The following is a 144179-nucleotide window of genomic DNA, read 5'->3' as shown; positions in this document are numbered from 1 at the left end:
ACCAGGGGTTGGTAACCCGCAGCTCATTCATCTATCTGCCATGGCTCCCTGTGGCTTCGAGAAAATTATGTGGATAAATAATGGCAACTTAACTGAAACAAATGTTAGTCTATTTTGTTAACTTTTTTCAGTGGAGCCGTGGTGATTAAGGTGATCTTGTAATATTAAAATAAAATGCGATTTAATATTTTGTTGACCAGAATATACATCGTCCCTTGTATGCGTCACCTCCAGCATACCTCCATAATTCTCTTGGTTAGAACTTGTGCCTTTAATGGGCCTGCTATTTAAAAGGGAAAGCTTCTGATCTGACGTTTGTCTTCAGTAAACATACTTACAGAGAACAAAGCACGAATGCTACACAGCTAACGTTAGTATTTGCAGCTGCTGGTTAATTAGTCTTTTACTCAGCAACATCTCTCTTATAAGGTCCAGATGTTAACTTTTCTCTCTAGTACTTCTATAAGGACTATAACTTAAAAGGACAGATGAACAGACTGTCTTTTCACTGACTTTGAGTTCAGTTGACTACCAGAAGTCGATGAACCCTGAAAGTTCTCACCTTTTGACAGTTTTCAGGATCTACAGAGATCTTTTCAGTTCCCAGACTCTTCTGATTAATCATCAAAGGTCAAAGGTGAATTCTGGGTCACAGATCAGCGACTTATTTTCGACGTGTCCTTCATGTCCTTGTCCATGTCCTTCAAAAATCTTCCATCAGAACTTGCAGGTCATACATTTTTTGAACTATTCCATGGTAGAGCAGACACATTGTTGCATCATTGTGTCAGTTTTCACCATCTAAAGATCCTGAACAGGATGTGAATCACAACCACAGGTTTTCAGTAAAAGCAACGTTTTTTTTTTTTTTTTTTTTTTTATGTGTGTATAGTTGTGTCACAGCTGTTTCCAAACATGCCAGCCTCTGTGACAGTAGCAAGCCTCTGCGTCTTCAACTGATGATATACCCTTATGTCAAAGGTAATCTTGATGATTAAGTTGATACAAACCTGAAAATTCTCAATCAACTAAACAGTCCAGGCCTCTCTGTGATGTAAACTTGTCTCCTCTTCCCTCTATGTCCCACAGGTCTCCATGGGGAGACCTCCTGTGAGGTCACATGGAGCAGGTGATGAAGACTCTTGTCATAGACGGGCCTTGGTCATGGTGGCATTTGTTTCATCCTGCTCAAATGCCTGGACAGGTGGAGATTGTGAAAGTCTCAGATGATAAGACTTTCAGATGTTAAAGCTCTTTATTTTCTGTGACAGTGTCTTCTCCCTCTTTTCATAGTGCCACAGTGGCGTTAAGTTCAGGGGTCAGTCAGGGATGGCAGACCTGTTGATAAAAGTCCAACAGCAGCAGTTTGTACGACACAACTAGGCCTGTGTGCACACTACAAGGCGTGTTTAAGGGGAGTCAGAGTAAGGAAATGCAAGTTTTAATAGAGAAATACTTAGGGTCTTCTTGTGGACAAAATTTTTCAGAAACAATATATTGAACTTCAAATATTCAGTGCAATATCCCAGATGAGCAGAAACACAAATACCTGTACAGTCTTGAAATTCCAGGGGAAGACAGAGAGCCCTGCAGGTCTAGGTGAAGTTGGAGAGTTCCTGCAAGTCCAGGAAAACGGAAAAGTCCTGAGGGACATGGTTAAGTTCGAAAATCCTGCAGGTCCAGGTGTTGGTTGTCCTAAGATCAATCCCATTGGAATCCTGGGACAGGAATTCTAATTTTGTGGGTGTGATGAGACATCAGGACCCGCACAGTTAAGCTTTCAGTCTTTTGCTTAGTGATGCTTCCATCATGGAAGACAGTAGAAAAGCCTCCATCAGCTGTGCAAGCATAGACTTTGAGCGCCCCCTGCTGACCCCCCCCCCCAATGTTCCAACATCTCACTGACTGTGGGAAACACCAACCAAACAGACAAACTTGTCTAAAATATATTCCAGAAAATAATAACCAAAACAAAAAAAAAATAAATAAATAAAACAAAACTAAGTGAGAACTGAAACTAAAGTGAAGACATCTGTAATGATAGTGAAAGGAAATTTTAATTATTCTCCCTCAGGGTTAATAATCCACACGCTTTATGCCCATATAGAGAATATTCTAAGGATTATTCAGACATCATTATTATATTTATAAATATACATAATTATGTCTATTCCACTGACACACAAACATGCAGACAATTCAAAAGCAGATTGGAGAGACAGGATGACCTTTCTTGAAACCAGACTCCAGAGTGAAGACAAAGACGCCAGGTGTTAAGCATTATTATGTACAGCTGTTTTATTTGCAATTTCCTCAAACATCAATATTTTTCTGCATACGATGGATGTGATCAAAGACCAATGTATCAAAAAGCAAAAGGTAAAGGGCAACGCTAAGAAACAGTTGGGCATTTGGAACAACAAAGAGACATCGGTTAAGGACTAAATGTTTAACACTAGTTCTTGTCAATTTGGGCTGTCGCCATGGCAACAAGTTGACATGTTACCTCAAGAAGCACTAAGGTCTGGTGAGGTTCACTGCCATGTGGTGTGTATGTGTGAAGGTAAAGGTTCTTATCTTGGGACTCTACAAAGATCAACTACGACTCGACTGCTGATCGAATCTCCTAATGAGTCGTGGTGTGATGGGAGGTCACCGTCTACTGGACATTCTCAGAAAATTAATATTACGAGTCCATAAAAGAAACACCGACAGCACGTCCCAGTTACATATCTGTGGACTTGTCAAACACTAACGACTAAATGTGTGGATAAAGAGAAAAAACTGTGAAAACATAACACTGTCTGAACGTCAGAAATACAAGGATGTAGAGTTTAAAACCCCTGATATTTTCCCAAAATAAGGCTGTGGGTTCGAGGCACACCAAGGTTCAACTGAGCTAAGCAACATTTATGTGCATTTATGTTCTTTAAAGACTTTAGAATTTATGTTGAATTGATTTATTTTGAGCATCTTGAGCATCTTGGCTACTCCAAGTTTTTTTTTTTTTTTTTTTTTAGAGATTAGAAAAAAAAAAAAAAGATGCTGACAAAAAATCATTTTTAGCCATCACACATTTTGTAGAGCATTTAGAGACAAAAACACAAGTGCATCACTGGCAAAAACTGCTGGTGAGGGAGAGAGAAGTGCATACAACTGAGTCTGTGTGTCCTTCAGTGTGTGTGTGTTTGTCAGCTGTCTTAAGTGCATGTGTGTATAAGCAAGCGCATATTTAAAGAGGTAGCAGAGAAAAGCAATCAGAGCAGCAGATGAACAACCACTATCCAAACGCCACTGCAGTAGAAAGGTGGACTTCCTGTCAATCTGCTCTCCTCAGGTTAGCTCCTGGAAGTGGACAATGAAATGTCAACAACACATTTCCCAGATATGCATCATTCACCAGACTGATAAGCGTAATCTTCTTCAGTCTATGAATCAGACACCCTGTTCAAGTGCATCATTAATCATCAAACTGGTTTCACCCTCTGTTTAAAGTGGATGGTGTCCAGTAGATTCTGTCAGAAGCTAATAATGAACCTTAAAGGAGCTCTAATGTCCAGGAGCTGGTTGATTCATCCCTGTAGCACAGAGACCCATCACTAAAGGCCTGATTTGTCATTCAAAGCAGACTAAAAGCCTGTTCATCTGAAAACTGAGAACGCAGAGAAACACCCAGTAGGAGAGTTAGAAGTAGGCAGAGTGCTGAGGAATGACTGAAGCAAGAAAATGATGAGTGTAAAATGCTTAAACTGGATCCCAATGTCATGAACACTCTGAGAAAGAGCAACAAGAGCAAAGCTGACAGTTATGTATAGGCCACTGCGTTGACATGTGAGGTGTTACGGCAGGATTCAGTCAGACCCCTCCAGCCCTCAAGCCAGTCCTGTCTGTGGATTCACACCACAAACACTGTGTGTTTGTGAGGGCAGGAGTCTGACTTCTGTTGACAGAGTCCAAATGTCCTGCTCCCTATTAAGTGTCCACAAGCTGTAGACCATTGTCCCATCACATCCTCTGTGGCTTCATGCAACATTCACCCAGTAGGTGTCTCTTCTACCGATGATGTTAACAGAGTTATGACGTTTCCCTTTAAATGATTTAACCCACTGCATTTTTTCTGCATTGATATTTATAGGAATGGGGAAATAAACTCATCTGTTGAAGTCCATGAACTCTCTCCTTCTCCTGTCTGTCCATTAAACAGGAAGCTGTGAGACAGGAAGTGTCAAACACTGTCTGCTAACACTTTCTTATCTAACCTGGTTGGTTGCTGCTTTCAGCTTCTTCTGTATACAACTTTATATATACTGTCCTCACTGTGGGAGATCAGCATCAATTAGACTGACCCAGTAGGCTACCCCCCACTTTGGGGCAGGGGTTAACAATAGCAGCTTGTGTCTTTGTGCACAGACTCCTAATGTGCAGATGTGAACACAGTAATTTGAAGTATGGGTCTGCCCAACGGCTGTGTGAATGAATCCTCAGGTTGGTGTTTTTCTTCAGAGGTGAAGATACTGACTGACTGAGATTTATAGGCTTATTCTGAAATTTGAGGTAATAAAAAAAAAAAAAAAATCATCCAGCATCTGAAAAGAGAAGAATATAAAAGGAGTACACTGTACGTTTACACAAAAACCTAAAAACCTCTCCAAAATTTGTGTTAAAATTGTAACGGATGCTTTCATCATAAGCCAATTGCGCACGTCATACGATCATCAAAAAAAAAAACAATAAAATAAAATAAAATAAAATATGTAATATGTATGTGGGTAATATGTATGTATGTGGGAGGGAGAGGTAGCATGTTTGGTTAAAAGCTGAGCGGCTTGTCATCCATTTGTAGAAACAGAGACAAGGGAGAGACAAGACAGAGAAGCAGAAAGACATTTAAAATGGAGAAACATTGGGATCTGCTCAGACACCGACTGGGATCTACTAGCAACATACGAACAACTGTCTTCTTCACGCAACTGCTGGCAACTAGTTCACTATATGACATTACAAAACACTGCAAGGACTGAGGAGAGAGTTGTTGTTGTGTGTTTGGTTCCCTTCAAAGCAATTGTAAAGTCATAGCTAGTGATTGAGGTATCTGTTGGATGTTTCCAGCTGAGTGAGGTTTCTGTGAGTAAGGCTACTGAGGTGGAGCTGCTGACCTGGGTTGGGGGCTAGAGAGGCATTAGTCTGTCAAACAGCTGACAACCTCAAATCAGTGTGAAAACAGGACGCTTGGCCCCCACACCTCCTCCCACATTCCTTTTAAACAGATGATATAGGTGTCGATGTGTGTAAAAAGTCATTTGATAAGTAGTGTGTACAATGTCAAAAGCTGCGATGCAACTTATAGAAGTGAAAAATCACACGATGCTTTGGATTAAACATCTCGTCAGTCGCTACCTATACAGGAAGTCACTGTATCTCCTGCGGTTCATCTCTAAAGGCTCATGGATGTCCCATCCTAATGTCCTCTTGGTCAAAATGTCCTGACCGCCATCCAGTCCCACTAAAGCTCAAGAGTCCCATCAGCCTTTGGTGTACCACAGGTTTCCATGAAGAAGAAGAAGAAGAACAGAGCTGGACTGGCTGCAGAGTTAAACTGTGTTTGGCTGGACCTTCTGTCCACTGATGCAGGCTGAGCTGATAGGTCCATGTCCCAGATAACAAGTCTGTAGTTATTCCATGAGGGATAAGGTGAACGAGAGCATGAGCCCCACCCCTACCAGCCTGTCTGAGGTAAAGCCACATCTTTAATTACTAAAGGCTGGTCCTTATACACTCGAGCAAGACAGCAACATTAAACTGACAATCTTAAAAACAAGATTTTCACCCAAAATGAATCTTCTGGATAAACTGGGTAGGCTTGATTGACCTCAGAGAGAGAGAGTGAAGATGAAAGTCCCTGAACACACAGAGGAGACACTTCATGAGGTGATATTCCAGCAATAGGAACGCTCGACAGAGCCAGCACCGGAATTGTTCTGCCCCTGTTAGGCCTCAGCTGATGACATCACAGCCCTGTTGCTAGGATGTCACCAGTGTGGAGGCTGGTTGGTGGGAAAAGAAACATATGCATTTTGTTGACATTAAGAATCTGTGTGACCTTTTGGTCTGGTGGAGGTCATCAGTTTTAGTCAAGCTGATCCAACCAAAACTGGTCATTTTGTGTCTCAGAGTCACCAGGATTGTCTCCTCTGTTCGTTCCAGTTTAATAAGATGTGAGCTCATCTCCTAATTGCATATAGTGCTGCATTTCCAGAGGATCCTGTCATCAGCGATACAATTCTTTTAGTATTTGCCCTACATTAATCTCTATGTACACAAGTGGTATTTACAAGGTTGGTCCACAAGGGGGTGTCACGGGCCCGCATCAGGGAAACATGCAGGGGCCAAACAGAAAGATTAAATGATATGCAGTGACACAGAAGAGTAACATCCAAAAAACCTCGCTTATGTGGCTGGTGTTGAAGTAAGAGAAATGTGAAAAAATGAGGCATGAGGCTATATAACATCTATGTTTTTGATTGCATCTGCTGTCAGAGCATCGTCCAGTCAAAGATGTACATCAACTGTCTGGTGCTGCTATCTGAATCACTCTCTCATCTTAAGGCTTATGTTAATGATGCGACACAAACCCTTTATTTAATGGCCATGTGAGCTTCAACTTCACTTCTCCATGATGCTTTGATAATCATACAAACTGTTTTCTGTCCTTGCTATTTTGAGAGCAGAAGCTTCGGAATGAAAATGTTGCAGAAATTCGATTTTAAAAAAGTTTAAAAAGTTTCACTTTAGCTTACTTATGCTGTTAATTAGCATGATGAAAAATCACAGTGATGCCTAGAGCTTCAAAAACAATCTCTGTCTCATGATTGTAAATTTGCGCCACACACACTATAAACACCAATTATACATTATCATCATGACAAACATTTCCCTGAGGCAACAGCTGGTAGTTGATTTCTAGCCAACTATCGAGCTCTAACCATCTTAGCAGCAATCCTACCAGCTCAACAAATAGGTTCTTTTACTTTTTTGGATTGAGACTATCCAGGAAAATATGACGTTTGTGTTTGTAAGTCAAACAAGCTTGACAGGTCCAATAGTGCCACCATCCAACACCCCCCAACCCAACCCCGGTCAGAGCCTGAACACACACCCCCTTGTGGTCCATCAATATTATTATATACTGTACACAAATCAAAAAATAGAAGGACTCCCCCTGTCTCAGCGCCTTCTCCCATGTCTTCAGAAAGAATTCTCAAACACACACACACACACAGAACATAAGACAAGCCTTAAATACCCTACATTACACAACACTCAGAACTGTTTGCTTCCATAAAGAAAACAAGTTCTGTTGTCTTAAAAAAAAAGGAAATATGTGTGTGTGTGTGTGTGTGTGTGTGTGTGTGTGTGTGTGTGTGTGTATATATATATATGTATGTATCATTTAAATGGATATAGCATTGTACATACATTCTGCTTTAGCAAAGTTCCGTTTTCTCTTGTCAACAGGGAATTCAACATTTCTAAATCTCTTTTATTGTCTCCTTTCCTGTCCCATCATTCCTAAACTGATGATTCCTACTTTAAATTCCTTTGGCAGCTTCATCTATTCTGCACAGACACTTGGGACTGAACAGGAAATTCTTGCAACAATCTCAGGTGTTCTGTGACCTGTGATGTACGTTGATGTGTCACATGTTGGTTACTTCTGCTGTTGACCAGAATCGACCACAGTCTGGAGACACTTGATGCTGGTGGAGTCATGTCACCATGGCTCATGCGAACATGAAGCCAAGTCCTGATGAGGGTGACAAGAGGAAAATGGGGTGTGACGTCACATCCGATGAGCTGTCTCTGCTGTGAGAAAGAAAAATGTCAGCAACCTGGAGGTGACGTCACTGGGAGAGGAGGACATGAAAGAAGGCAAAACTGGATTTTGGATCAGAATGCCCAGCTGCACTAGTTGTCAGGACATTGGCATGATCTATCCATCCATCCATCCAACCATCTTCTTATGCTTTTCTGTTTCTGGGTTGCAGGGGGTGCTGGAGCCAATCCTAGCCAATGTTCTGGGCAAGGACGGGGTACACACTGGACATGTTGCCAGTCCATCACATAAAGACAAATAGAGACGAACAACCACTCAAGCTCACATTCAGACCTACGGTCAATTTAGAGTTGCCAGTCAGCCTAAATATGCATGTCTTTGGATGGTGGGAGGAAACCACAGTACCCGGAGGAAACCCACGCAGACATGCAAAGAACACACAAACTCCGCACAGGGAGGCCCAAGGGCGGGACTCGAACCCGCAGCCTTCTTATTGTGGGGCAATAGCACTAACCACTGTGGCGTGATCTAATGAAATATAATTTGGTGCTGTGATTGCTGCATCCACAGCAGTCGTGTATGGAATCCTGAGCTGAGATTGAGGTCAGGAGCAAGAGGAGGAGGAGAAGGATGTGCCAATGATGAAGAGGCAAAGGTCTGAATATTGATGTTCCTCCCAAACTAGAATTTGTTGGGGAACGGTGGTAAGGATTGGTTAGTCATTGTCAGGTTGACTTGCGGGCCACCTCCTCTGCTATGACACCTCACTGCCGAACACTTCCAACACCAGCGGGGTGAGCTGCATGCTGTGTTCTGGCTGGAAGGAAAGTGAGCGGTACTGTTTGGAGTGCTCCTCATTCAGGCTCCGCAGGTCAGCAAGCTTCTGGATCATCTTGGGATAGAGGAGGCGTCCGCTGGGGTGGTTGACCCGGATGTAGGCCTGCAGCGCCTCCGACAGACGGTCCTGTAGCTGCTCGATCCGGGTGTGGTCTTGGACTCCCGGGCGGTCTGATGAAGGTAGTGGGGGGGGTGATGGATGAGGGAGCAGGAGAGCGGGAAAGAGAGCGAGATTGTCAGCTAAATGTTCTGGACGTGTTCATTGTCGTTAAGACCTTCACCCTCTGAACTCTGAAACAGACAATTTTCACACTCTGTTCATGCCATGAACTCCTATTCTGAGCGGAAAAAGGCCACTGAGCAGCCCTTCATGTGCTTTACAGACCATCCTAAGAAAGGGGGTGGGGGGACAGGTGAGGAGGGGGAGTAGCTTTAAAAAAAAAAGTGTTTGCACAACCTCACAGAGACAAACAAACGGGGATGTTTGCAGTTTGTTAGGCAAATACCAAATGAAAAGATGGCTACCAGTCTCACAGGAAAACATTTGGCAAAGACCCCAAACTCCAGTCCAATGTGCTGGACTGATACTCAGATGTTAAGTCTGGAACCATCCAGGCCCAGGGGGAACCAACTTCTCGTCAAAACACCATGCACACCCAGCTGACACCCCACTGGCCAATTCTTCTTAAAATGCACCTCTTTTCTTTGGCTTTTCACACTGCTTAGGTTGTTGATTTTATGTGCACAGATATTATATCTTTATTTACTATGTTTTATTGTGTTTTTACCTCTAGTATTCTGTGTTTATATTATGTTTTATTGTGTTTATTTTAATGTACAGCACTTTGGTAACCTTCGTTTTTATTTAAAATTGTGCTTAATATATAAATTGATTGGATTGATTGGATCCACCACTTCCAGCTTGTTTACTTTTTGTCTTCCACCAAAAGTGTTTTCATGTGCAAAGCACACACTCAAACTTTTGGTCCAAATAACCTGAAAACTAACAGAAACCCTCTGCTGCACCTTGAACACACAACCTGGTGCAGCCTGATCAGTACCTGGGGAAAGCAGGCAGATGGCCATGAGAAGCACATGTTCCTCTTCGTGCAGGTTTAGTTTCTTCAGACCAACCTGGAACTTCACCAGCGGCTCCAGCAGCTCCAGAGTATGACCAGCTATAGAGAACGACACCCACAGTCAGTTACATCCTACTGGAGACTCACTGATGGCATAACTTACTTTCCTATGTCTCAATGTATAAGTGCATCTTCCCAGCTACTCTAATGCACATAGTGCATATGTTTGTGTGCCTCATACAAGGAGCCGTGTCGTTTGCTGTGTTTTTTCTCAAACCAACCCTTTGTGACATCATTGATGCAGTACTTGAAGTCGGGTCCTCCGCAGCTCCAGGACATGTCTTCCAGGCTGAATGACTGGTTGGAGCGCAGCATGATGATCTCAATGGCGCTGGACTTGAGCAAAGCAATCTGGTCCTCAGCTGTCAGCTCTCTGCAAAATGTACAAAGATACAGTCACACAGGAGCATCATCAGGTCAGAGCCAGGGGGGTTGGTGGGGAGATTGCCCCACACACCTCTTTAGTGAACCATCAACTCAGTTCAGTTTCTTTTTTTCAGCTTCTGATCTTTGAGGACAATGATTGTCTTTTCTGTCACTGTCCGTGTGTGAATCAAATCAGAAATAACCAACAGACACTTTTATATGTTAAAATCAGCCTGAGCAACTCTATTCTGTGTGAGAGAAATTATAAGCTCAACCAAGACAAGAGAAACTTTTTCAGGGAAAAACTTTGATGACTATAAAAACAGAGATGGAGCTGTCTGATGACAGTTCTGATTAAAGAAAAGCAGGACAAACTAAAGTAAATGTTCACAGCGTGAAAATCTGATGCTTTGCCATTAGTCAAATCAAATCAAATCAGATTTATTTGTATAGTGCCAAATCATAACAAAGTTACATCAAGGCACTTTACATATAGAGCAGGTCTAGACCAAACTCTTTATAAATTTATTTAAAGAGACCCAACAGATCCCCAGATTAGTCAGTAACTTAGCACAAAGGGAGTCAGTGGGTGTGTGCATGTTGCTTTGTAGCTTCAACAGATGCGTGCTTGTTATACCCATGAGGGTTGGGCCGGATACTTGGCTGAAACAAGTATCCGGTATGGATATAGTAATTTTGTATGAATAACATATGAGTAATACCAAGTAATTGCCAAGTGCTTGCTCATCTGGGGATCTATTGGGTTGGTCAAGACCTGCTCTATATGTAAAGTGCCTTGATGTAACTTTGCTATGATTTGGCGCTATACAAATAAATCTGATTTGATTTGATTTGAATACAAGTCAATGTCAGTGCAGTGAAGGAAAATCCTCTTCAGGGCATCCTGTGATACACAGTCCTGTGATACACAGTCCTGTGATACAGAGCGCAACGCTTCATACTCAGAAAGCCACACCCACCGGAGGGGAAAACAATCAGCGGCACAATTTAAAAACACTGTCCAGTTGTTGGCCTAAAACATTATTTCAAAATGTCAGATGATTATTGTAACACGCTACCTGTACCTGTAAAAAGGTGCAATGAAAAACTTGCGTTTGTGGGCCTTTCTCATTGTCCCTTCTGTTTGCCTTCATTTTCATAGAGAAATGATCGCACTGAACAGCTGGAGGTGACAAACATCGATATCTATGAGCACACGTTTTGATTTCTGACTTAGCAAGCACTCAATGTGTAGTGACTTCATCAGATAATAGTATATACCTTTTGAGGTGAGAAAGAGAAAACTAAATAGAAAACCAGAGAAAAGAAAGAAACTAAATTTAGTTGCTCAGACTTTTTTTCACTAAAATCTGAGTAAAATGCTCAGAAAAAATAGTATACAGTGGACTAAATATGACGACTTTGACACACAACCATCGCTAAAACTAAAAAAATGTAAAAAATCACATATGATTTATCTGATGGATATCAACCGTTCAAAATAAAGGACTGCAATATGTAAAAAGTGAAAAGTAAAGTTAACGTCATATGGACTGATTTAATGCTGCAGTCAAATTAAGCTAGAACCTGTGACTGGAAAGTTCTCTCAATAATAAAAATCTGTTAGCAGTCATGACCTGATGAACACCTCTGACTAAATGCAGTGGTGGTCTTCAGTTTGTACCTGAAGCCTGGAATCATCTTGGCGAATCCAATGACCTTCTGGATGCTGTAGGAGACTAGGTCAGCCAGGTGGGGAAGCATGGACAGCTTTGTGTCCTCCTCGCCGGAGTCAGGACTGCCAGCACCGTCCTGGTACATCATTAAGAGGTTACTCAAGTTCATCTTGGTGTCCACGGACTCTGGGAAGCAGGGGAGTAGGATACAAGGACAGAATTGAAGTGTGAATAAGTAAAGGAAAGGAGTGATTACAAGGAACCAAAAAGGAGATAACAGGAGAAGGCTGTTTTGGTAAGTATTCTAGTATTCTACTGAAAATTCCATTGATTAATCGAGGAATCGGATAAAACATATTTTTTGGTTAAAGAGCAATTATAAATACATAAGAAAATAAGACATTTTACTTAATAATTAACTTTTGGTTTCCTTTTTTAGTCAATCAGCATTTATCTTTTAGAATTTCGTTGTTGTAACGTCTTTCCTCCATAGAGACAGAGCACCTTTAATCCCACCCACACCGGAGGGGAAAACAATCAATAGCTTTCCATTGACTTTGTATTGTGTGAAGGTGCCTCTTGTCAGTCTCCATATGCAGGACTTGGTTTTTATCGTTATTAGGTTCAATGATAAACCATAAACCTGCCAACTCTGACCGCCTGGTGTTCAAGGCTGATTTGTAGCCGACGACGGTGCCTCTCGTCTTAAACGCTTTTTCTGTTTGCATTTTTTCTGTTCGGCACCTTCTGAAAACTTAGATCAGGGTTTTTTACCCTGTTAGTAGATCACCCTACCACACAGTAACTTTTGGGCATTGCTTGGAGAGTGACAAGAGACACCTGTTGAAATACCATGCCCTGTAAAAAACGATTCGTCAAAGCAGAGGAAATTCCTCTATCATTTTTTGTAATCTAAGTGGTCGAATTATTCGAGGAATCGTTTCAACCACAAACAATGACATGGGAATGAATAATATAATGAATGATAATGATAATGAATAATAATTCGTTTTGTGAAAATCCAATAAATAAATATCTTATTGGAATTTGTTTATGGTTCATTTATAAATATATATATAATTGTACAGCAAAAGTAAGCAATATGATTATAAAACAACCAGCTCATTATGTAGATGCATAATATTGGAACTATATCTGCATCATTAATCCATTCCAGACTTTTTCCATTCTGTTATTTACTATCAGAATTGAAATTCTTCATCTTCATATAAATACAACCATTTATTTTTTTTCCATCCTGGGACTTTTTATTAATCATTTGGAGCAGGATGGAGACAAAAAACTGTAGTTGTAATGATATAGGACATTTTATGTTCAGTCAAAGAGTGGAAGCTCTGACTCTTTAAGGAAGAGACCATCCCTCAGGGTAGAAGCCATGACAGTGATGTCACAGGTGCAGGGAGAGGTCTCTGGGCTCACCAGGGGAGTGGTTGAACGAGTCAGAGGACGTATCAGAGAGAGAGTGCAGTGACGCTGCTCTGCTCGCACTGCGTGTTACTGGCCCTTCACGCACTGGAGGCTGCAGACACAAACAAATATTAATATCTTTAGTTTAATATAGTCACAACACCTGCACTGCTGGGCTCCTCCTACTTGGAGCTGGCAATGTGTTCACTGCTCCGTTTCATCATTACATTCAGACATACAATTGTGTTCATCAGATTATTATTCTGTATCTGAGTCCACATCGTCCATCATTAAAGAGGACGTCCCTGTTTCAATCTATTTTAATCTATAAATCTGGTACACTTCTTAATGAAGACCTGGTGTATTCAGTTATGTGCAGGTAAGGGCAGAGTCCTAAAAGTCATTTATGTTGTCACTTCACTCTGAGCTTTATTATCCTGAAAGGCAAATCCATTGATATGTTGTCACATGTTCAATCCCCTCCATAAAAGCATCAGTGGGGGGGGGGGGGGGGTGCAGTCTGGTAGAGGACTCACCCTGAAGCGGGAGAAGTCAGAATAGGAGGCATCATAGGTCTTATGATGAGCTTCCACAAGGCAGGAAATTATGCGAGCCTGCTCCTCATTCAACCGAGGCCTCATGGCCTCCCGAGCAGCCTCCTCCTCCTTCCTCTTCAGAATCATCTCTTTTTTCCTCTGAACCTCTTCGTCCGTCAGGATGACTGGAATATGGGAAGAAAGAAAGGACACATTTAGGTTTTTGCACAAAGTGAAATTCAAGCAAGAGGAAACATGAGCATTGACATGAGGCTCATAAGTGTGACTTGATTGTGTCTGACTCAGTGAAAGCCGTGACTGGTGTCACGCAGTATGGTCATCACTCCCCCCCACCCCACCCAACCCCCATCCCTGCCTCCCGCTGTGAGAGGTTTCGTCCAGGCTGTGACTCATTCTGGACTCACTTGGATCAAACTAGTCCTTCAGTGTGATGATGATGATGTTTCTGGAGAAGCTCCTGATGCTGTCAAACAGGAAATCTTCAATTATGGTCACTGACTTCACAGAAACTGAAAACATTTAGTGTGTGAAGAAGGGGAATGATCTGAACAGTGTTTACTGTCACTGAGGTGTGATCACGTAATACAAAGATTTCTGCTATATATACACATATGTATCAGTCCTTTATTAGAATTCTCTGCTGCATACAGCAGCATTCAGAGTTTTCTCAATATATTCAAACTTCATTGTATGTATGCAGACTTTCATTGATATATTCCAACTTCCATTCCATATATTCACACTTAATATGTATAAATTATTTCTTAAATGGTTTGCCATTTCACACACACACACATATATATATATATATATATATATATATATATAAATATAGTTAGGCTCTTAAATATTTCGACAGTGACACAAGTTTTGTTATTTAGCCAAAACATATTCATAGATACAGTTATTTTATCAATATGGACTTGCAGACTCCCAGCTTGAATTTGAGGGTATTCACATCCAATTGGAGGAAGGGATTAGTAATTACAGCTCTTTAATATGTAGCCGTCTCTTTTTTAAGGGACCAAAAGTAATTGGACAATTGACTCAAAAGCTGTTTCATGGAAAGGTGTGACTTATTACTTTTTTATGTCATCATCAATTAAGCAGGTAAAAACTGGAGATGATTCCACGTGCAGCATTTGCATTTGGAAGCTGTTGCTGTGAACCCACAACATGCAGTCAAAGGAGCTCTCAAGGGAAGTGGAACAGACATCCTTAGGCTGAAAAAAAGAAGACATCCATCAGCGATTGCGAAAATGTTAGAAGTGGCCAAATCAACAGTTTGGTATATTCTGAGAAAAAAAAATAGTGCACTGGTGAGGTCTGGAACTCAAAAAGGCCTGGACATCCACGGAAGACAACAGTGGTGGATGATCATACAGAGCCCAAATCATGAAAATTGTGTCACTGTCCAAATATTTCTGGGCCTAACAGTGTATACACTCCTGATCAAAATCTTCAGACTGGTGGAAAAATTACAAATATTGGCAATTTGTGCCGATGGATCGTACCTAGGTTGTAAGTAGAGCTTCAAAGTTGTCATCTGATAAAAAGATAAAAAAGACCAAAACTCAAAGCTCAAAATCTGCACTAAACGTGTAGTTAAAATGTTGCATGTGGGTAAAATTATCTGGAACAGGAATGCAGTCAAAGGCCGTTGTGCAGAACTTGTGATTTTTGAGACACTGCTTGTACCTTCCTGTGCGTAAGTTGTCTCCTATATTACGCAATATACTTATTCCTTCCAAGCAATCAGTGGTCTTTGTTCACTTATTAAATTGTTGTTCAGAGTGCTATGAGACAAAACGTCCGCGACAGGGCCCTCAGTTATGAGGGATGCCTGCTGCAACAACTCCACATAGCCAGTCGCTGGTAATACCCCTGCACAGACTGAAGCTTCATTGTTCCATTGAAGGAAGAAACACCCCAGATCATGATGGATCCTCCTCCACTGTGCCGGGTAGAAAACATCTCCAGTTGGATCTCCTTGTCGTGCCAGTAATGTTGGAAGCCATCAGGACCATCAAAAGGCAAAATTTTTTCTCGTCAGAGAATAAAACTTTCTTCCGCCTTTCAATGTCCCAGGTTGGATACATAGTGTTTGAAGATGTTTTTTGTTCTTGAAGCCCTTCTCTTGCAGATTCCCTCTTATGGTTATTGGGCTGTAGTCAGCATCAGTAAGGGCCTTAATTTGGGTTGAAGCCTGTGTCTTGACGGACAGCCTGTTGCATCCTCAACACAGGCCTTGCTTATGCAACTCAACAATCTTGCCACATTCAAAACCAGAAAGCCGTTTTGCCTTTTTGACATGACAGCCAGATTTCAGTGCAGATTTTGAGCTTTCAGCTTACAAAGAGCCTGTTTGAGTTCAAATGCAGTTTTCAATAAATTGTCTACTTTCTATTTTGAGACCCTACTTACAACCTGGGTATGATCCACCAGCGCAATACTTGCAATTTTTCCACCAGCCTTAAGATTTTCATCAGGAGTGTATCACACAGGGAACTGTAGAGAACAAAACAGACAATCAGAAATTTTGGACGGTCATATGCAGAACAAATATTTACCAGCAAACAAAAATAAAAGCAAAGTTACACCCTGTGTCACAATAATGACAGAACACAGGAAAGACAGAGAGACTGAGGGAAAGGCAAGGGATAGAAAAATTGACATAAAGAAAGACAGAAGCAGCACAAATAGTGGAAATGCAACTAAATGACTTGATGGAATATTCTTCTGTGGTGTCAGAGGTCACGCCTAGGTCCATATAATCCCATTAACTCGGCCCCTAGAGCCCTGAACTGTGCCACTGGACTGACTGACAGTGTGTCTGCCAGAGATAGGCAGATACACTGTCTCACCATCAGATCCATCAGCTTTAAACCCTTGGTCCCTAGGTCCAGGCCCAGACCTCACCACTGACCTAATACATGAAGCCCATCAGGCTGAACACCTTTATTGTCTTCATTTTGATTTGATTAATTGGTCCATCAGGAAATAAATACACCCTTCATAGGAACTGAACCAGGACTCAGATCCTGGTGCTCATTTTCATCAGAAGTGGATTTTGGACAGTAACCACAAAAGCAGAAGTAACCGGACTCAACATCAGCAGCAGTATTTTGGAGGCTTCAAAAGGCGTGTGAAGGAAGCTGAAGACTCCAAAGGATCTGCCTCTAAAGGACACAGAATCATTAATTAGTCTGTTGCTGCATTACAAATGGCCGACAGCCTGGTACCGCTGCTTGTGGCGGTAGCTCAAAGCTCAAAGCCCCTGCCACAAATAGGCGCAGTTTGGTCAGAGCTTGGCTCAGTGCATCAAATCTGCTATTCTAAGGCTACGCAACTCCAAGTTAGAACTGTGGATGGCATCATTGAGGCAGATCACCACTAAAAACAATCCCTCCATCAAGAGCATAATGACCAGCCCACAGGCCTCAAGACACCAAAGACATGGACTGTTTAGGGAGTGGCTGATCGGATGTGGTGCCCTGACAGTGGTAGACAGGAGCAAGCTGGGGGGATTGCAATGCTGCAATGAAGCCTGAGGCCAACAGAATTTTGACATTAATCAGAGAACGGACAAATAATGCAGGCTGCAGGGAGTGCGTCAGTCCGCCATCAGGGTGCCATAAATGCCAACAGAGAAATGGCTTATCGCTGGATCTCAGAGTGGGGGTGAAGAGTCAGACACAGTCATGGCTTCTACATCAGGACCACATGTGCATGTGTGTCTGTGGATTTCTCTTAAACCAGAAATTGAATCTGAAACACATGAATTCATGAACTTGTCTCTCTGATTCCTGGTTTGGACTGGCCCTGGATGAGGGCATGCAGACCTCTATGTCCTGCATCTGTTAATGCTCTGACTGCTGCTGATAGTAACTGTCTTTACATGTGCATACTTTATCAATGACAGGTGATGGTCTTCCTTGACCCTCCCTGGGTGTTCCAACTCTGTCTCAGTTTTTGACAGCAATGAAAGGGTTAGGCAAATTTTTGTCTCTGTTCCCATTGCCGTTGGGTACAGCAGGTGGGTGACCACCAAACCAATGGGCTCCATGTGACAGAACAAAAGCAGTATTAAACACACCCATTCCTCGTCCAATAGACCAGTTTACAGCCAACACTCCTCCTCCTGTTTTTCCTCCTGAATGTCTTTCGAGATCCTCCTCGCCCCGAATCAGACTGGATTTAATCTGACTCCGTTTGTCCCAATCTGAGCATCAGAAGGCACATTAGAATAATATAATCACCTAATTTCAATAATGACAGTGGTAGCGTGTTAAAACAATAACAGTAAAAACATGATTGCTAGTAATACAAATTTTAGATGAGAGTTTATTAATGCGCTGATGTAAAAAACTGGATTCTGGAGGAAAATTTTTCTAAATTACAGGAATAATTCAGTGGAGGCAACAACCAATTTAGCTGTCTGGACATAAACGCAGAGGATAATGAGCATTAATGATGCTGGAGCAGCAGCTAAGTGGTAACTCTGAATAAATGTGACATCAAGGGAAATGTCAAAAACAGGTTAAAATGCCACACATGACCTTAAAAAATACAAAGCCATTATAGATCTCATCTGTGTGACTATTTCATGACATTACTATTATTTATTCTGCTGCTTTTTATCATCTGTCAATGTGGATCAAGATGTGGACACACATCAGAGCCAAAAGTAAAGTGAATTTAAAATTATGGTAGTGTGTTTGAGTTATTTGACTATAGAAGAGAATCCACTCAGTCCTGGATCTGAGAGCTGATTTGTCTGATAAAGTCCATGTCATTTCTGAAATGAGCGACTGTGGACTCACACTCTTTCATCATGCCGATGTCGATGCAACGTTTGAGACGACAGGCCTGGCAATGGCGGCGGTTATCCTTGGTGATGGTGCAGCTCCCATTAAATGGACAGGTGAAGGAGGCTTTACGCTTCATGCTGCGTCTGCAAAATGACAATAAAAATTGCTCATTCACTTACATTTAATTGGTCACTTGGTGCATAATTTAACTTTCCTGTAGGATCTCGTCATTCAATGCTAATTGAGGAAGAACTTTATTTTCCATTTATACATGTGCAGGTATTAAACTGTAAATAAAGTTTTCCTTCTAATTCATACAAACCAAGATAAGAATTAAAAAAGCACAAAAGTTACACAACTGCATAGCGACTTACTCGTCATTTCGCATAAATATGGTGCTGTAGCTTTTTCTGGTAAAAACAAATAAAACTCCTGGACTCCATCATTAAGTTTGAGTACTCAATCATAAAAGATGAGTACTAAATTGCCCCCCAGTTCAAACCAACTAATTGCAGAATTAATAGTATTAATATTTTGTTTGAATATTTAATGAAATCTGTGTGTACATTGTGTACACTCTCAGTGGACAATTTTAAAGCAAAGCCAAAGACCCACATGTTTCCTTTGACATACAACTCTTGATTGTGTGTGTTTTAATTTAATTTTAGTTTTAAAAATGCTTTTATTTTATTTTATGATTATAATTGGGTCTTGACTCCTTTTCATTGACATTGTTTTAATATGCTTTGCATTGTTTTAATGCATGTTTATCCTCATATTCTACTTGCTGTACAGCACTTTGATGGAAAGCGCTTTAGAAATAAATGTATTATTATTATTATATTATAAAATATATATATAAACAAAACCTTGTTTACTGTGCTAATAAAATGCTAACTTTTGTAAAAAAAGGCAATATCACACTGTTGTGCTGTTGTGATTATCTGAGTCCAAATCACACCAGTGCTGATATTCAGCACAATAGCACTCCCTCTTGTGTGATATTGCTTAAGTCCCTACTACTTATTGTTACCACTAGTCTTCTATTTCCTCCTCTGTATCTCTCAATATCCACTCTGTTTTGTATTGCAAAAAGTGCACATGTTCCTATCAACATTTTTTGCATATAAGGAAAATGCATGTAAGGTTAAAAAAAAAAAAGTTTGATGGAGTGCATGGATAACAATGGATGCGGATGAGTGATGTTTTGGCCGTTTTGTGGTAAACACATGAACCGTTTAACGCAGTTTTGTTTTTCGTGTGGTCGGAATGTGGTTGCAGACCAGATGGAATGTGTTTGCCACAAAACAGGCGAAACATCACTCATTCCTTATCCATAAACTGCATTGAACACCAACTGGCTGTGTCGCTCCCATTATCACTTCCAGCTCAACCCTGAGACATTCCCTTTCTGGTTTGTTTCAGGACTTGTAAATTTGTGTTGGCGTATGTAAAAGTGTTTTGCGTTTTGTTTGTTTTCTGAAATGTAAATTTGTTTCGGGACTTGTATAGTTGTCTCAGCATTTGGAAAAGTGTTTCGCATTTTGTAATGTTGGTTTGCACGTCTCAGCCACCGTACAGGAATCATAAACTGAGCAGAGAATTTTGTAGATTTCTCTGAAACTGTGCATCTAACACACAGCTCAAAGTCAAACACAGTGAACTCATATCGCACACAAACAAGTCTGACAGGGCCATCATCAGGTGGAACACACACACTCTCACACCTGAAAAAGCCCTTGCACCCCTCACAGGTCATAGCATTGAAGTGGAAGCCGGTGGCCTTGTCACCACACACGCCGCAGATCCTTGGGGCATTACGGTCAAACTCATCCGGTCCAACCACAGACGTCGTCACCGTCATGGGCTCCATCACTGAGGAGGAGAGAGAGATGTTAGAGCCAGACTAATGCTGTGAGAAGCAAACAAACACACACATTAAGATGTGGTCTGTGGGTGTACATGAAATTAAACAAGCCTCAAGCTTAGGAAAAAAAATCTTTTGTTTGTGTGTCTGTGTTTTGTTTGTCAAGCAAGTTAGTTCTCTGTCCTTATAAACATGTGCTGAACTATTAGCAAGTGTGAAGGCACCGGCACGAGTAATAACCTGACCATCATTGACATCCACCACACACAACACAACATCTCAAAACAGAGGAGCATGTTCAGTGGCAGACTTCTGTCTCTGTCATGCACTACAGACAGACTAAGGAAGTCCTTTGTTCCCAAAAATGAAAGGTCAAAGACCAGCACTCACCTTAACTCCATATCACTGACAACAACATTTTAAGCCAGAAATCTTGATGTAAGTATTGATTCTGACTTGTATTTTAACAACCATTTAAAGCTCATTACCAAATCATCGATTACCACCTGAAAATACAGACAGAATTAAGGGATTTCTGTCTACAGAAGACATGGAGAAACTAGAAAGTAGATTGGACTACTGTAATGGTGTCTTTACTGGCCGAAACCAAAAAATTATTAAGACAACTACAGTTGATCCATAGTGCTGCTGCAAAAGTCCTTACAAACACAAGGAAAATGGACCATATTACACCAGTCCTCAGATCACTACACTAGCTTCCTGTGAGTCAGAGGATAGACTTCTTACTATTGGTCTACAAAGAACTAAATGTATAAATATATTCTAGACTTATTAACTCCATATAAAGTATCCAGACCCCTCAGGTCATCAGGGACAGGTCTACTGTGTGTTCCCAGAATCAGAACCAAAGTGAAGTAGCTTGCAGTTATTATGCTCCTCACCTGTGAAACAACCTTTAGAGCTCTCCTTCCAGACTCTCCCTTGTATCTTGATAAATGATCTGCCATTCATTCGCCCAAATTCCTCAAGAATCACCAGCCGCTTAATTATCATTGTCATGCCATTTCATTTAAATATCCAAGCTCACCTGTGTCACCTGTGAAGATGATTTGCACCTGTATATAATGAGCACATTTTTATTTACCCCTTTTTTAAGTAATAAAACCCCCATAAATTAAGCCATTGTTACACTTCCTTGAATAATTGTTCTTCAGTCAATCTACAGTAAAGAACATCCCTTCGAGATTGAGACTTGATAAGAGGCAATAATATACACAATCCTAGGCACAACAGGTGTAATTTCTTTATTCTCGCTTTCTTTTTCTTTGAAATGTATGATTTTACTGTCTGCAAAGCACTTTGAATCACCTTGTGTATAAATTGTGCTATACAAATAAATTTGCCTTACCTTGCCTTGCCAGGGGCATTCAACTTTTTAACACCACACAGAAGAGGAGGTGTGAAATAGAAATAGACTTAGCACAATGAATTTACGTCTTTCTACAGCCATCATGTCATCACATTGTGGTGGATTTCTGCAACAGACTGCTTGTGATGTACTTTTATTACTGGCTTTAGTAAATGGTACTGTCTCTTTACAGGCTGCATTATCCCGTTGTACCTCCCCCCAGCCTTTGCCCTAAATTCTTATTCTATTTTCTAATATATTGTGTTATTGCCATATAATTTGTATGTGAGCAAAATGTGGGTTGTGTATATGATATATGTGGGTGCTATGCATGTTGTATATTTCTTGATTAAGCTACTGGGTTTCTTAAATTTCCTTTGGGATTAATAAAGTATATGTCTATCTATCTGTCTAACACAATCAGCAAAAGCCACTGACAGCCACAATCAAAGCCATTGGCTGATTGACTCAGCAGACACACACACACACATTTCATCACAATTATCAATAAATCAGGTCCTTAGGGGACTCAACGGCCTGAACAGGATGGACCCGCTGGTTTGTCCAAAAGTGGATTTGGTGAAAGTGTTTGTCTTTATTTGGCCAAAAAACAGCAGAAACCCACTGTAGATAAAACAAGGGATCCAAAGGTTGATGTCTCATGTCTCACTGTGTTGTCCAACCCTTACCAGGCAGGAGGTCTTGTGAGGACAAGACGTCCTTGCATGGAGAGGGGGGGCAGTCCAAGTCCATTAACTCTCATTACCACACAGCCAGCTAAAGATTAAGAGCACAAACACACATACACACACACAGAGGAGGGGGAGCAAATCAGGAGCATCCCGCTGTGATCCTGCAGTCATATTATCAGAACAGACTGTGCCAGGCAGGCATGGCACACAGGTGCTGTTAGTCAAAAAAAGGTTTTCCCTCCTGATGCAGCAGCAGCAGCAGCAGGTGAATAATGAATGAAAACTGGACATGGACATGTCCCTGCAGTGACATGAATGCAAGCTGCAAGTTTAATGCTCCTGAATGACCTTCATCTTTCCAGTTCTATTAGTGATTACTTTCATTTTACCTTTACCTTTATCACCATCATCTCTCACCAGCTTACCCAGAAGAGGAGGCAAGGAAACGAGCCCAGATGCTATCTGACACCTGCTGATCATCATCATCATCATGAGGCAGACACACACACACACACACACACACACACACACACACACACACAGTTATTTTAGTCCAGGGGTGGACAGCAATTCATCATCATAGCTATGAGACTTAGCTATCATATAAAGCATCATTTTAAACAACAGTAAGTGCTCTCACATAAAAAGCACATCTCAGTACCTGTATCTCATTGGATCTGCGCATTTATTCTGGTCAATGAAGTGTGCTGCTGTGTTACTAAGGCAAGAGTAACACAACACACACACACACACAATAGCTGCTGAAAATGTAACTCTGTAGCTCCTCTCTGTCCCACCTCTGCCACCCTGTGACTCCCATCTGTGTCCTCTGTTTCCCCTCTCTGTTCCATCAAACTATTGCACCATCTTTGTCTTCATCACATCTTAACCTGATAAGGTGAGTGATGGCACTAAATTAACTGTGTGTGTGTGTGTGTGTGTGTGTGTGTGTGTGTGTGTGTGTCTGTCTGTCTGTCTGCCTGTGTCTCCATGTGTGTGAGAGTTAATGTATTGATGAATATGCCACTGCATCACACATCATTCTGTCAGTATGAGGCCTGGACTGCCCCTGACGTTGGATTGTGATTTTTCACGTCATTGTCGTCATCACCATGAGAGAAACCATAGTCACACCAAATCAGCCTTACGTGCAGCTGATGAAAGACTAAATGAAGGACTTGCTGGGTAGCTCAATATAAACCAAACTGGACACTGTTTGAGGATGCTGTCTCACTATGTTTGGCAGCTTCACAGATTAAGGACAATGTCTCCAACCAGACAATATGGTTGTTCCTCAACTAAAGCTGCTCTGTGGCTGGCCTCTGACCTCTGACCCCCAGTGACATCAGAGAAAAAGCCCCGCAGGGATCATTGAAGCCTCTTTGTTCACACTGGACACGCAGAGTGTCACTCAATCTCTAGCCGAATCAGAGCACATGAGAAATTTAGCAGACAGATATTAAGGTGTTTCCAGATTCTGCCCAATGGATATCTCACATCTCACTAACTAAAACTCTCATGGAGACTCTGAACTAATCTATAATCTGTAAATAATCATCAATAATTCAATAAAAACACATTCTGTGCATTCATGTGCATGTGATAAAAGTCAGTTATCTGTAAACAAGACACTGAGAGAGACGTTTCCATTTCCATGAGATTATGTAGCAGAGCAGTATACCCACAAAAACACAGACACAAACAGTATCATGGGAACAAGGGAACTGTATAAATGAATATGTGAATAAGGCACAAACTGGCAGGAAGTGGGAAATTGAAATTTGAAACATTTCCTTTATTCTTCAATTAAAAACTCCAAGAAATAACACATATACAATGGGTTGTTTCTTAAAATCTGATATTCCGATATCTGCTGCAGAGAAAATGGAAAGACTAGTAAGCTTTCACATTAGGAAGTGGCTAGGCGTTCCGAGATGTTTAAGTACTGTGGCACTGTATGGGAAATACTTCAGCCCCCAGTATCTAGTCTAGTTGAGGAGTTTAAATGTACTAAATGTACTGAGCTGTTCGTTCTGTTAAGGTACTGCAAATCTAAAGCACATCTTGTCAAGTTGTAAAGCTAGTCTGTCACAAGGACGGTATACATGGCATCATAACCAAGTTTTAAAAAGCTTAGCGGCAGGGATTGAAGATATACGGAGGCAGGCAAATTTAGGATGGTCTAAGACAAAGATAGTTGCAATTCATTTTGTTCAAGAAGGAGGGAAAGTTAACAAGATAGCAAGGAGCAGCTTAGAGGCAGCTTAGAGGATGGTAGTTACTGGGAGATGCAGGTGGATTTAGGCCTGAACAAAGCGAAGGCCTGATATAATTGCGTGGTCTATGAGTAGGAAGAGAGTATATTTCATAGAGCTGACAGTGCTGTTGGAGAATTCAGTTGTAGAAGCATATGAAAGGAAAAAGCTCAGGTATGCAGATCTAGGTAAGGATGCTGAGCAGCGAGGATGGAAGATTAGGATTTGTCCAGTGCAAGTAGGATGTAGAGGGTTTGTAGCAAGATCTGTTTTTGCTTTGTTGAGGGAGTTAGGAGGAGGGGGACAGAGCGTGAGGAAAATAGTGAAGGAAATGTCAGATGAGACAATAAGATCTAGTCAGTGGATTTGGGTTAAAAGAAGTAATAGTAGTTGGGGGCCCAGCGGGTGAGCTCTTGAGATAGACAATCTCTTGGGAGAAGCAGAGGGAGAAATCCAGGAAGAGGAAGTGTATTTAAGTGGGGGCTGTGGCCTGTCTGAGCCTCTTTGAGACCGTGTGATTAGTCCAGGTGAGTTGGCCTGTATTGGTTTGATTTGACTTGTGCTTTGTCTCTGATTATAGGACTGTTCAGGTGAGTTTGTTTGCTGAATCTACTACTGTAGCTTGTCCTCCACCTCCTGTACCCTCCATACTTTCATGCCCCCTACCCGAAACAGGGTCTGTATCCCATCCCTACTTTTATCTCCAACTCTTTTATTTCTCCCACCTACCCAAACCAGGGTCTGTATCCCCACTCTGCTTTCACTGGCGCAGTTGGTCAGAGGTCAGAGTAGTTGCCGGTAGTGCTGTTTGAGATAGTTGTCTTGGCGTGAGGAGCGGTGATGGCTGGCATTAGGGGGGTGACTCTGGGACGCCAGTGATCACTGTCTAGCCTCCTGGAGGTGTCATGGGACTAACTAGAAGAAACACGGTGAAAAGAGGTTCCCACCTGATGACCCCAAAGACATGTTAGCTATCACTGCTCAATGGGCTAGTTGGATATTATCTTTAGGGCACATAGGGCAAAAGTTTGTTGTCAGGTTGTTAGTCACTGAATCTGGTCCATTTTTCTTATAGCACAAGTTTCTTGTGTTTACTCTGAATTACATTATTCATTCATTCACTCATCTTCTACTGTTAATCCATTTCCAGGTTACAGGGGGGTGATGGACCCAATCCCAGCTCATATTGGGAAAGAGCCGGGTACACCCTGGACAGGGTGCCAGTCCATCACAGGGCCAACACACAGAGACAGACAAACAACCACTCACAATCATACTCAAGACATACGGACAGTTTAGTCACCAATTAATCTAAACATGCATGTATTTGGACAGTGGGAGGAAACCGAAAACATGAAAACTCTGCACAGAAAGGCCCTGGAACCAAACCCACAACCTTCATGTTGTGGGGCAACAGCGCTAACCACTACGCCCCGTGCTGCCCTTCTTACATTATATACGATTTTCATAATTCTACTATTGTGAAAGCTGCTGAAAAGACTTAAGCCCTGTTTAAAAAAAAAATAGCACCTGATTGTATCAAAATTCCACAGAGACGACGTAGGATCTGTTTTGACCCAAACTGGCTTCCCTCTGTTCTCCCTCCACAGCTGTCACCAGCAGCTCTAAACTTCAGACCTTGTTTTCCAGGCAGAGGATGAAAACATGCGAGCCATCACTCTGTTGGCAGACTGATGAGGAGAGCAGAGGGAGAAGACAGAGCAGCTTGTAAATGGAAGTATTCAGTCATGAAAAATTAAAAAGAATGAAAGGAGAGAAGGAAGTGAAAGAGGCAAGAAATCTAGAAAAGGAAGATGGCCAGAGGCGTGAGAAGGAGGAACTGAAAATTAATGACTGAGATCAAATAAAAACCCAAAAGACTCGACTAAATATTGATCAAACATAAAATGTTGAAAGAGGAGAATAAAAGGCAGAAGATCACAGACTGACACTCACAGGAAACAAACAGCTTCAATGAAGGACAGGTAAACAATTTTCCCACCAACTGCTGCAGCTTCAGGTGATTTTGTCTTACCTTTATTGCTGAGCAGGTCAAAGGTCAGCTGCTGATAGTGCTGCACATTTTTACGGTGGAATGTTTTCTTGCTGTTACCCAAACATGGGTGGGTACATGTTAATCAATACACCTCAAAAGTAAATATGAAAGCTTTGTGTGTCCACAGCTTGATCGAACTATCACAAAATGGAAAATGATTGAAAATCCTGAAGAAAACTTTGACGGATGACTGACAGGAGCAGCTCCTCTGTCACCCTTGTTGGTTTATACAGTAAGAACAAGATGCACATTGAGGAACAGTAAACTCATCACTACCTGTTTTGCACAAGTAAATATATTAGTGACATGATGTGGTTGTTGAGGTCAAGGCTTCACGAGTGTGTGGTGAGAACCCAGCAAATAAACAGAAATGGTTGAACTATTTTTCACATGAAGCCAATGAAAGCACACCAGCACTCAAAGGAATAGCTGACCTTTCACCCTCATCATATACCTCAATACCTAGCACGGTCAGTCTGATGACTGGGGTGATGACCAAAGGGCCAGCAAGTTGCAACCTGAAAGTAAATGGTTAACCTGATGACTGGGGTCAGTAAGGCAAGGGCAAACTCCATCAACAAAACATTGGCCATTATGAGGTTAGAGTTTCTGACTGAGAGATAAACAGATGCTCAAATGAAGGACAGGAAGGAAAGTAAAGGACAATACAAAGAAAATAAAAACTTCTCATAGCCCTTCTGTGAGGAATTAGCATGTTTTCCCTGTGCTTGCGTGGGTTTCCACTGGGTACTGTGGTTTCCTCCCACAGTCCTAACACAGGCATGTCTAGGTTAATTGGCGACTCTAAATTGCTCGTAGGTATGAGCACGAGTCCAAGTAGTTGTCTGTCTCTGTGTGCTGGCCTTGTGATGGACTGGCGACCTGTTTTGATGGAATTTTTATTTCAGTTACTCTGACTGACTCGCACAACACGGGCCAATACTAAGACAGTTCATACTAAGGCAGGTTATGCATAACAGTAGATTCAATTCTTTATTCTGATCCAAACTGTAAAACAGTCCCACATCATAAATATGTGACACATAGCATTGACTGAATTTTGCCATGAGCTTTTTTTTTTTTTTTAACTATGTGTCAGCAGCAGCAGCTACATCAGGTCAAACAGTGAGGACATGAAGACGGTAAAACACTGTAGAGCTGAGAAGATGAGGTTGACGATCCGAACCTGCCTCACCTCTCAGTGTGGATCATGTGATGCATCCAAATCCTCAACCTCCAAAAGCCTGATGAAGATCAGGACTGGGATAGGTGGGTTAGGTGATGTTGTGGATGCTTTGCTGCATCAACCAGGCCATGAGCAGGCTTTTTGCATGTTAGCAGAAGCGTTTCCAACATTGATCACAGTTCAGACAGTAACATGAGCTGGGGGATCACTGCATTCAGGTTAACACCTTGGTACCTCCACCAGCAACGCTAGCAGGAGCAGTGCTTGCAGGTCCACAGGCTTGAACAAGGTTAGCAAACACACATAAGACACCAGCACACACTGACACAGCAACACAACCTGAGTTCATGTCCTGGGTCAACGCACTGACTGTGCTCTATTGGTTCAACCAGCTGGTCCAGTCAGTCCCACTGTTATGTGTGTGTGTACAGTGGTACAAAATAGTTTTGGCGCCCCTCTGAGTCTGCATAATAATTTGCTGACTTTACAGGAAAAGATCGCATTAGCATGCCATTCATTTTGAAATGAAAGCCGAGTACTGGGATAGTTTCCAGACAAAGTTTTTTGTTTTTGTTTTGGTAGCAATATTAAGTCGAATTAAATTAAATCAGATGTGAAAAATAGGCTGTGCAAAAATTTGGGCACCCTTGTCATTGTGTTGATTTGAACACCTGTAACTACTTAGAACTGTTTAATTGTAACACAAAGTTGGTGGGCCTCAAAACAACTCTCAAATGACATGAAAACAAAGATTGTTCAACATTATGGTTTAGGGAAAGGCTACAAAAAGCTATCTCAGAGATTTCAGATGTCAGTTTCTACTGTGAGGAAATGGAAGACCACAGGCACGGTTCTTGTTAAAGCCAGAAGTGACTGGCCAAGAAAAATGTCAGAGAGGCAAAGGCAAAAGATGGCGAGAATGGTCAAAGACAACCCACACAGATGTACCACATGAAATGGCTGTTGAGTTTTTGTGTGTAATTTCCTATACCATTTACTTTCATTCTATTTCAATTTGGTAAATTTTGAGTTTTACAAATCTGCTAAACATTCAGCATTATTATGTACTTTATCCTAGTTCATATATGGAAAATAGAACATGAAGGTAATAAAGAGTAAAATAATTAAATAGAGGAATTCATTATTTCTGGGCCCTGTGATGGACTGGACTCCCTGCAGCACATGCTCCACTCAGCTATGGTCATGGCCTTGCATTTCCTACACAAGCAGCTATCAAACAAAACGTGGATCACCAGTGTTTCTCTCCCACGGCAGTAGCAGAGCGCTATACTTAGTAGTGTTGACGAATATTACGAATATGAGACACTTCATCAAAATTGTTAATTTTGATTATTTGGAAGTATCAATACTCCTGCCTATAATAGATGACCATTAGTAATTTTGCTATTGCCTGAGATATGATGGTCATCTGTGCAATAGGCCTAGGCTACTGGGGGGAGGACTGAGCTTTTCTCTCTCGCTCTCTCTCCCTGTCACCCTCTCTCCCTCTTTCTCTCACCCTCCCTCTCGCTCGCTCTCCCTTCCTCCCCCCTTGCATTCGCTGATAAGAACCATCCTTCTTAAAAAACACAGTTTTACCCAGTTCTACACATTTGTACTGCATTTACTAACCATGTTCTGCCAAAGTCTCTGTCTCTCCCAGTTCCTCTCCTCTCTCCCTGTCCTCATCCTACAGGTGGTGACTCATCGCCGTCCTATGTTCCTGCAACACCTGCTGGTCCCATATCTTCATGAATTCTGTACTACAGCTCAACTCCATGAACTTCATGTAGCAACATGTTCCTGCCTATACCCCCCCAATGCCTATCTCACTCTCTCTCTCTCCCACTCTTAACCCAACCAGTCGAGGCAGATGGCCGCCCCTCTGAGCCTGGTTCTGCTCAAGGTTTCTGCCTCTTAAAGGAAGTTTTTCCTTGCCACTGTCGCTAAGTGCTTGCTCATCGGGGGATCTGTTGGGTCTCTTTAAATAATTTCATAATGAGTTTGGTCTAGACCTGCTCTATATGTAAAGTGCCTTGATGTAACTTTGTTATGATTTGGCGCTATACAAATAAATCTGATTTGAATATTATGACTTGAACACAATATTACAACAGCTGACGTGTAAGCTAACACGGTCTCTCACCAAGGCGCCTACCCTGCTCTCCACTGATTGTCCGAACACTACAGCTATCTCTCTCTCTCCTCTGACCATTTACTCTCTCCCTGCTCTCTGGGGTGCATAACAGGCTCGTAGTTAAAGGGCTGCAGTTTGTCATATGTGTAATGGTAAACATTTAAAGTTTCTTCTGTGTCCGAACTGAGATTGGGATCCGCTGTTTTCCTATTGTTCAAGTTCACTGCTCTCCCCCTGCTTATGTCACTTCTGTTAACCGTCTGATTGCACTTCATTCAAATAAAAGGTTAATGTATTTGTCATTAATTCTTGTTTGCTTTTTATAATAACCTGATGTCCCTACAAGATATAACAGGGATCTCTGAAACTTCGCCTGCACTGTCCATTATCCAGGTATTTATTTCAGAGTCACACTGGTTGAAGTTTTGGCTAAAAAGTTACTGAATTGATTTCAAGTCACTGTGTGGGTCAAATATTAAATTGTTCTAAATTAACTAAGATCGTCCTTGAATCGAATCGGCAACCATGATTTGTGATTCAAATCGAATCGTTAAAGTGAATTGTTACACCCCTAAGTTTAACACACAATTTCTGCTGGGATGTGAGAGCCTGACTACGGTTGGTAATAAAGCAAATGGAAGGACGTGAAACAGTACAGCTCAAAAAGATTATTATCTGGAAATGCTAGAACATCTATGCGCGGTCTGATAACCATCTCCCAAAAAATATTTAATTCTCTGTGCAGTAATGCTGCACCTTCATCCACAGGATCGTTATCAAAAGGACATGCCATGTTAGTGAAAATAGCTGCCTAATGGAGTTCTAATATAGGCCTACTGACTGTTTTTTTTTTATATATTTTTTAAAAATAACAGATGGCAGAACTATGCTATGCCAAATGAATGAGGAAATCAAATACCGTGTGTGGCTGAAAGAGGGCGGAGTCAGAGAGAAACTTGAGGTTTATTGAGAAAAACCTGGTCCCGACCAGGTTACATTCACAGAGTCTGTTACTATGGTAACTGACCTAGAGTTTAAGTTACGTCTCTCTGGGAAACAGGCTATAGTTACCTGTTTGAGTTATCTCCCTTTGTGAAATGGAAAACTCAGTTTGACCTCATTTCAGGGTTAGCAGACTCCGACTTTCCACTAAATCGGCTTTGTGAAATGGACCCTATCAGAGGCCCATATGACAAGCCCTAATAAGCTTTATTGGCTCCTCCTGTAGCTTTCTTATGTATTGTTAGTTATTGTTTTACTTTCCTAATCTCAATGAATCTGAATTCATTATTTATAATTGTTTTTGTATAAGCATATTGTTCTTTGTTTGTAAATGAACTAAACTATACTAATGATAACACTGCATTTCCAGTCAGAGGACTGAAACAGAGAATATGCTCAATTCTTCATCAGTGTGAAAGCTCTGGTTCAAAAAGACCATTATTTGGGTGGGTGGGGGCATGAAATAAGCTGAAGTGATGCACATACCTAACAACAGATTCTAGAGCTCTGAGGGTCGAGAGGTCTGGGCTGAAGGAGATGATGATCCTAACGGTTTAAGGCAGTGGTTCCCAAAAGGTGTGACATGAGACGAGTCCAGCTGTGCTGTGGGACTTTGTGACAGCTGTTATCAGTTGTGTTGTTATGCCTATTTCAGGGCATCTGATTGACTCTTTCACTGTTTAACGTCAGCATCATGACCGCACAAGGGCCAATCACAACACACTGTTATAAAACAACAATCTGCAGGTGGAAACACAAACACACTCTACAATCTTTAATGACTCTAATACACAGTCAGAGCAGTGGACTGTATCTCAAAGCGTGATCTCAGCTTCTCAGGGTAACCATGTTAACTCTTGGTTGTCAGTCTCACAAACGTGGTTTACTTTCTATTGGGGAAACTAACACAGAATGTCTAACCTGCCCTGGAAGAAGTTAACTTTAGGTCAGCAGGTATAGAAAACCACCACCTAATCAACTCTCTTGGAAAACAGCCTGCCCATTCCTAGATCAGAACATTTCATGACCAAGTTAAGAATTGTCAACAAGCGATAAAAAAAGAAATATTTTTTATAAATATTTTCCCCAGCATCCTTTGCTTCTGGCAGCTCCAACTGTGCTACTATTTGCTTGAATTATATATTTATAGTTAGAATATACTTAGCACCATTAGCACAAGCCAATGGCTACTAGAGTAACCTTTTAACTGATACTTATTGTATGTTCAAAGGGCTGTTCATGAGACTGCAGGCGATTATCTGGTGAGAGTGAGGGACGTGGCTGACCTCTTCTGTACCACATTCTGATTAGTTGGTGAAGTCTGTTAATCCCATAATAGCCCCACCCCCTAGCCCACTTGCTGCTTTCTGCTCTAATTTCCTCTAAATGGGAGCATCACTTAACTATTATGTTGTATTGACAACTTTGAACTACAGACTGATACCATAAACTCATCTGGAAAACATTTACTAAGGGGGGAACAACTCCCATAGACATAATCTGACTTCTTATGCAGAATGCTGTTTAAGGCTTTTCTCTTCAGAGGACAGAAATAGTATGAAATAAAAACTACTGTATCGGTGCAGTACTGGCACATTCTCATCATTAGTAATCATCATTACTCTTATAGGTTTCAGGGTCGAGGAATTGATCAGTATTTTGTAGACAGACCTTGAGGAGAGGGTTAAGTAGGGACAAGTCCATGCAAAATCTTGTTGAACTAGAGTCTGCCCCTATTATAAAATAAAATAAAATGTGAAACCAAAAATGGGAGTTTTTTTCCATCCACTACCTGGCACTGATTTTTACAAGTAGGGCTCAGAGGAAAACAATGTCTGACAGAATAAATGACTCATCTCTCACTCTCTCCCTTGCTCTTTTCTATGTAGCAGCTCCAGCACATCCTGTACATAAAAACATGGCTGAACTTGAATATCAACGTGGACATCAATATACCACGGACAACACACTCATTCTACCAACTGAGCTGCAGACCACCTAGGAGTTAAAGAAATAACCATTGTCCTCAAGATACAACACGCAATTTGTACAGCTGCTTTTAAATCACTGGGTTTTTGAATTGCAAAATGAAAAAGAGATAATAGATGAGCAAAGAAAGAAAATGACAGCACCCTTGTTTGAACTAAATTTGTATGCATTAGTCAGAGATGTTAATTTTGTCCCAATCAGATCAGCGAGCCAGAGGTGCAGACTGACTGACTGACTGACTGCAGTCCAGCTTCAGCTCCATCCTCTTGCGCCGTCCTCTAGTGATATGTCGGTCTGGAACGACACGGCTCTAAGAGCCGGCTCTTTGAAATGAACAACTGCCTGGCTCGGACACGGTTAATTTTTCCTTCTTTTTTTTTTCTGTTCAAGCCGCATATGATTGGTCAGCTACATGAGCACGGAGCAGGAAGGGGAGGAGCACGGGCTACACACAGCACAGAGAGAGAACAGTCACCAGCACACCCACAGAGAGACGCTGGGAAGTGTGAGAATTCATATAATATGTTTGAATCATAATCCTGTACTGTAACAATTGTAAGAATTCATATAATATGTTTGAGTCATAATCCTGTACTGTAAAAATGTAAGAATTCATATAATATGTTTGAATCATAATCTAGTAGTGTAACAGTAAAGCAGAGCAGCTTACGTAATCATGGCCTTGAGGAGCTGCTTGTGCAAAGCACAACAACCTATGTAATAATGGCCTTGAGAAAACTGCTCTGAACAAGAAAGAAGGGGAGGGGGATCCAAGAGCTGCAAAGACTCACTGTCTTTCGAAAGCAGAAAAACAACTCCATAATAGGATAATATAACAAAAAACATATGGAAATCCGGGGATACAAAAGACTGGGACCTCTCTTTGTTGTCCAGAGCATTTTCATACACGGCGCTTGCATGTAATTCTCTCCAACGATCGTTGAATAAAGAAGTGTTTATCCTCACCCGGTTTACCTGTCTTCGCATTAATTTGGACTTTGGGACAGCAACCATGAGTGAAGCATAGCAAGTGTGGTTGCAACACTACCCACACCTTGCACGTGATGGCACGGAGACTGTGTATTGCGGCCTCTCCGTTCCACTGAGGGAATCTTCTTTACAGAGGGAAGGAACAGAAGCAGCCCCTCAAAGCGGAGGCCTTTCTCAATGCCAATCTTCTCTAAAAACTAGCTGAAACTGTTACCTATTTTTCAAAATTTTTATTTATTGTTATTGTGTTGTTATTTGTTTAATTTTGTTCTTTTTGCATTGATTGTTTTTTTCACACAAAATAGTTAAAAGTTGATGAATAAATAAGTATACAATCAGAGATTGGACCTGATTTATACATATTTATTTTTTGGAGCATGCTGCTCCATGTTGAGTATAATAAGATATATGAATAATGAGCATTTGATTGAATGTGTTTTTTACAATAAATTTTACATATAATTGTACATTATTTATGGTAATAAAATAATTTAAGCAACAAAAAATCTGAGGAGCCACTTGAGCCACTTGAGGGCCGAAAGAGTCAGCTCTGTTTAGTGAGCCATGCCAAAAGAGCCAGCTCTCTAAACAGAGCCAGAATTCCCATCACCACCGTCCTCATCAGCCTTATTAAGAAATCAAAAACAAGACACTATCGAATAGAGAATGAGAATAATTTGCTTGCTAATTGGACAGTTTTCTAACGGTAACAAGTTGTAAAGTTGATAAAGTCCCATCCTTGTATATTACACGAAGAATGAATGAATTAGGGGAAAAAAAAAAAAAATATATATATATATATATATATTTTTTTTTTTTTTGGTGGTGATTTTCTATAAAAAAAAAATATAAATATATATATATATATATAATTTAATTTTTTTTTAGAAAATCACCAGCAGATAACAAAAATGCAATTTGTCATGAATGCGGGGCGCTTGTCAAGCGAGGAGGAGAAAAAATTTTTCCTTCAACACTTCAAATTTAATCACTCATATCAGGAAGAACCATCCTAAGGTGCACGGAGCGTATGTGCAGCAAAGTAATGTAACAAAACTAGGAAAGGACGCACTGAAAAACAACGCAGATGTCACTCAAAAAGTTAATAGAAAATAAACTGAAATACAACAAAGAACACCTAAGAGCGAAAGCAATCACCTAGGAATCATATACATTGCGACAATGCTGAGATGCTTATTTTCATTCAGAAAAATCTGCCTCTTACATATTAGTACAATGATAAGAATTAGAGCAGTCCACACCAGGTGAATCAGCATCAGTCTTTGAGCTCTTTTGTTTTCTTTGTTTGCACATTACCTCATTCCTAAAGTGTTGTTTGTACATCATAGAAATTAGCAGTTTTTAAAATATTGGTCTGTCCTACACTACATATTATTTTTGTTTACTTTAAATGCTCCACAAAGTTGTACAGGACAGGTACAATGTTGTTTTAAAATTTGTGAAGAAGTCAGATTTGTCCTAGTTGTAATGGGCATTTTCAGGATGATCTTAGCTGCTGTTTCAGACAAAATGTTAAAAATAAATATGGCACTTTTCCATAACTTAAATTGAAGTAGTGTTCTTATTTTGTACAGACAATGTTAATTTGTGGAATGCCTCTAGTGGGGCATCACAATAAAAGTAGGTAATATTTTAATTCCACGACAGGAGATATGTAATCTGAACAAGGGGTTTTCAAAGTGTGATAGTGAGCCTCCCCTAAGAGAACTCAAAAGCATGCCACCCCCCCTTTACCCCTCTTAATTATTATTACTATTATTATTGTTATTGTTGTTGCTTTGTATGTTCCACACAGGTTTAAAAAGGTTTTAAACAATAAATGTTATACACATCTTTATTTTTGTAAACATCTTAAACATGTTCGTATGTTCTTAAACATATTTTTAAAACATTCCTCAAATCAAATAATAAGCTGATCAATGCCAGATTTTTATCATCACTGCACACCATGTACAGCGGTGTTTTTCATATTGTGGTCTCAACATCACGCATAAATCCTTTCCATGACGGCAATAAACCAATCTTTTCACCTGAGTCTGTGTCTTTGATGCGCACAAGCACATGATGCGCGCGTTGATGCAGGGTTGCACTGTGGAAAGGAATAAACTCAGATCATCCTCTACTTGCAGCCGTGACTGGTATTTGCTGTTAATCATTGTCAATGCAGAAAACCTGCACTCACACAAGTAAGTGGAGGTGAAGGGAATGAACACCTTTCCACCGAGACCTGTCCAACATGAGCCCAGCACATATCTAACTTTTTCCTGAATGCAGAGACTTGATCGTGTTGATCGTGACTTGTTAAATGTGTTTATCCAGTCAACGATACCAGACAGATAGGCCAGCATGGCAATCCACTTTGTGTTCTCCATATGCTTCACCAGTGGGGAGTTGATTTTGGCGAGGAACATGAGGACTTCTGTGTGTAGATCACAAAAGAGAGTGAGGACCTTGCCCCGCAACAGCCACCGGACACCACAGCTGATGGAAGTGAGCGCCCATCTCATTGCAACGGGTGGAGAAGAGACGGGCATTCATGGTGCGTGATTTAATTAGGTTGACAATTTTTACTGCCTCATCCAGGACTGCACGCAGCTCTTTGGGCATCCTCTTGGTCGCCAAAGCCTGGTGATGGATGTTGCTGTGCGACCAAACAGCAGCGGGCGCAACCTGTTTCACCAGACCACTGTGGCGGCCTGTCATTGCCCTCACACCATCAGTACATATTCCACAACAGCAGCTCCAGTCAATATGATTTTCCTGAATGAAGTCATTCAAAGCCTTGAACATTTCTGCAGCTTTAGTGTGAGCCAGCAGAGGATGGCAAAATAGAAACTCCTCCTGGATACCACACTCTTTAACCTCTTCGTGCAGTCCCCCTAGTGGTTGGGACGCCGGCGTCCCAAACTAATAAACATATGAAAGGCGTCCTTTATACAGCCAAAGTAGGCAGGATTTCATTAAAAAATTTCAACGCAGACGTTTTTAACACACTTTCAGCTACATGCCCAAAAATTTTGATGTTTCTGGGTGCTCCGGTTTTATCAGTTACTGAAAATGTGTCAGACAGTAGGAGACGACAGCAAGACAACAAGCCGCATCACGTCAACAACAAAGGGACTGAAAACATATGTGTACTATCTTTACCCCGTTTCTTTCACCTCCAAAAAAATCGTATACTGTCATAGAAACAACACCAAAGTGCAAAAATTTTATTTATTTCCCAGTAAAGGTTTCAACAGGCCTGCTCACCAAAAGCAAAAAAAAGTTGCACGTCGTTATCTGTCTCTGTGAAATATGAACATTCTTTGATCAAACCCGACTAAAACATTGAATAAAACCACAAGCTTGGCCTCATTTTAAAGCTGAAGATGTGCCCAACAATAATCCGCAGTTCAATTTTATCCACAGTGTCCAGTTAATCGGACGTTTTGTCATCTTTCCCCTCTGGGCTAACACTAATTTAAAGGTCCGTCAGACTGCGCATCTACTACGCACAGGCAGCGTCTCCTGTCAATCAAAGTTACAATGAAAACAAACTTTCCCTCCAATAGCAGAGGCCCTGAGGTTTTCTCTGACGTATAACAATCCCTGATCGGGCCGTGTTTCCTCCCAAATAAGGGCTGCGTAACGGAACCAGAGCCGCATGGGACATACACGCGGTGACGCACCCAGTGACGCACCCAGACAGCCCGGTTGTCCCTTTAAATCGGTGTTTGATTTGATTTTACCGTCGTTTTTGTTAATGTCGTGGAGAAGTTTGACACTTTTTTACACCAACATGGAGAACAAGGTTTTTACACCAATGGAGCTGCTGCAAATGTTGTACAGTAAGGACGAAAAGGACGCCGACGTCAACGACAGCCGCCTGCAGCCAGTTGGCCCCTTTGTTGGCTCTCCTTTGCGTGTCAACAAGTAAACAATGGACATTTTGACTAAAAGTGTGTTTTTACTGCCCCAAGTTTTAATGTATGAAATTTATAATAAAAGACAGTATAGGAAATTTCATAAATTCATATTTCGAAGGTCTTTGTTAATTTCAGCCATCACTGATAGTTGTGGGTTTACGTCTGTAGTTATAAAGCTTCAAAATAACAACATAAAACAGGAAAAAATAGATCAAATTCTTGTTTGGATAGGTTTTGGACACCATATATTCAGCCCTATAAATGCAATTTTCAAATTAAATTTTGCTTTTGTAACTGGTGTTTCTAAAAGCAGTCATGTCTGTGATTGGCCCCAAAAAGGTATCTGTTAAATAAAATGTGTATATCACTGAAATCTTGCAGTGTGCATTTTAGCCAAATTGGACCATTTTGGATAGGTTTGGCACACTGGAGATCGCCAAGGGACACTGTTTGGTAAAAACTCTACAGTTCCTCAGTAGTTTTACCTATCAACCTAACATTTAGTACACATGTGGACAAGGAGTGTGTGAACCATATATGAATTCAACCAAATTCAACCTGTTTCATAGTGAAAATTTTGAGATATCACTGTTTTCACAAAAACTTTCTAACTTTTTAATTTTTCCCCAAAATATAGTTTTTTCAATGGCCCTATTTTTTAGGGAATGACTCAATTCAATATAATAATATTTTATTTTATTTTCAATAGAGGTAAAGGTACTTTCATTTAAGCCATCAGACGTAGTTCTGGGATTAGTACATCTGAAGTTATAAAGCTTTATTTGCAGTGATACCAAAATAGGCGGAAATTGCCAAAAAGCGCCTCTGTGTAAAGGGGTTAATAAAGCATACATACACCATTAGTTGTGCACAGTTAGCAACATCAGTGGACTCGTCCAGTTGAATGGTGAAGCAAGGACTCTCACGGATAGCGTCCAGCACCTGTTGCTTCATATCAGCTGCAATGTCAGAGATGCAGCACTGGACGGTCAGACATCAGCATGACATCAAGCTTGGTAGCAGTAGCTTCGCCCATTAGTACCGAACAAATATCTTTGGCAGCAGGGAGGAGCAATGTCTCACCAGTGTTGTGGGGTTTCCCCGCCTTTGCAATGCGTAACGCTACACTACTGATGATACTGATGGCAGCTGTTTTTTTTTTTTTTTTTGTTTGTTTGGTTTTTTTTTGGGATGTGATTGTGTGCCATGCAGAGGGCGGGGGCCTTCAGCAGCTACTGTGAGCTACTGTGTAATTCATGGATTTATGTGTCAGCTAAAGACCAGGGAGACAAAGCTCTGTCTTCCTTCCCCAGGTCACTACACAACACACAGAGCTGCACTGTGGAAATCTCACAACCAAAGAACAAACCAACCAAGTGGGGTGCCAGAGAGGGCTGGGGTCAAACCATTACCTCTGTTTAGACATGTTGTGACTGCTGTTTGTTGCTTGGTTTTTCTTCTCTGGGTAAACTCAAATAAACCCTCAGAAAACAAAACCACTGTTTCCTTTTGTTTTCACACACACACACACTTATCCTCCTTGGAGGGAAGAGTGAGTAGGCATGTCATCTCAGGGAGTCAAACTGAAACCAGACCTGACATCTGTTGTTCAGCTACAGGCCATTAACACAGACTGAATCTGAAAATCAGGATTTAAAGCCTTTAGAGACTGTCTATTCAGGGACAAAGGTGCAGATGAAAAAATACATCAGTTCAGTTAGGCCTTGATGAAGTACAGTGTTATGGTCCTGTCCTACCTCATGTCTGAAGAACAGGGTTTATTCCTTAATAATTGAGATATATCAGAAAGCAGCCTGACAGAGCAGAGTAGGACACTGCCATTGATTGTATGTGACTCACATTTTAGACCTAGTACAGCAGATAAGGGATTCAGTGTATGCGGTGGGTGGGGGGAAACTTTAAGAAAAAGATCATTAAAGGTTTTCCGGATATAAAGAACCGATAGGAGTTAAAAATCCATAAACGTGGCGAAATATAGAGCATAAAAAAAAAAAAAAAATATTTTGAATTTTTTAAACCAACTGTATGTGAATCATACTCGGGCAATAAATTAATCTCAGAAATATACAAAAGAGTAACACTCCAGCTGATATACAAGGGAAGAAGGAGAAAGAGGCTGAAATTACGCTGTTTAAGGAAGACTTCATGAAGAGAGGATGGTTGGAAGAACACAGTAAGATATTTTACTACACCAACACAAAACGTATGTCAGGATATATGACGTGGGAGAAAATAAAGCCATTTACTTCCATGTTTCTGAGATCGCCCCTCTTTTATACTTTACATGCAGGGCTTCAATTAGAAGGGAAAAAAAGTGTAAGTGGAGGTTCCGTTTTTATATTTGACATATTAAAATTATTTAATATGGGTACAATCTAGACAGGTCGCCAGTCTATCACAGGGCCAACATACAGACACAGACAAAGATGAACAACCACTCACATTCACACTCAGACCTATTGACAATTTAGAGCCACCAGTTAACTTGGACATGCATGTCTTTGGACAGTGGGAGGAAACCAGAGTACCCGGAGGAAACCCACACAGGACATGCAAACTCCGCACAGAAAGGGAACCCAACCCACCACCTTCAACTGTGGGGCAACAGTGCCAACCACTATGCTGCCGTGCTGTCCATTAAAATATGAAAGCATTTTATACAACAGTAAAGAATTATAAATTCAGTAGACAACTATGTGATCAGGATTATGTTAGCTATTAAGAAAGTGTCATGAGGAAAGTGTCTGAAGACAACAGCACCTAAGATGGAAGAATGGGTTGAAGTGATGAATATAATTTTTTTGGACAGTCAACTTTCTCGCCCAGATTACAATCTAGTAAAATGGGTTGACTTGGTATCATCATTGATTACTTGAATGAATCTACTGTTATAATTTTTGTGTTTGGAGCAGAATTAGGAGGTTAACAGGGAATTAAAAGAGAGCATTATGACTGTAAATACAGATTGAACATGAACTTTTCTCAATCAGCTCGTCATTATTTCATGTGAAACTGTGAACGGATCTTTTTTGTAAATTCTGTGGTTTATAATCTGTTGAATTTGTGGGATCACCACCCATCTTATTTTCAATGTTAGAGTGTTACTTATGTTTAAAAAAAAGAGCTATACTGTTTAAGTCAAATGCCAACTAGATAGTTTTTTGTTCTCTACTAAGATCTAAAAGATTTATTGAAAGGATACACAAACTTTATACAAAACAATTTAGTGATATTTTTAATCAAAAGATCCATGCAGACAGAGGTTCTGCAGCCTTTGATTCCATTTGTTTTTTTCAAAAGGCTAGGCCTCCAGTGAACAGCCATCATTAGGAGTCTTGTTACCTCACTGGTGGACGACAGTCATTGTGGTTGGGCTGGAGTCACATGAGGTCAGTTTCAGGCAGCCATTGTTGGAGGCAAAGTTTTTTCCTGGGTAAGGTTGACAGGGCAGCATTGTAGATGGGAGATAGGTGGTGTTGCAGACCCCCTCCCCTGTTTAGAGAAGGTCATAATTCACCTTACTTCTTAAGTAAAGTCTCATGCACTGTTCATTATATGTGCAGTTCTTGTTTCACATACTTCTTCGTTCAGTTGTGAAGGTAATTGGTTTCATGTATCTAATTTTACAGTACGTATTCACATCATGTTAGTATGGTTGTTCAGGAATCATTGTCCCCTTTAAATGTTTCATGACGTCTGGCTCCATACAGGTTGTGTTGTTGGGCAGCATCTTGTTTTCCCAGTTGTGAAATAAACGGAATACACTTTTGTGTGCCCAAAGTGAGAAATTGTAGTCTACGATTGCTTCCAATTTCCACACTGGTGACCTCAGCGTTAGTCTGCTGCACATATCCAGAGACACAATCATATCCACAAACTGTTTCCCTCAAACTCCCCGAATTCTGGGAATCTTTGGCATCGGCATGGCATGCTCAGGCTGAAGCGCAGTTCACGTTACAAGAGATCACCGTGGATACAACAAAATACTATTACGTCATGTCGGCTCTCTGGAGTTCTACAGCATTCATAGTGGTGTAGTGATACACAGTATTTTGCACATTTAAAAACACATATACACAATAAGGAAACTGTTAAATGTCCCTTTAAAGACTATAGTTTTCAGTCCAGTGTGTACAGCACTTTTCATGCACATAAGAGTAAGAAACATCACCTCTGTACCATTGACAAAAGCACAAGGTCTGTGCAGTCTATTGGGCGATTTCAAATTTACCTATACGATATAGATCTATCTATCTATACAGTCTATCTACCTTGCGTGCCTGTGTCATAGCAATGATGTGAAGAAATATGAGTATGGGGCCATTCTTGAACCACTGATAAAAGACCTTGAAGTACTTGAGCAGCAAGGATTGTATGTTCAGAAATTGGGAACAACTATTAGAGGTACTGTGCTGTATGTGTCTGCAGACAACTTGGGGGCCCACTAACATGCTGGGCTTCATGAGTTTTAATGTCGACAAATTTTGCCGGTTTTGTTTAGCTAGTCGGCAAGATATTGACATTCATGAGGTAAAGGAGAGCGTATTTCTACTCCGGACAGTTGAAGATCACAAACAGGACCTTCTGGAATTAAACAGACATCAGTTAGTTTCTGTGAATGGAGTAAAGAATAACTGTGTTCTCCCTAGATTTTCTCATTTCCACACAATTCAGGGCTTCCCTCGAGATTTTATGCACAGATGTTGCGTGTGATAATTTCAGCACAGGATATTAGAAAGCTCCGCTTGGACTCTGTTCCAGATTCGATTGACAACCTGAAACTAGTGTTGAAAAACAAACTGCAGTTACGCGCTTCGTTTGACCTTCAATATGAAGATGAGGATTTCAAAGACTTCTGTAACCTCACGTGTGTTGACAATCTACCAAAGGAGAAGGTGACATTGTAAGTAATTTTCTGTACTGTCTCTTCAGACTCAAGTTTGGACACTTTTAGCTCTGCTTTACCATCATCGGCAGCGTCCTCTTCAGCTTATTCATCATCTCTGACGACATCCTCTTCATTGAGCAACCAAACAGAGTGATTTGCAGGTCAGCGTTCACAGCAATGGCCAACCCATTTTCCTATGAAGGTGGAGCATTTCTATCCATTTCACGGGACATGAAGTTTGAGATTCTGCTCAAACTTGCTGAAACAATATATTCATTCATGACCTACCCTCCTCTTGAACATTTTGGATGTGTATCCAAGGCACTTGTTGAAAAACACCCTTGCCTTACAGAACCTGCCTCTACAGCTGGATGGTATGGATGGAAACACAGCATTAAGTTCAAGATGTGCAATTACAGGCAGAAATTGAAAGGTGTGGGCTGCCGAGAACTGGAGGTTAATTCTGAGAAAAGAGATGCTGGGGACACGCAAGGGAAGAGAAAAAAGTAATGAAACCTAGATGGTCTGAAACAAATCTTCCAGAGCTCCCCCAGGGAAGAGACAGCAGAAGTCTTGAAGAAGATAGAGAAAAGATGGTCCAACAGATGAGAAAAACAACCACAAACCTAGATTACATTGATGATGCAATGAATGCCACATACGCACTGAGAAGACAGGAGATCGTTGAAGAGGAGCCACTTGTGGCCGAACTGAGAGTCAGATGGCCTGCTGTTTTTACTGAAAGGCAGGTAAAATGTGTACATTTTTTCTTAGTCATGGCAAAGTAGTAATGTTGTATTGTGTATATTGCAGGTTTCTATGCTAGCATTGCTCCTATGGAGCATCTGTGCTCCTAAAGTAAAATATTTGGGAGTAAAATTAAAAATAGTTTAAGTGACATTTATGTAACCTTTAAATAATGTTTAGGGTCAAATGTGACCCATTTTTAAAATTGATAACAGTAAAAACATCCTCAATAATTAACCTTATACATGTAATTTGATGACTTCTGATCCCAGAATATACAAACATGGAAATATTTCATCTTTTTTAATCAACAGACACAAGCAATAGTTTGCCCCATATTATGATTAACACAATATTTGACACAATCATAAATTGATCTTTCCTTGTAGGCCACTCCTATATTATGATATTAAATAATAACTGAGATGAATTACATATTTTTATGTAACTGCTTAAATTATAGTAGTGTGTAGTGATTTGTTAAATTTACAGCCTTGTTACATGTTACATGTATGAATTATCATGACAACAAAGCACTGACATATCAGTCTGATGTAAACATTAATAAAACTCAATAACCTGTCACAAAAGCCACCTCCATGTTCTCCCTGTGTGATGGTCAGAGAAAGGTCAGGACAGTCTGAGGACACAGATCGTTGAGGTTTAAGTTATAGTGTGCTTGAGACAGGTCTCCGCTGTACGTCACGTCTGACATGTCAGTTGTAGTACGGAAATGTGAAAATTTAGGTGACTTTGAACTTGAACTAAAACTGTAATGTTACTTCTCCACATAGATTGTCAAGGAATTCACCATGCTCATGTCAATGGACATCAACACGTTCTATGAGGGTCTGGACAGCCATCTGTATAAACTTCTTCAGTTATTCAGGTTGAAGCGCTTCAAGGAAGTTCAAGAAATGACATCCTTAATGGAGAGTCTCAACAAGGATGTTAGTGTACATTTGTTGTAGCTGTGGTCCACATTAATTGTGCAACCCCACTGAGGAGGGGGATCAGGATGTAGATTATAACAGTCGGTAAACATCCTCTAATTAATATTCTTGGTTAGGCACTTTGATACTGACTGAATGAAATAGCATGATGCAAAATGAAATAGCATAGCTGGCTCTGTAAGATGGAGGAGATGGAAAGAAACTCTGGGTTTCACCTGCCAGTGAGAAGGTCTGAGTTTGTTACCTTTCTTGAGCTAAAAGCTCAGTTTCCGTCATTTGAGGGTTGACAAAAATCAGAGTTCTGATTTCAACTGAATTCAAGTCTCGTGTTTTTGTAGACCTCAAACCAAAGGAAGAGAGCAGCAGCCTTGCAGGGACTGCCATGGTACATGAAGGAAAATCCTTCTATAGTGATGAAGAGATGTGATGTAAGCAGCAAAATGTTGTTCAGTGATACAAAAAGTAGTTCACAATGGGCAGGGTTACACGTCATTTCAGGGATCCTCTGTGTGGATACACTATATAGCAAAACATTTCTAAAACACAGACGCCTTTTTGTTTTTTGTTTGTTTTTGCATGAAGACAACAGATCCCGGGATGTAATCAAGGGAATGGTGTTTGGAATCCTTTTGGTCGGTGAAGATTTTAAGGAGTCCCTTCCAGTTTCCTACAACGTTGCCAACAAGATTGTCATGTCACCCAAAAGCGTTGGGTGATGGGCCTGATGGGCCTGCTGTACATGCTGAACCATGACTATCCGAAAGACTTCAAATATACTTCCGAGGTAATTCAGCACCTGTTCATGAGAATCGGGTCCGAGATGTGCACTCCCAGGGTCCACTCTCTAAAGAATAAACTGCTCATTTAGAGGGATGGCTCAGGAGGATGTTTCTGCATTTGGCCCTGCATTTGGAAGTATTGTCTTTTTTTTTTTGCCATTTGTCCATTGTACTATGTAGTAAGAGGAAAAGAAATGTAAAGCCCCTGTGTGGGTCACAACCGTTTTTTTCATGTTCTAACAGATCTCTATTGTTCTCTGTGCAGGAAATGTCTCTTGGAGACACTAATTTGTATTTTTATGTTGAAGAGCAAACATGAACAGAGTGGATATTTCAACTCCATTTTTGAATGTTTGAAAAACTGCCCCTCTTCTCAAAGGAAGGACAGATCAGCCCCTGGATGAATAGCAAGAGCATGGAGCTTTTTTTTTTTTCTTTTTCCTTTTTTTCCTTTTTTAAACACTATTTAGTCAGAGGAGAAGAAATGCAACATCTTTCTGTCGGTCACACCACCTGTTCTAACTTATTTCTATTGAACATTCACTCAGAATGGATTCAGTTGGACTCAGCTATTGTTGTCTGCTCTTCTTTTTATGTATTGTATTATTATTTATGTGTGGGACAGTATATTTTCAGTTTGTGAGCAGCCCCAAGCAAAAGTGTGTTAGAGGGTGTAGAGGCAATTTTTTTTTTTTTTTACATGTCGCAAGGAAGGTGTTTTTTGATATCACAACATCCATTGACGCTTATTTTGAAGCAAGGCAAATTCTCAAATCATCGTGGTGACCGCAGGTCCCTTATCTCAACTCTGTGTGAAGCCGTTGGAAATCAAACCCACCACTCTTTGGAGCCACACTGCTTCGTCATACTTTGTCACAGAAACACGGTGCACAACGGGTCACAAGAATTTGAACTCTGTTGGTGACAACGAGCTTTATGATAGCTACTACGCTTATTACAAAATCACAGTTCAAGTCTCGTGCTTGTCTCACCTCATTTCTGCTGAAAATGTCAGTTTCCCGTGTGTGTATTGCATGGAATGTTGGTGGCTTATAGTGGAGGAATCTTCAGTTAGAGTGTGTCAGTGAGGTGATGATTATCGAAAAAATATTTCTAAATACGGACATATACTTTGAGGTACACACGTCATTTTCTCCAAAGTAGTAGAGATTCTTTTCCTCTCTTGAAAATGTGTTACCTTTAACAGTTAGACAATCTAAATTTGAACTGTGGCCCTCTAAAGGACATGCTCACCCTTCATCTCTGCTATGTCTCCCCATGTATTTTTCTCTGTCGGGAAGGAGAGCTGTCAAAATTTTCATGTTTTTAAATGTCCACATTTTATATCCTAGAGACACCGAAATACACACATAGCTTCAGACACTTTTTGTGGCACTCAGCATCTGCTCCTTTTTCTAATAGGAGTTACCATTTTGTCACAAATTGCCTCAGAGAGGCTCGCCAAAAGAAATTAACCTGTTATGTAATGGGCTTTCTGAGAAAGCTCACCGACTGACAGTACCAGTTCCAGTACAAAGATTATGTACTGCCCAGTCAAAGCAAAGCCGACCTCCACTATGCCGGGGTTCTTACTACATCGGCCGGTTGTTCCTGCAGTCACGCATGGAATAAAAATTCAACTGACACTTGAAAATGAGAAGACATTTTATTTAACATCAAGTTGTATGTGTAATTATATAGTCCAAAAATCTTTTGGTACTATTCAATTCTTTAAATATAATCACAAAAATAGAAGAATTAATGAAAAATAGGTGACAAAAAAGAAAGCGAGCTCATTCAAGAAACACCCTCTTTCTCATAAATTGTAATTGTTAGTTCATATAGACATACATATTATATATGTATGTATGTCATATGTACAAATGATCGAACAATCGAGGCACAGTGGTCTGTAACTGGATAAAAAAAAAAAAAAAACAAGTGGACATGACGTTTCTTCCTAAATGGAGATTGTCATTTTATTCTCAGCATCCTCATGGATGAACCACAGGCAAAGGGATTTATCGTCTTTTGGCAGAGGGTGCAGATCATATGGCGCCTCTCATACGCAGGCGATGTTCAAAACACTCCCTCTCTAGGTAAACTTTGCGTTTATACGAGTTATTATTGTAGCCCCTAACAGCACAAGAGACCCCAATCTTCCTTGAAGCAATTAACCAAAAAAACAAAAAAAAAATCTCTCTCTGTAGCTGCGGTAGACACAAGTTACCTAATAGCTACACAGTGGTTTCTCCACCTTTCTCCTGTTGCGCATGGAGTGAAACAGGGCGCCCGCAATTGCGTAATCCAATGCGTCAGGTGAGGTTGCTGCAAAGGCGCCATTAAATTTTGAACCTTTGCCTCGGACTTCTCATGGCTGTTTCAATATTGTTCTGAAGTAATTGTAACCCGTCAAAATGACAGATGGCCTTCAGATTTGTTCGCCAAATCTTAAAAAAAAAAAAAAAAAAAAAAAAATCTGTCAATGACGGCGAATCCTCAGTTAACGCAACCCCTGATACACACACACATAAAGACACAAAAAACAGATGCACAAACACACGCTCATGAATACTGATGGTGGCCATCAGTTTGAATGATTTCTTCTCTGAGAAGTCAATGTACTTATCCCGGATTCCTCTGATATGAGAGCAGCTAATCGACTGTTACTACTGAAATTTCTGTTTCTGACTGCAGAACACACACAGAGACAGCTATCAAGACGCACTCATCCACATATACATACACATACAAATATATAGACACATACGACATATTCTCATTCATCCAGGTTAAAGTCATATCTGGCAAACAAATGAATCGAACACAATCAGTTTTCCAGACCGAAATTCGAACGCAGTGACTTTTGAACACAGGGCAGTACGTGGGTTGCTCGTCCAGGCGACAGGCGCCGTGGCACTTCAAAATTTCCCTAGAATTTTCTAGTTATTATTATTTAGTGCCATGGGCTTCAGCACAGAGGCACTACTTCTACAGCGTAAATAGCTTAAATAGCTGTAGAGGTAGTGCCTCTGTGCTGAAGCCCAAGGCACTAAATTAAGAAGAACTAGAAAATCCCATGTCAGAAATTTTGACTGAGTGACTCAGGGTGTATGCTGCCAGGACAGGGACTTCAACTTGGCGCAATTCCAGAAGTGTGTATATCTGTGCACGTGCGTCAGACCACTCAGACTGAAGTGATGAGTCTGAGTGGTCAACAATGTGGCCGATACAGATGCACTGACACACACACACACACGTATATATACATATATACATACATATATACATATATACATACATACACATATATATATACACACACACACACACATATATATATACACACACACATACACATATATATATATACACACACATACATACATATACATATATGTGTGTGTGTGTGTGTGTGTTGTGTGCTGTGCAGTCTGTGCAGTCTAACACAAATGTCAGTAGTAACCATTGATCAGCTGCTCTCATATCAGTCTGATGGCATCATTGATTCTCATTGATCACTGAGTCGGAGAAGAAATCATTCAAAATGATGGCCATAGTCATTATTTGTCAGTTGTGTGTGTTTGTGTATCTATTTGAGTTTGTGTGAGTCTGTTCGTGTCTGTATGTGTGTGTTCTTATGAATAGGGCTGTATAAGGCTGTCTTCCTGTGAATTTGTGTCTGTTTCTGTGTTTCTGTATGTATGTATGTATGTATGTATGTATGTGCCTATGTATAGGGCTGCCTGTCAATATATTTGTGTCTCTTTGTATGTGTCTGGCTGTAATTTTGTGTACCCATCTTTTCCTTGCAACACAGCTCAAGCCCTGCAAGTTTGTTCAGGGATCAGGTGTGAACTGCTCTTTCTAAATCCAGCCACAAATTCTTGGATTGGATTGGATTGAGATCTGGGCTATGACTTGGCCATTTCAGAGCATTCACCTTGCTGTCTTTGAATCTTTTCTGTGTAGCTTTTGTGGTATTCTTGGGGTCATTTTCTTGGCAGAAAATAAATCTTCACCTAAATGGTAGTTCTCTTGCAGATTGAATTATATTAATCCCCAGAATTTAGCAATTTAGCAAGATACTATTACCATTACTACTTATGGATCCAGCTTTTTACAGTACTCTTTTCAATATTTTTTTGAGGAGTAAAAGAAAACTTGATCAAATTAGGAGTATAAATATTTATTTATGAGTTCTCTATTCTTTCTTCCCTGCTAAATTGAGAGAATCGGCCACATTGTTGTGTTTATAATACTTAACATTCATTCTAGATCATAAAGATATGATATTGGGGTGGTTGTTGTGCCTGGTGGATTAAATTAAATTACATAAATTACACCTATGCTTCAAGCAAATTCCAGGCGAGATTGTGTGTGGGCTTTTTATAACAGTGGCTTTCTATTTTTCACTCTTCCATACAACTTCAAAAGCCTGGGAAACTGTTGTTGCATGTACAGTGTGCTGTTACAACTGTTTTTTTCCAGTTGCCCTAGTGGTGAATTTGGTTTAATTTTTACAGCTAGTACATGCATGTAATTAACAACAACTTTTTTAAGATGAAAAACGGAGAGGAAGCAGAAGTAGTGTGTATTTGCACTATCAAGTTGACAGACTTCTACAGATGTCTGCTTTGCTGTTCATGTTTTATGGCCTGTATGTCTAGCTTTGCTCTTTACCTCTTCTTTATTTTGACTTTTTAAACTCCTTCCATTTCCTAATGATGGACTTAACTGAACTCGGTGGAATGCCCAGTAGGTAGAAAATTTTCCTGTAGCCATTTCCCAGTCTTGTACTTTTCAATGACCTTCCCCGAGTTGCTCTGTAGTGGTGGTAAAATACGTTTTTTTTTTTTATGGACCAATCTGAGTCACACACTAAAGTGATTTGGTTCATTTGAGTCACTTGAGTCAATGTTGTTGGCACCCCATTGCACACGCACACACACACACACACACACACACACACAAAAACATAGTTGTATAGTATAGTTTGTTGTTGTTTTGCTTACAATAAAATATGCTGCATTACTAGTCTGTACCACTTCGACTGATAATAATAGTAATCATCATCATCACCATCATCATCATCATAGCATGTCCATAAAATATGTCAGCCACATAACAACCAACAACTGGTTTTTATGCAATACTTATTTTAACTTAGCCTTTTGGATGAGAAAAACCTCTGAATATGCTGATTTCAAAAGGGAAAAAATTAATTATTAGACCAGAATGATCAGGGAATTGAAAGAAAAGAAAAAAAAATGTATTTCAACACTGAAACAAACTAGATATGCAATTTTAAACTACTTTTCCTGAAAGATTTAAATCCCCTTTAGGGTGATATTTAAGAAATGCGACCCACACAGAATCCAGCTACTGCTGACAGCAAATTCAAAATAGAAAAGACAGACACAGAGAGGGGTTTGTCCAGGGGATGGAAAGGGAGCTGGAGGACTGACGTTAGACTGGCTGAGTTACCAAAACAAAAACCAAAAACGAGAGAAGCAGCAGGAGTTTGTAAAAAGTTAAAAGGAAGCCAAAAAAAAAAGCAAAATGAAACATATCAAAAGAAAATTTCAATTTCATCAAATTTCCTCTGAGGTAATATTTAACTGTTATCTAACTGTTATTTAACTGTTGTCACATGTCTGCAGACTTCCTGTGTCAGGGATTAGGGACTAAATCAGACATGAGCCCTTGCTACCCACAACTCAGGTCTTAGACTAACACCAATCACCACACAGCCATAAGTACAGCAACACACACAGATTTAAAGGGTAACTGCTGTAATGAGTGAGCTGAGCTCTCTATGTAGCTCTTCGAAACCAAGTGTGTTGCCAGCAGCCAACAAACTTCTAATTGCCGTAAATTTGCAAATGTTTGCTCTATTGGAGACACGCCAACTGTTTCTGAACGCTGAGAAGTTGTGCTTCACATCGGTTCCTTCCTTGTTAACCAATAATACAATCTTTCAACATACTGCAAACTGCTCTGGAAAAAATGGGCAAATGCACTTTCTGACAGGACACTTTCTGGCTTGTTTATGGTTAAAATAAGCAAAAGTTCTGGGTGGACAGTAGGAATCTTCCACATAGAAGGGTTTAACACTTGCTTACAGTCTGATTAAAAAGCCGTCTGAATCTGTAGAGGCAGAGGGTGTCCCCATACAGAGAGACAGAGGACACGTTAGGCTGCTGGGGAATTTCAGACACCAGGCCTGTTTGCATGATGTCGTGTCATTGAGGACAAACCTGAGCTTCGTAACCAATAAACCAAGGTACCAAAAAGCATTTGAAATATTGTTGCTTTTGCTGTTGGTGTCTTTCTTGTGATTCCCTGACAGTCTGAAAACTCACTGTAAGGATGACCAGCTTTCGGGTGCTGCTTTATCTCCATGTAAGTAGTTAGCCGTTCTCCAGCTGAATTAACTCATTAACTGTTTCAGACCAAGTTGGAAATCGTTAGTTTTTACCAAACAGTCATAAGTCTCCACTGGCGATCTCCACTGTCTAACTGACCAAAATGGTCCAATTTGGCTAAAATACACACTGCAAGATTTCAGGGAGATTTTTTGATTTTTATTTTATTTTTTTTAAACAGATAACCTTTTGGGGCCAATCACAAACATGATTGCTTTTAGGAACACCAGTTATATAAATAAAATTCAATTTGAAAATTCACAACTATCAGTGATGGCTTAAATTAAGACCTTTGAAATATGACTTTATGAAATTTCATGTATTTTCTTATTAATTTCATTACTGCATTAAAACTTGGGGCAGTAAAAATACACTTTTTGTGGAGACTTGTTTAATGTTTAATGTTTAATCCAGGCTGACAGCATTGACTGTGTGTGTGTGTGTGTGTGTGTTTCCCGTGCACCTCAACTCCGGGTTACACAGGGCTTATTTTATTTGGGGTGAAAAAAAATGGCCCAATTAGAGATTGTTACACATCAGAGGAAACCTTAGGGCCTCTACCATTTGATGAAAAACTTGTCACCAACGTGACTTTGATTGACAGGAGACCCTACCTGCGTGTAAAAGATGCACAGTCGGATGGACCTTTAAATTAGCATTAGCACAGAGGGGAACGATGACAAAACGTCCGATTAACTGGACACTATGGATAAAATTGAACCGTGGATTATTGTTGGGCACATCTTCAGCTTTAAAGTGAATTTACTCAATGTTTTAGTTGGGGTTTGATTGAAGAATGCTCGCACCTGTAACTCCATAACAACAAACTTTCACCCTGCCCTATGTGCCCTAAAGATAATATCTTGCTAAGCCAGTGAGCAGTGATAGCTAGATAAAAGATAAAATGTACAAAATGCTGCATTAGCAGCTGTTTGTATATCTGTATATAAGCAGAATTTACCTTCAAATGGTGTGGTGTGTGAGTGTAACCCACTCATAAGATATAATTGATGACTGTTTTTGAGTGAATGAAGAATGATTTTATTTTATTTTAGTATATTAATGCTCACCCTGAGGTTTCTCCATTTTTTTTTTACCGTGGTAAAAGGATTTTCCTGGAGTTTTTCCTCAGTGGATGTGAGGTTCCAAGGACAGAGGATGTTCTGATGCTGCTATGTAAAGCCCATTGAGACAAACTGTTTGTAAAAATGGGCTATACAAATAAAATTGCCATGCCATGAGTCATCACAAAAAAATATTGCTTTTTTCAGTGATGAAGATGCCTCTCATTCCTGTCAGTTCTGTTCCTGGACCCTCCACTGCCCTTATGCAGTCTCCAACCAGCCCTTGTAAATCATAATCCCCTGCCAGCCCTCCTCAGCCTCCCAGTCCCAACTCCCATTCTTCCTCCCTGCTTGCTGAGCATCCTCGCAAGCGTGCAACTGCTGCTCGCACAAGAAGAGCACAGGCAAAGAGGCAGACTCAGGCCTGCTGTTGTGCCACAACATCAGGATCGGGTTCAGTGGCACAGCATTGATGAAGAGGATGAGCTCCCTCATTGGTTCTCCTTCTGTCCACAGAGAACTCTGGAGTGCAACTGGATTGTCAGAAAGATTACAGCCCCTCTGAACTGTTCATGCTTTTCTTCAGTGAAGATGTATTGAAGGTTCTCTGCCACCATACAAACAGAAACACAGAGCGCCGGCTCCTGAAAGGACAGTGGAAGCCCCTGGACACAAGAGGCCATGATGAAGTACCTGTCCATCGTCATTTATCTTGGCCTGGTGAAGCCCTCTGCCATGAGGGATCTGTGGAGGAAGGCTCACCTTCACAGCCACCCTTTTCCCTCCAGTGTGATGGCACGCATCAGGTTTGAGCTGATTGGGGCATTCTTGTGCGAGTGACCCAGCAGCTGACTTGTTGAATGACCAGCTTAGAGGCCAGCCTGGTTACAACCCTCTGTTTCACCAAGAAGCCACTACAAGACCAGATCCTGATGGCATGCAAGGTATATTACAATCGCTTCCAGAACATGGCCATTGATGAACGCATGGTAGCCTCAAAAGCTAGACATGGCATGAAACAGTACATGAAGGACAAGCCAACATCTCCACCAGATCTGCTATGGGGCCTCAGGGAAAACAGGCTTGGTTTCTTGAAGAACAGGGCCAATGCTCTCCTGAAGACAGCAGAACAAGGGGACATGAGGTGGATCAGGGAGGGTTCCCTGTTGTATGTCAAGTGGAAAGACACAAGGGATGTAAATGTGTGTTCTTTGCTTCATAAGGCCTATGGCGGAAAGACAGTGTAGCGGTGGGTCAAGAACCGCGATGGCAGCTGGTCGAGGTGCACTGTACCCTTACCTGAGCCAGTGAAACAAATACATGGGGGAGTGGACTTGTCAGATGCTCTCATCAAGTACTTCACTGTTTCCCAGAAGACGATGAGGTAGTACAAGAAGCGGTTTCTCAAGATCGCTGTGGTCAACAGCTTCATCCTTCACAAGGAGTTGGCTATGGAGAAGCAACAGAGCCCCTTGACCCAGAAGAGCTTTAGGAAGACACTGTGTTTGGAGCTGGCTGACTGCAGGGGGATTACCACTGAGAGTGAGGAGGCAGCAGGGACAGCACAGCCACAGGAGGCAGCTGCTGAAGACAGGCTGAAGGGATGTCTTCCTGTGACTGTCACAGATGTGAATGTTGCAGATCCTTGCAACAAAGACAGCACTGGGAGACAGTACTGTGTTCACTGCCATGCTCAGGGAAAGCGAAACAAGACCATTTTTAAGTGTCGGTCTTGTGATGTGCCTCTCTGCATGATTGCAGGTCGACTGTTTCACAGAGTGGCATGACTGCAGGAGCAGTCAGACACCTTGAAGGACTGAAATTTCAGTCAGGTGTCTGTCCTGACAGACAATTGAACTTACAAATAGTTGTTTTAACAGAGTTCAAAATTTTCCATTAAAAATCCATAATTATATAATGTTATTATATAATTATAATGTATGTATATATATTATGTTATATTATATATAAATCTGTAACAAGAGACAATAAATTATATATTTAAAAGGAGTTCTTAATTTAAGCCATCACTGATGGCTGTGGGATGTTTACTTCTGGAGTTATAAGGCTTCAAAATAATAGAAAACTGGTGAAAATAGGTCAAATTTGTGTTTGGATGGGTTTTGGACACCATTTATTTTCAAATGGAATTTTACTTATGTAACTGAAAATCTCACTGAAATCTTGCAGTGTGCATTTTAGCCAAATTGGACCATTTTGGATAGGTTTGGCACACTGGAGTTCACCAAGGGAGACTGGTAAAAACTCAGCGCTTCAGTAGTTTTACCTATGTGAAATTCAACCTGTTTCATAGTGAAAATTTTGAGATATCACCGTTTTCACAAAAAATGTCTAACTCGTTTTAAAAAAAATATTGTTTTTTCAATGGCCCTATTTTTTTAAGGAATGACTCAATTCAATGTTTTATTAGATGTAAAGATACAGATGTCTTCTTTCATTTAAGCCATCAGCCATAGTTCTGGGATTAGTACTTCTGTAGTTATAAAGCTTTATTAGTAGTGATACAAAGACAGGCAGAAATTGACAAAAAGGGCTTCTGCATCAAGAGGTTAAAAGAAGCTGCCAAGCCTTGGGGCTTGGCAGCCTTGGGGCCTATATCACGCACAAAGCTGGATTTTATCTTAGTGAGATAACTTCCAGGTTAACCCTGGGTTTTCAGTGTCATGAAGCTTGTCTACTTTTTTAATTGGGGTGCGTTGCCATGGTAACTTATGTGGAATACTTAAACTACTCTGGGCCAAGGTTAAGTTTTGGATAAGAGCTTGATCTTATAGATAGATAGATAGACCACCCACTGACCAATCAGCTCTCTGGAAAATGGCCTGACCATTTTCTACACAAGCCCGAGCCCACCAATGTGGGCACTAGAACTGGAAGAAGAGGAAATGCAGTGAAAGAGTTAACCCGTTTGGTTTTCCAGACTAGGTTTGCTACGAGAGATACAGATCAGCATGTTGCATAGCTGTATGTGGAGAACAACAGCTCTGACAGAGTTCAGACTGGATGTGTGGCGCTGCCATTCTTTGCCTCAGGTAAGTGACTGAAGTCTTTTTTCCCCCATTTACCAATTTATTTGTAACCTTCTTGTGATGTCATCTGTTGAAAAAAAAAAAAAAAAAATACACAGTTGCATATATGAGGGTTTTTCTTTTTTTCAGAAAGAGATTAAGGAGATAATTCTTAAACTTGACACATTTCGACTGTACCTTCAGTCTTCTTCAGAAGGATCATTTGACGTGCGTCATGGCAGGTCTTTATCAGCTGTTGTTTCCCTGAAGACATGAGTGGCCTGATCTCTATGGCCTTGATCCAACTTTTGAATTGATTGCTTTCTGCTCAGATAACCTTTGCGTTATCCCAGTCCATGATGTGGTTGTTTATCCTGTAATGATCTGATATGGCTGATTTTAGTTTTTCCTGTTCTGCTTTTTCTTTTTCAGTCTTGTGTCATCCTGCTGTTTCCTTTTCACGTTATTTTTTGTATTCTGTTTTTCCTTGTGTTAAAGCTTCTCCCTGTTTCACCCATGTATATCTTTTTGCATGTCTCGCATGGTATTATTTTCCGTGTCTATTCTGTTTTTGGCATGCACTAGAAGTTGTCGTTTTTTTTGTGTGTGGTTTAACAGCTGCGTTTATTCTGTGTTTTTTTTTTTTTTTTTATAATATTTGTATGTGTTCAATTATTTCTCGAATGTACGGTATGGCTATTGTGTTCTTGATGTCATCGTCGTTTTTTTTGTATGGATTTTGTTTTCTTTTATTCTCTTTGTTTTTGACTTGCTGTTTTCCTTTGTTTATTTTCCGTGTGTGTGGGTTTCCTGTATACTGTTATTTTTATGCTGCTATCGTCTTTGTGGTGCATTTTCATGTCCAGAAAATTTATGGTTCTATTTGTTTCCTCTTCGTGCATGAATTTCACGTTTTCAGTAATGTTCATGGTGTTCAGATGATCTGAGTTCTTGTGCATTTTCAGATTTTATTTTTTCCAGGATATCAACGTATCTTTTCCAGATGGTGGGTTTGCAATGTGCGGGTGCTGTGTGTATGGCTTTGGTTTCCATATCTTCCATGAAGAAGCTGCTCATTATGGCAGATAATGGGTCTCCCACAGCCAAACCTTCTTTCTGTCTGCAGACTGTGTTGTACAAGTTGTATGTGACTGAGCCTATACTGTCTACTATGTTCTGCCTTTATCTGCTGGTAGGATGAGACTTTCTGGTGTAATATCGTCAGTGTAATATCGAAACACCAGCTAATAGACACGTCATGACGCATGTTGAATGAAGGTACAGTCGAAATATGTCAAGATGAAGAAACATCTCCTTAATCCCACTGTGTATGAACATAATCGAACTACACAGCTGCATATTTGGCCAGAGAACAGGAAAAGAATAATGACTGAATGGGTCATCGATGATAGAATAGTGGCTTGTGCAACAGATATCAAGGACGCTGCAATTGCCATCCTGCACTGGAACCACCTTGGTTAGAAATGGAATTCAGCAGCCTCAAATTCAAGAACTAATCAGAGAGGTGAAATCTATTTAGGGCTGAAACGATTCCTCGAATAATTCAAATACCTCCATTACAAAAGTGTTCAAGGAATTTCCTATGCCTCAAGGAATTGTTTAAGTTTTACAGCTCGAAGCATGGCAACTTTTAAGGTCACACAACATGCGATGTCACACAAAGGAAGAAGAAGTAGGAGGAAGACATGTTTGGTTTTAGCAGTGGGAAGTTGGAGGAAAGATGACAAAAGTGAAGATAATGGCACTAACAAAAGACAGAAAATTTTGAAAGTGTGGAAGCATTTCAGCTGGACATCAAGGCAAATACTTTTACATGTGTTTACTGTAAGACAGCCTTTGCATACCACAACAGTGCATCTTCAATGCTGCAGCATCTCCACCGAAGGCGCCCGGTTTTCTCCAAGAGCATCTAAGAATAAAAATGTTGATTATCTAAAAAAGGAAAGCAATTGTTCATTAAGTGAAATATCTTGTTTTTTTAATGTATATTTGTTCTTTAACTAGACAAAAATATGTTTTATCTGTTTTCTCGATTAATCAAAGGAATTTTCAGTAGACTACTCAATTATTAAAATATTTGATAGCTGCAGCCCTAAATCTATTCCAGAATATACCCATCTAAGCACAGTGGCCTTATAGAGCTGCAGCTTCCGATGGGACAGTCTCAATTACGAGTTAAACAGGATGTGGCTACAAGGTGGAATGCCTGAAGAAGATGGCGGCACGCAAGTATGCAGTGGCTCAAAGCTTTCTCTTTCAGAGCAAGTTTTTGACTTTGCTTGTATGGTGTGCGTGTTTGTTCAGGTTAAACCAAGAGAATTACATCTACAGCCAACAAGAACTCCTCCAATTGGAATTATGGAGGGAGTAAAGCCCTACAGCTGAGTTTCTCTGCTCACACAAGATACCAGTGGACATGGTAGGGATGCCAGGCTGTCTGTAGATTACATACCTCTAGGGACTTAGGCAGAGGCAGCACAGAGAAAGTAAGCAGAAATGGGCCTGCAGGGCTAGCTGTGTGCAAGCTAGGCTCTGTAAGCAGTAATCAATGAAGCATGTATCCTGAAGCTGTATATATCATTGCTGGGAACATTTAACTAGACACACTTGAAAACTGTGCTCCCTAAATTCCACCAGCATGTTAAGTGTGCTGCTAGGGGAGAAAGCACTCTGGATAAAGTCTACTCTAATGATAGGAGTAACTACAGGCCCAAACCACTACCATACTTGGGCCAGGAATACACTGTTGCCAGAGCCAGCCTGAGCAGAGGAATCAGAGAGGCCAAGGCAGCTTACTGGACGAGGATAGACACGTCTCTGCAGGAGCAACAGGTTCCAGGGGGTGCAGCACATCATCAACTACAGATCTAACAACCTTGTAGAGACGGATGGAGACACCTCACCAGCCAATATGTTGCATGGTTGACATCCTTATTTCAAAATTGCTGAAACTGTTGGGGGAATTGAGCAAGTAAGCTTGTACACAGATGCAACACTTATTGATCCCAGATCAAAAACATGCATTTGTGCATGAAGGGGATGCAGTGATATAAGTGGCGGGAGTAGCATCAAGGTCAGTAAGACCACTGCAACCAGCAACATCCAGCACAGAGAAGAGGCTAACCCAAATGTCAATCTTTCCAACAAGTCAGTGCCTGTGATTTTGGCTGATTTGAGGAGCGGGTAGCCTCCCCGAGGCTACTCCTTGATAGGAACCCTTTAATCACCCACATTTCCTCTGTTAAGACCTGTGAAGACAAGACTATGTATCGTGGCCACATCGGTGCCATCAGAGCCGATCTTTTCAAAAACAGGACAGATCATTACTAAAAAGGAGAAACAAGCTCAATCCTGAATAGGTACGCGAGTTTGTTTTCCTGAATGCCAATTCGTGGGGAGGACTCATTCCAAACATCAGAGGGGGAATTTTGAATGCAGTCACTGTAATTTAATTTTGCAGAGTTGAAACTTAGGTAGACTGCAGTACAGGTACATTATTATTATATCATAAAAACAGACATACAAAATACAGTTGTCGCACAATAAGTACAAAAACTTTATTTTGGAAGAGGTTACATCTAAAATTTTGATTTTATTCTGACTATGCAAAGCTTAATTGTTAATTGTAACTTTGCACAATTGTTTAGTATATTTATTTTATATTTTTTTTTATGTTGAAATGTAATTTCGCACAGCTGCATCAATATTTGCAGGATTTTGCACTCTTTCCACAATGAAGTTGATAATTTACCTGCTTTAAGTAATTGGTTTTAGCAGGATGAACTCAGTGGACTGTTGGAGCTTGTGTGCACATTGACTAAGGGACTCAAGTGACCGATTCATATAAATTTTAGTCAGTAACGATTCATCAAAATATATTCTTGTGATCCAACTGCATCGATCTGTGCTAGGCAAATTGGCATTCAGGACAACATATATTGATTAAAATTGTTTAAAATGGTAAAGAGTCAATTTTCATCGATATTTGGAAATTGCACATTGGATTTAAGCACAAAAATTGTATCGATGTGTGTTTGTTTGTTTTTAACACTTAAGACACATTAAACGTTGTCATTTCAGTCAGCCTGTCTGTGACATCATCGGCATGTGCAGTGCAAAATTCAGAACAACAAAACGCAGCATGGCAGAGGACACAACGAGAAAGAAATTTACACCTTTTCGATGTTGTGTGTGGAAACATTGTGGCTTTTGCAAAGACGGGCATGTTCTAAACAAGTCAGTCGCTGTTTGTAGAATATGTAGAAGCCAAATAAAAAAAAACATGGAAACACCATGAATATTTCCAATCATCTACTAAGGGGCCATGGGATTAAACAAAACGCAAACAGTCCAGGCACTTTTGTTTTGAACCAACAGCAGAATTAGCAAGTAAACCTACTGTTCAATGTGGAAAAAATGTTGGTTGCACCGTGTACGGTTTATATGGAAAATGAGAGCAGAAGGTTAACATTCTGTTTGCACTTCATTCAAATAAAAGGTCAACGTTTTTGCCATTAATTGTTGTTTGCTTGTTTATAACATTCATAATTAATTTAAACCCGATTTCCCTACAAGATACAACAGGGCTCTCTGAAACTTCGCCTACACTGTCCAGTATTCAGGTATTTATTTCACAGTCACCTTAGTTGAATTTTTGGCTGAATCAATTTCAAGTGAATATGTATCTGGTCACCATGTAAGAATATCACTATTATAACTATTGAAAAAAAAAATCACAACATGCCAAAGCAAGACACACATACACACAAACAGTGAAACAAAACCACAATGTGGGAAAATAACTTCTCAAGAAGAAAATAACTTTCTAAGCTCACTGTCACCGTATTACAACTACTGAAACACACACACACACACACACACACACACACACACACACACACACTTATTTAAAACAGGACTGCCTCAAAGTCAAACTCACAACAGAAAAAGATCATGGACAACAAATCCACACAAATACAATTTGTGGAGAAATCCGGACAGACAACACCCTAGTAGTTAGAGGGAAAAAGACATGTTGTCCTTCAAAAGACAAAGTGTCAGCACCATGTCCTGAATCCTCTGCTTACTCCAAGTCACAACAACAACAACACTTAATGAGTCAATTTCCATTCAGCTCCTCCAACTCTGTCTCTTTGCCCTTCCCTTGTGAAAGGACCAGACTGTCTTTGGGCCACTCAGGGCCCGTGACAGACAAAGTCTATGCAACATCTGGCTGCCCGTTTCAAAGTACTCAGTGCTGACCCAAAAGCAGCCCTTGTTTTCCTGTTGGTTTGGTGGACCAGCAGGGTCCTAGATCTGGATCTGCAGCCTGCACATGCAGACACACACACGGACATACATATATACAAGCGCAAGCGCACACAGATCCGGTGAGGTCTCGTCAGCCCCAGGCCTGGAGACAGAGGGGCTCCGTGTTCGCCTAATTGTCAGCAGATAACTGACATGCTAATCCGGGACCTGGGGCCACAGTCCGGACCGAGCCGGTCTTCTTACCTGCTGAGACATATCAGCCTTCACTCCAGGCAGGGGCAGGGGCAGGGGCAGGGGGGCTGATGTCGGAGCCAGGTCGCCAAATTTCCCCAGTCTTGGAGCTGAAGACGGGTTTTACCGATCCCCCCACGATGAAGAACGTCCCCTGCGTACAACACAAAACTGTGGACAAAAAAAGAGAGGTACATTCAAACAGGGACACCTAAAGGGCCGATTCTCGAGGTAGGGGCCCGGGGAGCGAGGTTGTTTTTCTCTGGACGGACACACTATCACACCAGCGGGCAACAGACCGCAGAACTCAAAAAAAGGATTCGGAGCGACTGGAGCTAAGAGGGTGAGGACAGTCATTTATAAAAGTTCCAACACATGGATAAGTTTGGCTTTAAAGGCTAGCCGGGTCTCCATTAGGAACCGGAAAGGGGGGGGGCGTACTGTGAACCGACTGGATTGACGGATCCTCACCGTGAATGAAGCGTCTCAGGTCAGTCTATCCAGTCATATTTTGGAGGAGTTCCCCGGATCCCCTCCCCCCGCCGACCAGGTCGGACATCGGTGAACAAAAACACCCGCTGCCCGCTGCTCTCTCTCTCACACACACACACACACACACACCGCTCTATGCGAGGATTTGACGGTTGTGCTGGTTGTGTTCGAGTCGACACTGCAGCAGCTGGACACCGTGGACGGAGTCTACGCTATGGCTCCCTCCGCCGGCCTAAGGAGCGGGTCTGTCGGCCTGCAAGCGCTTCTCCGCACCCATGGACAGAGAAAGCCAGAAAACTACGCAGCTACGTCGGTGCCCACAACCGCCTGACAATACCCGCTACCAGCGACCCCCCGACGACGACAAAAAAAGTGGGGAAACTTACATTAATCCGTGCGGAGCGTGACGGAGTGCCTGGTGTCAGTCTCGTTTTGAGATCAACAGAAACGGTCTGCACTTCCCTCAAGCCCCGCCCCCATGGCCCAGTTCAGGCATATCTATACATATATATATATATATATATATATATATTCCCCCCAACCAATCACAACGTGGCACTCCGGTGCATACTCGGCGCCCATTGGTGTAGCCGCCCGTCAGTCTCCAGATGACGCATCAGTGTCGCCCAACCATATAGGGGTGTGTCGTGACGTGGCCCGCAGCCCGATAGGTAGTAAACAATTCAGTCCAAAATAACATGTAAGTAATCAGCTGACGTCATTACAAATGCGACAAACAACAACTCCATCCTGGAGCTTGTGTTGGCCAGAGACGATCAAAGAAGGTGAGAAATTATCACAGATAATTAGATATGATCCAAGATTATTAAAGAAGATCTGAGATTATCAGAGATTAATGGAGATGGTCAGAGATGCCCTAGAGGAAACTGATGGTGTTCACAGACCAACAACATACAAGTTAATAAGCAGGTTTCTATTCCACCAACCACAGAGGGTCTATGGACACATTCAGTATTGCGTAATGAGTAGTGGGAGCTATTAGTAGTAGTACTAGTACTAGTAGTAGTGAGGAGGAGGAGGAGGAGGGGCAGGGGCTCCCCCTGGGGGTTTATTGTTATACTTAAATCACCTCAATACTTTGTCTTTATTAGACATGATTCCCTTCTTGTCCAAAGCGCCCTGTGTCCCGAGCCACAGTGCTGGAGCAGCTGGACTTTAGGCCTGGAACATGGATCCAAGCCCTCAGTAAAGAGTGAAAAAGGTCCATGCTGTCCACATACCTGACCATAATCCACAACATTTTAAGCAGTGACAAAATGAGATGTTAGCCAGTCCTGAGAGATGAGAAAATGCCTGAAACCTGCTCATTGGTGGCCTTGAGTTCTCTTTGAAAAGATTAAGGGTTTTTAAAACTTAATGAAAGGAGGCTTTAAAAACTTCCTTTTTATTCATTTTGTGAAATGTGGCATATTGTTATTGCTTGTTAAGAACGATGTCTTTCATTAAGTTCAGCTCTTTACTTTCTAACGGTACTACAAACCAGGTGTGAGTTTGTTGTTGCTGATATCTCTGATGAGATGGGGTCTGTTGTGAAGCAGCACTGACGTTTCCACCACAAATGGAGTTTGATGTTGTGAAAGTTGCTTCAACAGAATCAGCGATAGGAACATCTTCCTTGCCTGACAATTGTAATGTTGTAATCCAAATTTCTTCTCTGAAGCATCTACTGAAACAGTAGATCTGTTCAGCAGATTTCAGTGTGTTATTATATATGAAACTGTTCTACTGGCCATAAACCAGTTATTTCTGATAGATTGAATATACACATGAAGTGTAACTGTGTGTGTTCATACATGATCTGTGTATTTCCCATTCACATGTGTAAGTGTGTTCAGTGTTTTCCCTGCAGCCAGCCTGTGTGTGCATGTGCAGAAAATCTAGGCCAGCCCTTGTGGCTGTGTGTCTGAGAGGCGGATCAGTCTATATGAGGGACAGTTGGCATATGCGCGTGTTTGAGTGGGGGCATGCGAGAGAAAGAGAGAGAGAGAGGGAGGAAACAGCTGGGAAAGCAAATAATGGGAGCAGTGGCTGAGACCCAGCCCAATGGTTCTCACAGATGCCTGGACCGGCTGGATGAATGCGGCACCCACACTGGCTGTTCAGCTGCATTTGGAAAGCACAACGAAACACAACGAAAACAATTGCACAAACATAAAGGAATGCAGCAGCAGTTGGCAAGCACGTTCTTTGATCCACTTTGAGTGAGAGTCCTGAAGCTTGGCAGCAGTGTTATCCTCAACCAAAACTTTCTCAGAGGTATTTTGGCAGCTACAGCCACACAGGGGATCTGATCATCTGATTCCAGTAACAAACAAATCAGCTGCTTTCTGTTTAGTCACTACATTAACCTGTAGGGACAGGAAGGAAGTACTGCAAATACTGTATTTATTAACTTACAGCTCACTTGATCAGACCAGTCCACTGTAGTCTACTACAGTCCACCTCAGGAACCATCACCCCGAATTCATGATGTCATTATGACCTGAGGCCTCAACAATGCGAGAGTACTATTGCATCCCTTTGTGTTATTATTTTACTTCTGCCATTTAAACAGGGGACTTTTAATATACCCCACAATTTGCAGAAAAGCATGTCAAAAAATTACTCTACGGTGCCACCTTGAAAATCATGAAAATTGAGGCCCTCACTCAGGACTGATGTAGATGAATGAAAATTGGTACATATATGTATCAGTACGAGCTGCACAAAAAAGTCTGAAGGACCCATACCCTCACTCCAAAAGGAAGTCTTCCATTTTGATTTGAAATTTAGATTTTTTGCCAATTTTGCTAATTTCCTTATATCGTACTGATAAAAGCGGTAACCCTAATAACTCCAGTATACCTTGTGCCATCTGTCCCAAAAATTTGTACACATGCTGCAGATCCCATCTTATTTCATATTTCATCTGTACAGGAATGCATGTCAAAAAAGTGATTCAACTGCACTATCTTGAAAATTAAGACACTGAAGCCCCTCACTTCGGAATGGTGCACATGAACAAAAATTTATACGTGTATTATAGCTAACCACACAAAAAAGCCTAAAGGAAACACTCTAGAAATTGGAAGACAATCTCTCACATTGAGCACACGAATATGTGTGTCTTTTAATCAGACAACAGGAAAACACAAGAGAAACAAAAAATGTCAAAAATTGGCGTCGAGCTAGACGTCATGAAACATTTAAAGGCACCATGATCCCTGAACAACCATTCTTACATCACGTGAGTGCAGACTGTAAAATGATAGACATGCAACCAAGTACTTTTACAACTGCACAAAGAATGATGTTAACCAAGAACTGCGTATATAATGAAGAGTGCATAGAACTACACTTCAGAAGCTGGGTGAATTATGAATGTCACTATGCATGTTCACTCCACACAACCCCCAGAATTCACCATAACAGAAGAGAAAACAGTCAACACGGGGGCGGGCGAATTAACCAGCCACCACAGCTCTGCCCTAAAGGAGGCAGAGGAGACTCGGCTGTGGTAGGGTCACTGCTTTCACGTGCATGTGGGGCCTGGAGGGAGGGTAGCAGGGGGTGGGGGTGGAAAAGGAGAACGGCCGCGACATGAAGGCTGGGCCAACTCAATGGGCCTGGCCACATCTAAGTGAACTGGTTTGAGACAATCAGAAAACATTGCGGTTTGCTGCCCATGTCCACCACAAAATGTTTGTCCCTTGTCTCCAACACACAGAATGGGCCCTCATACAGCAGGTGGAGTGATCCCCTATGGGCATCGTTGTGAATTAAAAAATAGTCCGCCGTCTGCAGTTTAGCAGGGATGTGTGACTGAGGGAGGCCATGATGAGAAGCTGTGTACTGTCCTGTAGCGTGGACCACTGAAGGGTCACAAATCAAGGGACTGTGGTGCTGGGGACAAAATCCCCCGGAACCTGCAATGGCTGACCAAAAACAAGCTCCATAGATGACTGTAGGTCCTCCTTAGGTGCAGTTCTGATGCCCAGCAGGAGCTTGTCAATCCAGTCTCTGTCTTTGAGACTGGCACGAAGAGCAGCCTTCATTGACCTATGAAAGCACTCACAGTCCATTAGCCTGCGGGTGATAAGCAGTTGTGCAGTGGAGTTTCACTCAAAGGCTGTCCGCCACTGCGTTCCCCAGCTGATAAGTGAACTGCGCACCACAGTCAGAGTATATGTCTTAGGGAGTGCCAAAGCGAGCAACCCAGGTGCCAATGAATGTCCACAACATCTCAACAGATGCCACTGACGTCAGTGGAACCGCCTCAGGGCAACGGTTGGTCCTATCAACCATAGTCAAGCAGTGCATGAAACTGTGAGAGGAGGGCAGAGGGCCGACCAGGCCTACGTTTACATGATCGAAACGCTTCTCCAGCACCAGGAACAATTCTAACAGGGCTTTTGTGTGGCAGTGTACTTTGGCCTGCTGGCAGTCAGCACAGGTATTAGCCCAGTCCCTAACATCCTTCTTGAGGCTGTGCCACACAGATTTTGCTGAAATTACAATCTGTGATGCTTTTGCACCTGAGTGGGGGAGACCGTGGATGGCATCAAAAACTTGTCGATGCCATCCAGAGGGCATGAATGGCCGAGGACTGCCTGCTGGGTTTGAGAGCGGGAGAGAAAGAGAGAGGGTCACAGTGGGGAGTAGCACAGGGAGAGAATGAGAGCAGGAGAAGGGGATATTCAAAACAGGTGTAGGCAGGAACATGATGCTGCATGAAGTTCATAGAAATTATGCTGTATGGAATTCATGAGGATATGGGAGCAGCAGGCGTTGCAGGAACATGGGATGGCGATGATTCATCACCTGCAGGATGAGGATAGGGAGAGACAGGAGAGGAACTGGGAGAGACAGAGACTTCAGGAAAACATGGTTAGTGAATGTAATACACATGCTTAGAACAGGAAGAAATGGGGATTTCTGAAAAGCATGGTTATTAATCCAAACCAAGATGGACTGCCCCTGCCACGGCCCATGACAGATGGTCTGGCGCTTTATTGTTCTTACTGGCAACGTGCTGCAAGTCTGTAGTGAACTGTGAAATGCAGGACAGTTGACATTGCTGGCGGGCGGACCATGGCTCAGTCACCTTTGGCCATGACAAAAAATAAGTGGCTTGTGGTTGACAAAAGCAGTGAATTTCTGACCTTCCAGCAAGGAAGAAAAGTGTCTAATAGCAAGAGACCAAGCAACTCACCATTGAAAGTGCTGTACTTCCGCTCACTTGGGTGCAACTGTCAGCTGAAGAAGGCAAGTGGCTGCCAGACCCCACCAGCCCACTGCACAGCACCGACTGCGTAGTCTGAGGCGTCCAAGGTAATGGCAATTAGTAATGGAGGCTGTGGGAGAAGGATGGGCTGTAAGCCAAAACAACAGTGATGGACCAATCCCTAAGGTACAGGGAGACAACTCTCTCTTTTACTGGGGAAAATGTGGACACATGGCGACTGATTTAGGGAGCTGTGACCAAGCCCACCTCAGCCTGCCACCTCTTGCCACTGGCAACTCCAGACTGGAAGAGATTCCAGCCTCTTTCAAGGAGTTTAGCTCCAGAGTCCAGGCTCCATGTGGGCACGAGGCTGAATATTTCTAACTGGTACTGCTCAACCTCATGCACTAGCTCAGGCTCTTTCCATCCCAGCAAGGTGACGCTCCATATCCCAATATCCAGATTCCTTGTCCAGGGATTGGGCGGCCCAGTTCTCCGCACATGACTGCTACACAAACCGCGCCACAGCCTCTTATGCTCCTTCCTGGTGGTTGTATGGAAAGGTGAGCCGACTGAGGCTAACTGGGTCCTATGGGCAAAGGCCATGGCCTGGTGCTTGCCTGTGAGTCCCAATCTTTCAGGGCTCTGTCCTGTCATGTTCCCTTGCCCCTCCTTCCTCCTCACTGGCTGGTTTACCTGCCCTTGGCTCTCCTGCACACCTGCAACTAATCAGGCTCATCAGCTCCACCTCCTCCTGTGCTTTAAATGGCCAGCTTTTTCATCCATTCTTCGCCACTTTGTCAGTTCACCTCAGTCAGTCGACTTGTGGCTCCTCTCTGAATCATATCTCTTTAATGTTTAGCCTGTCTGTGGATTTACTCCTTTTTTGCCTATTTGCAGTGCTTTGCCTTTTGCCCAGCCACTTCCAGCACAGCTGCGGCAAGTGTGCCTGCGCCACTAGCTCCTGTTTTGAGTTTCTTCTGCAATTTTGTGTTTTGGTTGTTCTTGTACCTTTTGCCCAGTGTACTGGCCCATACTTGAGTTTTGTATTGTAGCCTGAGCTTCCCCAACCCCAGAGATTCTGGCTCATTCTGTGTTCATCTGTCCCTTGCCCTGTTCTAGAAAGAACCCTACTCTTTCTCCAGTCAGTTGGTTGGAGTATTTTTTGGGTACCCCTTGTACACTCCTAACACAGGCCTGGCTCCATGGAGAGGCCCAGGTAGCACCAGTCTGGTCAACTTAATTGTCCTTTGTTGTTTTTTTGTATCAATAAGGGGTTTTAGAACCGCTCTGACCAATCTTTTAGGTTTCGTTTGCCTACGAAGACCTTACCAGCTGCATTAAGCCCCAGACAATATAGCTTCTTGTCACACCGTGGTGATGTTGTCTCGTCTTGGTTTTATTTTGTCTTGACGTTTCCTGTTTTATTTTGAAATTCCTAACCTCCTCTCGATTCAGAACACTTGCCCTTCCTCATGTATCCTGTGCTTCTCCCTGATTACCATTGTTTCCACCTGTTCCCCGTTACCCCCACAGCTTAAATAGTCTGACTTCCCCTTGTCTTGTGCCAGTGTGTTGTCGATTCATGTCTCACACCAGCATTACGTCCCTACTACAGTCCTTGTGTAAGCTTTTGGTCTTCGAATTGAGTGAATTTTGGTTTGTAATTTCTATACCTGAGTTAGCCCTTTTTTCCATAGCCTTTTGTGTTTCCTCTGCATGAGTGACTTTTTGTTTGTAGATTCTTTTGGATAGATTAATGATCATAGCTTTTGTGTTTTTCTCGTTTAGAGTGATTTTGAGTTCTAGTAGCGTTTTCAAAGTATTACCTTTTGATCCTCCGCTTAGTAGCGTGAGTGAGTTTCTCTTGTTTTCTTAGTCAGGTTTTTCCTCCTTACGGAGTGTTTTTTTGTTTTCCCCCTTTTTGGTTCCTCTAGTGTAGAGTTTTTACCTCTTTCAGGCGTGATTTTGTTTTCTCGCGACCTAGAACCTAGTGACATCCCTTTCAGTTAATGTTTCATAGCCCTGTTTCCTTTTTTCACTCGGTTCTGAGATCTTTGCTGCCAAGAATAAAGTCTGTGTCTTCTTGGATAATTTGGGTGCTCAAACCCCTCCCCCTCAGTAAGATTGCAGTTCAAGGAAATGGTTAATTAAAATTCTAAATGTCTTTGATTGTATTTCTATAAAATGTTTGTCTATAATGTGTACATATGATACATTATTAATTCACTATTTCTGTTTAAAATGTCTATCAATCATCTGTGTAGAATTTGCTTCACAAATGAAGATTGATATAATATTGATTGGAAAATTGTGAAATTAACACTGTTTACTGGCAAAAACACACTTGTTGGATATATATATTCCTCAGAATCTCAGTGGAACAACCAGCGAAACACAATCTAATGGACTCTGGACAAGATTAACTAAATGCATGCTCTGTGAATGGGTGGAGTTGACAGAGGACAAGCAAACATATGAGACAATAGAGCAGTGTCCTCAACACGACCCTGATCAATGTCAAACTAAACTGTGTTTTTGTCCTCGACCCCTACAGGAGACATGCAGCAGACACCAGGCATGCAGCAGACAATGGGTCACAGCAGACACACTGTGTTTGTAATAGAGACAAAAGCATGTAAAAAATCTCACATGGATGATCATCAGTGTTTCAGTGTTTTCACTTGTCTATTGTGTGTGTGTTTACAATCTACTTCAGTCTGTTTTCTTGATTCTTTTTATTTTTTAGGTAAAGAGTTACAGAGAAATGACAGTGCAGGGTCTTCCCCTCTGCTCAGGATCCTACAGTCCTGCCCCTGCCCCCGCCCCCCACCATCCAGTGACCTTTGCCCCAGTGGATTTGTCACAAGGTGAAGAGGACGCTGAATCTCAGTGTGTTTGAAAGCGAAGCTCCTGCAACACACCAGAGCAGTTTTCAAGTTATTTGGCCTCCCACTGGAAATCTCTTCTTCGTTGGCTCATAAAAACCTCAGTCTCCCTTTTATTACCCACAAATCCTCTAAAATGTTTCCTGTATCATTATAACATAATCCTATTGCAGGGTAGTGTCAGGACCTGTCACATGACAGGAGTCTGTCTTCCTTCCGAAGAAGCTGCCATGATATAAAGACCATGTATAATAGATGAGGTGTCTTTTTATAACATTGGAGCGGCAGAGTGTGTTCAGCACACCAGCCGTTTGATTTCTTGCATTTCTTGGTGCTTGCTTTGATTTTTTTTGTTCCAATTTTGTCTCTTTTTGATTCAATCTCATTGAACTATGAAATCAAACACTCTGAGTTCATACTGGCATTTTCCTACCACAAATATTTGTCCTTCTTCTGTCATACCCCATGTTTGTTCCCTACAGCTGGAAACAGCAGCAGGTCTGGAAGCAGAGACCAGATCAAAAACTTTGCCATTGGTGCTTGTTTGACTGTGTGTTGACATGGAGGCTTAAGGTTGGTTGGTATTTCCTAACACTGTGGGTACTGCTTTTCATCCTTTCATCTCTCCTTTCTTGCATTTCTGCATCTTTGAGCAGAAATTCCATAGAATATTTTGTCTGTATTTTATGAAAATTTAAGGATATTTTTTCTCATTTTGATTTCTCCTTCTTTATCCTTCTTCTTCTTCCTCTTTTACTTGTTCTCTTTCTTCAGAGCACCTTGAAATGAACCCAGATTCAGATTTGGTGCCAAACCCTGTTGTTCTCCCAGTTTTCACTAGGTCTGCAAAATGACATCTAATTTACCCAGAGGACAGAGGATTAGAGCACAAACATGCTGCTGATTGGAGACGGTTTCAATTTCGACCACGTGGATGTGTCCATGCAGCTTTCCCCAGGTCAGCATGCATAAGTATGTCCTCTAGTATGAACATTAGCCCATTCATGAGCAGATGCAGGTCAAACAGATCATACCATATTGGAGCACATGTCAAGCTCAGGGGTTAGATAGGACCAAACGTGACTGTAGGATCATATACAGTATAAGAAACTATTATTTATTTCTGATAATATTTTTTTCTTACAGCTACTGATTGTACATATGACATCACTTGTGTTTCACTTCAATTAAAAGATCTGCACTTATCAGAAGAAACTTGCACTGAATGAAAAGTGGTTGCACTTTCTTTAGTTGGGCCACTGTGAGTCGAGGGAAAGGGCAAAAATCTGATCATCAGCTTCATCAGCTCCATCACTGGGTTTAAAAAGGGCATCAATACATGATAAAATTGAGAGAAGACAATGACGTTATTTTTTTATCAGCCTCTGATCTTATTGTCTCATATTTTCCTGTTGTGCATTTCAGAAGTTGTTATACAGGAACAAAATTACCAAAAATAACTCAATAACCTTCCTTAATAATATAATATAATTTCATCATATTATCATATTATAAAAAAAAATAAGAATAGGACAGCACTGTGTCATAGTGGTTAGCGTTGTTGCCTCACAGCAAGGAGATCATGGGTTCAACCTGGGGCCTTTCTGAGTAGAATTTGCATGTTCTCCCTGTGCTTGCACATACTCACATACACTCACACACACTTTTGCTTCAGCAAAACAAACGACAATGCCATTTTAACTTAAAGGGCCTGATTAGAAAGGAAGGATTAGAAAGGAGAAGAAGAAAAAGGAGGAGGGGAATATGGAGGACGAGGAGGAGAAAAGAAGGAGGAGGAGTCTAGGACCTGCTGTCTCACCCCCAGCACACACTGGAAAATTACTTTTTATTTCATATCATCTCACAAGGAAGTGTCATAGCTATGTGGTCATAATATGATAACATCAGAGGGGAATCAGTTTTAGATTGCTGCTGCTGTTCATGCTGGTTGTCTGATGGCACTGAGACGTCAGTTTGGCTGAATCCTCCTGTCCTGACAAATCAAATCAAATCAAATCAGATTTATTTGTATAGCGCCAAATCATAACAAAGTTACATCAAGGCACTTTACATATAGAGCAGGTCTAGACCAAACTCTTTATAAATTCTTATAAATCAAACCTGTACCCATCATTAGCAGTCCTGCAGCTGGAATCATGGATGCATGTCTTATAGCTGGAGACACGTCTCACAGTTAGAAACAACTCATACATCTGGAGACACATTTCCCTATCTCTCTTTCTGTTTGTGTCTCTACCTGTCTCTCTCTGTCTTTGCCTGTCTTTCTCTGTCGGTCTGACTCTGTCTTGGTTCTCTGCCTGCCCGTCTGTGTCTCGTTCTCTTTCTCTGTTTCGTTCCCTGTCTCTGTCTACCACTTTCTGTCTGTCTCTGTTCTACCTGTCTGTGTTTCTTTCTCTGTCTCTTTTTCTGTGTGTCTGTATGTCTGTTTATATCTCTGTCTGTCTGTCTATTTTTGCCTCTGTATCTGTCTGTGTTTCTTTCTCTGTCTCTTTTTCTGTGTCTGTATGTCTGTTTATATCTCTGTCTGTCTGTCTATTTTTGCCTCTGTATGTCTCAGTTTCTTTTTCTGTCTTTGTCTGCTCCCATACCAGGTCTATTTTTTTAAGCAACTAATTTAATTTAACACAGAGGAAATTGGGCACTTAAGGAATGAAGGCTTCAGTTTAAGATGGGAGAATAGCGTGTGTGCATGTGTTTTGTGTGTGTGTGTGTGTGTGTCTGTCTGTGTGTGTGTGTGTCTGTCTGTGTGTGTGTGTGTGTGTGTGTGTGTGTGTGTGTGTGTGTGTAGAGAGAGAAAGCATTGAAGAGCATTGAGAGCATTGAAATGTGTTCAGCAGCTGTGTGTTACAGAACAGTATGTGTTCTACAGTGTGTGTGACCCAGAAATTGTTTGGGCGTGATTCAGATTAAATTTAGCTGAGCTGATGAAACTAGAAGCAGATTTAAAGCAGGTAGCTTATAAAAGCCTAAGTGTCTGAGAGTTATTTCTGCTTTTACTTGGTCAGACTGGAGTTTATTCATGGTAGCATGGGACCATTGACCCATCCATACTCTTCATGCATCATGCATTCACATCTGATTTAAGATAAAATGCTTTAAAAAAAACACTGAATATTTATGAAACTGTGCCAGTGATCATGCATTTAGCTATTAGCATTGATTGATCATTACTGTACAGAGATTTGAACATGGACAGTGTTATTGTTTGTTCCTGTTGTCCTGTGTCCTGGGACACATTTATGTTTCCGCTATCATGTTTTCATTAGATCAGATTTTCCAATTAGACAACAATAAACAACACTTAGTCAGAGTGTTAATATAAAGGATATGGAATAATTTCAATTGATGGCAAAAAAAAAAGCACAAACATTACCTGAGAGGAGAACAAACACATAAAAGAGGTAAATACTCAATAAGACGATAATTACTTAATGATTGTGTCTCAGGGTTTTACAGTTTTGTAAGGGTGGGTGATGTTTCTTACTGTGGCCATGCAGCTGTGCATCCAGGACTCTAAATGAATAGATCACATGTGACGGAACTACAGCAAGAGCGTGGACATGGTTGTAGGTGATGGGAGGAACAATGAACGAATTGGAGATCTGAAGATGCTGAGGGAAAAGGCTAGTAACAACCCTGGAGGGAGAGTGAGGATTAGGACAGTTCCACAAGTGATAATCCTAGGTTGTCTGTGTATACATAAACACCATGCCTGACTCACTACCAGTTTTATGTCAGATGATAGGATCCAGTCAGAGAAGTCACAGGATCACTGTTTAACAGGGAGGGACAGGACTGGACCTGCAAGTCACTGCGGTCAGAGTTTTAAGGTTTGTGTCCTGGTCTTGGTTATGGACTGTCCCTCAACTTACTTCTTAATAAAATGCACATATCTAATACTGGAATCTTTTGTCAGGCTAGGATGTCCAGAACACAGAAACCCTGACTTGTCAGTTCAACATTACTCGTTTATGGATCAACAGAGTGGACTTGACTGAAGACAAACTGCAGGTGCAGGAGCAGAAAGGCTTTTGTCAATGTGGTTCATCCTCAGTCAACTTCATTGTAAAACTTTATTGAAGTTCATCTGATTGACAGTCCTGTTCATATGTGACTCCTCTTGTTTGCAGCAGCTGCAGTGCCAGTCAAAGCTACACAAAAAATAGCACACCATCAAAAACAGGGTTATCATTTGAGAAAAGAAGTTGCATTGAAGTTTAGTTTTATTTTCACTCCATGTGTTAAATATTATTGTGTTTGTCTGCCTCTATCTGGACAGAGACACCGTCCTGGTAAGATACTTCCACTCTTTGGTAGAGGTGGCAAAATACTCCCATTCTGTACTTAAGTGAAAGTACTGTTATCTGTGAAAAAAAACATGCTGTTAAATGTGAGAGTACTGATTCAGTTCATTTACTCAAGCAAAAGTAAGAAAATACAAGCTCTGAAATTAACTAAAGTAAAAAATTTACCTTCAACAATACACAATGCCTCTTTTGGTAACTTGACAATATAAAAAAAATCCCAGCACACAAACTATGATCTACACAGTGCTAGTACAGAGAAAAAAAAACACCCAACAAGCCAAATTTAACTTAGAAGTGGACCAAAGGTCAATCTAGTGTGCAGCAAGTTTGTCTGTATTGTGTCCTGGTCAGGATCCAGACTGGTTCATGAGACACTTTATTAGTTTCATGTCTTTTTCTGTCCAGACCAATATATGAACTGACTCTGGTGACTCACTGTTCACTTTTTCTGGTATACAATACATTTTTACAAATCATTGGGTGAAAAGATCAGACATTGTCACACAGCTTTTCCCCTGCAGAAAAGCTACCAGCAAACTGTCATACAGAATTCGTTCATGTGGGGGCTAACTTCAGTATGGGTATCTCAGGTTGGCGCATTACCATCAATTTCATTAACATTCCTGCATCCTAAGTGCAGTTACAGCTAGATTAACCACCAGTGTGTATGTGTCTACTGCTCTTTAATTGGACTATAGACTGTTACGGACTCACATGTTAGGGACTGCAATGACAGTGTGTGCATTAAGATGTTAATTGAGACTAAGTTTGGGACATGTGGTTAAAGTGTCCTCACAGAACCTGTGGATCTAATCTGTGAGTGTAATCTGTGGATGATGGGGAGGGGGGTTGCGCACACTCCTCTGACCTTGGATAGAATGTATAGATAGATTGATAGATAGATATTGATTGTCAGCTGCCCTCATGTTTTTTTTTTTTTGTTTTTTTTTTTTTTTGTTTTATTTATTTAGTTACTACAAGCAATAATTTAACACAACTCTGTCAATGACGTCAATAAAACAACATGGATACCAGCACTCCCATGATCCTTTGCGGTTGCAACGTTTACGGACGGTGTATTAGAACCTCAGCTTGACGCAGCTAACATTAAATGCTGTTGAAATAAAACACTATGGCTGAAAAATTAGGCACTTAATACACTACGGATATTCATTGTATGTTCATTTTAAGATTTTGACTTTCCGCTTCTTTATCTTCCATGTTAACGCCATGACGTCCGGATCAGCTGGTCTCAGTTCTGCCGCCCTATGTGTGAGCCATACACCGATTAAATATCAATCAATAATTATCAAAAATACCGATATAAAATGACACCACGGCCAGTTTAAAAAAAATCTATATTACAACGACCGATTCCACACATTATACGGTCCCATGGTGTAATGGTTAGCACTCTGGACTTTGAATCCAGCGATCCGAGTTCAAATCTCGGTGGGACCTCTATTTTCTTCTGTCCTTTGTGGACCATCAATATGTCCATATCCAAACCGTTCGTGCTACAGGCTGCTAACCTGTCTACACTGGTGAGTCCACTTAAACACATAAGTGTGCTTAAATATTCACTTACAACAATACACTGCATAAATGTTTTCACTGTCAAACTCATCACAAATGCTGTAAATTCTAACAACTTTATTTCCACCCAGCTACGGCACATTAAAACACACACACACACACATATATATATATATATATATATATGTGTGTGTGTGTGTGTGTGTGTGTGTGTGTGTAAAATGTTTAATTGGAATGTTTCTTGAATTTTATTAGAAAAATTATCATGACAGCTGTTTGTCCATCAGCCTACCGCGCTCTCAGTCTTCACTCAGGACGTGCAGCACAGTATGTTATTGAGTGGCAGTAAATCATTTTTAAGAATTTAGAAGCAGCAAGACAGCCACTACATTAATATGAACGAAGATGTCAAAAACTTTATACCCCTCCCCCTTTGCCCCCAAATGGTAAGAACAGTGTAAGAACAATAATATGCTGCAACAATATTCATCACAGACATGATTCAGTTTTAGTTTCAATTAAGAGCTCCCGTTACATCATATTTAAATAATTTCACGATACAAACTTGTATCAATGATGGAGCAAATATTGATGAATTGTACACAAAGCTCAGTGTGTTTGGATCTGCTCTGAGTGCCCCCCCCCCTTCCTCCAAAAAGCAGCATGAACACCAATATCGCTATGGCACTCAGAGCTCAGCTTCTGCTTTCATTGGGTCATTAGTTATTATCCACAATGCACAGGACACACTCCTAGGTACTAGGTAGATCAGTCTGAACCATGTCGGGCTGGAAATATGCAGGTCAGCCTCCAGCCTGTTCATCACTGTACATCACTGTACATCCATATTCAAAACTCCCTCATGTTAGGAAACTGGAGATTTGGGGAGGAAAACTAAAATGACCATGAACTGATTCAATACTTTTTACATGACAGATTCTTCATTAAGAGTTTTAGTTTTACTGAGTGAAGCTCAGTTTTCCACCTTAGTCAAGTCTGCCATTTTAAGTTATGATTATAACCGCATTTCCCACAGAGTCTACTATAGTCAAAACCGTGAAGGAAGTCAGCCTTTGATTATCTATAGTTCGCACATGGTCAACATTATTATTACTACTATTATTATTATTGCGGCATTATGCTTAGCGCCATTGCCTCACAGCAAGAATGTTGTGAGTTGGACTCCTGGACCTGGGTCCTTTCTGTGTGGAATTTGCATGTTCTTCCCGTGCCTGCGTGGGTTTCCCCCAGGGAGTCTGGGTCCTCCCACAGTCCAAAGACATGCATGTCCAGGTTAGGTGGTAACTCTGGATTGCCTGTAACTATGAGTGTGAGTGGCTGTTCACCTCTGTCTGTCTGTATGTGTTGGTCATGCAATGGACTAGCGACCTGTCCAGGGTGTACCACGCCCTCACTGGCTGGGACTGGCTCCAGCACCCAGTATGGCCCAGAAATGGATTAGCAGTAAGAGATGAGTGAGCGAATTATTATTATTGTTGTTGTTCTTGTTCATTATAACAAAATATCTGAAGCTCAAGATTCAGTGCACACTCTATATGTAGCTCCTGTGCTGTTAGTCTGGTTTTTATGAGAACCATTTCATCTTGTGAACACGACTGTTAAGTTGCCCACTGCCCCCCACCCTCCCTCTGGGGCAGTGATGAGAATCTTTAACACAGTAAATCAGAATTATCTGATGCTGAGCTCTGAGGTGAAAAATGACACCTCAGAAGGAAACAGATGAAAACAGTTCTGCAGCTCTTTTGGAGGATAGAAAAACTGCAGCAAAACACACTTGAACTCAGATTCACCAACAGGCCATCAGTGTGTGTGTGTTTGTGTGAATGTGTGTTAAACTATGCACATGGATACACCATCCTCTGATCCATCAGGCTTTATTCCGACCACATACCTACATCCTCTGTGTCTCCTATGTCCTTTGTGTTTCCTTCATCCTCTCTGTTTCCTACATACTCTGCATTTCATACATCCTGTGTGTTTCCCACTGCCTCAGTGTACCTACAGCCTCATTCCCTCTCAGTGTTTTCTCCAGTAAGATGTCAGATGTCTGTGGTCTCCATGTTATTGAGCATAGCTGTCTCTCCATTGCTGCAGCTGTTGTTTTTCTGCTGCCCATTTACTTTCTTCTGCACACTGGACAGGAAGTGGTTGTTGTCCTCAGACGGTGTGGCAACTGGATGCTCCAAGTTGATGGTTGCTCGGCTGGTCTCAGTGATGGAGGAGTTGGTGTGATAGTGAAACAGGTTGATGGAAGTTTCACCCCAGCTGGTTTTACTCCAAGTGAACTTGCGCTGAGCCCATTTTCTCTGCAGCGCGGCCTGGGCCTGCACATTAACAGTGACACTTATGGTAAATTTGATGATCCAGATCAACACATCACTGACAAGTCTGAAGTCTATGGTAGTTATCACAGCTTTTATCGCAGTTCTGACCAACCTCAGCATTGCAGAAACAGAATATAATGGCCACCAGGAGTCCCTGTGAAGTCATGTGAAATACTATAAGTATTAATGCATAATAGAGATAATTCGAGATAATTCCTTAAAAATAAATGTAAATGAAATAGTTAAATAATTTTCATGTTTAATCTTTATGACAAATCACATACTGGATGTGTTGCAGCCTCTTCCCCCATTAGATACCGATGAGCAGTGCAGAGGTCTCCAACTCCGGTCCTAGAGAGCAACTGTCCTGCATGTTTAGATGTTTCCTGCTCCAACACACCTGATTCAAATGATCAGGTCATCATCAAGCTCTCCTGAGGTCTGATCAGGAGCCACTCATTTGAATCAGGTGTGTTGGAGCAGGAACCATCTAAAACATTCAGGACAGTAATTCTCCAGGACCGGGGTTGGAGACCTCTGGTCTAGTGGAAACTTATGGAGATGGTTTTGATTTGATGTTGTTGCTAATGTAAAAAAGTAGTTTAATGTAATTATTACTACAAAAAGCCTTAATACGAAAACGTCTGCTTTGTTAGAAAATGTCAAATCTCATATTCATGAGATAACTTACAGGCTTCAATGTCTGCAGTTGCTCTAATATGTCTGTCAATACATTTCTGTGGCAGGTAGCCACATTATTACTGACTTACCTGGAAATGGCAGAAGATATTTACAAAGAAGTCATAGATGGCACGAGTGATACGTCCCTCTGGCCTGCAGGGGAACAGGATGAACTGGACTCCCAGCAGGGGGATGAGGATGAGGGTGGCTCTCACTGCCTTCATGTAGGCTGTTGACTCCGCAGAGTGAGTCTCCTTCAGCTTGGTGATCAGAACACGGACAATGTTCAGGAGAAAAATGAAGTTTACCTGGGCAGATTCATGGAGGAGTCAGAAGACGAGTGGAAGAAAGAGGAAGATATCTGCTTATTGCCCTGATGAATTTGACGGAGGTTAAAACTGAAGGAAAGAAACTTTTTTTCACACCATTCAGCCTGATGGAGACTAGACAGTTTCATATTTAGAGCTTTCTCCAGCAACACTGAGTCACTATGATAAGTTATTTTGTTAGCCAGCAGTTCAGTTTATCCACATTAAGGCAGATACAGATTAAGTTGACACTAAAAGAAGCTCACGAAGGTTGTGCTTCAAACCATTGTACGCTGATTGTGTCTTTCAACTCATCACCTAAGGAGTTCCAGGTAAACCCAAGCCTCCTTGAAATTTTCAAAAAACATAATCTGAATCAGTAGGATTGTTATCTAATGATTATTCTGAATTGAACTCACAATCAGTGCAACCTGGATTGGTCCATGGATGATGTAGACAAGGTGAGTGTTAGAGCTGATCCAACATCTGGAACAAATGCACAGAGCAGGAGTTAAGTTCCCAAAAGCATCATGGACAAATCACTTCCTGCCAACACGCAGCTGACCCTTCCACAGCTGGTATCCAAAAATGCATTTTGCACAAAACAACTAACTTTGTCTTGTCAGTTTAAGAAACAGTTACTGATATTTGCCTAGCAGTTAGCTGAATTAACATGAATTATGGACTCATAGTGCTAACCATGCTAATTAGCTTGTTTTTCAGTGTTGAATTAGGGTCCTGCATCTTTCCAGTGCCCAAGATACTGAACCATGAACTGGAAAACAAGCCATCCAGTAAACATTCAATTTTAAGTTTCCTCACCAAAATAAAAGTTCCCATATTACAGAATCTTTAATAAACAGCCCACAGAAGAAACATGAGTCATCCCCTTCAGTTCTTCACCTTTCTACACAGCTGCGGATAGTAATACTCTTTCATTGAACTTAATTTCTCAACTTTCCATTCTTTTTATTAAATGTATTTATTATTTCTTTGGCCGTATTTGATTACACAACTAGTAAGGGTTTTAGTGAGAACTTGTATCATTGGTTATTAGTACCAGACTCAGTAAACAGGAAGGAGGGACACAGGCCGGTAGCTTTATACTACAGACTGTCACATTCATGGATCTGGATCTGTGCAGAAATTGAACTAAAAATAGGAAAATTGTCCTGATGCTGCATCTTACTTGTCATTAAAGAAGAGTCCACGAGCCACAGCATAGGTTATGGCAGGAACCATGGGAAAACCTGAGCATAATGAACAGAGACAGAGGCAGAATTATCAAACCTGCACTTTGAATCCCTAAATCAAAATAAAATCAGATTTATTTATATAGCGCCATATTCATAACAAAGTTACATCAAGGCACTTTACACATAGAGCTGGCCAAGACCAAACTCTTTATAAATTTTTTTAAAGAGACCCAACAGATCCCCGATGAGCAAGCACTTATGGCAAGGAAAAACTTCCTTTAAGAGGCAGAAACCTCGGGCAGAACCAGAACCGGTGGGGGGTGTGTTGGGTAGAGTAGGGAGAAGAAAGTGGGGATATTCAACGCAGGAGGAACATATAATGCTGCATGGAGTTCATGAGGATATGGGAGCAGCAGGCATTGCAGGAACATGGGGTAGTAATGATTCACCACCTGCAGGATGAGGACATGGAGAGAGAGGAGAGGAACTGGGAGAGACAGAGACTTCGGGAAACATGGTTATTGATATGTCAGCGCATGCAAGGGAGAGAGAGAGAGAGAGAGAGAGAAACATTCAGTCCTTCCCCCAGTAGCCTAGGCCTATAGCAGTATAGCTAAAGACTAAATGAACTTTAGCTTTTTAAATACAAGCTCTGTCATACAGAAAGGTTTTAAGTCTGGTCTTGAAAATTGCTAAAGAGTCCGCCCCCTGGACTGATACAGGAAGTTGGTTCCATAGAAGAGCAACCTGATAACTGAAACCCAAAAGGGTTTTAAATTCTACTCTGAATTTTACCAGCAGCCAATGAAGACACTAGTTAGTGTCTCTACTCAGTTTTCCCTCTGTGTCTCCTGCTTTTATACTTATTTGTGAAATCCCCCCAAAAAATTATTTTTCTATTAGTATAAATTGCTAAACCAAACAAGAAAAGCTGCAGTTCCTGCAGCAGTAGCAACAGTGAAGGTGGCACACCCAGTTCCTGGGTAATCACAGGATGGCAAAACCGTGTACGTAAAAAGATGTGACTTGGAGAGACTTAAAAGAATCAATTGCAAATGAAGAGCTGGTTGAAGGTATCTGCACAGAGAGACAACTGAAAGTCTAATTGAAAGCCCACCTAACTCAAACAGGTAGATCGCGCCTTCAGGATGAGAATTTCATTCTGTTTGAAAACAGGCCTACTCTGTGCAGGGAAAAATTATTAGACTTTGAAAAAGGCATCTCCTGTTGATGTTTTCACAAATCCAGCTGGAAGAAGAAGGTTACTGAGGATTGTGCTGAAAGAAAGTTTGTAAAAATATCATCATCCAAATGTGCAGAAATGTTTCTGATTTCTGACTGAGCCACCAGATGGTAGATGGTCCTAACTCACCCCATCCCAGGACGTAATACCAGAAGAGCTGCTGCTCCCCCACAAACACAGCCACTATGATGAGCGTGTGGAGGTAGATGCCTTCACACAGCATCCAGAAGTAACTGGAAGTAGATGTATACTGAGTCAGCACAGCCAGGACCTTACAGCTCACCTGATGGACAGGAAATGGTTAAACTTCACCTCAGCTCTGTCAGGATGAATTAGAAGCAGCTTTTTATCGGGCCTGTTCAGAACATCAGAGAGTGGAGTTTTAACATGTGGGTAATGAGTGGTTGGAAGCAACACTCATCAGTGTGATGAAATATGAAGAAGAGCTCACGGGGTTGCTGGCGTTTATGGTGTGATTATTGGCCACTGTGACCGACAGCCACATTATGGTAACAATGGAGTTCAAGATGAAGGAGAGGAACATGTTCTTGTGAAGGGAGATTCTCTGGCAGCTGAGACTCCTGGAAGATGGAGAGAAAACAAACAGTATATCAGAGAGGCTCTTCTCTGTTTTTATTAACAATCAGCTTGAATCATTAAACATTAGGTCAAATTAGACTATTTCATTGAGCCTTAGGTGTTCGTTATTAGCATTAATATTTCATTAGTCATTGATAGCTACCTCAGTCCTGCCACTAAGGGTTAAAACACACTGATCATATTAATGGGAACATGGCATTCAAGCATAATAGCATTTTAATTTCCCGGTTTCTACAGGGAACCAATTCATAGACATATCCCCACAGCAGAAATGTTCAGTCAGAACAGACAGATGAAAACACTGTTGACTCACTTGAAGTAGGAGAAGATGATGAGACAGATAATCAGGGAGACGATAGATAAACTGTGGCCCACCAGGGCCAGGTAGTACAGGCTGATGGCAAACTGCAGGAGAGCAGAGAAGAACCCAGCACTTATTAATGCAACAACAGGTTCCAGATGAAAACCATCACAGGGAGGCAGGGGAGGCTGGATTTTTTTTCTTTGGGTCTCTTTAAAGTGAGCAGAAAGGAAAGAAACTGCTGTCCAGAACAAACATAAACACAACCATTGTTCAACACATTTCCTGTCCATGTCCAATTCCATACTGACAGGGATGAAGCGGCTTACAAGAGGGAGGTAGTCGGTCTGGTGTCATGGTGTAGAGACAACAACCTCACCCTCAACACAGACAAGGCAAAGGAGATCATAGTGGACATAAGGAAGGAGTGGAGACCTCATCAGCCACTGTTCATCCAGAAGCTTGAAGTGGAGAGGGGGAGCAATTTTAATTACCTGGGTGTTCACATCCCTGAGGACCTCACCTGGACACTGAACACCACAAGAATGCCCAACAGCGGCTGTATTTCCGAAGGCGGCTGAGGAAGTTTGGCATGTCGCCTAAGACCCTCAGCAACTTCTACGGCTGCATTGTTGAGAGCATCTTGACTACCCCCATCAGCATGTGGTACAGCAGCACTACTGCAATGGACTGCAGATGTCTGCGTAGAGTAGTGAGAACTGCTGAAAGGATCACCAGGACCCCACTGCCCTCACTGCAGAGCATCTACCATTGCAGAGTCCACAGGAAAGCTGCCTCCATCCTCAGCATGGACTGTTCACACTTTTGCCCTGAGGCCGGAGGTACAGAAGTATGAAATGTAGGACTAGCAGACTAAAGAACTCTTTCTTTCCCACTGCCATTGTGCCAGAGGATTGATTCAATCAATTAAAACCCAGAAATCCACTGAGGCCCAGGTATGTCTCTCGGGTTAGATGACAATTCAAATAAGATTTGAATTTGGTATTTTGATAGGCTCGGCATCTCATAGTAATACAAAGGAGCCGCCCCAATCAGGGCATGTGAATAAAAGTCACGTGTTACCTGACCTTGACATTTTGAAGTGATGTTTATCTAACAGCTGGACTGGGGTGTGAGGCTAAAGATGGTGGAAACAGCTGGTTTGCTGTAGTTTACAGTTTTGTCATCCAGTCATGTTGTCACACTCAGCTGTCCAAACAAGTGTGTAACTTTGGCCTACTCTATCAAATATCAATATCCGTCATAAAAGCTGCTGCTGATATGTACTGTGGTTTGTGTTTCATCCTATCAGGTTTTAGTGTAGTGCAGATCAAGCAGATCATCACCCCTCATGTAAGGTCTCACAGTTACTTTGTGAGAAAGGACCAGGAGCCGGAAGGTCTAAAGGACATTAGTGGACACACAGGACTTTACCTGGAGTTTGTCTTTAGTGTAGGCCTGACACTGGGTGTAGTTAGTCCATATTCGGTTGCTTTCTGGGTGGTGGAACCACTGGCCATCAGGATTGCACACTTTGGTCACCTTCTCTGTTGGATACAACATTACAATTTATGCAACTTGTCTGCACAGGTGACTCAGGTAAATGCACATAGTAGAATGATCACTATGACTCCAAATGTAAAGTGCTTGTGTCTGTCTCGCTGTATTAATGGTATTAAAAATATATTAGCAAAAATTAATATAATAAAAAACCCAATGTTTGTGTGTGTGTGTATGTGGCCTCACCAGCAGGGTCAAAGTCGAGAAAGTATTCAGGGCACATCTGCATGGCAGTCCCAGGAGCTGAGTCCCCCCAACACAACCAGCCGTCCCATGTGCGATTACAGTAAGTCCCTAGAAGACGACACAGACACCAAAATAAAATACTGGACACTGGCCAGTGGACATTGGACTTTTGACACTAGCCAATTAACACTGGACATTGCACTAGGGACAACAGACATTGGACACCGGACACAGGGAACTGGACATTAGACTCAGCACACTGGGCACTAGACATTGGACACTGAACACTGGACAATAGTGTGTAACTAGGCAATACAAACCGGACACAGTATAGGCTGGAATTTTGACTCATGAATTCTTCAGTCTCTTGGCTCTTTTAACTCAACTTTAATGCAAAACTGTGTTTGAAACACTGATATAGAGACTTCTTGTGAGGACGACCCTGTCCCTCCTGTTTTTCACCTGTAGACAGCGCTGTTCCTCTGCTCACAGGCACTGCAAGTTCACAAAAGTAAAGCTGGAATCTTGCATGGAATATGAATCAAAAAATTGTGTCCTAAACATTTGCATCGTTTACAACATCACATTCTGGCCTCAAAGGTGCAATTTATTAAATTTGTTATTTTAGTATTAGAATGACATTTGAAAGATTAGTGAAGGTTTTGATATTCACTTAGGAATTATGGGAAGTATAACAGCGTCATGGACGGATTTTTCCTTTTTATCAGTCTGTTCTGTCAATGTACCTCTTGTGTCCACAGGAAACCATAAGGCAGAGCTTTAATTTTTAATCACTGTTTATAAATTATCAACATAAGTGGTGTCACATTCACATAAACAATGAGTCTCACCACAGCTTGTTGCCATAAAGACGGGCAACAATTGACGGAAACCTGGCAGTACCTGGTTAAACAGTGGCATGATGGGAAATGGACAACAGAATAACATTTCAAAGGCAGTAAAGCAGTGGGTTTGAGTAATAGCACTAATAGAGAGACAAAGGGCAAGTTTCCTTTCTTTCAGACTCACTTCCTCTCTCTTTTTGTATCAGTGGGTTCACATTCCGAAAATGCCTGAAAACCAGTTTGTATCGATTGAAAACTGCGTGTTATTAAAACACATTTGCCAGTGCATTATTCCATTATGTGTATGATTGTAAACTGACCTGCGCATAATAAAATTTTATCCTTTATCCTTAGATTCTTTTCTTTTGTGAAACGAAAAACTATTTTCATTGGTCGGAAGCGGTTTTCAGCCTTGAAGCTTGAAGATGAAAACAGCCTGATGGATAAAGAGTTAATTCAATACTTTAGCCTTCATCAGAAGTTTACAGCCTTCAATTTTTAGTTGTATTTGACTTCAGTCTGTGGAAACGTCACTGAGATAAAGAAACATCAGGGACTTTGTGCTCCTTTTCAAACAGGAGCTCATACATTCATTCAGTCATTCATTTTCTATCGCTTATCTGTTGCCTGGTTGTGGGGAACTCAGACATTTCATGAATAATTCATGAGCATTACAGTGGGTTAGATTTAAAGATGATGCATTACTGATACTGCGTCATCAAAAAATTTAATTAATGTTTCTCTTTCATTTGGCAGCAGAAAAGAGTCACCCAAGGAGGAAGACATGAAGTAAAGGTTGGAAAAGGAATGAGCAGAGCAGCTTCTTCACCTTGGTCTGTGTGTGGTGGATCATTGATTATCTTCAGGTAACACTCAAACTGAGAAGCCAGGATCTGGTGTCGGGAATTGCCCAGTACAATAGAGATGTCGCTGAAATTGTCCTGGTGCCCATGAGCTGCCTCTTCCACAGCCACAATGTTCCCCATGTCCTCAGCCCTGGACACCTGGGCCCACATGACAGGTACATTAGAGTGATTCTAGTTTGAAAAGATATACAAAATACAAAATACAAATACAAATATTACATCACATAATTTTAGATGATACATTCAACTATCACTCACCTCAGTGCCCAGAACCAGAGCAGCCATGATTAAGAGTGTCAGAGTTGTCCACATGGCTCTGGAGGAACAGGGGACAATTTCTTTGTGACTGTGGTCATTATACATGAAGAAAAGTAAATTATTCCAAGACTAAGACGAAGATGTGGGAAGATGAAGCAAAATGAGCAGATCTGGACTGAAAAGTGTGTGCCAGTTTGATTTCAGACAAGCCTGTGTGTTTATTTACATTTCAGAGTTTCTCATCTCATTTTCTCAGCACAGGGAGTTCATAGTCCAGCAGTCCTTCCTCCTCACTGTCACTCAGGGTCAGAGAAAAATGTGTTTATTATTGTTTCTGGGCAAAGGGCAGTATGTTCCCTTCGCTGTTCGTTCATTAATGAGCCACACTAAGGCTAACACAGGCTGACATAATAAGGGAAAATTAGACAGAGGCTAACAAATCAACAAAAATGTCTCCTCGGAGGAAATACTGGAATATTATCTTTAGCTGGGTCTGAAGAATGTCAGATGATTAATTCTTCATATTTAAGGCTGAAGAGAAACTAATGCAGATGAATCATTTCTAATGTTAAACACAGACATTGAAATTATTTGGAATGTTTTGTTGAAAGCAGTTTCTTCTTCTGGGTGGAGAGAAACATAAAGGGCTATGTGGAAATGAAGACATGAAGGACATGCTGTATGACAGGACTGGGGGGTTTCAGGAGACCACAATCATTCACCGTGATCTCGTTCAGAGAGACAGAAGATCTGTGTGTGGTGGCAAACACAAGAGACTCAGAGCATCTCCCTTCATGATGCTTCAGTGAACATTTGAAGTGGCTAAAGCAGTGGTGTCCAAATCCGGTCCTGGAGGGCCACTGTCCTGCACGTTTTAGATGTTTCCTGCTCCAACATAGCTTATTAAAAAAGCTCTCCGCAGTGCTAGAAGTTCATATTACTCAGCACTAATCAAAAGTAAACAAGAGCAACCCCAGGTTTCTCTTCAGCATTGTAGCCAGGCTGACAGGGAATCATAGCTGAATGAAACCAGTGACCCCTTAGCTCTCAGCAGTGATGATTTTATGGACTTTTTTACAGATAAAATTCTTACAGTCAGAGAAAGAGTTCATCAGCGCTTATCTACATTAGACAATAATCTCCTACTGAATACAGCAACTCCTGAATCAACTGCAATGCCTGTTGTACATGGAGCCATGAATCATTCTCACCTCTGAATCACTCAGAGCTGCTTCTATAGTCTCATGATCCGGATCATCAACTATATTAGACCCAGTACCAACTAGCCTCTAGAGATTTGTGACTTAATTGAGTCGTTCATTCTAGATCTGATTAATTTGACCTTATCTTTGAGTTATGCACGTCAGACTCTTAAGACCGCAGTCATCAAACCCCAACTTAAAAAGCCAAATCTTGATCCAAATATAGACCCACATCGAACCTTCCATTCATTTCTAAAATCATTGAGAAAGCAGTGGCAAACCAATTACATGACCATCTGCATAGGAACGGTTTGCTTGAAGAGTTTCAGTCAGGATTTGGAGCCCATCACAGCATGGAAACAGACCTGGTTAAAGTCTCCAGTGATATTCTAATGGCTTCAGACAATGGATCAGCCTCCATACTTCTTCTTAGATCTTAGTGCTGCATTCGACACCATAGATCATAATATTTTACTACAGAGACTGGAACATGAAATTGGCATTAAAGGAACTGTACTAAGGTGGTTCAAATCCTATTTATCAGATAGACATCAGTTTGTTCATGTTAACAATAGCTCCTCCTCATGCACTGTAGTCAGTCATGGAGTCCCACAGGGTTCGGTACTTGGACCAATTCTCTTTACGCTCTATCTGCTTCCTCTAGGCAACATTATCAGGAAACACAGCATCAACTTTCAATGTTATGCAGACAACACTCAGCTGTACTTATCAATGAAACCAAATGAAGCCAGTCAGCTAGTCTAACTGCAGACATGTCTTGAAGACATAAAAGTCTGGATGACTGAACATTTTTTACTCCTTAACTCTGACAGAACTGAAGTTATTGTTTCGGCCCTAAGCACCTGAGAGAAACGCTATTTAATCATCTAATCAGTCTGGATGGCATTAGTTTGGCTTCCAGCTCCACTATAAGAAACCTTGGAGTAACTTTTGACCAGGACATGTCCTTTGTCCCTCACATAAAACAAGTCAGTAGGGTAGCTTTCTACTTGAGTTGAGTTGAGTTACTTGAGTTTACTTACTCAACCCAACCATTTGAGTCAGATGGCCGCCCCCCTGAGACTGGTTCTGCCCAACGTTTCTGCCTCTTAATGGAAGTTTTTCCTTGCCACTGTTGCCAAGTGCTTGCTCATTGGGGGATCTGTTGGGCCCCTTTAAATCATTTTATAAAGAGTTTGGTCTAGACCTGCTCTATATGTAAAGTGCCTTGATGTAACTTTTTTATGATTTGGCGCTATACAAATAAATATGATTTGATTAATCCACATTATTTCATCCATTGTGTTTCTAACTAGTCTAACTGGACAAATCCTGGCGTGACTTCCTCAGGTCAGTGTCATCAAGTGTCACAGAGCCTTTTTCATTTCTGCAAAAACAACTGTAGTTGTAAAAAGCTGAAGGATCATATTTAGAGCAATGCTCCTCATTTCACGCACAGACACATGACCACGACAACATGATACATATTGTGTCTGATGCACCAAGGAAAGTTTATATGGTGTTGCTGCAAATTTCCCACACGCAACAGAACTTCAAGAACAAGAAAAAAGATATATGAGGAATGTGTGTGTGTCATCGTGTTTAGTCATTAATTGCTGTAACCACTTAAATAAAATGTCTTCACAATTAAAACCTATCATGGTCTCCAACAACTCCCAGAATGCTTTTGGATCATCATCTGTGTTCTCAATAAAAAGTCCTGATCCAAAGTTTTTCAGAGAATGGCAGTCTTTCACATTGTCCACCCTCACTGGAACTCATACTGCACTCACAGGGTCACAGGTCATCACAAGGCATGATGGGAAATCCAAATATTGTTGTTTTACTACACCAGAGTTTGTTTTATTGGCCCCTGCAGTCAGAGATGGACTGAAATGGACAGCAGATTTTCCTTTCTGGCCTTTGTAGCTCAGATTCAGCCATTGCTGTTTGTGTAGCTGTTGCAGAGCTGAAACCATGTTCATGTTCATATCGGTGGAGGAATAGTTGACAGCAGAAACTGACTGTCAAGTTAAACTGCAGTGATTTTCTTGAAGGGAGAGGGACAGAGAGAGAAAAGAAGAAGCTGGACAAAGAAAATAAGAACATTAATAAAACACTGTGTCAGCCGGGAGTCTGGATAATAGACTGGGATTCTTCTGCTGCTGCAATAAGGCTTGATGTTATTTTATTATTATGTAACTTAAACATCTTTAAGATCGATCTTTTAAATTGTGAACTTGAATGATGCACAGGAACAATAAGAGGTGGGAGATAAAGACCCACAAACAAACAGGTGTCACATTCATTTACCAGCAAGATGCTGTAAAAGGTTATATTAACATGTATGATCATATCTGAAAATCTGAAAATAACAATACAAACATTAAATGTTATTAAATGTCCTCCATTTTCAATTTTGCCTCTGCAAAAAGATGAGTCATATATTCAATGTTTAGTGAAACTGAAGCAACAAAATGAATGTGAGTAGCATTTGGTTTCCCTCAAAATAATGTTGATGAATAGAGATGATTCATGGGTTTAGAGAGAACAAACTAATTCTGAATGTATTTCTGTTTAAGCTTTGCTTTTTGTAAACTTCTATAAAAAAAATTTAGTTGAACAAATAAAAACCCTGAATTTTTTTCTGGGCTAATGACTTTACTGTAACCAACCAAAATAATGAATCTATGGCAATTTTAAAATATGTGGAGTCAAGGAGGAACTGCAGCTTTGTTAGTCTCCATCACTGTGAAGAAAGAAGTTACTCAATCTGAGTAAGTTTGCTGTTCAACCTCACATCATTTTTAAAAGGTTCAGTGTGTGTCTGTCTGTGGAGGTGGAGGAAGGATGAAGTTTGTGGAGGACTCTCTTACCTTCTTCTGTCATCCTGCGACTGCTTCCTCCCTCAACCGCTGTCCACATTAAACAACCCACAGTTAAAAATAAGTCATTGTTTCTGAGACAAAGAGCTCACATCCTCAGGATCTATATGAACAGAAACAGCCACTGTCACACAGCGTCTCAATCTGAATGAGCTACTATCTGTCCATTCAGGGATCCAGTGCTGAGCCTTGTTAATGTTAATCATCTGTTGATTGAATGTTGGATCACTTGATTCAGTTGTGTTGTGATAAATTGAGCCTTTCAATCAATCTTCAGAGGTGCAAATCAAACACTTAATGCATTTACTGTCTTGTTCTTGTTCAGACACACTCAGAGTCCAAGCACAGCTCAACTATTGTTTCTTTGCATCTCAGTCAGTGCCTTCAATGACTACGATCTGTTTCCACCATGTCCAGGTTTATCAACTCCAACCCTGGCGATCAGACACCGAGCGGCATAAGCACTTGCATGTACACTCATCTTCCTGAACACTTAACAAAGACAAAATTAAGAAGTTTTCAACCTTAAACTACTTCTAAAGAGTGAAAGAGTAACACCAGCTGCCTACTGATGCAGGAAATGGTTCCGATGATACAGTAAAGGCACTGCAAACCCAAAAATAATACCAGCTCAAAGAAGGTCACTACGGACAACATATCTTTTACGTTCATATAGAAAACATGACATAATGCACCTTAACAGGCAGTTAGTTTGAACCACACTCTAAACTATTTGTTAACCTCAGCAACAAAGCAGATCATTACCCCTGATGGGTGCAACAAAAACCTGCATGGCTAATGCAATGAAGAAATGTTCACATATTTTCAGAGACAATGTTATTTGAACACATTTTCCACCATGACCAAGGTCACATGTTGCCTCCACTGTTAAAGTATACAGTATTTCTTCAGTTAAGATGAAAATGTGTCACACTGAACAGACCTGTTCATGTGTGAGGTACGATGGATGGGATTATTTTCCCACAGCTCAACCCAAAAATAGCAGTTTAGTCTAGTGCTCTGGCATGTTTCATTTTTCATCTGTATTTTTTGTCCCTTGGGTTGTAGAAACTTGGGGGTTAAAAGCTCCCTGGACACTAAGATAATCATCTCCTCCCCCGTCTGCTCAACTGCTGTCCAACCAAAGGACAATCTTTCCCAGCGGAAAGGAGTGGACAGATGATGATGAAGAGAATCATCACTAATCCTGTACTGCCCCCTCCTTCCCATCCATCAGAGTGGGAGGCTGAAACAATACATTCTCTGATGTAGTTAGTCTGACACCACGTTCAACACTATCTTTTTTCATCTCATTTTATTTGATATCTGACATCTGTCCCATGATTTATCTGAGAAGAAACAGATTCTATCTCTATCCCACTTTACTTTGATTTATCAAAAACTGCTCAGCTTTTTATGGCTATGAACAAAAAAATCACAGTTTCATATTATTACAGCAGTTATTTGTTAACAGCTGCGATGGACTTGAAAACAAACATGGTTGGTCCTGATTGGTCCATGTGATGATTTTCAGTCAAAGGGGAAAAATATAAAATATCTCCTTCCTTCCTTCAAAATAATGAGAAGTCTGTGCCACTCCATAACCATTGCATCTATTATTTACCTCAAGTATGCATCCACTGAGTGTCAGCTATCTGCACCCCGAGCCTAAAATAGGCACAACTTGTCGGCTTGCTTATGTTATGAAAGGGGGCAGGACTGGAGAGTGAGCTGAGGATTAGGACGAAAGTAGCAGCCAAAGCACCTATTAATACACTGAACACTGCCTGGCAAGAGCAGGCTGTTCAGGTCAGAGATGCACTGGGGGTGGGGACTGAACATTTCCAATGGGCATGTGCTAAGTTGAGCCCACCAAGTGCCCCGAAGTATCTAAAATCCAGTAAGGAACCATCCGGAGGGGGGGGGTTTGCTGAAGACACTACTGAAATTGAGATAATTTTAGACTGAAACACACAAAGCAAACATGAAAATAGCACACGCTGATTAAATGCTTGGCAAACTTTGCAGAGGCAAGTGAAGACTGAGGATGGAATTAGAATAAAAGCATTTGCTCTGTCATACAGAGTGACAACTGAGGGATCAATCCAAACAATAAAAATATATACAGCAGAAAGAGAAATTACATCTATGTAGAGAGCAACTCCTGAAAGTCTCATGGCTTCCCTGAGAATTACTAATGTGCATGTAAAGGTGAACGAAAACCACCTGGATAAAATGCTAATTCTTTAAGACAATAACAAAGAAAGCAGTCACAGTGCATCCAGCTGGTCTGCACCTAAGAGTAACCTGCACACCCCATGTTGCTGTTTGGATGTGAACACACAACTTTCTTGCTATTAGGCAACAGCACTAGCCACTATGCTGCCTTTCTTGAATAGTCAGTGGAGTTTAATTTGCTCAGTTTCTATCTGCTTATCAAACTGCACCAAGCTTTAAGAGGATGATGCTAGAGCCTCTTCTTGACTGTTCACCATTTTTAAGTGTTTCAAAAACTTTATAATGTTATTAATTAATATTATTACAAACATTAATAACTAAAGCAATTAATATTATTAATTGCTTTAGTTATTCATGTTTGGGCTTCATTTCATTTCACAGCATCTGCTGTACTTAATTTTACACAAAGGCTGAAATACAGTCAAATAAGTAGTATTGTGAAATAATTGATTATCATCATACTTATTTTTAAAACAAATGACAGGAAACACTACAAGGTCCTGGTTAATGACAAAATCATTGCAATTTCATCCGTCTTTACAGTTACATAGCCGTCTCTTTCAGTGCTGTAGTGACTCACTGCCTGCTTCCTTCTGTTGACAAAAGGCTAATCCGCCATCTCAGAGTGTGATCTTTCTTCAACCTGCGATTATCCTCAGCTTTTTACTTTGATTTGATGAAGACACACAATCACATTCCTTTGATATTGTGCTCTGAGCCATTTATTTTTTGTCGTATGCTCCGTGGTGTCAGAAATTAACATAATCAAGTCACTTATTTGCATTTTCCATAATATTACAACAGAAAAACAACTTTTATTCTGTTTAGGATCGTGCCATCCTGGTGTTTGACACTTTGTAAAAGCTGAACCTTGTTCTTCTTACCTTTTGTTTGAGTGACCAATCAAACTTATTCTTCCTCCAAAAATCCCCGTGTCTACATGATCCAGTCAGAGGAGACGCTCATCCTGCCCCCCTGTCAACACTGACATACACCAGTACTCAACTGCACCAGTCAATCGAGGCAACATCCACACCACAACTTCACCACCTCCAAAATAAAGCACCGGAAGCTTCGGCATTTCTGTTTGTTTAAATGAGTAACTGAAACGTTGATTCACAATTCTACCGCAAAATGTACTTCATAATTCAAATAATTATTTTTTACGTAATTTTCTGACAGCAGATTCTATGAAAACTTTGTTATTAGTTTCCCAGTCAGTGTATTTTGAAAGAGCCTGCTTGTTAAAATCAAAAGTGGGAGAGAAATATTTAAAATGTGTTTCTGTGTGAATATTAATAAATTACAGTTGATTTCAGAAGTTGCCAGGAGAAATATTGAATGATGAGGCTGACAATGTCGTGATTATCAGAAGTACAACAATGACATCTGCCGTTGACAGTTAGACTATCACCTGAAAATGCAGAAAGGGAGAAAAACTCTGGAAAACAGCATGTGTGTCTTTAAAGTGTTTTCTGCCTGTTGGGATTGATACAGGACTTTTCTAAACAGCTGATATAGTACACATTTCTTATTGAAGATTTGAGGTTTTGATTATTGATTGACCAGAGTACGTGATAGCCACAGCGTGTTTACTGGCCGTTGATTTGTCTATTTTCTCCCGGCTCAGGTCCAATCGCAGCGCGAGTCCGGAGTAGCGTGCGCCCCACCTTGTTTCGGTCACGTGACATGATCTGACGAAGATGGTGGAAGTTTCTCCTTCCTGAAGTGAATTCTGACTGAGGCGAATCCTTCAGCCCTCTCTTCCCGCTCACTAAGCTCCGGACCCGGGTACGTGTCATTCGGTCGCTTCTTGAGCGACGATTAGGTGTCTCGGGATCTACCGGACTTTGATTCTGTCGGCTAGCCATGATGACTCCAGCTAGTTTGCTAGGGTTAGCTGGGCTTGGAGGGCTTGCAGAACGCCTGACTTGACACCTAGCACCTACTACACAGGTCTGGCAAATCCGGCAGATCCGGAAGGTTCGGAGACCGCCCTCCACAGTTCGGTCCAATGTAAGTGTGGTTCATCGGCTAGAAGGACCGGCTGCTTTCCCGGCCCTGCTACTAGCGTTAGCTTGTCACCCAGGCAGAGTAGGATTAATATTTACCGTAAGGTCCGTCCCGGTGGTGGGGGGCAACATTGGTGAGTTTCTTTTCCTCAACTAGTTGTCCTGTTCTCCAGGAGAACAGCTGAGGTTTGAGTCTCAGTTTACATATTTAGACAGACTAGCATCAGAAGGTGGAGCCACATACTGGGCAACCTGCACCAGTACTCAGTCACACTCACCTTCTACCGTTTATCCGTTTCTGGGTCGCGGGGGGTGCTGGACCCAATCCCAGCTCATACTGGGCGAGGGCAGGGTCAGCCTGGACAGGTCACCAGTTCATTTCAGGGCCAATATACAAAGATGAGCGAACACTCACACTCAAACCTATGGACAATTTAGAGTCACCAATTAATCTAAACCTGCATTTCTTTGGAGAGTACATGAACATGCAAACTCCACACAGAAAGGCCCATGCCAGGGTATTGAATCCATGACGTTCCTGTTGTGAGGCAACAACATAACAACAATGCCAACGTGCTGACTACACCAGCAGTAATAATCCAGATTTACGCCAGTGCTGCTCTTTCAGCTCTGAAACCTTTTTATCATAACGAGTGGATGGAGGGCCAACTTTTCCAACACTCAGTGACCTCTGACTGAGATAACGCTTCTTATTGTCTCTGAACTTCATATGTAGTTTGTGTCTTGGTGAAGACACGGATAACTATTATGGGAATGATTCTTCACAGCTGGAAGGCTTGATTGTGCTATTTTTTTGTGTCTGACAGTCAAGACAGTCCTGTCTTGTCTCCTCGTGAAGCGTTTCCATATCTTGAGTCATTTTGGGTCTTTTTCTCTGTAAGTCTTCACATGTGCAGGGTGTGATTTTGTCTGATCTTCATCTTACTTTGAGTTTCTAACATGAAAATAAATAGACTATACACATATAGACTAAATAGACTACTACAATACAACTGTACAATATAGACAAGCCAGATGTTGAAATACAATTTGCTGACCTATGGTTGCGATCTATAGCTGGACAAAAACATTCAAGTCCAGACTTGACATGTAAGAATTTAATATTCAGCAGATATCATCATCTACAAAACAATGAGGCTGGAAAATCAGCAGTTGCAATGAATTATTGACAGATTAAATCAGTAGCCAAAGTTGAAATTTACCCAGGAGCTCCTAATTTTCTCCTGTTCTGTCATGTGTGCTCTAGAAGAGATAGCTTGAGGACCATTCATTATCCAATGACACATCAGGGTAGATTTTACGAAAGGTCACAGGAATTCCTTGATTTTAAATTTATTTTAATTCACAAGGAAAAACTGGAAACCAGACTCTTTGTTCAGACATGAAATTAAGCTCTCTCCCAGAGCAAGTCCATAATTCATAAATGGATGAAGCCTGGAACAAGCGAACTCTTCCCTGAGCTGAGCTGCTAACTGAGCAACTTGAGGAGAAAAACTTGCTCATCACTGTGGTTGAGTTGCAGAGATCCTGTAAGAGATGGGAGCTGAGATCTTGGATTGATCTAGTTTATTACAAAGATGAAAACCTGATCCAGGACAATTAAGTCCCCCGAGAGAAGCCAAAGACTTGACTGGAACCGTCCATCGGTTGTCTAGGTCTGAAGACTTCTGTCAATATATTATTACACTTTTATTTCTAATGATGTGCAAAATTTTGTTTCTTGTTTGTATGGAGATAAAGCAGATGAGTAGTCAGCCTCATGATCAGACACAGCAAATACTTCACTTTGATTTTCTTTCATGTAAACTTTAAAGAGTTCCAAACTCTTCTGACCCAATGTTCCCTTACTGAGTCTTGACTTGGCCAATCTGTTCATCTGCGGATCATTTGGACTTGAACAGATGATGATGCTTTTGTGATATGACGAATATGCTTATATGGGAGGGGGGTAAAATCACACTTGAGAGCTTTGTTACATTAAATGACATTGCATTCACTTGTTTGATGCTTTTAGTTGAAGTGATTTGCAGTAACTGTGTTTTATCTTTTAAAGTGAATCTCACCAAAATATCTAACTGCAGTATCAGTGCTGGCCCCGCAGCTAAGAGGGGCTCAGAGCTGGGGGACCAAGATGAGATGAGGTTGTTAACGTCTTTTTTTTTTTTTTTTGTACTGTGAAAAGCTTCACTTTGCGGTTTAACACTCGTTTGTGCTTCAAGTGGAAACACATGAAGGTGTGGAAAAGTTGTTGAACTTAATGATCGACAGAATTTCTGCAGCTCTTGCACATTTTAGGGTTATTTCACTGTACTTATACTTTCCTGCAGCATTGAGTCACCTCTCTGATGTGTTGTCTGCACTGCAGGCTTTCACCCCAGCCCTATGTCATGGCCAGTGGAGTCTCTAAGTCGGGCACATCGAATGGATACCCTATGAAGGCCCAGCTTCAAATCATTGGTGAGTCATCAGGATCCATTACCTGACCAAGGGTCAGGTAAAAACATCAGGGCCCAATTTTGGATATCTTTGTTCCCCCCACACAGACATTTTGATACATGAGAGCAGTTGATAAAATGTTTTCAATTACCTGCTTCACATTCAGACTTTTCATGCTGTCACTCTGTCACAGCTCATTGTTATTAGTAACATCTGTGCTTTGCTATTATGAGTTATGAGTATTATGAGGTCAAAACTCATGGTCAACATGAACTACATGGTCCAGTTTTATTACAAGACGGTTTTAATACCTGAAGTTTTAAATTCACTGCTTTACTAACCACATTCATGTTCCTACTCTTAAAATTCATAACTTTTAAATCCCATTACCTTGCCGTCATGTTATATGTGACATGCAGCATGTTCCTGCTTCTGAGATGTTTCTGTCACACTTTGTTTGCCTGGCACCACTATGGCTGACTGTCTGCGCCACACCCTATTCTTCCTGTTTCAGTGCTCTCAGCAAAGCTAAAGGAGAACAAGAAAAACTGGTTTGGTCCCAGTCCATATGTGGAAGTGAGAGTCGAGGGCCAGTCCAAGAAAACAGAGAAATGCAACAACACGCACAGCCCAAAATGGAAACAGCCGCTCACTGTGTGAGTCCAGTCAGAAATCACTTCCATGACAATCACAACTTTGATAATCCACCACTTCTCATTAAATAGATTATTCCAGTATGCTGAGACTTGGTTAGCTTTGGCAAGCACGTTTACATTTTACCTTCCACCGGCTCTGATTGTCCTGACACTCAGATTTCATAACTGAGCTATGACTAAGATACCAACTGGTATTTGGATATCTGCTTTTTTCATATACCGTAAATACAAAGACATTATAGTTAACAAGGTACAACAAGAGCACTTCAGAATAGTGTTACTTATCCGTTACTGTATTTATTAAAGCCCATACATTTTAGACATGTCAACTTGGTGGCTGCCAACACCATTAACGAAGCACGTGACACTTTTTGTTAAACTCCTGCTATTACACTTGTTCACCCAGCCTGTAGCATCAACAGTGTTATCTGTCCGTGACAAGAAGAAAAAGAAGTTCATGTTTTTCCAAAGGTAGCAGGTTGAAGTTGCTCTTCAAGAATCTTGTTGCATTTCACATGTTGAATTGTTCAAAGAAAAGATGAGCACAAAAATACTACTGTTCACATTACCCAGTTTCACAAGTGATTCATGAAAAACTGTTTGGGCTCCAGCTCTGAGGAAGAAGCTGATCTACCGTATTTTGCGGACTATAAGGTCCAATATCAATGAATAGGTCTATTTTCATACATAAGGCACACTAGATTATAAGGCACATGATAAAACATATATAAAGTGAAGCACAATATGTCCCGGTATTACAAAAAGTGGCAGAGGTAAGCGTACTGCTGCTGTTCTCTGATTGGTTTGTTGCCAGTGATAGTAAACACCTTTGGAACAATGTTTTAGCCCAACATTTGATTATAATTGGATTATGATCATAAGCACAACAAGAATTCAGACATAAGGTGCACTGCCAATTTTTGAGAAAATTTAAGGATTTTAAGTGTGCCTTATAGTGCGAAAAATACAGCAAATGTTTTTCCTGCAGTGGCAGAGCTTTTCTTTTTTTTTTAGGATGGACTGTAAAAGAAAAGAGGATCTCTGTGGTTTCAATGTGTTTAGCTGATGTAAAAATCCACACAGCAGTAATAGAGCATGTCTGGTACGTTTTCAGGATTCCTGTTTCCACACATGCACTGGACATTTAATGCAGTCACACCTCCAGCCTCATGCAGTTTAACATATTCACACATTATATCTCTTAATTTTAGGCTGTCTAGGATGCTATGCACTCTGACTTCCTTAATATAGATTTCTAATCTGACCTGAGCCCGTTTGTCCACAGATGTCTTTTCCTGGGGATGCTCATAGGGATGATGATGGTGACTCTGGTTGTCCCTGAATAGCTTATGAACTTCATTGTGTCTCACTTGCTTTCACCACAAAGACAGTAGCTGCTAACACACACTGTGGCTTTCACCTCTTCACTCACTAAAGAGGTTTTTCATCACAAACAGCTGGCATTGATGGCATTATCAGCATACAGTGATAGTGATAGTGATATCGTATCTGTGGAATCACTTGCTTTTGTTATTCTTATTGTGTTAGTTAATGACACATTATCTTTTTTGGTAAATTGGTTCATTAGTTCAGAGTTTAGTGTGAGAATGGATCTTATCAAGGAGCAGTAGATCTGCCAGAAAGAAGAAACGCTGCTGATCTTCATGTTTTGATGAATAAGACGTTGGTGGCTAGAGACTGACAGTGAGTGCCCTTTCCTGACCCTATCTGTTGGTTTCATCAGGATTGTGACTCCATTCAGCAAATTGTCATTTCGAGTGTGGAGCCACCAGACCCTGAAGGCGGACGTGTTGCTGGGCATGGCCACGCTGGACATCAGTGACATGCTAAAATCTAACAACATGAAGAGTGAGTCTTTAATGCGGAGAGACTTTAAGCTTATTTCTCTTTTTTGGCCCTTAACTAAGCATTCTTCTTTATGAATGTGTGTTTGTAGTAAGTGTGTGGTTATTAACAGTGTTGAAAGACAATGTGACTAAATGGCATACTTAATGAATACATCTTACCACAAACATTTGTCTTTCATGCAATTTGAATGTTTGTTTTTTACTCTTGTAAAGGTTTTTTTTCTCTAGTTTCATCTACTGTAACAATGCTATGTCTTTATTGGTGGTCGTGGATCTGCTGGAAACATCAAATGCATCACTTCCTGCACAGCAGGAACACCTTGAACAAACACCTTCAAGTATGCTTTCCCGGCAGCCAAATTAAATGTGCACACAAAAAAGTATTGGAAGCAGTTGACTCACTCTCTGACGTCTTGAAACACTTCCTCTGGGAGTATCAGCTGTCAATGGAGGTCAGAATTTTCATCCTTTGCTGACCTTTTTCTTCATCCCTTCAGTCTGTTCAGGCCTCCAGTCATACAAAAAGCCTAAAACCCAACCCTAAAAAGTATTTGAAGCTATTTCCAGATTTGATCATCTGCTGTTGTCTTGGTAAATTTTCACAGAATTTTATTTGTTTCTCAAAAGACTCGATTCAGACACCTGCCTCATGTTTGCATGGATCTTGTCCAGCAGAGCTAATGTGGCCGAAGTCTGGGTACAAATTCCATTTCCAGTGCTGTTTAATGTTCCACATCAGAGGGATGTGGAACCTTCCCATAACTTTGACAAAAATACTTGTTGTATGAGCGTGATTGTTATAAATGAAGCCCCATTCCTCCAGCTGGAGAAAAGAAGGATTAAACATTCAGCCCAACAGTGAACAGGGAACAGATTCAAGTTGTTTCCCATGTTCCTCTCATATTGTCTCACTTTACACTGAGCCAGCAGTTGACTCTGATGATGTTACTGTCTCTTTCACCCCAGTTGTCATTCTTCTTCCTGGACCATGTTGTGTTTCTGTTGTGTGAATGCAGTCTCCGAGGTGGTGCAGACCTTACAGCTGTGTGCAGACAGAGACCAGACAGATGTAGTGGGAGATCTGTCTGTCTGCCTGGATGGTATGACCGTCGACCCTGAGATGTTTTCTATGGCCACTGCTGACCATCACAGTGAGTCACGGGAGCTGAGGAGAGTCAGAAATACACGGGCCTGTTATTATCACATCTGTATTTATAAAATATACAAGATAATGATGAATTGTCAATGTTTTCATACAAAATACATTTTTAGAGTGTTTGTGAGGGTCATGTCAGATTGAATACAGTTTTTATTATGCTGTATGTGAGCATGCATGTGTGTGTATGTGTATGCTATTATGCTGAAAGTGACGGCTCAATGGACATCAAATATCAAGACAGACGCTGAGTCACAGGTGTCAGTTGGGGAGTCTCCTTTATTTACAGTAGCCCTATTAACATCACAGTCGGAGATAAGTATTACAGAACCCAGAGGTTCTCTTATACTCGAATGATTATATATGTGGACTGCGCAGGCTTCATCCTGTTTACCTCCATTTTCTCCATTCTCCAATCCCAAGGGAACGTGACCCAACCTCCAAGAACATTTCTTAATAATATCTGTCCTGGAGACACAACATTGTGTGTATTTTGTTGTCCTTTGAATAACTTTAGCATCTTAACAAGTACAGACAAGGTTTACAGATGTCTCAACACAGTGTTGTGCCTTGTCCTTATTAGGCAAGACTCCCATTGTTTCCTGGAATCTCGCTAGACTGTTACCGTCAGTGTCCAGGTCATAGTGCCGTATCAGGAGGCTATGGTGGCCTAATGTCCTCTTTTTATTCAGTTTTCTGATATTTTCATTCTTCCACATATTGTGTCTATTCTGATATTTTAATTCTTACACATATTGTGCGTATTCTGATATTTTCATTGTTCCACAGTTTTTATTTCAGGTGCATCAAATGAGGAATCACAACCTAATGGGGATTATGCCACAAGGTGAAGCGCCTCTTCTCACAAATCATTAGTGTTCCATTCTTAGTATCTACTTTGTTGATCGCCATCTTCCCTTGCTCCTTATAGGCGAAGTCGAGACAACTCTCCAGCTGTGGATGGTGCTGAGCACAAGTTGTCTCCCAATGGCCGGAGGTCGGTGACCAGCTCAGGATCTCCCATGGTGTCAACAGGGAGTTCAAAGCCTCTCCGTCCGCCCAGGCCCTCCAGACCTCCTCCTCCAACCCCTCGCAGGCCCACCTCTTCACCAGGTCAGATTTGTACTGAAGAAATGCTGCTGGGTTGTTGATGCAAATTTGAAGTCCTCATCTTCAATTAAACCACTACACAATCTAATTCCTGTCATAGATCTTCCCTCAGCCTGAATTATCAGATATCATACTTTAATGGGAGCCACATTTAAGAAGAACAAATGATTGTGCCTAAATGTGTAAAGACTCTATAATATAATATAATGTAATTATCTATATATATAATTAATCTGCTCTTGCAAAGTCTGCCTTGGTAATGAAATTAGTTATTTTAACCTGTCTGTTCTTAGCTGGTCCGAAGATGTGCAGTTAACACTCAGTGTCATCTTCTTACCTCAGCGATTTCCAGTAATGGCTCTGTCCCTGCTGACAGCAATGATGCTCAGTCTAGTTCTGACACTCCAGTTCGAACACTGGCCTCAGGACCCTCATCAACCCCAGATTCAAGTCCTTCAGCAGGCTCAGATAGGAACTCCGCATCAGCCCCCAGCTCTAGCCCTGGCTCTGGATCTGCAGCGACTAGGCAGCCAACCGTCACCCCTGTGTCCAGCCCCAGGCTACCAGCTGTCAACACTGGGCCGCTGCCCCTCGGGTTAGTTCTCCTTCTGTTGTAAAGAGCTGATGGTACAGAGCACCAGATGTGAGAGTGTCCAGTGTCCCTTTCACTAATGCAGCCAAGTTATTGTGTCATTGACATGAAGAGCATGGTCTGACTTCCCTGAACAGTGCTGAGTGTCAGTGACACTCAGAGGAGGATGAATTTTTATTCATCAGCTGGACAGCGTGATTTTACTGTTTGTAGGAAACAAGCCATTTTTCTGAAGAATAATTACATCCGTGAGTTTGCCACTTTTTGTTCTGGGGTATTAATTGTTGTTTATTATTAATAATTATTCTCTTATAGTGTCATCATTGTGCCTAAGTTGTGGCCTTCACTGGCTTTTTGCAGCTCTTGCAGTGGGATGACAGCTCTTCAAGCCTGTTTTAGATTTTACACAACCTAAAAGGTTGTAGATGTTTACCATTACCTGAAGTGCTGAATTTTATTATTCATGTTTTATCTAGGTGGGAACAGAGGGTGGATTTAAATGGGAGAGTGTATTTTGTTGATCACGTGGAAAAGAGAACGACGTGGGAACGCCCTGAACCATTGCCCCCTGGGTAAAAACTCCTCACATTTCATCTTACTCTTCTGAGAAACAGATGTAGTGGGGAATTTTATTTATTTATTCAAGGTTTGCAGCCTGTCTGTCAATAACTGTCGGACTTATTGACTGACTGACTGACTCTTTTTGCCTGTCTGACAACTGTTCCTCCCTCCTTCTGCTTGTCTTTCTGCCTGCCTGTCTGTGTCTGCTTGCTTGTTTGTCTTTCAGTCTGACCGACTGACTGCCTTTGCCTGTCTGACCTTCATGTCTCTAAAGTCTCCGGATGTTATTTGACAGAGTTTTGTGTCGTTAGAGAGCAGTCTGTAGCTCCATCCTTAAACTCCTTCGTTTCACCACATTGATGATTAACTTGATGTGGACTAATGTCTGCACTCATGCTCTGACTTTTGCCTCTTACTTTAATGGCATTGTTGATTATCGTAGGCTAGTATACACTGTGCAAGTTTTATAAATGTAGTAGTATTGGTAGATTACTGGCAGATCTGTGCTGCTTGTCATTTCCAGTCTCTCTCTTGGGCTTTCTCTCCCTGTCACTTTATTTATGTCACAAGCCCTAAGAAGTAACGTGAAAAAAGTCTAATAGTTAAATTATATTGTGGAGGACCATGTTAAATTAATTTTTGTCATTGAACTTCCTTATTTCATTTGTCTGAAGCTGGGAGCGCCGTGTCGACCAGATGGGGCGTGTCTACTTTGTTGACCACATTACACGAACAACCACGTGGCAGCGCCCCACCATAGAGACAGTGCGTAACTATGAGCAGTGGCAGCACCAGCGCAGCCAGTTACAGGGTGCCATGCAGCAGTTCAACCAGAGGTTCATATTTGGGGTGAGACTTCCTGTTTGTGAAGTGATGTGGCCTGTAAAAGATGTGGTTGGTGATAAGCTTATGTAAATCATCCCGTTTGCTTACTTGTGCACAGACAGATGAAGGTTTTAGTTCATATTGGAATAATAAAGCATTTACAGTAACCAGTTTACGCGTGTGATGTGACTGTTCATGGCTATAAAACAACTTTGTGTTATCTTTATAATTCTTCTTTTCTGCTCTGCAGGTTCAAGACCAGGCGTCAGCCACTCAGAACAAGGAGTTTGATCCTCTGGGGCCTCTGCCACATGGATGGGGTAAGATCATCAAGGCTTTTCAAGCAGGTGAGGGGGAGGCGCAGATAGCCGTTGGTTTGATCCCCTGCTCCTCCAGGCTGGGGCAGAAGAAACCACATATGCATAATGCAAATCAGATCAAATCAGATTATTTGTATAGCGCCAAATCATAACAAAGTTACATCAAGGCACTTTACATATAGAGCAGGTCTAAACCAAACTATTTATGAAATGATTTAAATAGACCCAACAGATCCCCAGATGAGCAAGCACTTGGCGACAGTGGCAAGGAAAAACTTCCTTTAAGAGGCAGAAACCTTGGGCAGAAATAGGCTCAATGGGGGTGGCCATCTGCCTCGACCGGTTGGGTTGAGAGTGGGGGAGAGAGAGAGAGAAAGAGAGAGAGAGCAACATATTGGAACATATTGCTGCATGAAGTTCATGGAGTTGAGCTGTAGTACAGAATTCATGAAGATATGGGACCAGCAGGTGTTGCAGGAACATGGGATAGCGATGAGTCACCACCTGCAGAATGAGGAAAGGGAGCGAGAGGAGAGGAACTGGGAGAGACAGGCTTTGGCAGAAGATGGTTAGTAAATGCAGTATAAATGCATAGAACTGGATGAAACTGTGTTTTTTAAGAAGGATGGTTCTTATCAGCGCATGCAAGGGGGGAGGAAGGGAGAGTGAGCGAGAGGGAGGGAGGGAGAGCGAAAGACAGAGAGGCGGGGACAGAAAGGGAGAGAGAAGCTCAGTCCTTCCCCCAATAGCCTAGGCCTACAGCAGCATAACTAAAGAGTAGAGGACTTTAACTCTTTAACTATAAGTTCTGTCATACAGGAAAGTTTTAAACCCGGTTTGAAAATTGTTAAAGAGTCCGCCCCTCGGACTGATACTGGAAGTTGGTTCCATAGAAGAGGAACCTGATAACTGAGAGATCTGCCTCCAGATTTACTCTTGGAGACTGTAGGAACCACAAGTAAACCTCCATCTAGAGAGCGGAGTGGCCTACTAGGACACTAAGGAACTATGAGCTCTCTGAGATACGATGGAGCTTGGCCATTAAGAGCTTTATATGTTAAAAGAAGGATTTTGAATTCTACTCTATATATTTTGATGGCAGCCAATGAAGAGCAGCTAAAACAGGAGAGATATGATCTCTTTTCCTAGTTCCTGTTAATATTCGTGCAGCAGCGTTCTGAATCAACTAAAGGCCTTTTAGAGATTTGTTTGGACCTCCAGATAGTAATGAGTTACAGTATTCCAGCGTAGAAATTACAAATTCATGGACTAGTTTTTCTGCATCATCCTGAGAAAGGATGTTTCTCAGGTGGAAGAAAGCTGCCCGACTAACTTGTTTTATGTGAGGTACAAAGGAGCAGCTAACACAGGAGTGTGATCTCTTTTCCTAGTATATTCATGTAATATTCGTGTAGCAGCATTCTGAATCAACTGAAGGCCTTTCAGTGATTTGTTTGGACATCCAGATAGTAATGAGTTACAGTAGTCCAGGCTGGAAGTTATGAATGCATGGACTAGTTTTTCCTCCATCATCCTGAGATTTTCTGATGTTCTTCTGAGATGTTTCTGATTTTCCTCATGTGTCTCAGGTGGAAGAAAGCTGCCCCACTGACTTGTTTTAGGTGAGGGACAACGGACATGGCCTGGTCAAAAGTTATTCCAAGGTTTCTTAGAATGGAGTTGAAAGCGTGTTTCCTGATAATGTTGCCTAGAGGAAGCAGATAAAGCCTAAAGAGGATTGGTCCAAGTACCGAACCCTGCGGGACTCCATGACTGACTATAGTGCATGAGGAGGAGCTGTTGTAGGATTTGAACCACCTTAGTGCAGTTCCTTTAATTCCAATTTCATGTTCCAGTCTCTGTAGTAAAATATTATGATCTATGGTGTTAAATGCAGCACTAAAATCTAGAAGGAGAAGTATGGAGGCTGATCCATTGTCTGAAGCCATTAGAATGTCATTGGAGACTTTAACCAGTGCTGTTTCTGTGCTATGATGGGCTCTAAATCCTGATTGAAACTGTTCAAACAATCTGTTCCCATTCAGATGATCATGTAGTTGTTTTGCTACAGCTTTCTCAATGATTTTAGAAATAAATGGAAGGTTCGATATGGGTCTATAGTTTTCCAAAACATCTGGATCAAGATTAGGCTTTTTAAGCTGGGGTTTGATGACCGCAGTCTTAAGTACCTGAGGTACATAACCCAGACATAAAGTCAGATTAATCAAATCTAGAATGAACGGCTCAATTAAATAAAAGATCTCTTTAAAGAGGCTAGTTGGTACTGGGTCTAATAGACAGGTTGACGGTCTGGATGATGACACTATAGAAACTAGCTCTGAGAGATTCAGAGGTGAGAATGATTTCAGATGTAAAAGAGGCGTTGCAGCTGATTCAGGAGTTGCTGTATTCTGTAGGAGATTTTTATCTAATGTAGGCAAGAGCTGATAAATTCTTTCTCTGATCGTGAGAATTTTATCTGTAAAAAAGTTAATAAAATCATCACTACTTAGAGCTAAGGGGATCACTGGTTCAACTGAGCTATGGCTCTTTTTCAGCCTGGCTGCAGTGCTTGAAGCCTGGGGTTGTTCTTGTTTTCTTCTATGAGTGCTGAGTAATATTTTCTTCTAGCGCTGCGGAGAGCTTTTTTACATTTTTTTTAGGCTATCTTTCCAGGCTCTGTGAGACTCTTCTGACTTACTGGAACGTCAGTTTCTAATTTCGTTGATGTCTGCTTTAAGGCACGGATTTGGGAATTATACCAGGGAGCCAGCCTCCTCAGTTTGAATACTTTCTTTTTGAGAGGGGCAGCATTGTCGAGACTTGAACACAGTGTGGCCATAGTGCTAGTCACAAGGTCATCAACCTGCGTATGGGAGAAATCCTCATTTGAATTTAGATATGGCATTGTTGGGAATGATGACCGAATGTTCTCTTTAAATTTAGCCGCAGCAGCTTCAGATAAACATCTTCTAAAGCTGAATTTATTCCCCAATGCTGTGGAGTCCATTAAAGTAAACTCAAATGTAATAAGGTAATGGTCAGTCAGGAGAGAGTTTTGGGGAGGAATTGTTAGCTTGTCAATTTCAATGCCATATGTTAGAACAAGATCAAGGATATGATTGTAGAAGTGAGTGGGTTCATTCACATGCTGGGAAAAGCCAATTGAGTCTAGTAGGGAAAGAAACCCAGAACTAAGGCTATCGCTTTCTACATCAACATGTATATTGAAATCTCCCAGTATAATGATTTTATCTGTACTGAGTACTAACTCTGATATAAACTCTGAAAACTGGTTTTTCCCCTTTCCAGTCTGAGTGGGAGGGACTAAGAGTGAGGCTTTCAAAAGACCTGCAGCCAGATTTTGGTCTAGGGTTGATTAATAGGCTTGACTGAAATATTGCAGCCACGCCGCCTCCTCGACCTGTGGTACGAGGGATATGACATGAGTTGGGGGTGTAGCTTCATTAAGCAAGCAGATAAATATATGCAAGCTTTTTCTCCGCAGTGACAAAAACAACTGACTGTTGCCCCAGTAGCTACATATGAACAATGAAATTAAACGATTTAAAATATGAACAGTTCACCTACTGTGGTCTAAACGCACAGTGTCACATCTTCCTACTGGTCCGCATGGAATTGAATCGTGTGACCGTAATCAAATACCTCACGTGGGACTGCAGCAGATGTTATTGTCATAAGGTTTTGGACTTTTTCCTCAGACAGACGATTTCTCATGGCTGTTTTGATGTTGGTCTGGTGGATGAATCTGCGCTCTACTGCCACACGGAGACTGGAATGACAAGCGCCACTTCAGCCAAAGTTTGAAATCAGAGAACATTTCTCCAAGCGAAGTGACCATATGTCAGCAAGACTCTCTGAATGAGGGATTTTCTGATCATACAAGCACTCCTACTACACCAGGGGATCAGCTGCACCGGTCTGTGACCCATAGTGGTCACAGATGCGCTCCAAAGCCTCCTGTCCATAACTTTTGAACGCGTTGTCAGCACCACCTGGTGCGAGATGCATTGAGTACGATGTCCAGGTCAGAGATGATGCTCAGATGGGAATCTTTTTTGATTGATTTGGTTACATCCGCCTTCATATCACTGCCATAGGAAGTGGATAGATTTAGACCTCTCTGTTTGTTCAGTGGGAAATAATTCAATCTCTCCAGTGTCTCAGAGTTGTGAAGTTAACTGGCTTGAAGGTCTTGATGATGTGACTCAACAATTGGTCAAAAATTGTTTTTGTGTCTTTCAGAGAAAAGAACTGATAGCAATGGCAGAGTTTATTTTGTACATCACCCAACACGGTCAACACAATGGGAGGACCCACGTACACAAGGGTTAGTCTGTCTGTCTGTTTGTGTGTCTGCGCGTCTGTGTGTATATGACATCATTTTGAATATATATATATATATATATATATACATACACACATACATATATTTTTAGGTTGCTCAATGAGAAGCCACTTCCGGAGGGCTGGGAGATGAGGTTCACAGTGGATGGTATTCCATATTTCGTAGACCACAACAGGAGAACCACCACCTACATGGATCCTCGCACTGGGAAGTCCTCACTGTATGTACTCCACCATATTGGATTCTGCTAACTCTAAACCTTACAATTTACCCATGATGCCTGATTTCCATCAAGTCACCTGTGTTCTTTGTTAACTGGTTTCGAAACAGGAGTCACAGCTGCTCAACTAGTGCAGGTTCTCAACAGCTGATGAAGAGGTAGTGTGTTTCCATACAAAGACCTGTAACAGCAGTATTAAAAAGAAGAATACTAGTGCTGCGTGGAATTAGTTTAGAATGTGTTAAGGTGTTCCAACAGCAGCAGGTAGAACAGAGGAACCAAGTGGAGAAAAGTTTAAGTTAAATTAGTAAGAACACTCTGTTACTATAGGATGAAATGATTGGATGAACTTCATCGCTCGTAGATGTTGAGAAAAAGACATCTGTTGTTGTTGTTGGGAGCCTGCTTGCTTTGGTTGTAACTGAAAGTCAGACATTAGTCTATCCAGCTCTTCTACGTGCCAGAAATAAATGAGATTGAAAAATGCAATGTCACCACAAATGAACAAAGCTGTTGACAGAGCACTTACTTAAAGCCGAGAGACAACATCAAACCAAAATGATTCTTGAGCTTAGCATGGATTTCCTCTTCATCGTACCAGTGGTTTCTGAAAGCTCCTTCTATTTTTTAGATGTGATGATTATCCTAATGTGATAAATGAGTCTCACTCAGTCTCAGTCAATCTGAGATTGAATAAAATCAAATCAGATTTATTTGTATAGCGCCAAATCATCACAAAGTTACATCAAGGCACTTTACATATAGAGCAGGTCTAGACCACACTCTTTATAAAATTATTTAAAGAGACCCAACAGATCCCCCCATGAGCAGGCACTTGGCAACAATGGCAAGGAAAAACTTCTTTAAGAAAGAAACCTCAGGCAGAACCAGGCTCAGTGGGGGGGCGGCCATCTGCCCCGACTGGGTGGGTTGAAAGAAGGAGAGAGAGAGCAAAGTGCCAAAGAAACTTTTTTAAGTGGGAATAAGAATGTGACACATACTTGTGTGTATGTGTGTCAGTGTGCTGTGAACTGTAATACCTTCTGGATTTACCTCAAATGTCAGGGAAGATGAACTTCAAAATAACATAATTTTATTATTTTAATGTGAGCAGGAATGGAAAAGCACACGAAAGTAGCAACACATGTAAGCTTCAGATAAAAACATGTCAAGTGGTAAGGAATTAGCATGACAATTCATTCATTCATTCATTCATCTTAATCCGTTTATCCGGGGCTGGGTCGTGGAGGTAGCAGCTCCAGCAGACGACCCCACACTTCCTTTTCCCCAGCCACATTGGCCAGCTCTGACTGGGGGATCCCAAGGTGCTCCCAGGCCAGTGTGGAGATATAATCTCCCCACCTGGTCCTCGGCCTGCCACATGGCCTCCTCCCAGCTGGACATGCCAGGAACACCTCCCTTGGAGGCGTCCCGGTGGCATCCTTATCAGATGCCCGAACCACCTCAACTGGTTCCTTTCCACACAAAGGAGCAGCAGCTCTACTTCAGGTCCCTCCCGGATGGCCGTTCTTCTCACCCTATCTCTAAGGGAGACTCCGTCCACCCTCCTGAGGAAACCCATTTGAACGTGATCTCGTTCTTTTAGTCATGACCCATCGCTCATGACCATAGGTGAGGGTAGGAACAAAGACCGACCAGCTTTGCCTTCTGGCTCAGCTCCCTCTTCAACAGTGCGGTAGAGCGAACGCAACACTGCCCCTGCTGCTCCAATTCTCCGGCCAATCTCATGCTCCATCTTACCCTCACTTGTGAACAAGACCCAGAGATACTTAAACTCCTTCACTTGGGGTAAGGACTCATTTCCTACCAGGAGTATGCATGCCACCGGTTTCCTGGTGAGAACCATGGCCTCAGATTTAGAGGTGCTGATCCTCATCCTAGCTGCTTCACACTCGGCTGCAAACCTGTCCAGTGAGCACTGGAGGTCACAGGCCGATGGAGCCAATAGGACCACATCGTCCGCAAAAAGCAGAGATGTAACCCCCAGGTCCCCGAACTGCAGCCCTCCTCCCCCATGACTATGCCTCAATATCCTGTCCATGAAAATCACAAACAGGATTGATGACAAACCGCAACCCTGGTGGAGGCTAACCCCCCACCTGAAACACGTCCGACTTATTGCAGAGCACTCGGACACAGCTTTCCAAGCTCTTGCCTCCACCCTAGAGGACGTGCAAGTTGGATTCAGGAGTTCCTCAAAGTGTTCTTTCCAACTTCTGAGTACTTCCTCAGTCGAGGTCAACAGTGAACCATCCTTGCCATAGATGGCTTGGATGTTCCCCCGCTTTCCCCTCCTGAGATGCCGAACAGTTTTCCAGAAACACCTTGGTGCCTCCCCAAAGTCCTTCTCCATGCGTTCTCCAAACTCCTCCCTCACCACTGAGGCTGCAGCCCTTTGGGCCTGTCGGTACCCTGCAACTGCCTCAGGAGTCCCTCGAGCTAACATATCTGCCTCCTCCTTCAGTCGGATGGCTTCCCTTACCACCGGTGTACACCACGGTGTCCAAGGGTCCTTGAGGCACCTAAAACCTTGAGGCCACAGCCTCCCGTGGCAGCTTTGGCAAAAGAAGTTTTGAACATCGACCACTCAGGCTCAATGTCCCCAACCTCCACAGGGATGCTGGAAAAGCTCTGCCGGAGGTGGGAGTTGAAGGTCTCCCACAGAGGCCTCCTCAAGACGTTCCCAGTTCACCCGCACTACACGTTTGGGCTTGCCAGGTCTGTCCTGAGTTTTCCCCAGCCATGTAACCCAACTCACCACCAGTTGGTGATCAGTTGACAGCTCTCTGACAGCCCCTCACCTGGGACCACTTTGCTGTGGGAGACCCTACCAGGGGCACTTGGCCCCAGACAACACAGCCCCCAAGTTCACAGGGGCACACAAACCTCCCCACCACAATAAGGTGATGGTTCCTTGGGGAGGCAGTTCATTTAGCAATATTAAAATGTGTTAAGAGTCTGTTTCTTTTCATTTACAGTGAAAATGGACCCCAGATCACTTACGTTCGAGACTTCAAAGCCAAAGTACAGTACTTCAGATTCTGGTGCCAGGTAGGGATCACTGGGGGTTGCTGAACACTTATTCTGAATGAAAGCATGTCTCTGTTTAATCTCACCAAGCAGACTGTCTATTATAACCTCTGTAAGATGCAAACTGTTTTAAATTGTTAAATGTTATTCAAATTCATTAGGAGAGGTATTTCCTGTGAGAATGCAAATCTTGGCACATAATTGTCCTCCTGGTATGATGGAATCTGTATTTTGCAGCAAGTTCATTTCATACACTGTGCCAGATATCTCTTGAGAGCATTGAGTCCTGTCACCCTCTAGTTATACGGCTGATGAATCACTACACGTTGATGTGGTAACAAAGACTGGTGGTGTCAATATGAACCTACACTCTCAAAGAACAGCTAAACTAAAACTGACGTGACCACTAGCAATTTTATTAAGACCTCAACAGAGAAGGAGAATTTAAAAGTCGAGGAGCTGAGCGTGTGTTTTCTTTCTTGTATTCATATTCATATATTCATATTTTGATCCAGTGGCTGCATTAAAGCTGTAGCTGCACGTTTCATGAGACAGGTCAGAGCTTAACAGGGCACCCCCCACCACACACGCACACGCACACGCACACGCACACGCACACGCACGCACACGCACACGCACGCACACGCACACGCACGCACACGCACGCACGCACACACACACACACACACACACCCGACCCAGACAATCTATAACATGGCAAAGATGAATGTTTTTTCTCTGTATTGGGGAGAGCACACTCTTGTCACAAAGTGATCTTTATGATAAAATGGATCCTATTTCAGAGTGAAGGTCTGATCGATTACTACTGTAGAAATTCTTCTGTGGTGGATCCTGAATGACTGAAAGCACTTTTCACCTCAGACTGTCGCTGACATTTCACTTTTCTCCAGCAATTGTCCATGCCCCAACACATCAAGATCACAGCTTCCAGGAAAACTCTGTTTGAGGACTCCTTTCAGCAGGTAGGCTGACCCCAACCCTCTGCCCCTGTACAGGCCCCATACCCTAGTTCCTGCCCCAGCTCCTGCCCTCCCCCCAGGAGGATGTGCTGCTGCATTCAGCCTTATCTGTTTAATAGTACTTAATTAAAAATTCCTGCATCTTGTGTGAACTTCAGCTGAACTGGTCTAATCAGAATCTCCCAGTGACTCCCAGTTTGAACTGGTTTTCGAACTGGTTCTAAATAGGACCATTTTGAAGTAGTCAGACTTTACTTCCTACTTTCTAGATTTTTTTTTCTCTTCGTATCAGTTGAACCTGGTTTTAGACAAATGCATTTGACATTATTGGTGTCTTAAATTTATCACTTCATTTCCTCCATTTCAGATAATGAGCTTCAATGCTCAAGACTTAAGACGGAGACTGTGGATCATCTTCCCTGGTGAGGAGGGCCTTGATTATGGAGGCGTTGCCAGGTAAGTCAGAAATCAACTCAACAAAGTGTCCGTGTGTAACCGTGTGTTGTTTAGGTGTGACTTTTTCCCTCTAAAGTGCTTGGTGTTTGTTAACCTGAACATCAACAGCAGATCTGGTGAATTTTACTTCAGTTATCCACCTTCCTCTTCAACATGTTAACAGGCTGGCTTGGTTGTCTCCTCATGTGTGTCCTCCTCTCCAGGGAATGGTTCTTCCTGTTGTCCCATGAGGTCCTGAACCCCATGTACTGCCTGTTTGAATATGCTGGTAAAGATAACTACTGTCTCCAGATCAACCCTGCTTCCTACATCAACCCTGACCACCTCAAGTATTTCAAGTTTATTGGACGCTTCATTGCCATGGTGAGTCCTAAGCCCCTGAATTTGCTGTGCTGAATTTTCTTTTAGTGTGGCCAGAAGGACCAGCGTTTAAGAGAAGCCTTGTGTTTTCTGCCCCTCAGGCTCTTTTCCATGGGAAGTTCATTGACACTGGTTTCTCACTGCCATTTTACAAACGTATCCTGAACAAGCCACTGGCCCTCAAAGACCTGGAGTCAATAGACCCTGAGTTTTATAACTCACTCATGTGGATCAAGTTAGTAGACAGAGCCATGTGTTTCAGCTGCGGTGCAACTCTAAGCTGTTTTTCATTTGTCAACAAGATAAATTAAGGGAATTTGTAATATAATGTAACAAAATTATGAGAATTTCCCAGTTTGGGATCAAGTGCATCTATCCATCTATCCACTTAGGGACTGAATACAGACATACACACAGTCATACAGACACGCAAACAACACAGTGTTCTCTGCTGCTCTCAGGGATAACGACATTGAGGAGTGCGGGCTTGAAATGTTCTTCTCTGTGGACAAAGACATTCTGGGAGAAATCACCACCAATGAGCTGAAGCCTGGAGGAGGAGACATCCAAGTCACAGAGGAGAACAAGGAGGAGTACATTAGGTGGGTCTGTGCCTGAAAACAGTTCTCCCGGACAGGACATTGTGTCTCTGTGAGGGGGTTGATAATTCAGTGGATTTGTCCTCCCCTCAGACTGGTAGCAGAGTGGAGGCTGTCCAGAGGAGTGGAGGAGCAAACTCAGGCATTCTTTGAAGGCTTCAATGAGGTCCTTCCTCAACAGTACCTGCAGTACTTTGATGCTAAGGAGCTGGAGGTATGACTGAACAGGAAATGGTCCTCTAGCTCACAGAGGAAGTGATATAAGGGCTGACCCAGATGGTTGAAGTGTGTCCCATTTCAGGTAATGCTGTGTGGGATGCAGGAGATTGACCTGTCCGACTGGCAGAAGAACACCATCTACAGACACTACGCTCGCAGCAGCAAACAGATCATCTGGTTCTGGCAGGTCAGTGTTTGGTAGCAGCCTCCTCTTCGTCAGCTTCATCTTCTTCAGCTTCGGATACATCCACAGGTTTTTGTTGATGTATCACAGGGAGTCTGTGTTACATTATCTATTGGTTTGCTTTACATTAACTGTCAGTCTTACCTTCCTGCTGTTTCAGTGCAGCTCTGAAATTATTCCGATTGGTCCTTTTGCAGGAGGTGCATTAATTAGACTTATTCAGATTTACATGTGCGTTTCAGAAGCTTCATGTGGAGAAGCTAAAAATTATCTGTATTTCTGTTTAGTTCCACAAGTCAGATTGAATCTGGTTGTCTCTATATCTGATTTAATCGGCTGCTGTTTGATCTGAATCCTGCTGACACTTTTCACTGCAGTTCATAAAAGAGATGGATAATGAGAAGAGGATGAGACTGCTGCAGTTTGTCACCGGTACCTGTCGCCTGCCTGTAGGAGGCTTCGCTGACCTGATGGGTAATAAATACAGCTTTTCACTCCCAGTCTATGAGGATTCTGTTCAAGTCTGTTCTTTCGTTTGCACTTTAAGCTGCAAATTTCTGAAACAAATCTACTTTAGTATTTTGAGACCAAAAGAGTGGAGTTTCTCACTAGCAGTTTCAGATTGTAAATTAGTCCCAGCTTCTTTTACTCCTCTTGAACTGAGTCGTACTCCACAGGAAGTAATGGTCCTCAGAAGTTCTGTATTGAGAAGGTGGGAAAAGACAACTGGCTCCCCAGAAGTCACACGTGGTGAGTACACAATGGCACAGCAGATTGATTCAGGGTAACTCAGAGTTGGCATCATTATGGACCTGGCATGCGAGTGAGGTCTGACCGATAAAGCTCCAAGATTTATTGGCTGCAAACAGGAAATGGGAGGAGGAAGAGTGTGGAGCTGAAATGTGTTTCCTCTGCTTCTCCCAGCTTTAACCGGCTGGACCTTCCGCCTTACAAGAGCTACGAGCAGCTGAAGGAGAAGCTGGTGTTTGCCATTGAGGAAACCGAAGGCTTTGGACAGGAGTGAGAGAGCCGGGAGGAGCAGGAGTCTGACAAGGCTCCGCCACCAGACTTCACATTAGGGAGCCTGCTCAGAACAAGGCCGTGCGTGCTCACACACACGCATTCATTAAGTTGTGAAGGAGCTGGGATTTGAGAACTGGTGTCTTTGTGAAAGAAAGTTTGATTCTTTCAAACCAAAACACAGAAGGTCTCTGTGGCTCAGAATGTGCATCAAAATTATGCATGAATCCCAAAATCTCACCTCAGACTAATATCCTGAAGCAGCAGTTTTTCTCCTAGCGTGCATTTGTGTCACAGCCTTAACTGTCACCACAACATCCCCGCGGTGGCCTCTTCCTGTTAAGTTGTTCTGTATTGAAATATTAGCTGATCAAGTGTCAGATTTTCTATCAGCAAATTTGTCATCCTGGTGGTTTCCTGTTTTTCCTTAAATCTCTCACATTATTATCTGTGTCTGTTTGAAGTGGTCCAGATGAATACCTGAAAGTGTTAATGAGTCACTGTCTCATCTGCATAATAAGACACAGTTTATGCTCCTACTTTTAAAGTGTTTGATCTTAGAACAACTTCATGATTGTGAAAAAGGTTTTATTACCTCCTTTATGTCTCGTGGAAAAATTAAACCGTAAAACACCAAATTCAAGTGAAACCAACTTAAAATGGACTGATTGCTGGCTTTGAACACATGTAGCATTAGACAGTTGTTACCTTATTTACTTCTTTTCTCTGCCTCCTCAAAAACCACAACAGGAAATAGTCTGATTTTTACTATTAAATGAAAGCTCCAGTTGTCTATTTGAAGCTTTTGTCTTGTGAAAGAACATGTTAGCTCAGCTTCTTGTGTGAAACATTTGATATGGCTGTGATTTCCTCTCTGAACATGACAATGTTATAGTCTTGACTTCAGCTAAACACACACGCTGGACCCATCTATGATGATGTGAGGTTTAATTTGGCTGATTTGTCAGTAACAGATGATTCATCCTATTTATCCATATGAATAAAAAGCTAGTGTGGCTGTTCACATTGATTGTATTTGAAGGCACCAAAAAGGGCACATCTGATTTCTGATGCAGTTTGGACTCAGGTGTTTGTCTGACAAAGTGAAGCACTTTAATAGAAAACTCTGCAACTTCTCTTGTTCAGTAGTCTTACCATCTCCAGGAGGGGAGGTCAGGTTGTCAGGCCTGGTCTCCACCCTCAGACTCAAGTTCTGATTTCAGGGTCCACAGACATTGTGGTGGATCAAACCAGCAGAAGGTTGAAGTGAAAACACCTGGCTTGATCACTGAGAGTTGCTGTAGCATGATGAGTGGAATGGGGTGGTGAAGTTGCCTCTTTCCATTTCCTGCCTCAAATTATTAACTCTAACACAGTGTATGACTTTAATCTTGTTCTGGTATGTAACACTTGATAAAAACAGTGGGTACATAAAAGTGAGGATGTAAATACCTGAATAACACTGCTCTGTCTGTTTAATCCTCCATGTACAACTCAACCACTCACACTCCTGTACATGAAAACAAGATGTAAATGTGTCAATAACAATTTTTCTTTTGTAAAAGAACAATTTTAATAAGAGGTTTATGGTAACTATATTTTCTTTTCCCTGTTTAATTTCTGATGTACATGACAGATGTGTATAATATAGAAATTATCACCTTAATAAATTAAATCAAAAATGTGTGTGTCGGTTTGGTCTGATGAGCTCAGTCCATGAAGAGGTAGATGCAATGTTTTTCACTGCAGCTCACTAGACTTGTCATGTATCTGTTGTCCCACATACGTCACTAACAGTTAAAGAAATCTGTAAATCAGTTTTACATTTCAATAATTTAGAAAGGGACGATTCCACAACAACCACCTGTGAGTCAGATGTGCTGTCACCATCAGTTAAGGGAAAGCGCTGTCATCAGTTGTACTTGTGACTGTCTTGACATTGTTCATCTCACTGGTTTAAATGACACAGAAAATTACTCTTCTGAAGAGTGATTGCTTTACTGCAACTTCAGTCTTCATGTAGCAGTGCACATTCAAGGTTCAAGGTGGGAACCTGATTAAATAAGCCAAGCTTTTCTGATTTGCAAAAGTTTAATTTTAATTATCACTCACAAACTAGTCAAAGTGTGTCAGGGTGAAACTCTACGTTTGTGGGACACACTCAATTTGAAATGATTCACTTTTTGCTGCATAAAGGAGAATTTGAGGAAATGTTTATTTGACTTCTCTGGTTTCAAGGACAAGTGTGTTGGGTTTAGCACCATCTAGTGGTGATGACAGATTTAAAGCCACTTATGTGTCACTGTGAGCTCATCAGGTAACATTAATATAAACATTACTTTTATTAGTTTAGTTTCCCCACAAATGTTACATAATTTTCCTTTAAGTTGACAGAAATTATATTGACAAAGTGGAAAAGGTTGACTGATCGCTTCATCGATCATTTGTATTTACAGAAAAGAAATAAAGTATTGCAGATCTTTTAAATAGTGTTTTAATGTAAAACAAATAGCAAACATATTTCCCCAGACGCTGGTTGTAATCATTTGAGCTGATGGATTATTCGTCTACATCCAGGAAAAGTGATGATGCATGAGACTACAAACATGGCTACTGCAGACAGTTTTGGTCACTTGGTCAGGTTATGAATCTGCTCCAGTTCCTGTTGATCCTGTTCCATCCTTTCAACCGCATCCTGGCCACGTCCTGTTTGTCCCTCCATGGCACTGAGAGACAGTGCAGCTTGACAGCCCTCGTCCATACTCTGTTCTCCCTCATCTTTGTGTCTACCCTCCTGCTCCTGGCTGCCGTTTGACCTTTCCCTTCCACCAACTCTCTCTGATCCTGGACTTTTGGATTCTCTGGTTAAACTATTTGTTCTCTCATCATCCTCTGCATCCTTCTCCTTTCTGATGGGGACTGGTGTGATGTGGTTGCCATTGGTCTCTGGGGTGACTGCACCAATGCCCCCTGTAGGACACTTGTGATCTCGGTAGTAGCTGTGCCTGGTGAAGCCCTTGTTACAGGTTGAGCATCTGAAGCGGTAGTTGTCTGTGTGGGACTGCTGATGCTCCAGCATGTGAGCTCGGCGGCTGAATGCCTTCTGACAAAACAGACACTTGTAGGGTTTTATGCCTGAAGGAGACAAGAAGGTTGATCCATTTTGTGAGAGATGACAAAAGATGGACTGAAGACAAGGGATCTGTTCATTCAAGTCTCAGGTAAATCAAAAACATTTCGGTCAACTCTGAGATCTAATCTGGTCAAGATAATCACGCTCTCATCTACATCAGTGTTTAGTTATTCTGAGGACAGAGACATCACACGGGACCAGAAGTCTGCTGCATGTGGATGAAATTGGCCTGACTGACTCACCAGAATGGGACAAGATGTGAGCTTTGAGTTTGTCTGGTCTGTTGAACTCTTTGGTGCAGCCTACATGCGTTCTGAGGGGACACACAAGTGTTAACATGCTAATCCGAAGGTTCATAAGGTTCTTTAAGGACAGTGAAGAATGGAACAAAAGGTGATAGAGGAGGGGGAGGTACCTCAGGACTCACCTGAAGGGACACTTGTATTTCTTGAAAGGTTCATGGATCAACATATGTCGCTTGACCTTGTCCTTCCTGTTGAAAGTCGCCTCACACAGGGCACATTTGTATGGTTTTTCACCTAGGAATCAAACCAGCAACCTCACTTTGATTAATGCTCAGAGGTCAGAGTTCAGGAGTACACAAATCAATGGTGTAGCGTGAATAGAGACAGAAAGATCATGACATACAGATGTAGGGACAGAGATATGTGGACAGATGGAACGCAGTGTGTCCAGACCTGAGTGGATGCGTGTGTGTAGTTTGAGGTAGTGCTCTGTCTTGAATGCCTTTTTACAGACGTGGCACTTGAACCGTCCTCCAGCGCCATGAGTGGGCAGGTGGCGTCTGAAGTATCTCTCACTGGGGAAGACCTGGAGACAAAAAACCAGGCCAGGTCAAGACATCAGGCCAGAGCCAGACCAGGTCAAAATGTCAGACCTGCTCATTTGAGTCCTCAGCATGTATTGTACCTTCTGGCAGTGTGGACAGGGGAAGTTGTGTGACGCTGTGAGCAGATGGTGCTCAAGGGCATCCTGGGTGGAATATCTGCTCTGACACTTGGCACACCTGAGGACAAAGAAAGTCAGACTTGGTCCTGAACCATTTTGACAGAGTGACAGTAAATAAGCTGGGGGGACTGCCATTATGCTCAACCAGCGTGCATCCCTCCGGTAGATATTATTTTAGTTAAATTTCCTGTAACTGTGTTTCAGCAGTGAATGTGATCTGCCATTGATCAGACATTTCTTGTAATGTCAGCAGGACAAGGGCACGAGTGGCAATGGCACTCACCTGTAGATGGTGGTCTCCTTGCGTGTGCTCTGCTGTGGGCAGAAGCAGTGGGAGTACTGGTGGACCCCCAGTTCAAAAAGGGAGGGGAACACTTTGCTGCAAAGGTGGCAGCGGTAGGTCAGCTGCTCCTGGTGAGACCGGATGTGCTCCAGAAACTGCTCCAACTTGTGGAAGGTCTGGGAGCAGGTCTTCAGCACACATTTGTAGACCTACAGGGGAGCAGAGGAGAAGTCATTTCTCCCCAGCTGGAAACTAAGATGTGAGACAAAAAGACTTCCTAAAACGTGCTGACACCTCCAACGGGACCCACCTGCTCCCCTTTGTGCTGGGTCATGTGGGACTTCAACTGAAAGTACGTCTTGAACTTGCTGGCACAAAACTGGCACTGGTAGGAGCTGTCGATGACCACTATCTGTCTTGTCTGAGTCTGGCACTGTTGGTTCTGAGTGGGTTTGTTCTGCACTGCCCCCCCCTGCTGGCTGCTCTGCGGATTGGCCCGGGCCTCGGTGGCCCCCTCCTCAAGATCCCCTGACACGTCTGTAATGAAGCGAAGTGTTTACTGCCAGGACACGTGGCGTTCAAGTCATCAGTTTTTTTACACACGCATGTAAAAATGACCTGTCTGAGCTCCTTCCTGTTCAGCTGTTCGACCACTCTGCTCAAACTCCTCCTCCTCCTGCCCCGCCTGCTGCTCACCCCCTCCCTCCTCCACATTGGATGATACTGGGACCACCTTTACTGTGACTGGTAATCGTGACACAGTGCTGGCCACACCCATCGGCCAAACCTAGAAGATAAGCACAGTTGTTTTCCTGTTTTTCTGCATTTCAAACAAGACAGTGTCATCATGAATCAATGTTCCTAGTTAACATTAGTGTTTTGTTTCTTTTTTAAAGCAATGACTTTGAAAAGAATAAGGAGAAGAAGAAACCGCAAAATGAGAAGCTGTGTGTTAGTGCAATCTTATGTGTCTGCATATGTGTGTGTGTGTGACCTTGTGTGTCTGCATGTGCTTCTTCACGTTGGACTTTTGTGCGAAGGCTCGGCCACAAACGATGCACTGGAAGGGTTTTTCTCCCGTGTGGCTGTGGAGGGAAACACTCACACGTGATTCCATCTTGACAGGAAATGAGGACTGAGTCTGGTTCTGGTTGGGTGGGGGTTTTGGCGCCGGCGGGGGGGGGAACTCACCTTCGGATGTGCTGCTGGAGGTCAAAGTTTTTGGAGAATATTTTGTCACAGAAGTTACATTTGAGCTTTGGACCTTTTCCTCTGAGCTGTTCTGTTGGGGAGGGAAAGTCAGAGCGTCAAACAGATCAACATTTGTCTCTTTAAGTTAGCTGTTGTCTCTAATTTAAACACCACATGTCCAGTTGCCCCTTTGGTCCAAGTTATGGGGCATGAGCAGACCTGCTGCTCCGTCAGGGCTCTTCTTGTTGCCCCTAGGGCGTTTGGGAATGATGACCTTCTCAAAGTCTCCCAGCTCTGTCAGGGTGGTGGTCTTGGTCTTGGTGCCCTGTTTCCCGGGACTGTAGACAGGGAGGGTCGTGAATGACTGGCTCTCCACACACTGACTGGGCACCTGAAGGATAAACTCACTTCAATGACTTATTCTTCCTTCTATCGCTGTCAAAACAAAAGCTTTACCCATTTCTTTCCCAACATGCAACACTCAAAAGTCAATGATGCGCAACATATTTGACAGTGAGGTGCCTCACTTGAACAGGATGGAAGGGCTGCAGACCCAGGGTGTGGATCTCTGCACTTGCCCCATTCACCCCAGCCATGTGAGGCATGGTGCTGTAAACCTGCACCACCGAGCTGCTGTGACTCGCAGGGACTTGCGAGGAGAGTGGCTGTTGGGTGGTCTGGCTGGCAGGCAGAGGGTGATGGGGGGGCTGGCTAGAAGGTAGGTGATGGGTGGAATGTGGTTGCTGTTGCTGCTGCTGCTGCTGCTGCTGCTGCTGCTGCTGCTGATGATGATGATGATGATGATGTAGGTGGTGATGGTGCTGAAGGTAAGACACGCCGGCCGTGTGCATGCTCAGGTTACTCTGAAACACAAAACATAGGGTTTGATTAACCTGTAAAACAACATTTTACGATTTATCTTTATAATTTATCAATAATGTATCTTCTAAATGAAACTGAAACCCCCTTTACCTCACCTGTATGGGCGTCTGCATGGCGGCCATGGGCTGGTCAATGGAGGTGAAAGCTGAGATGGCTGACATGAGGACGTCGTCACTCACCAGCACGTTGCCTTGGACAAAAGTGTGTGTCAGAGGGGAGGGAGGCACGGTGATGTAGGTGGATACCTGGTGTGTCAATGCAGAGGAAAATAAACCTCTCAATATAACTTGCCTTGATTCAGAGACAATGCACTGCACAGAATAGCTTAAAAATTACTAATAATTAGTAGTTTCCTAAATAGAGCCTCCGCCCTTTGCTTGGGTTTTGGGCATCATCTTGTTTAGACAGAACTTTTATTCATCAAATCAAATCAGATTTATTTGTATAGCGCCAAATCATAACAAAGTTACATCAAGGCACTTACATATGGAGCAGGTCTAGACCAAACTCTTTATAAAATGATTTAAAGAGACCCAACAGATCCCCAGATGAGCAAGCACTTGGTGACAGTGGCAAGGAAAAACTTCCTTTAAGAGGCAGAAACCTCAGGCAGAACCAGGCTCAGTGGGGGCAGCCCTCTGGGTTGAGAGTGGGAGAGAGAGAGAGAGAGAGAGAGAGCAAGAGAGGCACGGGGGGTGTAGTGTAGGGTGAGAATGAGAGCAGGAGAGGGGGATATTCAAATAGGTGTAGGCAGGAACATGATGTTGCATGAATGGATGTAGTGCTGTAGTACGGAATTAATGAGGATAAGGGAGTAGCAGGCACTGCAGAAACATAGGATGGCAATGAGTCACAACCTGCATATGATGGAGCTTGGCCATTAAGAGCTTTATATGTTAACAGAAGAATTTTAAATTCTACAATGTATTTTACCGGCAGCCAATGAAGAGTGATTTCTTTTCCTAGTATATTCATATAATATTCGCGCAGCAGCATTCTGAATCAACTGAAGGCCTTTCAGTGATTTGCTTGGACATCCAGATAGTAATGAGTTACAGTAGTCCAGTCTGGACGTTATGAATGCATGGACTAGTTTTTCCTCCATCATCCTGAGATTTTCTGATGTTTTTCTGAGATGTTTCTGATTTTCCTCATGTTTCTCAGGTGGAAGAAAGCTGCCCTACTGACTTGTTTTATGTGAGGGACAACGGACATGTCCTGGTCAAAAGTTACTCCAAGGTTTCTTACAATGGAGTTGGAAGCCAAACTAATGCCGTCCAGACTGATTAGATGATTAGATAGCGTTTCTCTAAGGTGCTTAAGGCCAAGTACAATAACTTCTGTTCTGTCAGAGTTAAGGAGTAAAAAATTTTGGGTCATCCAGACTTTTATGTCTTCAAGACATGTCTGCAGCTTGACTATCTGACTGACTTCGTTTGACTTCATTGATAAGTACAGCTGAGTGTCATCTGCATAACAGTGAAAGTTGATGCTGTGTTTCCTCATAATGTTGCCTAGAGGAAGCACATAGAGCGTAAAGAGGATTGGTCCAAGTACGAAACCCTGCGGGACTCCATAACTGACTACAGTGCATGAGGAGGAGCTTTTGTTAATATGAACAAACTGATGTCTATCTCATAAATAGGATTTGAACCACCTTAGTGCAGTTCCTTTAATGCCAATTTCATGTTCCAGTCTCTGTATTAAAATATTATGATTTATGGTGTCGAATGCAGCACTAAGATCTAAGAGGAGAAGTATGGAGGCTGATCCATTGTCCGAAGCCATTAGAATATCATTGGAGACTTAAACTAGCGCTGTTTCTGTGCTATCATGGGCTCTAAATCCTGACTGAAACTCTTCAAGCAAACCGTTCCCATCTAGGTGGTTATGTAATAGGCTTGCTACTGCTTCGAGAAATGAAGGGAAGGCTTGATATAGGTCTATAGTTGGCCAAAACATCTAGCTCAAGATTTGGCTTTTTAAGCTGGGGTTTGATGACTGCGGTCTTAAGAGTCTGACGTACATAACTCAAAGATAAGGTCAAATTAATCAGTTCCAGAATGAACGACTCAATTAAGTCACGAAACTCTTTCAAGAGGCTAGTTGGTACTGGGTCTAATAGACAGGTTGATGATCTGGATGATGAAACTATAGAACCTAGCTCTGAGAGATTCAGAGGTGAGAATGATTTCTGATGTACAATAGCCATTACAGTTGATTCAAGAGTTTCTGTATTCAGTAGGAGATTATTGTCTAATGTAGGTAAGAGCTGATGAAATCTTTCTCTGTGAGAATTTTATCTGTAAAAAAGTCCATAAAATCATCACTGCTGAGAGCTAAGGGGATCACTGGTTCAATTGAGCTATGACTCTCTGTCAGCCTGGCTACAGTGCTGAAGAGAAACCTGGGGTTGTTCTTCTTTTCTTCTATTAGTGCTGAGTAATAAGAACTTCTAGCACTATGGAGAGCTATTTTTATACGTTTTTGAGCTATCTTTCCAGGCTTGGTTAGTTATAAATGTCAGTGGTTTCATATTTATAGTCCTGCTTTTTCATCTGTGGCACAAATTCAAATTATGAAATAACTAAAATGTATTTGTTCAATTTTTTTGACAATGAATGTTTCACTGACTTCATGTCTGTCGCTTTCTATATTTGCTGCTCATGTTCAAATCTGGATTTATCAGCCTCTACATAATAATTGTTTTTATTGATGGTTTGTTCTCACCTGTCTGTTGGCAGGAGTCTGAGGTCCAGAGCTGAGGGATGGGTTGGGTGTGTATACATTGGTGGACGCCAGGGACACTGTGGACAGAGAGGGGGTGCTGGACTGGCACTGCTCCCTCTTGTGTGTCATGAAGGCCGGCAGGGAGTTGAACTGTTTTTTACACTTCCCACACAGAAAGACATCCTCATCGTCTGAGGAGAGGATAGAGATCAGGGTTCACACAAACATGAATAATACTTATCTATTATATACAGGATGTGATGATGTCTTTAATGTTTCCTGCTGCAGCAAAAGTCATTTGTTGAGAATAAACAGAAGAAAACAGGTTTCAGGACTGGACATAGATGTGCAAAGATGTGCAGAACATCACCATCAAAGACTGCAAAGCTGAGAGGGGGCGTTTAAGAGTTTAAGAGTCAAGTCTTTGACTCTGATGCATCACACAGAAAGATAGAAGTTGCACAAACCCTAACAATAACTGTTATTTTAATGGAATATAAACACAAGCAAATAAAACATTCAACATTACTGTTATTACTGTTGAAACCCTCCTGTCTGAACTAAGCAACATGGCTGTCAGATTTGATCAAACTAACATCTAAATGCACCTTGACTCATCTGTTTCCCATCCTCTGATAATTTTGACCCCATGATAAACTGATACTGGTCAGACTTTTCTTCTTCACAAGCTCATTTTAACCACCAGATGTTTGGATTCTGGGCAAGGAGGCTGGTGTGACTTCACTCTATTACCATTTGTTCACTTTGTTGTGTGTTGTTTGTTGTACACACCCATAGACTGGATAGTGGATGTGCCTGAAACATTCTGGTTGTTTGGGTCAGGAACCCCTCCTTGGCCATCCAGCAGAGACTGGACTGCCAACACTGTCTGGTTATCCATACCTGAAGAGGAAGAGGAGAAACAGTGTGCTCCAAAGAAATCACTGAAATCTTAAAATCTGACAGTGAGGATGGCCTGTGGCAAATAGACAAAGACATTGTCAGTGGACAGACTATGTCCTGCTGAAGGACAAATCATAGGAAAAACAGAATGAAATAAAACTCTTGAATGAAGTCGAAACCTTATTATACACTTATTTCCGGCCAGATGTTCCTTAATTATCCGATGGGAGGATTAAGTGAATCCATTGATGTAAATGATCGAAAACAGAAATACGATGTGACCGAGATCGGTCAACAATTAATCTGTTTGTTTATTTTCAGTCCTTCCCTCCCCAAATCTGGTGTGATTGTGACAGGAAGAATAAATGTCACGTACGTTATACTGGGACATCGAAATGAGCTCCGAAAAACCAGGTTGTTCAAAATTTTAATTCACGTTTTATTCTCATTGTAAAAACATAATTATTAATATTATATTCTTACCTTCAAGTACTTCAAATATCGCCTGCGCCATCTTGTTCTCCAGCTGCGCGATCGATGTTCGATTAGCAGAGTCTGCCTACTCATGGTCAAACTCAGGCTGTAGGATTGATAAAGATGATCACAGGCATCACATCACACGGCCGACGGTGTAAAACACGGAAACTTACTTAAGCCTCAGTTTCAGCAAAATAAAACTCGGCCTGTGATTTAGTTTGTGGAGAACAATCACGTCGATGTGTTTTGACACTTCGAAATAAATGCAATGGGCAACTGTTTAATTTTCCGTGGAACTTGATCGCACCATCAACTCGACTCCTCTGTGCTCAATAACATGACGGATGGCTTCTGGACCAATCAGAACGCAACAGTCCTGCAAGGCAGGACTGTTGCGTTCGTAGTCGGCGTTTAACCAATTGTAACCCTCCGATTTACACACGTGCCCGTTTCGCGGCAAAAAAGATTTCGCGCGAAAACCGTGGTGTCGTTGTTTGAGTGTCGATCAGCTGGGAAAATAACAACAACAACGGCTGTTCACGAGCTCCACACGGCGGCAGCACGCGCAGACCGGCCACGGTGTTACCGAGCGAAGGACTGGTGGTTTGTGGCCCAGGGCTCCTCTTCTTTTCCCGTTAATTTACAATTTTGTCTGCGAGTCCTACCAGAGGACCGGAGAACCGCGGTTAGCAGTTGAGCTAACATGCTAACCCACCGGGAAGCTCAGTCTGAGGCACTTTAATGTGTCAGTCGACGGACGTTCAGCTCCTGGGTCTCTGACCCGCGCAGCCTCGGTGCTGCCCCCGTTGGAGCCTGTGTTTTCTGCCGTTAGTTGACTCTCGGAGAGCCGCTCCAAACTTTCACCGTTTGACCGGAGCCCGATTTGACTTGAGGGTGACTGCGGGCTGTGGCCGCCAGGAACAGACTGGGCGGCTCAACTTGTGTCGGTCACACCGCAGCTAGCTGCTGTTAGCCGTGTGGGGTCAGATTCGGCAATTGTCGGGGTTTTGGGGTAGTTTGTTCCCAGGCCTCGCGGCTCAATTGGAATGACAGGACTGACGAAGACAAACGATTAGCTTGCTGCCTCGCTAGCTCCCCAACCTGCGGTATTTACTACAGTCTCTGTCTCTCTCTGTCCCATGGCTCCGACTCCATGTGCCTTCCGCCATTTTATTTAATTAGCCGATTTCCTGCTCGGCAGATGATCATCCTGTTGTTCCGTCGGTGTGAAGTTGACTTGTCACACAAAGTTGTGTAGTTATTCAAACGCAGTGTGTAGTCACACAGGAAAAGACGTGTTTTGAGATGTTTGTGCAGTCTGTGATCGTCTGCATGAAAACTCTGAGGAGGCTTTATCCCTGTTCCCAACAGTCACTGAATGCACCATCTGCCAGTCGGAGTTTAGCCTGAGTCTCACAACAGCCTCCATTTGTGACCCCGGACACCCCCTCAGTCCCGACAGTGGTCCCCAGACACAAAAGGGCCATGTCGGAGACTCTGATCACAGGGCAAACCTCGGAGGATCTGCTGGCAGACTTTGAGACCCTTCTGAACTCTGGCAGCATTGAGCTGGGCCAAGACCACCAGATAGTCATCATCACCAGCCCCAGCAATGAGGGATTGCACCCGCCCGTAGCACCCACCAGCACAGGGGAGATCCTGCTGTTTGCCACGCCTCAGGGCCCTGCCGATGTGGGTGTCCAAGACAAGAGAAGACCCGCTCTGGGCAGACCTCCGGTGAGGAAGAAGGGGGCAGATATGAAAGAGTGAGAGGGAAGTGGCTGTTGGAAGTGTTGTCTTTCAGGGGAAGTTTCACAGAAGCATTTCAATGTGTTTTTACCTGCAGATGACCGGAACCCCCCCCCCACACACACACACACACACGCTGCTTTAAGACCCCTGCGCCATCCTCCTCAATCGTGTTTTCACTATGTCTTTCTATTTCTAAATTTGTTTTGGCTTCATTTCTGTTTACACTGTTTGTATTTGTTTAGGTGAAGAGAAAGTTGGACCTGGATAGTGACCATCAGTATGTCAGCACAGCCCGACCATCCCTGGGCCAAGCTCCACCCTCCACACCTGCCCCCCCAAGAGGTAAACGCATCCTCCACTCCAGTCCATGATTAAAATATGTTTCTTGTGAGAGGCATGTTTGATACACCAAAGCAAGACAAGCAAAAGCAAATATGCTTCATATTATCACCATTAATCCACTGACAGTTGAAAAACAGACTATGAATTTGATGTCATCAGTACAGGCTGTATTTTGGTGTCTTTGAGCTTATTGAAGATTAACAAGTTTCTGCTCAGTGAGGCTGATCACTGACAGACAGAAACAGCAGCAGATACTAAAATTCATGCCATAGCTTTTAAAAACTGGATGAGTGAGAAAATGTTTTGACAAGCAGAGTGAACAATAGTGTCAATAGCTTTTTATATATATTTAAATATAAACACATACATGCATAACTTGAGGTTTGGTGTTTTATGCTGACATGAAATCTATCTTGGATTATGTGTCTGTTACGACATTAACTAAGTTGGAACCACGAAGATTAAGTAGCTAGTTTATATCCTTTATTTCCTTGAAATGTAATATATATCATCCCAGTCCTTCACCATATTCATCCACCAATCTTTGTTTATTCCCATATATATCAGGACACATCCTGTGTCTCTTTCATTCAAAAGCCAGGAAAGCCTTTACAATTGGCTGAGCGCCATCTTTGCCGTGGGCCAACATGGTCATAGTTTTACACCAGCCTTGTCCCTTCCAGTTCCCAGAACCAGCACAGAGAAGTCCCGCTATGACACGTCCTTGAACCTGACCACCAAGCGCTTTCTCAGCCTGCTGTCCCAGTCAGTTGATGGTGTGGTGGACCTGAACTGGGCCTCACAGGTTCTGGATGTTCAGAAGAGGCGCATCTATGACATAACTAACGTCCTTGAGGGAATCCAGCTCATCTCGAAGAAGTCGAAGAACAACATCCAGTGGCTGTGAGTCTGAGACAAAACTAAATGTTATTACTGGACTAAATCACACTACTGAGAGCAGACTGCTGAGACTGTGCTAGTTCCAAAATGAACTGTGTGTGTGCCTGTTGTCCCATCAGATACTCAGATTTTCAATCTTTCCATGTTGTTTGCTCTTGCAGTGGGAATCGAATTGATGCAGCCTTGGTTTCACGCCACAGAGAGTTGCAGAGGGAGGTCTGTGACCTCACAGAGGCTGAGGAGCAGCTGGATGAGCTCATTTCCAAATGTAATGTGCAGCTCCACCTCCTCACAGAGGATCCACAGAACAAAAAATATCTTTCTTACCAGGACCAACATACTGAGTTGGACTCCATTGACTGTAGTAGCAGCAGTGAAGCCTGGTTACCTCCATTTTGAGAGTTCTCTGTTTTTCTGTCCTTCAGTTCGTCTCTCTGTCTGTGCCCCCCTCCACAAAAAGGTTTAAAAGGGAAAAAAAAAAACATAACTGGTGCAGATCCAGGGATTCATGGATCACTTTCCTGTACTTTTATTATCCAGCACACATGAGAACGTGAACCTCAGTCAGACACAGCAAAGCTTCTTCAGACACTCCAGGCTTGGTCTCTGAAGGTCTGATGTGAGTTTGTTTCATTCCTTAATGGCCATCGCTATCACACTGGGCTATGTGCGCTGCCAGGACCTCAGGAAGTCATTTGATTCCCCAGACCAGCTTGTCATGGTGATCCGAGCGCCACCTGAGACCCAGATGCAAGTGTCTGAGCCCAGTGAGGTACAAAGCCATCACACAGACCCTGACACTGTGTCTGGATTCTTTGGTCTTTTTCATGTACCTGTGTGTTTGTCTCTGACTCTCAGGGCTACCAAGTGTCCCTGAAGAGCACACGGGGACCAATCGACGTATTCCTCTGTCCTGATGACAGCTCAGGCGTCTGTAGCCCCGTGATAGGTGGTAGTCCCTCCAAACCAAATGCTGACCCCTCTTTGGCCCTGCCCCCTCCGTCACCCTCCACAAAACCCACTGACCAATCACAAGACAGAACCCCCACAGCTTGCCCGGAGGTGAGAGCAGCCTCCCCAGCACTGACACTGAACTCAGTGACGGCAGCGTTGCCACAGGAACCCGCCTCCCTGGTTTTAACAGGTGAGTCTGTCTCTACATTACTATCCATTTCTTATCCCTCAGCTGATGGTGGGTCACATTATCTTTCTGTGGGTGGGGCAGATGACCTCTGTCCGTCTGCAGGTCATCGACTCAGCATGAGGAAGGAAGCACCACAAATCACTCACAATCACAGCAGACATGAGGTTTAGTCACTTTGACTTTAAATTTAAATCTAGTTTAATCAAACCTTCAGAAGTTTTCTGCTGTTTTCAGACCTCTTATAGACACAACAGAAGTCCAGATAATGGTTTCTCTTGCCGGCTTGAAATATTAATTTCAGGGTTGTCAGCATTAACACATTAATCGCGATCAATGAAAAGCGCCGATTAACGCTTTTTCTTCAAAATCGCAATAATATAGCCAATCATATATATCCACCTCCTGTCATCTGTCTTTCTGTTCCAACAACATACAAAAAAATTTGAATTATTTGTATTTTGGAATGGTAAGTAATCCGCAGCTACCTTGTTATTAATCAGATTAGAAATTTAAATCTTTGGCCAGCCCTAGTTAATGTGCTTGTTAAGATGTAGCAGCATCATCAGTGTGAACTTGCATAATGCTGTCTTCAATCAGCCAATTTAATTCTCAGCTTTCAATGTTTCAGAATCACAGGCCTTTGTCCAGCAGACAGCCTATCATAACAGGAAACACTCAGTTTTAATTCATATAGTCTAAATGGACATGTCCTGGTAAGCAGGCTATAGCAAACTTACAATGTTATTGCGACGGTTCCTGCTGGTATCCTGGAGCTGATGCACCTAGAACGCCATCAGTGGCTTCATGGACATCATAGTGTCATCTGTCTCTAATACAGTTAATGAGGGTGTGTATTGATAATGAGGGGTGATTTTAATTAATAATAGTGACAGTTTCCCATGATCCTCTGTACCATTGACATTTTCCTGTTTTTGACAGAGGCGCTCCTGGGAGGCGACCCGTTCCCCAGCCTTGGGGAAATGCCAGAATTTGATCTCTTAGCCCTCTCCTCCTTAGACTTCCTGAATGGAGAAGGTCTCCCTCTCCCATTGGATGGTTTCATCAACCTTTCCCCCCCCCACAGTCACAACTACCACTTTGGACTGGAGGACCACGAGGGAATCAGTGAACTGTTTGACTGTGACTTTGGTGACCTGTCGCAGGTTCTGGGCAACAGTTAGATGAAGAGAAGGTTTGTGGGGACCTGGGAATGAACATTGTATGCAAAGATCTTTGTTTAAAAAAAACAAAAAAGACTTAAGTAATTAAATGGGAGGTTAAAGGAGAATGATTGCCCCCAATCTCTATGATTTCACTCCTGTACCACCAGGGTCTTTGCACCCTCCACCCCCTTTCCCTCTCTTAGCACATCTCTTTTGACATTTAAATTTGTTAGACCTTTAGCTTTAGCATAGCTATTTAAATTATTTATATGAATGTCATTTTGAAGTTTTGTGTTCAGAGCCGTTTTGCTCTTATTTGATGATGTGGACTGTGCAGGTGTGTAAGTGTGTGTGTTCCACTGGACAAGAGGACTGGTGGGCTGGTTTCCTTAACACTGAATTGGTTTGAGCCGTGGTGCAGTTTTTCAGTAATGTAGTTATGACCCGAGTTTTCTCCATCACAAATAAGGTATGTGTAAAATTGCTGGATCCTCTAAGGATTCACATGACCCACAGTCTGATGAAAGACTCCTGGTTTGTGAGATTCTTCTGGACCCTCGTCTTTGTCCAAACACATGATAAAATGCAGGCTTGTCATGATCCACGTCACTGAATCCAGTCTGGTCTGTGGACTGTCATCCCACATTTCCAGTGTAGGGACCTGAAGAGTCTGAGCTGCAGTATAACCAGGAAAACCAAGGACATCAAAGTGTGTAGGAAAGCAGGTGAGGATGGACTGCTGCAGGTTTATTAGCACGTAAAAACTAATAGAGAATAAATAGCTTTCTATTTGTTAGCTTGACATTTAGCCTTAGTCTCAGGTGTTTGGAGAAGAGCAAATCTTAATTTGTTGTTTTCGATGCAACAGGAGTGACTGCTCGTAGACGTGTAAGTTGATAAAAGATTGTTTCAGTTTTAGAAAACAATGCATGTTCTATTTCTCTCTTTGTGTAGTCTGGTTTTATCATTGTAGGGTGATGTCACTTCAGTGGTTGACCATCAGATCAGTTCAGTAAGTGAATTTCATGCCTTAAATCATTTTCCCATGTGAAGGGATTACTTAGACAGAATCAGCTCAGCATCTGTTTTTCAGTTAATTTGGCTGAAGCAGCATTTTGTTTATCTTGCTTCATAATGTTGTCCTTAGAAACTTTTTTTAATGTAAGCTAACAATCCTTTCCACTCCTGATGTGTAGATTTTAATGAGAAAACAAAATGTTTTGTTGAATTTCATATTTATTAAAAATTGTGAAAGGTTTTCATAGTGGAAAAAAGGTACAGAAATAATAATTTAATTTCTGGCAGGAAGAGACTTTCCTTTCCTTCACTTTCCTTCACTGCTTTTAACCTCCTAGGAGCTGGCATCACATTTTGGGTCATCTAGAACACAATACAAAATTTTTGTCTACAAGGGCCTGGTGTCCAAATATGAGGCCATTATACTTCCACTACATGGTGGCAGAAGAGTATCATACATGACAGGTTTCATTTATACAGGATTCAAAATGACCAACAACACACCCGAAAGAGAATTGAAAAATGTATGCCATGCAAGAGTTCGAGTCGTAGGAGGTTAAATGGCGTTCACTGATGAAAAGAAGTATTTTCTTCGTAAATTAGCTTGTTATTAGCAGCACATGTAAATTTTGCCATATTTTTTTTAATTATGGAGTATATATTTTCCTGTCTTACATTTGGCCAATGATGCCAACAAATATTTTTCGAGGGAAATGTAACAAATAGAATATATTCATCATTTTGATGTGGAACTGAATTCTTTGTGTCCTGCTAGTCACATCAGATGTTGCAGTTGCAGGCGACGTTGCTGTTCTGAGGTTGTACTTGTGTTGTTGCCTTTGTGCCTAAGAGTCTTGTGTGAATGTGTGAAACCCATGTAATTGCAGCGTATTTTCTGCCATTAGCATTTTATTTTGCATAAACTGTAGGTGTACAAATTCCAAGTCATCCTTGAGTGTATCATCAGTGGCTGAGCTCCTGGCTTGTTCTCTGAAGTGTTAGTTGTGTGGTGTGTTGTTTCTGCAGGACGGACGTTGTACCTTGTTAAGGTTTAGTTATAATTTTTAGCATCATGGTGAAAGATATATATATATATATTTTTTTTTTTTTTTTGTAAGAATTCATGTCAGACAAAAAAGAAATGATGACCATTTGAAGTCTCTGAGCTCAGCCTGCTTTGCATCCAGCAATTTAACCATCACTTTTATTATCAGTTGCTATGTTGTGGGTTCAAATTGGAGGTTTGTACTGGTGAAATATTAATGAGCTCCAATATGCCCTTTTGTATTACAAATAAAAATTACATATTTTCATTTGAATGCTTTTCCTTTCTCCCTGAGGTAATATAATGTTCCATTTTTGCTTGACATAAATCAGTGAGATTTGATAGTGTCACATTTAAACGTGATTAAATGTTTAAAATAACAACAGACAACTTGAATATCTGTTATTAGTTTGAAATCAAGGACAGATTAGGGCCAGCAGCCCCCCCCCCCCCCCCCCCACCCTCGACCTAGGACTTCTGCCCATGGTCTCACAGTGAAGGACTGAGACATCACTGAGCTCACCTGTGCAGGCAGAATGAGCCATTAGCTCATGCAAGAAGAGAGACCAGTTCTTGATTCGTGATTTGACTCAACACATTTTTCACAGCTGAACTTTGTATCTCAACTGGTCAACAACATTTGAAACATTTAAAATTTCTGCGTCTGAAATGACAAGGGTCAGTTCTGCAATGTCCATATGATAAAATCTCTAATTCAATTAGTCATCATAAATCTTAATGTGAAGATAAGTATTATGCAATTTGTTGACTGTATGAATTTTACAGCTGGGGTAGATGTTTTATTACTAAATTAGTTATGAAAGGCATTTTTTACTATTGTGCATGCAATAGTCCATATGATGTCCAAAATGGGAATAATGTCAGTGTCAACAGAGGAAGAGGATCCTCAAAACTTTATTTCTGAGACACCAACAATACTCCTTAAGGTTTACAATTATTACATTAAAGTCATATCTGCCACAGTCAACCATCCAACTTCCTAATGTGTTCTTAACCCATTAATGTAATCTTAACAGACTATGATATTATAATAGTTATTATTATTATTATTATTATTATTATTATTATCATGCCTCAGTCACTTAAGACAGATATAGATTTGCATGCTGTACCCGCTAGCAGCCTGGGACTCAAACGCGCATGATTGTTGTTGTTCTTTACACCATGAAGTCTGTCTTGATGTCCAATGGTCTGTTCTCCATCAGGTTTAGATGACTGGGTTTTGAACTGGTCATCTGGTTGTGGCGCCCATGAGCAGGACTTTAACGCTGTATCAGAGAGAGAGATGTTATCAGGGGAAGGTAGTTTCAAGTATTTTATTCACTTGTGATGCCATGGACTTGATGCAGCAGAGAATTAAGTCCAGTGGGAATGAGTTTGCTGTGTAAATTACAATTCAGGCTTTTAATTTAAAATTATCTCATGTTTTCTGTCATAATTTTGATTCAATTTTACATCAGCTCAGATTGGTGAGCTGTGATTGCCTGTCTTGCCCTCAGGCTATTCCACTGAGGAGTCTTGCCTCTGTGGAAACAGACTCTTGGTAGTTGCATGTTCATTTTATGTAAAGTGAAAAATGAAGTTAATGCATAAAAAAGATTTGAAGTTTAATTGGGACAGTTTGGACGGATGTTTCACGAGTATTGCATTTATCACTTTTCTATTCACTTCTGTATTTTCTGAATTCTGTTATGTTTTATGTTTTGTTAAGACTGTTTCATTAATCCATTTTTCCAGGCCCTGAAGTTGATTCTTGCTGCCCAAAGCTGCAGCCAGGGTCAGCCATCTCTCATGTCAATGAGACATGGGCTCAGTGGAAAGCACCTAGTAATGCACCAAAGGGAAACAGCCTGCTGTGGCGTCCTTACACCCAGAATCTGGTCCTGGAGTTTCAGTGAGGTGACAGATGCTTCCATTCTGTCCATATTCTCATATTCAAGCTCATCCTGAGAAAGAGAAATCGTCATTCATGAGCAGTCACAGGCACCACTGCTCAAACACCCCCAGGAGGCTTGCTGCCTTAGCATTTAGTCTTGCCCCAGCCTTACTGAGACAGATTTACTTTGATCCCACTAAGAAATTCTTCTGTGTCGGCAGCAAGTTATCAGATCTACGAGACTCAACACTATGTTATCAAAATATAACAAAAAGTTGTATATATATATGCATATAATTGCCTTGTACAAGTACATGTTCAAAAATAGAAATAAAAATCACAGTAATTATAACATCATTAATTTCATTATGAGTTTGTTGAATTGAGCTCTGAGCTTTGTTTGTGTTTTGTTGTATGTGATGATGTTTTGATTCAGACCTTGTCCTTCACCCCTCAGACCAACTGGTTCAGAAAATCCCAGTCCACTTCTGTGACGCACAGTTCAAGTGGGTCGGCCAGGATCTACCCTAGCAGTGTGCATCTTCAGTCTGTCACCAATCACATTTGCTGCCCCATGTGGTCCTCAGTGGCCATGTACAACTTCCTGGTCCATACTGAGGCTAACGCAGCTTCGCCTTGGGATCATTTGTGCTGCTGTGTAACCCCTGGCAGAAAGGTGCGTCTGAGGACCTTCTGAGGTTCCCTGACACCTCTCACCATTCATGTTGCATTTCAGAGGATCCAGTATTCATGCCACAGGAAGCATAAATACAGGAGTACATCAGGAGTGATGATGGGATTGTCTACAAGGGGACCAACCTCAACATCTGTCCACCTCCCTGGGCGTTTGATCAGGTTAATGACAACCAAATGGGTCTGTGATCTCAGCATCATCAGACGGCTGCATAGTCACAGTAATTGTGTTTCCACCTGTGCAGTATGTGTCTGGGGTCATGGCAGCTTGTCTGAAGCTGCTGCAGGTCAATACACAACATTTGAGAGACCAACACTACAACTACATCCACCAATCAGATCCTGTTTACCACAGTATGGTGGTCTGTCTATCAATCTATCCCAGAGAGAGAGAGAGAGAGACTGTAAACCTGTTCTAGCCTTACATTCATGAAAGTTGAGTCATCCATCTTGAATTTGTTTGAAGCGGAACGTGAGGACATGACAAACGGACAATTTAAGTTTGTTTTTATTTGTTGGCAAGAAGTATTCTTGTCCCTTGACTTCAAACCACCGCCACTGTCTTTTTGACCAGTCCTATTGGCCTCATCTTCATATCTGCTCTGATTGGTAAGTAGTTACTTCATTTTACAACGGCCCAATGTTAGTGTGTTTGCATGATGCTAACTAGGGATGGGCATTTTAAGCAATTTCATTATTCCATTACTCACATTAATTTATTATAGTACTCAGATACTTGCAAAATATAAATGTAAGAAAAGCTGTCTTGTCTGTTTGGCTGCATGAAGCACCGTTCACCGTTATGTGTATCAATCCTGTGGAGTTTTTTTTTTTTTTTTGCTTGTTAAATCAAATCAGATTTTGGGGGGGGTGTAGTGTAGGGTAAGAATGAGAGCAGGACATGGGGATCTTCAAACAGGTGAAGGCATAAACATGATGCTGCATGAAGTTCATGGAGATGATGCTGTACGGAATTCATGATGATAACGGAGCAGCAGGCGCTGCAGGAACATATGATGGCAATGAGTCACCATCTCCAGGATGAGGACAGGGAGAGAGAGAGACTTTGGGAAAACATGGTAAAAAAAATACAGTACACATGCTTAGAACTGGGAGAAATAGGGATCTTTAAGAAGCATGGTTATTGTCAGCGCATGCGGGGGGGGGGGTTGAACTGAGTGAATGTGTGACAGGTGTCACTCACTTTACATTTACATTGTAATGCAGACACATCAGTTGTTCAGTAAAGTTTAAAAAGTAAATTTAACCACTGATTCTGGACTCAAAAGACATTTAGCTCACATCAGCATCTTGGCACTGGAACGTTCTTTTGCCTTGTTTACGACCCAGAAATGGATAAGTGCTAGAAGATGAATGAATGAATGAATGAATTAACATAAAGTTCAGAACAAGCTTATACTTATACTTCACATATGTACTAAACTTATACACCGATGAGGTAAGATGCAACTCATGGAGACAAAATACTGAAAGAATATGCTGCAGCACTGACAATCACACATTAGAGAATTTCCCGCTTCATCAACTGCAGAAAATTGAAATGCTTGATGAAATTGATAAGTTTCTTACAGCCAAGAAAACACAGTTTTAATGCAAAACTCAGTGGCATTAAAAATTAATTCTTATCAATATATTTATCTCCAGGACCCTGTTGGAGACTGTGAGGTGAGGTTGAAAACTCCAGAAAAAAAAACAAAAAACAAACATCATTTACTCTGTTTTAGTCACACGCCTCTTGTTTCTGAGGTCAAGAGGTTTCACACTAAAGTCACTGTGTGATCTGGAGCTGATTTGTAGCTTCACCTAGGGGTGAGATAAGAGGTACATGCCATCTGTTGGAGCTCATCCGAATGTCTTAAAGCTCAGTGGAGGGTTTGTGCAAAGTCAGGACATGTAACACTTGAGAGTTCCAGCCTGTCTGATTGGGGAGTTTATGCCTTCATACATCAGTATCAAAGAAAAGATGGAAGTCAAACAGCTTTAGATATTTGGATGTTTCCACCATGGAGCGCTTTAATCTCTTTAAGCAACCATATTGAACCAACCCTACACCACAGAATTTAGAAGTAAATTTATATAATAACTTAGAACAACATGTAACATGATGACATGAAACAACTGTTTGTTCACATCCTCAAGTATGAGTCTTCATTTCCTTAAATGTGTCTGTTAGTGACATCTGTGTGCAGTTGAAGTTGTAGGTGAAGAGCCATTTTCTGGAACTGGAATGTTCTCATACAGGCTGTGACACATCCAAGCCAACAGATGGCAGTAGTGGATCACTTGTTTGAGAAGATTCCTTTTTGTTCGGTTCAAACTGCTGTTTATTCGATTTGTTTTTATTCACATCAAAGTTTTCAGCATTTTACAGACACTGATAAATGGCACACAAAAGACGCAAAAGGTAATTTTCTCGAACCTGTACGCTGTACAGCTGAAAGAAACCTTTCTGATGTTCAGAGGAGAAGAATCCCTCACGTGGATGAACATTGTCTGTAGGAGGACAGGAAGTGAGACATTTACCATGATCAGACCCTGTCCTAACTCACAACACTTCCAGGTCAGTTTTTATCAGAGAGTATGAAGTGCCTGCTTGGCTCTATCGTCTGTGCTGAAACAGGCTGAAAAACAGCATCTTGCTGTTAAAAAAGCTGGTTTCATGTCCGAGACCTGAATTTCCTGAACTCTGAACCAGACCAGACACTCCGACATATATATATATATATATATATATATATATATATATTCTTATGAGGTCACCTGTAAGTTGTTTTATTGTCAGAATGACTCAAAAAGTACTGAAACAATTTGGATTACAGCAGGTGGAGTGGCACATCAGGGGTCAGGTTTAAAGATGTTCTTCTTATTATTTATGAACTTAATACTGTGAGATAAAGCCTTTTTAAAAATATTCATCTGTTTATGCTTTTTGTAATTTTTATGTAAAAATCTGACAATTTCTACAGATTCTATGCATATTAATAATAAATATCTACACTGCTGTGTTATGATGGACATGCGTCATCGTCATATCTTTACAGTGAAGGGTGATCATCTCCTTTAAAATTATCTTACAATGTTGTTGACATTATAACATCAATTATTTAAATTGATCCTGGGACAGTAATTCATCAGATCATAGTTCCTCTGAAGTGAGAATCTTTTTTTTTTTTTTTGCATATTAATTTTCCTCTGCCGCCAACTCAGAAGCAGAAATATGTAGACTTCCTGTTGACCAGCAAAGGAAAAGATTGATGAATGGCCATGTGATGAAATTGACTGAACAGATAGAACAGCTTAAGGTTCCGGAAGTGGCAGTTCATCCTTCAACTGGTGTGAGTGAACAGACATAGTGTTTAAAACAGGCCTGTTCATCATTGAGATGAGACAATCAACCAGTTGTCATCACAGCAAAGACAATAACTGATTAATTCTCTTTGGGAGATAATAAACATGAGTTAATATCATTATGTTACTTAGGTAAGTTATTTACTTACTTACCTTATGTTAGACTTACACGACTCATTACAGCCGAAAACATATGAGACAATTCATGCCATATCGGCCCACAAAGCATCTCTGACAGAACTAAAATTGTCCATAACCACACCCATAGGCAGATGCACCCACACTTTCACATACAGGCATGCATTATAATGACAACAATTTCTGTCTGCCATCTGATGTTACCTGGCAATGAATTTGTCTCAGGGGCCACTACTGTAATAGATCATTAGCTACACTGGCGAATGCTGCTCTGAGGGGGGAGCCCAAGGTAGCTGGAGTTGCGTTGGTCAAGCAGACTATTTTTTTGCTGTGGCAGATGAACCAGTGCAGATCTCGTTCCAGTCTTCTGGCTGGGCCTGTCTCCCTCAGTTTACTTACCTGCCCTCCATTCCATGCTAACTGCAATGAAATCCCTTTTATCAACTCTTCTCTCTGTGTCCTCCCCCTGGGTCCCCTGATTGGCTGTAACACTGAGCTCATAGTTAACTTAATGCACATTTTTGTCATGCAGAAGGTGAAAAAGAAGATGTAGGGAGATTTGCTGAGCATGTTGCGGCTCCACCTCTGGCTATAGACATAGACTCTTTACACTGAGGTTCATTCACACAGCCCAGAACATTAAAAACTCACATCCTACAGTGCTCTACAGAAGCACTGAAGCACCTGAATCAGCAGAGTCAAGTGTATGTAAAGGTGTGTGGTGGGCGTGCAGGTGTGTATACTATTGTGTGGTGGTGGTACAGGTGTCAAGTGTTTACAGGTAGTGCAAGTGTGCATACAGGTGCGTGTGTCTGGGCCCATTAGTTTTGTAGTGTCTGCTTGTTAGGTTCAATGTACATTTTATCCTACTTCCTGTTTTATTTTCAAATGGTTGTTCCACTCCCCACTTCCTGTCAAGCTTTCCCTCTTCTGTGATTACCTGGCCCCTCGAGCCACTGCTCCTCCACAGAGAAAAAAGAAAGTTAAGGTGCATCTGTTTTGGATAGCCCCTGGACGCTGCCCTGGGGAGGTATTCTGAGCATGTCCCCCCACATGTCTCAGCTTAGACCTGCCCCTGGATAAAGCACTAGAAGATGGATGGATGGATGGGAGAAATATCAGCCCAGAGAGAAATGGACCAGTGAATGAATAATTATCACTGGCTTTTGCAGCGCTGCTGTGCTCAATAATCATCAAAAATTAAAGCTGAGTAAACTGAAATTTTAGATATGGTCCACACTCTGAAGATGAAGGTCCATGGGTCGTTTTTCTGAATGGGCAAAGAAGAAAAAAGGTGAATGACAATTATTTTTGCCAATTGGACAATGATGATACTTCAGGCTGTACAAGGAACAGAGTCCTGAAAAATTAGGACCGGACAAAATTCTTAGCAATCGCCTTTCTTTCTCTGTGGTGGCAAGCTGGATTGTGTTTTTCAACAATCCATAATTATAACAGATGGAGCTGATCCATTACTGAGCAATCAAGCTCTTCACTTTATTTTACTAACTTTATCCCTTCAAACAAAAACAACATGATTTTGTTTCTCAGGCTCTTACAGTGGATCTTTCAGTTCCTCAAACTGCTGAGGCTGCTTTGATTCCTTGTGTTCCTCCAGTCCAAGGGTCCACTACCAGGGGCCAAGTCCAAGTACAGTTGTAAATAATAGACTGGCCGATTGTCATTAAGCTTTCAGGCTCAGACAATGATTTTAATTTGAGATTTTCAGTGACAATATCATAAAAATCAAAGTTCCCCGAGTTTTGATTCGATTATATGTAACATTTGAAGCCAAATTAACATGCAGGTGCTTCCTCATGATTGATCCTCAGGACTATAGGCATGTACAGTGTGATTGATTGCGTCTCATTCTCTCTGTTCCTCCCCTTGAGCACAGGACCAATCAAAGTGAAACCTTTTGAGCTCCTGGCTGACTCTTTCGTGTATTTTGCTTTGTCACCTCATGCACTGGAAGAATGTTTCCTCTGTGATCCATTTCCTTAAATGGGGAGAACTCTTATTTGCCTTTTTTTAATGACTTTAATTTCCCTGTAATTAATCTGCTGAGCAAATTTCATGACGACTGGACCCATGCATGCCATCAACATGAGGCTTAAATGGAATATTTTCCGCTTCCGAGTAAATCTGTAAAATTTCCAAGAATTCCACAGATCCTGCGCAAAACCAATTGTGCAGAACTGAAGATTAATAAATTGTCAGAGGAAGCAGCAAGCAGGTGCTCCCAGAGGAGAGAGTCATGTATGTAGAACAATAATAAGCAGTAGATAATTTCACCATGAAGCAAAATAAGTGTAAAAAGTGTTTTCATTGAAGGGACTTGGACCAACTCCAATCTCATCAGTAGCGCAAATTTATTTCAGAATCAGAAGTGCATTGCCTTTAATTTCGCGCTGTTCGCATTTTGCCACCAAGCAAGACCAATACCAGCAAGAAGGCAGAAAACGAGGCAGACGGGGACAGAAAGATAAAGGAGGAGGGAGAAAATATGAAATTTAATTTTCTGCCAAAACTCCCCATAGCAGAGAGAATAAAGGCTGGAACACCACGAACAATGGAGGGAGAGGAAAATAAGATAATGGGACAGGGGGGCGGTTTCTGTCCAGGTTTTATAAATTCAAAGGATATAACTGCAACTTAGTTTGAAAAACAATTTAATTGATTAACAGACTGATCGTCTTTAGCTTTGCAATCATCAAGCTTTTCATATGATGAAAATACTGTTTTATTTCTGAGAATATCTCAATTGTTGTAAAACCTTAGTAACTGATGAATAATATCAGAAGAATTTCTTTGTGGGATTTAATGATGACAAAGGGAATTCTGGATACGATTTTAAATGTGAGGAGACTGTTATGTTTCTCAAATTAAATTATGAATCAAATGCTGTTGGTTCAATGTGTCTTTTTTTCTGTTTGTGAACCCTGATGCTCTTGTCAAAGCCCTGAATGAGGAGAAGCTTAATGAACATTTAATTTATGTGTCTGTGTGTGTCACCTCCTCTCTGTTGTGGGAAACCAGGTTATTATGTACAGTTTGAGATGAAGTTAGCTATCTGTTGTACTGAATGAATATTTGATGCCATGTTTGTGCTGCTACTGCAGCTCATTCATCATGTGGGCTGGAACAAGATGTCCCTATTTACCAGCTCAGCTCACACGCAGAGAGAATGCAGGGCTTGTCTGACATGTATGATGATGAACAATGAAGGAGAAGATGGACTGTGTGGGTGACCCTGTTTGTTCATGTCATTCCCTGAAACGAAAGGAAAAGAAACAATAATTACTTTCCCAGAGTGGAAACTTCTAAACATATCCTCAATGATTGAGCATCTATTGCTTTTGTGTCTCCCTCTTTCAACATCCTTTAACCGGAGTGAGGCACCAGAATATCTTGAGTGATTTGTTCTGTGTCACGGTGTAATCCAGTCGGACGCCATCACAAACTAACCCCACCTTCATCCCGCTGCTTCCTTCCTGCGGCGGCTGGTCAGTGGAGGGCACTAAGGCACTGCCCCCCATCAAATCAAGAGATGAAAATCAAAAGAAAATCCAAACATGCTGTAAAATGCAAATGGCTGGATTAGTCTGGAACTTCTATCCTAACTCAAGTGTGAGCAGCCCAACTTGTCATTATTGTTCTGTAAATGAGGTCCTTAGTATCGTTCACAACCACGCCCACTCTTCCACCACAAACACCCAGTGCAGTGCAGGCAGTGCCCCTTATGTACAAATTCCTTTTGTGCTTATTGACCTCGAACCAATTTTACCAATTTTTAAAAATGGGCTGGGGGTGAAAATGTTGTAAATTTGAAACCTCTACAAAAACAGGATTGCTAAAACATTACAGGTTACACCACGGTCATAGCAGGCAACCTCTGCCATCTCTTAACCAAGATTGTTTTTGTTCCTTTAAAACACAAGGTAGCCTTAGATCACATCTATCAAGAAATCATTCTCAGGAAACTGAGGAAACTCAGGAAAGAGTCAGATCTGCAGAAAGTCTCTCTTTTACTTGCTACTGTTGCAGCGCCACCACAACCTCCACAGAAAGAGAGTTTTTTTTAACACTTTGGATGGCATTTGAGAAAACACAAGACTGTGTCTCTGTTTTTAAGAACTGAATTTTCAGTATTAACATATATGGAACATTTGCCTGCCATAAAAGCTGAAAGCATACTCCTCACTCACTGCAAGACTTTAAGGAAGACCTGCTAAAGAGGTATGCAAGTTCTTTTGAACTGTCATTTCCGGTCACTGGCGGTTGTGCTCTCTGCTGTGCTCTGTCATCTCCTGTGTTGTTTCCACTGTTCTTCTGCTATTATTTCCTAATTCACTCGATTAATCAGACAGAAAATTATTTTCACACCAACACTAGGTTTAGA

General features: G+C 41.7%; 5 protein-coding genes and 1 non-coding gene across 19 annotated transcripts; 3 read left to right on the top strand and 3 right to left on the bottom strand.

Moving 5' to 3' along the window:
- Window positions 1–2990: 2990 nt before the first annotated feature.
- On the bottom strand, window positions 2991–62536 carry LOC115046718 (vitamin D3 receptor A). Of its 7 annotated transcripts, none has more exons than XM_029507268.1 (12): window positions 62431–62536; window positions 61565–61723; window positions 57895–57959; window positions 20376–20523; window positions 18661–18791; window positions 17934–18059; window positions 13817–14001; window positions 13293–13392; window positions 11861–12038; window positions 10032–10183; window positions 9733–9849; window positions 2991–8842 (listed from the first exon to the last, which is right to left on the bottom strand). In XM_029507268.1, exons 3-12 carry the CDS (start codon window positions 57905–57907, stop codon window positions 8589–8591), a joined length of 1404 nt encoding a protein of 467 aa, XP_029363128.1. In that variant the 5' UTR covers window positions 57908–57959; window positions 61565–61723; window positions 62431–62536; the 3' UTR covers window positions 2991–8588. The 7 variants fall into 7 exon arrangements, with proteins under 7 accessions (XP_029363128.1, XP_029363135.1, XP_029363129.1 ...); XM_029507275.1 differs by having other exon boundaries at window positions 2991–7863; XM_029507269.1 differs by lacking the exon at window positions 62431–62536 and adding an exon at window positions 62024–62194.
- Window positions 62537–75393: 12857 nt separating this feature from the next.
- Window positions 75394–93746, bottom strand: calcrl2 (calcitonin receptor-like 2). Of its 4 annotated transcripts, XM_029506815.1 has the most exons (15): window positions 93619–93719; window positions 90488–90599; window positions 86636–86702; window positions 86410–86467; window positions 86115–86289; window positions 84441–84548; window positions 84129–84241; window positions 82707–82798; window positions 82245–82374; window positions 81923–82076; window positions 80544–80604; window positions 79774–79840; window positions 79136–79354; window positions 78478–78519; window positions 75394–78365 (listed from the first exon to the last, which is right to left on the bottom strand). In XM_029506815.1, the coding sequence occupies exons 3-15, from the start codon at window positions 86650–86652 to the stop codon at window positions 78081–78083; spliced, it is 1521 nt and encodes a 506-aa protein (XP_029362675.1). In that variant the 5' UTR covers window positions 86653–86702; window positions 90488–90599; window positions 93619–93719; the 3' UTR covers window positions 75394–78080. The 4 variants fall into 4 exon arrangements, with proteins under 4 accessions (XP_029362675.1, XP_029362674.1, XP_029362676.1 ...); XM_029506814.1 differs by lacking the exon at window positions 90488–90599 and having other exon boundaries at window positions 86636–86708; window positions 93619–93738; XM_029506816.1 differs by lacking the exons at window positions 86636–86702; window positions 90488–90599 and having other exon boundaries at window positions 93619–93746.
- trnaq-uug (transfer RNA glutamine (anticodon UUG)) lies at window positions 75874–75945 on the top strand. Its single transcript has one exon. It is a non-coding gene; the product is annotated as a tRNA-Gln (tRNA).
- A 671-nt stretch (window positions 93747–94417) lies between the features above and the next one.
- On the top strand, window positions 94418–117425 carry itchb (itchy E3 ubiquitin protein ligase b). Of its 4 annotated transcripts, none has more exons than XM_029505443.1 (24): window positions 94418–94525; window positions 97146–97224; window positions 97718–97859; window positions 99604–99728; window positions 100744–100878; window positions 101673–101730; window positions 101815–101996; window positions 102336–102588; window positions 103062–103157; window positions 103821–103995; window positions 104222–104291; window positions 108558–108642; window positions 108752–108880; window positions 111880–111952; window positions 112843–112914; window positions 113279–113367; window positions 113571–113730; window positions 113829–113962; window positions 114189–114329; window positions 114420–114540; window positions 114628–114732; window positions 115107–115203; window positions 115407–115479; window positions 115654–117425. In XM_029505443.1, exons 2-24 carry the CDS (start codon window positions 97155–97157, stop codon window positions 115751–115753), a joined length of 2685 nt encoding a protein of 894 aa, XP_029361303.1. In that variant the 5' UTR covers window positions 94418–94525; window positions 97146–97154; the 3' UTR covers window positions 115754–117425. The 4 variants fall into 4 exon arrangements, with proteins under 4 accessions (XP_029361303.1, XP_029361302.1, XP_029361304.1 ...); XM_029505442.1 differs by having other exon boundaries at window positions 97133–97224; XM_029505444.1 differs by lacking the exon at window positions 94418–94525 and adding an exon at window positions 94545–94750.
- A 458-nt stretch (window positions 117426–117883) lies between these two features.
- On the bottom strand, window positions 117884–126563 carry znf341 (zinc finger protein 341). The gene is made up of 16 exons (XM_029506845.1): window positions 126324–126563; window positions 125730–125840; window positions 124938–125128; window positions 122303–122452; window positions 121853–122188; window positions 121545–121716; window positions 121326–121416; window positions 121129–121219; window positions 120753–120921; window positions 120445–120671; window positions 120135–120343; window positions 119813–119909; window positions 119581–119713; window positions 119310–119421; window positions 119125–119195; window positions 117884–118884 (listed from the first exon to the last, which is right to left on the bottom strand). The coding sequence occupies exons 1-16, from the start codon at window positions 126352–126354 to the stop codon at window positions 118379–118381; spliced, it is 2697 nt and encodes an 898-aa protein (XP_029362705.1). The 5' UTR covers window positions 126355–126563; the 3' UTR covers window positions 117884–118378.
- Window positions 126564–126726: 163 nt separating this feature from the next.
- On the top strand, window positions 126727–133908 carry e2f1 (E2F transcription factor 1). Of its 2 annotated transcripts, XM_029506847.1 has the most exons (8): window positions 126727–126920; window positions 127689–128054; window positions 128312–128411; window positions 129095–129314; window positions 129473–129625; window positions 129969–130083; window positions 130170–130455; window positions 131395–133908. In XM_029506847.1, exons 2-8 carry the CDS (start codon window positions 127803–127805, stop codon window positions 131634–131636), a joined length of 1368 nt encoding a protein of 455 aa, XP_029362707.1. In that variant the 5' UTR covers window positions 126727–126920; window positions 127689–127802; the 3' UTR covers window positions 131637–133908. The 2 variants fall into 2 exon arrangements, with proteins under 2 accessions (XP_029362707.1, XP_029362706.1); XM_029506846.1 differs by having other exon boundaries at window positions 126727–128054.
- Window positions 133909–144179: the final 10271 nt, after the last annotated feature.

This window comes from Echeneis naucrates, chromosome 7 (genome assembly GCF_900963305.1).
Source record: "Echeneis naucrates chromosome 7, fEcheNa1.1, whole genome shotgun sequence".
Lineage (NCBI taxonomy): Eukaryota > Metazoa > Chordata > Actinopteri > Carangiformes > Echeneidae > Echeneis > Echeneis naucrates.
Note: the sequence above shows the minus strand (reverse complement) of the source record. Positions and strands in the feature narration are given on the sequence as shown.

What these genes read in the sequence shown, in the direction of transcription:
- LOC115046718 (XM_029507268.1), bottom strand. An exon ending in CATCGGCATGATGAAAGAGT is followed by an intron (nt 18,060 to 18,660) that starts GTGAGTCCACAG and finishes TCTGATGCTCAG; the next exon opens with ATTGGGACAAACGGAGTCAG. An exon ending in CATCTGCCTGCTTTCCCCAG is followed by an intron (nt 8,843 to 9,732) that starts GTACTGATCAGG and finishes TACCTTCATCAG; the next exon opens with ACCGCCCGGGAGTCCAAGAC.
- calcrl2 (XM_029506814.1), bottom strand. An exon ending in GGACTCTTCTTTAATGACAA is followed by an intron (nt 79,841 to 80,543) that starts GTAAGATGCAGC and finishes CATTTGTTCCAG; the next exon opens with ATGTTGGATCAGCTCTAACA. An exon ending in ATATCTTCTGCCATTTCCAG is followed by an intron (nt 78,520 to 79,135) that starts GTAAGTCAGTAA and finishes ATGACTTCACAG; the next exon opens with GGACTCCTGGTGGCCATTAT.
- itchb (XM_029505441.1), top strand. An exon ending in TTGGACGCTTCATTGCCATG is followed by an intron (nt 113,731 to 113,828) that starts GTGAGTCCTAAG and finishes TCTGCCCCTCAG; the next exon opens with GCTCTTTTCCATGGGAAGTT. An exon ending in TTGATGCTAAGGAGCTGGAG is followed by an intron (nt 114,541 to 114,627) that starts GTATGACTGAAC and finishes GTCCCATTTCAG; the next exon opens with GTAATGCTGTGTGGGATGCA.
- znf341 (XM_029506845.1), bottom strand. Translation starts at nt 126,354, where the DNA reads ATGGCGCAGGCGATATTTGAAGTACTTGAAG. An exon ending in CCATGCAGACGCCCATACAG is followed by an intron (nt 122,189 to 122,302) that starts GTGAGGTAAAGG and finishes TTTGTGTTTCAG; the next exon opens with AGTAACCTGAGCATGCACAC. An exon ending in GAGCCCTGACGGAGCAGCAG is followed by an intron (nt 121,417 to 121,544) that starts GTCTGCTCATGC and finishes CCTCCCCAACAG; the next exon opens with AACAGCTCAGAGGAAAAGGT.
- e2f1 (XM_029506847.1), top strand. Translation starts at nt 127,803, where the DNA reads ATGTCGGAGACTCTGATCACAGGGCAAACCTCGGAGGATCTGCTGGCA. An exon ending in AAGTGTCTGAGCCCAGTGAG is followed by an intron (nt 130,084 to 130,169) that starts GTACAAAGCCAT and finishes TCTGACTCTCAG; the next exon opens with GGCTACCAAGTGTCCCTGAA. An exon ending in CGCCTCCCTGGTTTTAACAG is followed by an intron (nt 130,456 to 131,394) that starts GTGAGTCTGTCT and finishes TGTTTTTGACAG; the next exon opens with AGGCGCTCCTGGGAGGCGAC.